The sequence below is a fragment of the Amphiura filiformis genome, chromosome 1, assembly GCF_039555335.1.
Source record: "Amphiura filiformis chromosome 1, Afil_fr2py, whole genome shotgun sequence".
Taxonomy (NCBI): Eukaryota; Metazoa; Echinodermata; class Ophiuroidea; order Amphilepidida; family Amphiuridae; genus Amphiura; species Amphiura filiformis.
Window position 1 is genome coordinate 101,940,223 of NC_092628.1, and position 128,876 is coordinate 102,069,098.

General features: G+C 36.9%; 2 protein-coding genes and 2 long non-coding RNA genes across 5 annotated transcripts; 2 read left to right on the top strand and 2 right to left on the bottom strand.

Annotated features, from left to right (window-relative positions):
• Positions 1-612: 612 nt before the first annotated feature.
• Positions 613-4,209, bottom strand: LOC140160768 (uncharacterized). Its single transcript, XR_011860013.1, has 2 exons — positions 1,583-4,209; positions 613-1,491 (listed from the first exon to the last, which is right to left on the bottom strand). It is a non-coding gene; the product is annotated as an uncharacterized lncRNA (long non-coding RNA).
• Positions 4,210-4,604: 395 nt separating this feature from the next.
• Positions 4,605-60,915, bottom strand: LOC140160774 (programmed cell death 6-interacting protein-like). Of its 2 annotated transcripts, XM_072184075.1 has the most exons (16): positions 60,700-60,915; positions 56,197-56,251; positions 55,714-55,783; positions 53,991-54,118; positions 53,388-53,541; positions 52,776-53,002; positions 50,433-50,655; positions 48,956-49,079; positions 47,522-47,699; positions 46,448-46,669; positions 43,546-43,705; positions 42,543-42,691; positions 41,161-41,295; positions 32,276-32,441; positions 30,312-30,377; positions 4,605-6,649 (listed from the first exon to the last, which is right to left on the bottom strand). In XM_072184075.1, exons 1-16 carry the CDS (start codon positions 60,903-60,905, stop codon positions 6,186-6,188), a joined length of 2,727 nt encoding a protein of 908 aa, XP_072040176.1. In that variant the 5' UTR covers positions 60,906-60,915; the 3' UTR covers positions 4,605-6,185. The 2 variants fall into 2 exon arrangements, with proteins under 2 accessions (XP_072040176.1, XP_072040184.1); XM_072184083.1 differs by lacking the exon at positions 30,312-30,377.
• A 3,373-nt stretch (positions 60,916-64,288) lies between these two features.
• LOC140160806 (uncharacterized) lies at positions 64,289-70,673 on the top strand. Its single transcript, XR_011860020.1, has 3 exons — positions 64,289-64,843; positions 65,827-65,945; positions 69,686-70,673. It is a non-coding gene; the product is annotated as an uncharacterized lncRNA (long non-coding RNA).
• Positions 70,674-74,552: 3,879 nt separating this feature from the next.
• On the top strand, positions 74,553-117,357 carry LOC140161024 (uncharacterized). The gene is made up of 15 exons (XM_072184405.1): positions 74,553-74,706; positions 91,756-92,027; positions 94,477-95,080; positions 99,202-99,400; positions 99,863-100,737; positions 102,209-102,367; positions 102,857-102,973; positions 106,055-106,249; positions 106,891-107,054; positions 107,498-107,580; positions 107,756-107,957; positions 112,018-112,123; positions 112,393-112,507; positions 114,429-114,583; positions 115,550-117,357. The coding sequence occupies exons 1-15, from the start codon at positions 74,674-74,676 to the stop codon at positions 116,378-116,380; spliced, it is 4,110 nt and encodes a 1,369-aa protein (XP_072040506.1). The 5' UTR covers positions 74,553-74,673; the 3' UTR covers positions 116,381-117,357.
• Positions 117,358-128,876: the final 11,519 nt, after the last annotated feature.

A 128,876-nucleotide genomic window follows, 5' to 3' on the forward strand; every position in this document is an offset into this window, starting at 1 on the left:
ATACTAATAAACATTTTACATAAAAACACTATAGAAAAGGATTGATTTATACATAAAGATCACAATTCTGGTCGATTGCAAAATCTAACGATGTCCCAAATAACTCCCAATACTGATACTTTATACATTGGTAATACACCGCATCAACCACCTTCATCCAAGTTTGTTTATTGTAAAAAATTGTAAAATCTACAGAATGGTTGGGTTCTCATCACTGTATTAAAGCTGCATTGCATTAACGCTCTGCAAGCTATCCATAGGCTTCAACATAGAAAGTACCAAGTCTTGAAATATTTTCTCAAAATATCAAGAGCTATCTCAAGAACCACTGAACCAATACTGAGCGTATTTGTACTCATTTTTACATATTTTTCATGGCAACTCCAAATATGGTCATGAAAATTTTTAAAGAAAATTTGAAACTTGTCATCTGCAGTCAACAACCGGTGTGGAGAGTGTTAAATTTCACTTTTACAATAATTCTCTAAGCAATAAGCATACTTTTGGATACAAGTATGTTATAAATAATGTACTATTTGCTTAAGTAGAAAAATAAGTAAGCTACCTTAAGCGCATCCTATTAGTTGAGACAAAAGAAATTAAGAAAACAAATTACCTTTCTTACAATTGGTATTTTCACACCAATCTTTGTGAAGATTTTAATTCAATCTATTTGAGTATGTGTGTGATTGCAAGTTAGCTCTGCACATTATCCACCTTATAAACTTGTGTCATATCCACACATTTACTTGACACAAAACCTTAGCAAATAGTTTACATTTGAATTTATATATATGAAATTGCTTGACATTTGACCCTTATGTCAAGAGATCAAAGATCAAACAGGAAAATTTGACCTTTGATCTTCTTTCTTAGGAAAACCACAATCATATATCCAATGACATGAAATGGTATGAATAAGATCACATGTGACTCAAAAAGCTTTACCTGTAGCAGAACCATGATAGAAAAAAACAGTTTTGTGTCGATATTGATAGCCTGCTATACACTTACAATGTACTTGTAGACAATTTTTCAATTTTCTTGGTATTTTCTCCAGATATGTACAGGATTTACACATGTATGATTTTACAAAGCTAACAGTGGCCCACATATAATATAAAGATGTCAAGCAAAATGAGTTGGACACACGGAATACTAACTTGAATGCAGTAACTTACCATTCTTCAATATCACTGGTTAAGTACAATAATTGAAAGTTTCTTAAAACCTATAACCTATGATATAGACCATTTTGAATATTCATGTGGGTTGATTGGTCTATCACTCCCCCCTTGAATATTCATGAGGGTTGATTGGTCTATCACTCCTACCTTAAATATTCATGAGGGTTGATGATTGGTCTATCACTCCCTCCTTGAATATTCATAAGGGTTTATTGGTCATCACTCCCCTTGAATATTAATGAGGGTTGATTGGTCTATCATTCCATGCTTGAATATTCATGAGGGTTGATTGGTCTATCACTCCCTCCTTGAATATTGATGAGGGCTGATTGGTCATCACTCTCACCTGTAATATTCATGAGGGTTGATTGACCGGTTGATTGGTCTATCACTACCTCCTTGAATACTGATGAGGGTTGATAGGTCTATTAGACCATGTTTGATGATGTCTTTCCTGCATTTAAACCACATAAAATATGATTGTTCTTTGGAAAATATGGGATCACAGATGCAAAGTGAGTGCTGCAATTTAGTCTTCGCACTGCATGGACCAGCAAGGATATGCCTTCATTAATAATTATGCACATCTGCTTGCTATCTGTTTCTTATATCATAAAATTTGGAACCCTACACTGTATCTACATACCGTGCTCTTTAGATCTATATACAATTGTTACATTTCTTTTATTATAACTTAATAATATGTATAATATACATAACAAATATCAAAATGAAAATTATATTCTCTATGTTTTTGCTGACAGCAAAGGATACAGTGGTGGCACCAAAATATTTTTGGGAAGGGGGGGGGGGCTGGGGGTGCAATGACGAAAACTGAATTCCAGCAAGTGAGGACTGAGGGAGGAAACAAAGGCATGGACATTGGTACCTCCACTGAATGGATATGTGATACAAGGAAGCAAGATGAGTTGTTTGTTACTCAAATTGATACATGAAATGTTACATTATTAGCTAATATTGAATTGTTTAGGTTAGCAATATAAAATATTATATCTCATGCACTGGTATCGATTGTCAGCATGTTTATTCTGTACAATGGGCAAGAAACATGTATCTTACTTGACAAATGAGTCATTTTGCTTCATGGCATCACAATGTTGCAATAAATCAGATTTTTCTACTCCCTTACCAAAATTGGAAAACTTATGTCAAGTGTGTACCAAAGCAATGTAACTTGATGCATATAGATTGCATTACCTTGCTTAGAGGTGCACATGAATGCACAACATATCCTACAACCACTGTCCACACCCTCAACCCCCTTCCAAATCTTCTTGGCTAAAGTTGAAATGTGCTATACTCTGATCAGCTCGTACTAGGCGGGACTCATAACATTGTGTACTGATATTGAATAGTGTACTCACAGCAAGTCGCAGCGCCTATGGGAATTGCGTTTTGAGGGACTGACGCACGCTTTTGTTAATTTCGGACTTTATTGACTCGCATATTACGAGCTGATCATATTATAGTAGTCTAAAATTTCAATCTATTCTTTAATAATGCTGAATTGAAACTCAACAGATTTTATTCCAAAAATTAGAATATTCTTAGAATAATGTTCAAAGTGTTGGATACAATATTCAATAACAATTAAATTTTAACAAGCTGCATGTATATAATGTACTAATGAGCACTTGTATGTTTTTGCAGCGGTTAAGAAATCTACTGCAAAAAGCAGAAATTGGGAAAACAATGTTTACTTTGTTACCAATGTCAATACCAGCTCAATTACAATTCTTATTACACAACCGATTGGTTGATGGACAACATTTGAGTAAAACTTGTTAAATAGTGTATAATTTGAAATTGATGAGTTGCAGGCTACTAAATAAAAGTTTGCCTTACTACTTTTTGGTAGAAAAGTAAAAGCTAAAAAAACATTCTTCAACAGCGATACATGGTGAACAAAATAATACAAAACTAGTACAATAAATTTATCTTATTACTTCATTTAATCAAAGTTTTATAATCTCTGTAGTGTAGTGCAATATTCATTGTTTTAATCTTAATTATTATTCATTTAGATACTAGCTATTAATTTCATTGAAGATTGCACTTGAGCCTTTTTAAATATTTGATGACGATAATGAAATGGTCAATACGAAAAATCCAATCTCTCTTGAATATTAATCAAACACAAAACAATTCCTACATGTATACTTTTTGTGATCTTAAAGAGTAATTTGACTGTCCTTTGGGCTTAAAAACCCAGAACTAAAAAATGAACAAGGGCCAATAATCTGCTGTCTTTGTCAAATTTTGTATATTGTTGGGGTATGTTTTCCGAATCCCAGCCGCTCCTACCTAACCAATCCAAAATGTAGAATCCCATGCAGGTTTATTCAACTCTTTGAGTTAGTGAGGTTTAATACACAATTACTGTCAGCTGTAGTATCTTGCTGCATGTGCCATGTATTTCATAACCGGAATGTCAGGAGTAATTAACTCGTCAATACATACAATATGATTACAATTTTAAAGGGACATTAAGAGATTCTGTTGTTGTTTTTGCTTTTGAGATCCGGGTAAATATCTTCTAGAAAGAATGGTGATGTGACTTTGTTTTAAAGTTGAGGAAAGGTTATAAATCCTGATTGGGTTTGTTATTCCATTCAAGATCATAATTGAATATTTTCAGCTTTTACTAACACTTCCTCTTATAGGCCGCATGAAATTAATTTTTTGGTTCTTGTCAGAAAGAATCATTATCATGGATTGACATGGATGGGCGAGTCCCCCCCCCCTTTTTACAAAAATTGGTTAAAAGTGATTCACATTGCTCAAATAACTTTTTTTATCATCATACTGACTAGCTGGAGCTTTAAAATCAAAATTTATACTTACAATTGAAAAAGATAAAAAATATGGACCAACTCTAGAAAACTATGCAGGCGGGGACGAGAACCAAAAAACTGATTTCATATGGCCATATTGAAGTTGAGCCAAGTAATCACATTTGGAGCTCACAGATGATATTCAAAGCCTACATTCCATTTTTATTCAGCAAGCCGGAATCAGATCATTTCCTTTCGAGATGTAGTAAAATGAGATGCCAATCTCACACAATCTCTGAATGACCCTTTGAATTAACATCATAACAATAATTCATAAAACCATTTATACACTGGTTGATAGTATGAATTGACTTTCAAGACTTCTTCAGTTAGCTACACATTTAACATATCCTTTGTAATAGTAGTAGTGGTATAAAAAACAACATGCTGGCAAAATAGTATACATAATTCAGTTGTCCATTAATGTAATGGTTGAAATATAATCATGAGGTAAGGCGACCGAAAACCCCCTGCTGTACTGTATATATAACAGGCAGGTGTTTTTTTTTTTTTTAGCAAATGACTCTAAAAATCACCAATTTGAATAAATTGCTATTTTTTTTGCAATTTTTTCCCTCATGTTGTACTCATTTTTTTGGTCTTAGTTTTGCTAAAGCAGCTGATTTTACATGCATACAACAATATCCATCAAACTCAGTCCATTTTTGGCCAAAAAATGGCTGATTTTACATGCATAGCAAATAATAAAAAATAAAAAAAACCTAAAAAATGGAAAATCTGGGTCGATTGGGTCTGTAGAACAGGATTTTTGGTCGCCTAAAAGATGGCTTGTTAGATTTCACAAGCCAGTATGGAGAGAATGAAATGAAACAATCCATCTTACACAGATTATATTTGTACCATTACAAGTATTTAAGATGGTTGAACATTTAGGTTTATATACCTTATACAAAAAATTCTATAACTTTTCAAGAATTTTTAAATACTCATTTGACAATACAAGTTTTGCCATTACATAATACAATCATATTCCAAATAATTTACCCACAACTAAGTTAGTTGGTGAGTCCAAGAGACAACACACTCACAAATGGCACTAGGAAGCAGGCTCTTTTCCTGCACATGCACAACATACATGTACATACTACGTATAGCTAAGGTGCAAAAGGTTGTAATGCATCGCACGGTTTAAGCGTTTTTGGGATAGTAAATATCAAACGTTGCTGTTGTTGGATGACAGTAAAACTGTTGAATAGTAATAGCTGAGCTGTCTAGAATTTATGAATGGATGGGGGATATAATAGTAGATAGTGACATAAATGGTGGACTATTCCAGTTGAAATCCATACACCCCCATGGAAAAAATGACCTTAATCTCCCACACAGTAGATTTCAAATGGAGTCACCCATTCAAAATTCACACTCCCAGTATGGAAGATTAAGGTCCTATCTTCCATAAGGGGTGTATGGATTTCAACTGGAATAGCCCAATTTGGCACATCACTTACCTGAAGGCAACAAACTCTACTTGATTCTAAGTATTTCTTTTGGTTTATTTACCATTTATATGCCAATGAGTTTGTCAGGTTTTTAAAAGTTTTATATTTCTTTGAAAAGAGGAGCTAAACTTTTTGGTCCAAGGTTTCATTTTGGAAGTTTTAGGATCTTTTTTCAAAATTCACATGTATGAAAAATGAAAATATGGGTTCTATTGATGTTTATCTCCCAACCATGTAGAGAGTAATGGTGGATCAGGGTCTACTGTGGGTTGGGCTTAAGAACTAAAGATACATTGTAGTCTTTGCAAATTGGCCTTTCTTGACAAATTCCTGGTTATGTATCTTGCTACCATGTGATATGGCTTCAAATTTATAAGTGAAATTGCATCTAAAAAAGAAGGAAAAGAGAAGGGAGACCTTTCCTCTTTCCAATCAAATTCATAATCTACATGTGACAAAACAGGGACTGAATAAATACTCCACCTCGATGTGTAATACACCAATAAAATTTCAAAAATTAAGTCTTAATATAAAAAAAACCTTTTTAAGAAATAAGTTTCTTAATCAAAATAAACACTGATCCATAATTTACAAGTTACAGTAGTACATTTTGTATCATTTACAATACAAATTATTTAATTAAAATATTTTTTTTTTTGCATGTCATTTATATCATGTTGAGACTAAGACCTTGGTGGAGGCTGCTGATATGGGTTATATGCAGGCTGTTGTTGTCCATACTGTTGTTGTGGGTAACCTTGTTGAGGAGGATACTGATACTGCTGTTGTGGGTACGGGCCCGGAGGTCCTTGGGCCTGAGGAGGGGGGTTCCCATATGGGTTATATGCTGGCATTGGGGCATACCCACCATATGGAGCATATGACGGCATAGGTTGATATTGTTGTGTAGGGTAACCTCCTGGTGCTTGTCCTCGTGGGGGTGGATTCTGATATGGCATACCTGCATTAGGTGGTGGTGCTTGACCTCCATATGGAGGATAGTATCCTGGTGCTGAGGCAGGGGGCGCTGAACTAGGGGGCGGTGCTGAACCAGGGGGCGGTGCTGAAGAGGCTGGCGGTGCTGAACTGGCAGCGGCACTTGGTTGTTGAGATCTCTGGGGAAGTGTTGGCGGTCTTGCAGGTGGAACTGTATTATAAGAGAGAGAAAAAACAAGATAACATGTGTCAAATTGTGGCAAGATACTAAGTATTATGTTGATCCACCGGTTTACCTAAAATAAACTTAATAAAATAAATCCAAGTAGTGCCAATGTACTATAAGCTAGAATCAAAACAAGATTTAGCAAAACACCCATTCCTGGATCCTTCCAGCTGTGTTTATTTTTGCAAATTTTGTAACCAATATAATGAAGTATACAAGTTGGGGTTTAATAAAAAGGAAAACTCAGATGATCAGGGCTATAAAATCAATCTTAATATCGCTTGACAACACCCAGTTGCTAAGTTAAACAGAAATCCAAAACCTCCCAGTTGTTACCATTGGTATCCTAATAAATCGTATCCTATACCCGCTTCTTATCGCCTCTCACTTGAGGTGAAAATAACCAAAGACAGCTTGCAGGAAGTATTACAAGCCTGCTGAAAATATACAGGGTGTCTCACTCAAAATCACATCCAGATTTTGTTTTATACAAGGTTATTATTATTATTGATTACTAAAATAAATTCAATCCCCATTTTAACCTTGGTGAGGCGGTGACGTCAGTGCACATACCATTGCATGCAGCTTCTAATTGTACACGTTCACTCAAAGCAATGGTGTACACACATGCACGTTTAAAGACGCTGCATCTCAATAAGACGAAAATGGTATAAAAGAAAGATTCATTACTTTGATCCATCAGCGTTTTGTTAATCATCAAAATGAACAGAAAGAAAACAAGCAAACAAACATGTAAACAAACAAGCAAACAAAATTAATCAAAAGTTTCAAATCAGTTATAAAGCGGCTTGCAAGAGACAACCTATGTACACAATGTTTTGAAGCAGTTTGAAGAATAAGTTTGAAAAAGTCTTGAGACGCCTGTGTTGCATTTGTCCTGGGAAGGCAGGCTTTACTGCGCAGCGCTATGTAATAATGTCATAATGGCTTATGGGTTTCAGTAATCTGGTGTTGACAAACTGTCAAATGGTTATCAGGGTTACAACTAGCTAGACAGCTAGTGGCTGGCACAGTTTGTAGCAGAGATTTTTGCATTCGTAAACTTTCACACATCGCTTTTATAGCATTTACTTTTTCAATGTGCTGGTAACATTGCTTTTTCGTATTTATTTTCTGACCAATACCTTTTCCAATTGAGACACTTGTTGAACATTACTGTCTTTATGATTTTTCTAAATTCCCGAAAATTTCAGGTCTGTAAAATGTCCACGATTACCATAGAGGCCGGTCAATTGGTTAATTCCTCTTACCCTGGGGAAGCTTACTCATACTATTTATTTCCATGCTCATATCTGACACATGGTATTTACAACAACATCTCGCTATAACTGAATGACTGCTGTGGTTTAGTGAACCACATGGAGAGTATTACATCAATGACATAATATGCTTCAGAATACGGACTCTTCTCTGCATCTTGCCAGCGTTAGAAATAAGGCCACATAAGGCTTATACATTGCATCTTGTTCCAATGTCCTAATCCAACAAAATACACTTCAGTCTTAAGCCTTCGACTAAGCCTATACACTATGGCTTGTCCTTATTTGCCTGCTTATTTGATAGGAGATGCAATGTGCCATTGTGGCGTATCACATTGCTATAAACCCACTCCTTTTCAGCCTTCCCCCCTCCCGGGCTTCTGCATTACCACCATTTTTTACCGTGCTGCAGGTTGGCTCAATAAATCATAATCCTCTTTTTGTAGGTAGTACTCATGGATTAAAATTAAAAATCATTTTTCCCCTTTTATCTTTTTGGTTCATGTTGGTGGTAGGTAAATGTTTGTGTTGGTAGTAAATGTTCTGCTGGTGCAATTGACAGTAATGTCTACTCCCTAGCTTCTTAGGTCCGATTTCTTGAAGTTTGGCTAGTGGTCAGGCTTCCTTAGCCAGTAGGCTAGTCCTACCAATGTGGATCCATTTTATTGATTTCTTATTCTAGCTGATGTATAGTGTGAAAGTTTAAGCACTGGTGTACAGGACTATGGCTTAGGAAGCCTGAGCCATGCTTCGAGAAACCGGCCTTTACTGGCCTCTTGATTATGTTCCACATGTCGTTGTTTTTTAAATCTCTTGTATGGTTCAGTTCATAGAAATAAAATCTATGTGAATGATGTGATATTAATAGCTCTGTTAATGTTATGTCTCATTTATTGATTGAAATTGAAGTACAGTGCATGGCGGTTAATTTGCTCACATGATCAGCCATATTCTTGGAGAGTTTCATTTCAAGATGAACCGACTCACATGTATGCAGATATCTACCATGTGCAATGAGCAATGAGGTGAAAAAGCAATAATCTTAGCGGTCCAACTCAACAATAAAAACAGCCAAAAATAGACAGGTTCTCTTGAAACTCAGCTTGAAACAGTAGAAGAATACTGTATTTGTTAGAGCAAATACAAAACAATTTATAAAATGCTTCTATTTTGGGATTTTTGTTTGCTTCACTCATTTTTACTTGAAATGGTGTGTGGCTGCAATAAGAGCTAATAACGTAATGAACCTCTGTCAATCAAAAGCACCATTGGTAGAGACAAGAAGCAATATTTGTAGTTGATAGTATCAAAATACATAGGAATGGATATTCTAAAAATGTATGATGAGGAAAAAACATAACTGTCAAAATGAATTTGGTAGATATCTTTTGAGACATCAAAGATTGTTGGGTGGCTGGCCTATGTGAGTCACTTGCCCTTATCAGTTCACATTTAGTACAGCCTGTCCGGATGCAAGGGGGTAATCGGATAAACTGAAGGATGCACGGCCAGGTCTACTCACAAGTGTTATTGGTATTTTTTCATGTACAAGTAAAAGGGTTTTTTGGTGTACATGTTGTTAGTGTGTGGGGGATTGGGTTGTGTGGAGTGGTACACTTGTAAACACACCCCCACACACCCCTACTCTCACTGACAGGAAAGCAAGGACCTCAGTAAGGTCATAACTTTATCCTATCTACCTGAATTGTTGTGGGTCCATGTTTTCCTTTATTTTTTCCTGTGTGTGACCTCATTTGGATAGATAAATACAAATGCACACCCCACATGTACATCCCCCACCTGCCCCTTGCTCTTCAAGTTATATTCGCTCCAGTACAGGCTGAGACAGAGGATGATTTAAGGAAGCCCCATCATGCACTGTAAAAGTGTTATCACTAGAGTTTCAACTGCCACTTTACTTCTCAAATCCCATTGAACTCTGTGCGAGAGATGTTGTTTTGTTTTAGAATTGCCCGTGTGTCATTATTACTTGGTCGATTTCAGATCTAAAGTGATGTATGCATGAAGGATAATTCACACCTTCTGTAGATAACATAAAATGTGAAATCGACCAACCTTTTGAAGGTGTTTTTATTGTAAATATATCTGTCCAAATTCAAATTTAACCATGCACGTGTGTATGCAGTGGGCGGGCAGTGGTGTCATGTTCACTCGCACAGCTGTGCTAACCGCAAGATTTGCTGGGAAGTGCTTAAATCATCCTCTGATGAGGCTGAGCCTACACTCCCAACAATGAATGTTGTTTATAATGCATCATGCTATTTTGAGATCTTTTGAACCAACTGCAAGCACTGCGACTACTATTATGTGTAGGGGGTGTTCAGGAGTGACGGTGTGTGTGTGTTAGTGATTACATACAATCCATGCATGCTGTGAGCAGCCAAAGCAAGCTTATTCCACAGACGCAACATTTTCCAGCAAAAATTACAAAAACAAAACACAACCCAAGAAACTAAATAAGGAATACATTCAGATCTCTAGCAGGCCAAGGATTTCCTGCACAAATCAAGGGGCAGCACAAGAAGGACCTATCTGCAATAGCTCCCAGGTGTCATATTTGTTACATGTGTACAATACAGAATGTAGAAATTGCCAAATGTCCATAAGGTAGCTATTACAGATAGGACCTTCTTTCCCTAACCCTCAAATCTTGATAAAAGGATAAACTTCTGTCAAGTAGGATTTCCAGTTCTTCATAAATTTTCAATTGTTTTACTTATTTTGTAGTTTGGGTTTCCATGCCAAAATTGCTTTGTAATCCCTCGATAGTATAATATCATTCTTAGCTCAAAGTCAAACATTATAATAATCTGAATTAAATTTCAAATTTGCCAATTTCTGTTTTGATCTCCATAACGATAGTGACTTCCTGCTCACAGGATAAATTTTGTACTGATGCAACTGAGATAACATTTAAACTTGAACATCTTGTTCACTTTCATTATATTCTTTGTAATAGTTTGTCTTCTGTTAAGATTAATTGCCAGCCATTGTACTCCAGCATTTTGTATTCTAGCATTTTGTATTCTAGCATTTTGTATCCCAGCATTTTGTTTTCTAGTATTTTGTATTTCCTTCGTTGGTTGACCCAGGAAAGCGATGTTCAGGACACTCATTAAAAGTGAACTAAAGGGCATTTTATTTACTTCCATTACTTGTAAACCCTGTAGCTGTACTCAATGTCTATTAAAGCCTTAATGTACAATCTTTTTTCAGAATTTTCCTTTATTTTTTTCAAAACAGATTTTTTGGCATATTTGTAATACTTACACATGTTCCAACTTAAATCTATGAGTAAACTGTCAAATTCGCCCTATTTGTAGTAAAACGGGATGATTTTCTGTTGGTCCGACATATTATGAGATTATGATAATATGTCGGAACGACTCTCTAAATCATAGTCTCCTCTGAAGCCAGTTTGGTTACGCTCCTCCACATGTGGAGGAGTGTAACCAAACTAACTGGGAGTGGCTGCGTGGGAGACTAACTCTGAGGCTGCATTCGCCATTTAGTGCGAGATATTTCGAGTGATAGAGGTGAAGTTTATGATGTTGTTTCTTTGCAATTTCTCATTGTTTTTCGCGTCCAAATGTATTGGGAACTTTCATAATGATTGCATATTACCATTTTGAAAGGAAAAAACAAAAATCTAAAAATTTAAAAAGATCGTACATTAAGGCTTTAAAGTGTTAATAATAGGGGAAATGACAATGTCTTTTTACAGATTGTGAGAATATTGCCTTTTATTTTGGTCTAATTTAAGGTGGCATATTCATCTCTAAATCTGACATTTCAGGTTGTGAATCATTTGTTGGAAGTAAGCAGTAAATTCTGATTGTACTATCAGTACAAATGTTCATATCCAGGAAGCAAAACATGAAGCAAACATTATCCGACGAGAAATATGGCTATAAATGAAATGCGACATGGGGGATATGATAACACTTTTTTTTCTTCATTGAGGAAGTTTTGTGATGTTTATATGCACTGTATTATTTTAAGTGTACGTGTACGCTTACATGCTAAAAATATGCTCATCATATTTGAGCATATGCTCATCATATTTGACCACACAGTATTATAATCATCAATTGTGCACGCTGTGGTGTAACTAGACTCACTCATGAACCAGGACCACCAAGTCAAGGGGGCACAATTTCAAAATTTTCCTTCTCACCCTTTACTTTACTAGGACAAAATATGCTCAATGCGCACAAAAATGTGGAATTTTAGCGCTGAAATGAGTCAAATTATGCACATTGCAACTTTTGGCCAATTTTGTCCTGGTATTTCGAGCCGGGGAAGGAACTTTCCCCCCTGCCCCCAGGTCAGTTACACTTTTGCTCATGAATGAGGGATCAATAAGGGAAGGGGTCAACTGTATTGTCTGTGAGTGAAATCTTTTTTTGTGGAAAAAAGGTCCACTTCTTGGCAGTTCAGGCAGGCCTAGGTAGCAGGAAGCTAGTATCCTGATTGGGCTCAAGACGCTGCCCCTTACCCCCTCTGGTTATGACAATGTACATGGAACAAATATCATACATATTATAATGTATTTATTGCAAATGAATATGTTTTTAGTTAATAGCAATTTCAATTTCTTGCTTTAAAGCATTTCACAGAATATCTGTGTTCTAAATACGATCAAATGAGATTATTTTTTATTTCCTCGTCACCGTATATTATTATTATCATGCCATCTGCTATTTTGGAATCATTGCTTTTATTGTTTGAACCATTTGGAGGATAATTCATTTAATACAGGCCTGTAGCCAGGATTTTTTGTGGGGAGTGTGATTTTGAAAAAGTGGACTTTTTCCAAGGGAAGGGGGCAATTCTGTGAAAAGTGGGCTTTCTTCCCCAAATTTTGACTTTTTTTGACCAAAAAAGCTTTAAAAATATAATATTTTGGCTCGCTACGCTCGCAAATTCATAAATTTGTGGACTTTTGGCTTGATTTAATATTCCCCAGTTTGTAATCCCAGCAAAAGTGAAAAAAAAGAAGGTATTTTTGAAATGAAAAATCTGGCCAAAATGAGGAAAACAGTTTGATAAAGTTGAAGCCTCATTCAAATACATGCAGCTAAATTTCTCTACATAAGTACAGACATTACAATTTCATGTAAAATGTTTTATATGTCTTTAATACATGGCTTACGGCTTAAACCTGTAGAAGGCTATGTTAGCACATCTATGACACTTACAAATGTGCCAAAATCTTGAATTTTGATGATTTTTACAATCCTCCGGATGAGCAAATCACAGAATGGGTCTTCAACTCTATTTCTTACTTCTAGGTCTGGAATTCTGGATTTTTATTTTATGAAAGGGTAATTTGGTGAAGCATATTACATGTGACTGTGACATGAAAGCAATTATTTCAATATCAAAACACTTTACATAATAAGCTGTGATATAATGAGCAATTCCACTGCTCTGTAGAAATTTACCCTTCATGACTAATTGACAAGCAGGGGTGGGCCCAAGGATGTTTTTTCTTTAAATCTTGAATGGAAAAATTGGCCTTCACCCACCTAAAAAATACTTTTTATACTTGAAACAGTTTAATAATATGAAAAAGCAGTCCCATTGTTGATTTTCTTTCTAATTTGAACCTTCTCGGACATTTTTACCCTGAATAATTGACTTTTGTGTATTTTGTATTTTGAGCATACAGGCAGTCCCCTCATTCCCTTCCTCCTGCTTACAGTTTAATATTAAAAAGTGGTCCTTTTAATCTTCCTCTCTAATTTAGACCTTCTTGGACATTTTTACCCTGAAATGTAAACTTGTCTCAGTTGTGTGTGTGTGTGTTGGGGGGGAATGAGAATGCAGACATCCTCTAACCCCCCCCTCCCCTCAATATAACTACCAACAAAATACAGTCAAATGAAACATCAACTGATTCAATTGTGAAGATATTCATCCAGGTTTAATATTCCAGTTTCATATTCCAATTTAATATCAACTGATTTTCTAAAAAGTTCCCCTCTCAAATTATTCTGTCACTTATTTTCCTATAAATGTACCAAGGTCAAATAGCCCACACAAAATCCAATAAAAATGAGGGAAATAGAATAAATTGTCAATATTTAAATACCAGAAACAGAACCAATTACATCAAGGGCAATGACTACAATGTGTATTATAAATCAATTATATACAATATATTCTGAATGTGTACTATATCCTAATGAAAATGATTGATTCTGAAATTATGTCTGAAATTAATTGGCAACCTCTGCAGATTAAATTCAAACTTCCCTCTCCTCATGGTTAATTTAGAATTGGGTAGTAATAATGAAAGTATGCCGTCCTTCGGAGGGGACGTTAAGCCGGTCCCCTGTACACAGAGCCATTATCTGTCAAATACTTCGCAGTCAATTTCAAAAAGACTAGTGTTTACCCCTGACTGTTCCCAACCCATCCTGGTGTTCAAATAGACCCCAAAGGAGATAAGCTTCAATAGAGGCTTTCTTGGGTTATCCAGGGTTGTCAAAACCCCGAACAAATCAAATAAATAAAATTATATTCATGACAAAAAGCAGAAAAGCATTAACAAACAAACAGATTTAATCAAAAATTGAGCAAACCAGTGACAGGCTAAATTTGAGTATGGTGATTGGAAAATATTCAAATAAACTTTAATTTAAAATAAAATTTAAAAAAAACACTAAAAGAATGTTTTGAAGCAAGTTTTCCAAAATGTTTACCTGTTTTTAAAATGTTTTATAGCATATATACACCATATAAACCAACATTTTCCGTTTGCTGACCTGAGTTTGCTGAGCACTACTTCTTTGCAGCACTCCAAGATGTTCAAAACATCTAATTATCATTTAATTATTTCTGACAAAGCATACACAGAAGTAAGGTTTGATTCTTGGAATTGCCTCATCCCGGTGCCTCAGCGTATGTTACAGTTTTTGATCAGTAAACATAGCATTGAATCCAGGAAACCAAACTGGCTCTTACCATGTATGTATAATTGGTAAATTTGAGGTAATTAGTGTGTGTTATGAGCATTGTCCAGGGAAATATCTGCAAGAATGAGTTCCAAATTGTTCAGGGGGCACACCACTAAATAAATCTCCCATTGATATATACTAGAGTCCGAAGTTTTCCGTTTTACGGAAAACGGAAGAAAATCACGGAATCGGAGGTACAACACGGAAAGTGACATTTTTGTATGATGTGACAAAAATTGTTAAAAAATAAAAGAAATAAATGTTAAAAACAATCATGAGTTGTATGTCAATTTTTATGATAAAAATACTGTTTATAATACTAAAATAAACGTATATTACCAATACATGAACCCCCTATATCTCTCCAAACATCGTAATAGTCGGCCTATTATCGTGAGAATATTCCAATCGGAGCATATTGATCGCGATATTGAACATTTATTGTGATATTAATATCGTTGTTTATACATTTTAAGCGTTATTCAAGGCACGGATTTACAAATTTTACAACACGGATTACAACACGGAAAATGGATTTTAGAAAACGGTAAACTTCGGACTCTAATATATACACATAAAATAAGTTACATTTATCTTTCTGTCACAATATTTGGATTGGATTTTCTTAAGAGTATAATTTATGCAATTTTCAGATTCACTTTTGAGCAACGAGCACATGAACACTGCTACCCTTATCTTCTGCCAGCCTGCTGTGTTTTGGGGGCCCAACTTTTTGACCAGATCAAGATGTACCATTCTGAGGTATTCTGAACATTGATCAATTGCATATCTTGTAATTTAATCAAACAATCATGGTTAATCATCTCGCTCCAATGGTACACCCACTTGTGTGCAGTATGGAACCTGTTTTACAGGAACTATCAGTATCAAGGGTTACACCAAAATGTGAAAGGATTTGGTGTTGTGCTCCCTTGATCTCAATCTACTTCAGTGGTTTTCTCAATTCCCAATTTAATTAGGGCTGATAAAGTATGCATTCTGCTTAACAATTATCCCGGACAATTATATGCCCTGCATGTTGGGTTTTTACAGGGTGTCCCAAAATATCAGGCTGCAACGAATGTAGTGATATTTAATCATTCAGAGTTTATATAATGTGAAAGCCAAATCTTTTATACTTTGTTTGGCTTATAATTGGTGAAAATTATTTGGTTTTTGTTACTCTGTGTGTCACTAAAGTCCCAACTAATGCTTGTGTTAATCATAAGATACCATTACATTTGTCAGGTCAAGCTATTTTGGGACACCCTGTAGTATATACTAGCTCATACTAGGCTCACTATTAAGTATCTTTTCAGTATTATTGATGTAGGCTACAGGCTGTATCATTAATGATTGTTATTCATCAAAACCTATAAATCAAAATCCTATAGTCTAATAAAAAAGTAAGTTCTAAATCTATAATATAAAATCCTACAAAATCCTAACCTTAACCCTAAACCTTGGACTGTGGTCCAAATGGCAAGAGAACAGTGTGCAATGCCTGCTACAGTCTGTCCACTTAGAAGTACAAACCAAATCTGTGGCATCGGGGGTCGATGCTTTGCGTCACACGCGAGCGCGACGCGACGCGAAAAGAGCGTGGTGCACAAATCGCGCAGCACTTGGCACGCCAAAGAAGCATTGCACTGAAATAATTATTCTCATACCTCCAGTTTCCGAGGTCTATTTACTTAGTACTTCTATGTGGACAGACTATACATTGTCTTTTCTTCTTCTGAATCTTACATGGTTGTAAAAAAAAATCTTGTCTACACAAAAATATCTCTTCAGAGCACATCACACTGATCATGCAGCACATCCTGGCAGCACAAAGTTTAATAATAACAAGCAATTAAATATCTTTATTTCCTGGCTTTCAAGGCCTTGTATTTTCTTTAACCATTAATAACCAGCCTCTTCATATCTACCTGTCTGAGCCTCAAGGTCTGTACCGTATCTTAAAGATTTGATTGTCACAGATAATATTGAAACTTAAAGCAATAATATCAGATCAGATTTAATGTTGATAGGAATAGCATGTATGAGCAGATAACTAACTCCAGAGGGCAGTATTCACATGATACAGATGCAGCAGAGTTCTTGATTGAAAAGCAATATTGTAATACTAGGCGGTTACCCGTATTTGGCGGTTCTCGGCTGTCACAATTATACCTGGCTGATGGTGACTGTACCCACCAAGTTTTATGCCCATAGGACAGTTTTTCCTAATTTGACCTCAGATGACCCCTTGTGACCTCGAAATGACCTGCCAAAATTTGGCTCTAAATGTTGACTGAACCCACCATGTTTCATGCCCATACGACAGTTTTTAGTAATTTGACCTTGGATGACCCCAAAATGACCGTCAAAAATTTGACTCTAAAAGTTGACTGTACCCACCAAGTTTCATGCCCATACGACATTTTTTACTATTTTGACCTCAGATGACCCCTGGGTGACCCCAAAATGACTGTCCAAAAATTTGACTCTAAAAGTTGACTGTACCCACCTTCATGCCCATACGACAGTTTTTACTAATTTGACCTCAGATGACCCCTGGATGACCTCGGGTAATCTTGGCCCACTTACCGAAACAAACTTGTTCTGTATAAATAAATAAATAAATTTTGGATTTATAAAGCGCCTTTCTCCAGATCTTAGAGGACTCAAAGCGCTGTAATTTCGCTGCAATGGTGAATCATCACAATCAGATCGCATCAACTAGGTTGCTGCGACGGCAGCGCACACCTATCCGCATTTAGATTGTAACATCCACCAATTATCTGTGCAGCTCCCCAAATTCCATTGGGTGAAGGAAGTTTTGATAACCAAACAACTAATCACCGATTTTTTGCGATACAGGAGGAAACCGGAGATCCCGGAGAAAACCTGCGAGAGCGAGCATGGAATCGGGATAAACCAAGTGCACATGAGTCCTTGGGCGCGCCGGGCTTGAACCCGGGACCTCAGTGGTGCAAAGCGAGGGAACTACCGCTGCGCTAACTCGCCCTCCCATGTATGAGGTCCAGATGCACCCACCCACCAAGTTTGAGGAACGTGCGACCCCTAGTCTCCGAGAAAATAGGCGGAAAACAGTTTTTACTAATTTGACCTCAGATGACCCCTGAGTGACCTTGACCCACTAACCAATACAAACTTGTTCCTTCTTAGGTCAAGATGCACCTACCCACCAAGTTGCATGCCCATATGACAATTTTTACTAATTTGACCCCTAGATGACCTCTGGTGACCTTGACCCACTAACCAATACAAACTTGTTCTGTCCCGGGTCAAGACGCACCCACCTGCCAAGTTTGAGGAATGGGTGCCCCCCAGCCTCTGAGAAAAACAGTTTTTACTAATTTGACCCCTGGATGACCTCGGGTGACCTTGACCCACTAACCAATACAAACTTGTTCTGTAAGGGGTCAAGCTGCACCCACCCACAAAGTTTGAGAAACGTGCGACCCCTAGTCTCCGAGAAAATAGGCGGACAGACAGACAGACAGAGTCACAGACAGAGACAGAGACAGACTACCAGTATTATTATATAGACTAGGCGGTTACCCGTATTTGGCGGTTCTCGGCTGTCGCGATTACCTGGCTGATGGTGACTGTACTCACCAAGTTTTATGCCCATAGGACAGTTTTTACTAATTTGACCTCAGATGACCCCTTGTGACCTCGAAATGACCTTCCAAAATTTGGCTCTAAATGTTGACTGTACCCACCACGTTTCATGCCCATATGACAGTTTTAGTAATTTGACCTTGGATGACCCCAAAATGACCATCCAAAAATTTGACTCTAAAAGTTGACTGTACCCACCAAGTTTCATGCCCATACAACATTTTTACTAATTTGACCTCAGATGACCCCTGGTTGACCCCCGGATGACCCCAAAATGACCGTCAAAATTTGACTCTAAAAGTTGACTGTACCCACCAAGTTTCATGCCCATACGACAGTTTTTACTTGGCCCACTTACCGAAACAAACTTGTTCTGTCTGAGGTCCAGATGCACCCACCCACTAAGTTTAAGGAACGCATACGACCCCTAGTCTCTGAGAAAATAGGCGGAAAACAGTTTTTACTACTTTGACCTCAGATGACCCCTGGGTGACCTTGACCCACTAACCAATACAAACTTGTTCCGTCTTAGGTCTAGATGCACCTACCCACCAAGTTGCATGACCATATGACAGTTTTACTAATTTGACCCCTAGATGACCTCTGGTGACCTTGACCCACTAACCAATACAAACTTGTTCTGTCCTGGGTCAAAGCACGCACCCACCAAATCAAGTTTGAGGAACGTCGACCCCCAGTCTCCGAGAAAAACAGTTTTTACTAATTTGACCCCTGGATGACCTCGGGTGACCTTGACCCACTAACCAATATAAACTCGTTCTTCCTCATACCAAGCTGCACCCACCCACCAAGTTTGAGGAACGTGCGACCCCCGGTCTCCGAGAAAATAGGCGGACAGACACACAGATAGACAGACAGATAGATAGACAGATAGATAGACAGACGATGCGTATTATTATATAGATGTACCAACCCCGGGTACCAACTACCATATTTTTTTGTCAAATTTTGCATCAGATTACACAGCAGCACACTACGCAAAGCACAAATATTTTCCCTGCACAAAATTTCACGATTTGAAACAAACCATATCTTTTGTGGCATGTATTAAATAGCAAAATTGAAATTTTTTCTTAAAGGCCTATATAGGGAAAAAATATCTGGGAAAATGTTACGGAAAAAAAAAATCTGCGAAAATGTTGTGAATCCTTGGCACCCATGAAATTTTTTTAATGCAAACATTTTGTGATTTAGAGTAATCAATTTCATTGATATTTACAATGATAAATCGGAAGTGAGATTCCAATAGGTCTGTGTGAAACCCCAACATCTGTTCACTAAACACAGCCTGCGTACTCACCTATCTGTTCATATCATCCCATCTCACAACTGATAAGCTCAAAATATTCTATTCATAAATTCATTAATATTACACAGCCATAAGCCTCTACACCAAAGTCCAGGAACCTCACATGCTAAGTCCTTATATCACTGACCAGCAAATAGTTTGAATAAATTTCTTTTAAACAAGTTTTGGAAAAAATGGTGATGCCTAAGACCAAGAAAAACGGTAATAACAAGTTTTGTAGTTCTCCTGTACATAGAAGGACACTCACAAAAAGCCAACAGAATCTTCCATTAACACTGAAAATACAGCAATAATATGCTCTGTAGGATGCTTGTTCATCCTAAAGGACAAAAATTGATCTTCATAGCACAACTGATTGCATATATGAAATTCTGTGTACAAACTGTAACCACCCTTATTTAGGTGAAACATGAATTTGAGACTCACCTCAGTAAAATCACATCATTCACTGGAACAATTATGCAAACATCCTTTGTAAGGAATGTGATGCAAATTCAAGACACATAAAAGAATTCATCTAAGAGGTTTTATTTTATCTACCTGACCGTCGTTTTATCTTTTCAGTTTCTGTTTCCGTAACCGTAATAGTTTTTGTAAGTCATTGTTATTCTGAAGTGGTAGTCTCCCAGGTGTGGCCAATCTTTTATTCTAGCCTTTTGTTAGTTACTGAAAATTTGAAGCTCGTGAATTTCAGTTTTCGTTTTGGTAAGTTATATTGATTTTTTACATAAAACCTTGAGATGTGCGGTTGGGTGCCAATCTAGACAAAAGAAAAGTCTAAATTTTACGGTCCTAAATTCGCGGTAAATGGTACGGCTTCAATTGACTTGTGTTTGGTGTATATGCACTTACGCCTAGACGTAAGTGGCTCTTAAAAAAAGTCTTGCATTGAAATATATACTAACCATGTTGCCAAGTTATAAGCAAAAGTCTTTCATATTGGCGATGAAACGAAGCGTCTAAAATCTCCCAATGAGGCGCGTATAAGTGGTGATTTGGTAATCATGTTTTATATTGAAATGCAATACAAAAGAATTTGCATTGGAGCAAAGATAATGTATTCTATTCATGGCAAGCTAATCTGATAATTGGTTGGGCCTGTATGCAAGACTCGGGTTTATTTTAAATGTTTATTTTTGCAGAGCTTATTTTCAGTCATGGATCATACTGATAAATTTCGCGAGGGGGAGGGAGGGAGGGAGGGAGATACTTAAGTTGAGACTGAACAAGCGAGAGTGGGAGGGGGTGAGGAAGAAAGAGAGAAGAGGGAGAGACGGGAAGACTAGAAAGAGAAGAACTCGAGAGGAGAGAGTAGGGTCCGGGGACGGGGAGGGTGGGGAGACTGATCATATGGGGGGGGGGCAGGAGGAAGCAAAATAGGGAGATAGACATTGATACGAGTGAAGGGCGACACTGTGGCCCTGCATAAGTGCTTTGGGGTTCGACAGGCTCATAAGCGGACCTTTTGTGATTTTAGGGCTTATTTGCAACGTTTTTACAGAAAAAAGTGGACTTTGTCATTCGGATTGGCATGCATTTTGTCAAATCAATGTAGATCAATTTACCAAGAGGGCGCTAGGCCATTAAAAACACTGGTGTTAACATATTTTTTCTCTCCGGTTTTATTGACATAAGCAATCACCTCTATTGAAATAAGCTGATTGGTACTTCAGAGTTAACAATGAAATCAGATTACAGTAACTTACTGAATCCCTTGCGTTTTCGTATCTGAACAAAAGACTTACGGAAATTGAAAAGATAAAAAGACCCTGAGTGTCCCTCCCAGAGCCACAGCCTGGATACTCCAGTGACACTCCTAACTTCCTAAGGTACATCACAACACACAAGTGAACATTCTAGCTGTGTAAACAGCCATACATGTGCAATGAGCTATATTTACTTATCTAACTTTCAATAAAAAGTGACGTCACATGCATGTACACACAAATTAATTATACCCTTTTTTTATAAATGTGTCAATGAACTTTGCAAAAGTCTGTTGCATAGGTGGGATATGAAAAAAATATTTGTTCTTGATTAATATAATATACTCCTTGATGCCTACGATCTTCTATACATGGTTTGCATACATGTAGTTTATGTGTCTGAATTGTGTAGCCATATTTTCCATTTTGAGAAATGCAATGACATTTCCATTATAATCAACTGTAATTAGAAATCAAGTTATTCTCTAATTTGAAAAGGTTCACTTTTTTATGGAAGTAAGCTAAAATAATAAAAATATGCCTCAAAATATTAAAATTTTAGAAATATAAGGAGTCCTTTTTGAGTCCCAGAACATAACGGGGTAAAAAGTCCACTATAAACAAGCAAGATGTTTCTTCTGAAAAGAGTCTGGACACCCCCCCCATTCAAAAATATATATGTGACCTGTTTTAACACGAAATGAGCGTTAAGTCATAAGTTCAGGGTTTTAAGATGTTCTGATTGTTGAGTTGCTGTTCTTTGTTTGAAGACACCTGCATTGGCAGTGGTATGTTCTTTGTGAATGACGACAGAATTGATCAGAGTACAGCATATTATGTCCCCATTCACAAAGGACATACCACTGCCAAGAACCAAAGAACATCAACGTAACTGTTGGCACGTTTTGAAACTCCAAACTTGTGACTTAATGCTCCTTTCGTGGGAGCAAGTCACTTATATCATTTCTACAGGTCTGGTTTGCATTAATTCTTAATGTGATTGAATGTTGTACAAGCATGACTAATTGCAAAAGGGATAGCCAGCTTTATATCATATTAGGGTGAAATTAAATTCACATAATGAAAAAAACCCACAGATGTGCTTCTCCACATATGTTACGTCCACGGCCCCAAGGAAGAACAACTTTGTTGATTTGGGCCTCCGTGGTGAAATAAAGCTTCCTATCCTTCCTATCCTATCCTACTGTCTTCAACCCCTTGAGAACCAATGGGATATTTAAGATGAAATCCATACACCCCGGAAGACATGACCTTAATCTCCAACACGGGGGAGTGTGGATTTCAAATGGGGTCACCTGAATAATAAATTTGAAATATACATCCCCTTTGTGGGAGACTAAAAACATGTCTTCCATCTAGGGGGTATATGGATTTGAGGATTTCAACTGGAATAGCAAATAAACTCTGTAATTACACGGTTTCTGCCTGCTTAATTATGCAATATATTTATCTGAGTGACAATCCTCTTCAGCCCAATAACCATTCTTACCAGGTTGCTGATTGGCACAATAGTGTTCTTGTAACCAATCAGCATTTAGTACTCATGGGGTTAAGCCTCTTCAGCCCTACCACCATTCTTACCATGTTGCTGATTGGCTAAATCATAGTGTTCTTGTAACAATTCAGCAGATAGTACTCCCTCATGGGGTTCATCTTTGCAGTGCTTTCACAAATTCAGAAAAAAAAACCCCTTTTAGGACAATGACCTATGACTAACAGCAAGGATTTCCCATACTCTTATTACTTTTCTATGACAGAATGGTATTATGACTGTCTCTTGTATAAAACCCATTTCAAAGATAACCATCAATTAAAAACAAAAAATCTTCAAAATGTTCATGACAGATTTAATCTGAGTTGAGTACATGAAAGCAGGAAACTATTTTAAAGCAAAACTTACACAAAAAAAAGCACTTTCTAACCTGACCTTTGAAGATATGGTGAAATATATGCAGTGATTAAAATGTACTGTCAGATGCTTTTGTTGTCGCTTTGTTTTTGCTTGTTTTGCTGTGTCTTGCTTTTGTATTTTTGATAATTTTTAGTGCACATTTCTTCAACCAAAATGTTTGAAAAGAGTTACATGAGGCCAATAAAAGACCATTTGGTATAAGGTATTAAACATCAGAGGTCAGAAGGCTATGTGTAATTATCAGTTCTCAACAGTTCTTTTAAGCATGGCAAATTCTGATACACTGAAGGTGGAAATTTTCATCTTTGAGCTAGTCTGAATTACAATTTTGTTTGAAATTTCAAATAACTGTTTTGTGTTGTGTATCATTAACCTGAACCCCACAGGGTTGGGAGAGGGGCCTTGTATATTACCCCTATGCTGTTCCAGTGTAGGCACCCAGGGTGTGACAGATAGGCAGTAGGCACCCAGCGTGTGGGGTTAATCAATAAGATGATGAGTTGAGCTGGGTTGTGAGGCTCCGCCACCTTGCCTGGATATGGGGCATTTAAGAGCGTGCTTGTGTGAAAGAAGTTCAGAAAAACTCACAGCCCATACACCACAGCAGCAGCGTCATTTTGACCATGAATATACATCACTGATCACAAAGATACAGGCCAATATAAAAAGTCAGGAAACCTTGTACACCCATTAAATGGTTTTTGTCCAAACTTTGTATGGCGGTCACTTTTTGATCATACATGCAGCTTATTAACAAATATATGAGAACTTAAGCTTAAATGCTACACAAAATATCAACATCATGTACTAAAGGCAAAGTGGAAGCACTATACAACAAAACAGTATGGCTTTTCTTTAAATAGGTTTTCAGGAAGGAGAAAGGCTTCCTACCAGCCACCAAACCCTTAACTATAACTTGTTTCCCACCATATCCACTACTTTACTGGTTTTCCAATACAAAGCTGTGCTAATGTTAGTACAACAAGTTCATAATTTTACGCTTAACTTTATACCATTCAGATTTGCAATACATGTTAATAAGCCCTAGCGCCCTTCTGTTGTACTTACTCTCGTCGTGTTAAAAACTTGTAATTGATAAAAAACAATAACAACAATAAAAGTAATGGAAACAATGCTTAAGTAATTGCTAACCCAGCTTACACTGCTACATTCAAAACTTCAATTCACCAGCTAAGTGGTTACATAACTCCCTGGTAACTGGATCACGCACCTTTTGGAATTGGTAGTACATGCCATAAACTTTGTGTTGCGCTCATTGTGATCGTGGTGAAGAACTCAAAAGCGTGATCCAGTTGACATAATGATAATCGGATTAGCCTTGTTATGCTGCACTGTGAAACCCACCGTAACTACTTTGCCTTATTTTTCAAAGAGTTTCAACCATTTTTACATCACATTTATCATTAAAGAATGGTAAAACTGTTGAAACACTCTGCCATTTGTTAATTATCATTGTTAAAGTCTCCCATTTTTATATGCTTATTAGATGGCTGAATTACCAATGTAAAAAAGAGAAAACTGAAGCATCATAATAACAAAATTGGAAAAAGTCTATTTAGTACACCAATAATTGATGAAAGTAAGTTGTCCATCCAATTCTTGTATTGAGTTTTAAATCGCCGACAAAGTGACATAATAATCGGATTAACTACCATAGCAATAGATGAAAACAATTTTTTAATATATCTCGTTACACTACAAGCAGGTTGCACTCATCACCTGTGTATGTCTGCAATCATAGATTGAATACAATGCCGCTCTTTTGAAAGATATGAAAGATACTAATCTTACAGGTGCAAGTGATCAGCATGATATGGTTCAATGCAGAGGTACCGCGTCAACATACTTGTGAAGTAAAGTGTGCTGAGGCTTGTGGATCAACGTCTAGACGTTGTGCCTGTGCGTAGCGCACTATAAATCACTGCGCTTTAATTTGTGCTGCACGGAATAATCAAAAATTGTTTTTACATATTGCTATGGTAGTTAATCCGATTATTACGTCACTTCGCCAGCAAATAGCATGATAGCATATATGCAAATATCATGATATTAAAATCAATTCAAAATGGCAATGAAGATGAAGATGATACAATTTTGATAATGAAATGCAATGTGTGACTATGATGTCTGTTAAACCAGTAAGCCATCATACTCAAATTATGATAACAATACCTTTTTTATCCTCGGGTTTAGGTTGACTATTTGTAGTTTCCTCTGATGAAACAACATTACAAAACATAGACATAAAAATCACATGTACATAACACATAGACATAAATATCACATGTACATAACACATAGACACTTGACAATATCTGTTGGCCATTTGAAAATGAAATAAGATGCTACCAATTTCAAATAGCAATGAACATGAAGGTGACAACAATAATGTAATGCAACCCCGGGAATACAACTAGCTGTATGTATGATGCTTATTGTTTAATTTGGTGACTTATCAATACCTTTTTTATCCTCAGGTTTAGGTTGTGAGGTTGTAGTCCCAAAAGTTGCACTACCATCAGCAACATTCATATCTACTGTAAATAACAAGCAACAGGGAATATAATATACATTGAAATTGAGGAATCTTGTCAATTTAATTGATACCAAACTTGATATATTTTCCTTCTTTGTTACAAGATCTATACAAGACCGAGTAAATTTGTACCCAAATGCAATATTTCATACTAGAATGACTAGTAAGACAAAATGTGTGTTTTGAGAAAATGCAAATTGGATCTGCAACTTGGCTCTTTAAATTTCTCAACTCCTGAATGTCCAACTTGAAGAGCGTATCAAAGAACATACATCCCAAAGAAAAGGTGCTGCTAAGTCCACTTGCTGTGTACTCGCATTCACTCATACATGTATGATGAGTGTATTTGAAAAGGGATACAGACATGATAGTTGATTAGTGCAGCCTACTTATAGTGGAGGGCAATACATTCAAAAATTGTTTTCATCTATTGCTATGGTAATAAATCCTGCTACATCACTACTTCTACGTCGAACTGATGTTCAAAATGGTAGCGCGACTTTTGGGGCACAGTACTAGTTTCGTGATGAGACAACATTTCAATATACAGACAAAAAATTACATATACATAACACATATGGATACTTGACAATAATTGATGATAAAAATGTGGTTGTAGTCAACTTGTTGTACAGACAAGAAAAACAGAAGACATTGAAGGACTAGAGCCAGCAGACAATCTGCAATAGCTGCTGTATTGTAGATATTTGAAAACTTCTACATTCTATATTGTACACAATCTAAACATATTGCCCTAAACCCTTGACATGGAGAGTAGTGAATGATTTAAATTAGTCACAAGCTAAACTAAGAAATATATATGGTAGACTTCATAAGTAAATGATTCAGCCTCACTCATTCAACCTCTGCATAGTAATAGCAGCTAATCATTAAGGGCTGCTATATACTGCTTTAGAATATATTAAAATTACAAAGGATATGTCCTCTGTTCTAGATGAAGGCTATATGAAACATATTTTACAACATATATAGGCTATTATTTCAGCAGTAATTTCAATGCAGATGATGCAACCTACACATGAGACTTTCTTAGAGCAGGAACTCAACGCTCAACCCAGTCATTTTTTTGAGGCACTACAATTTAGAAGCATGTCTTTTACATTATTTCATATTGGAAAATGGTTATCTTCTTGTTTGGTTCTAGTTTGTCTTCAAATTCTCTAAAACCTTTGGACTATCCTTGGTATTATCTATGTATTTTCTCCTCCATTTTAGCACAATATCTATTTACATGCAGGGTTGTAGCTAGCAGAATTTGCGTGTCGGGCGGCAATTAACAGAATTTTCTTGATTTGGCATGATTTCAACAAAAGTGGACATTTTAATGATAAATTTGGTAAAATACACTTGCTTTTTTCAGTTTGAGTGGTGGGCTCTAGCATCAAAATGAACCTTCAGTGGTGGGCTCCAGAAGTGTGTGGTGGGCTCCACCGCCCACTGCCGCCCACCATAGCTACAACATTGTTTACATGTAATCGTTCCTACTTATTTTGTCAATTATAAAGGTGAATTTGTATTTAGTTACCCTTTTACTGTGCTGTATTGCAGCCACAGATTTTTACCCAAAGAGTACAGACTGAAAATGTTCTGTAAATAGCGCTATAGTGCCATCTTGGTGTGTCATGCATGGAGCTTGAAAGGCAAAATACCTCCGGCATTTATTATTGTCAAAGCACGAAATAGAACGGTAATTTGCATCTTCAAGCTTGAATATTACAAAGGTCTATGTGTGTAGCACTAAGAACATATTGGTACAACACAATAGATGCAGCTGCAAACAAGCAATCAAAGTTTACCAGGCACATTTTACCCTCCATGAGTGACACTCAAATATGGCAGAGTCAGAACTCATTGGTTCTACTCCATCGAGTGCAGCAATGATTAGTATAATATCTGAAATATAAAAATGGTGTTTATCACTAATGCACTTGTGAATTAACCATCGATTTTTAATGTTAATCCATCCAAGTTCATGTCTTAGGGATGAAATCAAAACTCGACCAGCGGTTGACCGGCGGTTCCGTCCGGTTTCTATTGTTCTACAGTACTAGTTTCGTAGTGAGACAACATTTCAATATACAGACAAAAAATTACATATACATAACACATATGGATACTTGACAATAATTGATGATAAAAATGTGGTTGTAGTCAACTTGTTGTACAGACAAGAAAAACAGAAGACATTGAAGGACTAGAGCCAGCAGACAATCTGCAATAGCTGCTGTATTGTAGATATTTGACAATTTCTACATTCTATATTGTACACAATCTAAACATATTGCCCTAAACCCTTGACATGGAGAGTAGTGAATGATTTAAATTAGTCACAAGCTAAACTAAGAAACATATATGGTAGACTTCATCAGTACATGATTCAGCCTCACTAATTCAACCTCTGCATAGTAATAGCATCAGTGTATAGCTAAGCATAAAGGGCTGCTATATACTGCTTTATAGTATATTAAAATTACAAAGGATGTGTCCTCTGTTCTACATGAAGTCTATATGAAACATATTTTGCAACATAGGCTATTATTTCAGCAGTAATTTGAATGCAGATGCTGCGACCTGCACATGAGACTTTCTTAGAGCAGGAACTCAACGCTCAAGCCAGACATTTTTTTGAGGCACTACAATTTAGAAGCATGTCTTTTACATTATTTCATACTGGAAAATGGTTATCTTCTTGTTTGGTTCCAGTTTTTGTTCAAATTCTCTAAACCTTTGGACTATCCTTGGTATTATCAACTTATTTTCTCCTCCATTTTAGCACAATATCTATTTACATGTAGGGTTGTAGCTAGCAGAATTTGTGTGTCGGGCGGCAATGAACAGAATTTTCTTGATTTAGCATGATTTTATCAAAAGTGGACATTTTAATGATAAATTTGGTAAAATACACTTGCTTTTTTCAGTTGGAGTGGTGGGCTCTAGCATCAAAATGAACCTTCAGTGGTGGGCTCTAAAAGTGTGTGGTGGGCTCCACCGCCCACTGCCGACCACCATAGCTACAACATTGTTAACATGTAATCGTTCCTACTTATTTTGTCAATTATAAAGGTAAATTTGTTTTCAACAACTCTTCCTATACCTTTGTACATGAGCCAACCGTTGTTAAACCGTGATGAACCCACACTTTTACTGTAGCGTATACGCGAACGCGAGCGAGACTACGCGTTACGCACGAGCGCGTAAAATTCGTCATGCCTGGAATCTTTGTGCGTATGCCAGCTTACAAGTTGAATTCAGTATTTTTCAGGTAGCGGCTAAACATTCAGTGCCGTTTTATTCTGTAGTTTTATTGCTGATATCAAAAGAGAAATCACTGAAGTGTTTGTAAGGCTGAGTGGCAATGATTAACTGACATTCCTCGTAAAATAATCGTGAATTATACGATATTTAGCTTCTTTTTGTTGTTGAAAGGGATTCAATCATGTTTCACTGTTGTTCATCACCGTTTAACAACGATGCGGCCGCGGCGTCGTCTGCGTGGTTTACTTCGCTCGGGCAGCTAAAGCTGCCCTCGCGAAGTAAACCACGCAGACGACGCGGCCGCATCGTTGTTAAACGGCGATGAACAACGGTGAAACATGATTGAATCCCTAAATTTATATTAGTTACCCTTTTAATGTGTAATACACAGCCACAGATTTTTACCCAAAGAGTACAGACTGAAATTGTTTTGTAAATAGCGCTATAGTGCCATCTTGGTGTGTCATGCATGGAGCTTGAAAGTACCTCCGGCATTTATCATCAAAGCCAGAAATAGAACGATAATTTGCGTCTTCAAGCTTGAATATTACAAAGGTCTGCGCGCATAGCACTATAATCAAATGCAGCAAACCTTTGACGAGCACGACTACCGCGATGTTGCAAATTCGGAGCTCAACAACGCGCATGGCACACAGTTCATTCATAAATTTCCACTCGGCAACAGCAGATTGCCTCAGCAGCCAATCAGAGACAAGTGCGTCCAACACAGTAAATATACGATGTATACTTAAAATACGGCGCTCGTCAAAGGTTTACTGAATTTGATTAAGAACATATTGGTACAACACAATAGTTTACCATGCGCATATTTGCCCTCCATGAGTGACACTCAAATATGGCAGAGTCAGAACTCATTGGTTCTACCTGATCGAGTGCAGCAATGATTAGTATAATATCTGAAATATAAACATGGTGTTTATCATACCTTTCTTGTCTGCAGGTTTAGATTGAGCACTAGGTGGTGCACTCGATGCTGATGCCGTTGCTGCGGCTGAATACATGCAAGGACACAGACAGAGAAGGTTACATACATACAAACATGCAAACTTGGGACAAACTCTTAGGTAAGAAAGGGACATATAAAGATGCAGATACACTAAATACATGTACGCTTAAAAACATATTCACATGTAGTGATCAACAAATGCACACAAACACCCCCACACACACATCAAATTCACACACCTTCACATAGACATCAGGTTCACAATGTCAATACATAAAAGGCCATCCTATCATTGGATTTTCTAATCCTACAGCAAATCCAAACAGTTCTCAGCTTGAGTGAGACAAAAGGGAAATCCATATCTGATTGGCATCATTATTTAATTTCTGTTTTGACACTTTCCTTTAATACGCCCACAGACCCACTGCAGGTGCATACTGGAAGGTACATGGCAATTCAGTGACAGGCATTCACTCAACTGGGCACATCTGAGGAAAAACACCCTCTGAGAAGTTCTGTGTACTTTCCTATAAAAGTACAGCATTTTTTTGTGTGGAAAGTGAATAGGCTAAAATGCTAAATCAAGGCGTCTCCACTTAATTTGTTGGAGGGCCACAAGGGGACAAGCCTATTTCAATCATGCATGCTTGAAAGCCATATACACCCCAGTTTTTATGTTTCCTTTACATTTTAGAGTTGATCAAGGGCCAAATATAAGTGGTTGACAGGCTGGGTTTGGCCCTAGAGAACCGTGATCATTTTGTACAGGGTTCCAAATAAAGTAGGATCTTCGCATTCACTTCTGGCCCATGTAAAATGTCATTCTCTGGACCTTGACACCATAGTCGGCAAAATGGATCTTTCCTCTGGCTCATGTCATCCATGCTTATCAATCATTTCTAATCTTCTCCTTTACTTTCACAAACCTATTTGATCTGAACACTCAACAATTGACAAAGGGCCCTTGGAGATTTTGCTGTATTTCCAGCACTGCTTTTAAATGTTGAAAATTTTTATACTTTACTGACACACATGGATTTGATAAAGCTATGCCCAATATTTAACAAATGAGATTCAGATGTGTAAATTTGTAACACTTTTTTTTACCTGCTATAATAAATATGCATCTCAATTTACAAATTGTGAAATTCTGGTGGAAATTCTATTATTTATCTACTCATGCTGTTTCCTGTCAACTGAGGGTTCAGTTTTAGTATGGAAGTTGGATCATTTGTGATGATTCAAGGAAGTAAACGTTTTACAGAGTATTTTGAAGATACTTAGCTACTAACATACATAACCTCACAATCCTTTGTCACAGATATCTTTCAAAAATCTAATGTCTTAGGGATGAAATCAAAACTCGACCAGCGGTTGTACGGTGGTTTCAAACAGTTTCTATTGTTCTAAACAATGGAAACTGGACAGAACCGGCGGTGGAGTTTTGATTTCATCCCCTATGGTATCTTGGGGAGAAAGTAACACATAATAAGCAGATCTTGGTGGAGACGGGAAGAAAGTTGAAATGCTGCAAAAACAAGACAACACAGAACAAGGCCCCACCGTGACCTTGTAACCTCATTCTATGCAGCAATACTAAACCACACGGTATGCTTTAGTGATACGTATTGATTCATACAAACAATTAAAAAAAACAGCCCTTACAGTAGAGTCAACTCTGACTCCCAAAGGATTCAGAATGAATTTCATGATTATGTACATATTAAACCAATGGTGACATCCAAAATTAGGATATCTTGGCCGTAATCATATTCTTGAACACTAGTTGATCTCAACAAGTTAACAATTGATGCTTGTCATCATCATCATGCCACAACACCTGCATATATATACATCTTGGGAGGAAAAACACCTGCTCTCAAAATATACAGCATACACTGGGATCTCTGGGATTAGTAAACAGTTCTATAACCATGTCTTACCTTGTGTATGATGTGGGGGTGTAGTAGGGGGAGGACCCGATGGTTGGTTGGCGATGCTTTGAGTCAAATCACGCAATAATTCTTCTTTCTCTGTGCGTCGTGCAAAGCATAAATCACTCACTTTACATTGAAACTTGACCAGCAGTTGAGTCAGGTCATTGTAGAACTGTAGATCATGAGATAAAAGAACAGAAATTGGGGAATCTTTTAAATATTTATGATTTCTCACACATAAAATAAAATGGCCAACTGAATAATGATAATAATGAATAATGATATACACTTAATAAAGCACTGGCATTCGTCGAGAGACGCTCATGGCACTTTGCAAAAACAACCAATGTACAATAATACAAACATATTATTAATGCAAAAAACAGTTCATCAGTGTTGTATAGTTCATGATATGCATCAAGTCAATTAAAGACTTGTGTTGATCCGCTTGAATTCATTGGCAGATATCTATATACTCTTAATATGAAATACTTTAGGGAAATATAGCTGGATTCAATTGAAAATAAGACAATAATAAATCACCCATTCATCTTCTGCCAATGTAACAGAAATTACCAGGTATATTTTCATGATGAAAAATAAAGAAGTTGAGAAAAGTAATACAAGAAGAAAGAAAACAAAATTTAAAGTATCATGTTGAGAAAAGTAATACAATCAATTTTGAAAACAATCATTTCCTAGTTTAGAATAGTGTACAGAGCTCTTATTTTCATCCAGCACACAATTACATACAGACAAAATCGAACTAATCTGGACAAGAGAAAATGTTAGTAACAACTTTAGTTTAACATCTATCCAAAACAAATCTCCCTGATTTATTAATACAAATTTGTGAGTCATACTAGGGTATAGGCCTACATCACAAAAACAAGAGTAGAGTAACAATCTCATATTAATGCTCTCTGTGCTAGCCATACACTTCAACATAAAAAGTCCCAAGTTTTGAGATATTTTCTCAAATTATCAAGAGCTATCTCAAGAACCACTGAACCAATGCTAGCCTTGTTTGTACTCATTTTTATGCATTTTGCATGCCAAATCCACAAATGGTCATGAAAATTTAAAAAAATTAAAACTTGTCGTCTGCATTCCACATCCGCATGGTCGATCCATCATGTAAAGTAAAATTACATGAAGGAATAACCAACATTGTATGATATTCTAACCCAACCCTACAACATTATACAAGCAAACCCATTGTCAAAGCATTCAATATTAGTTAACGGAAGTCCATATCAAAGCAAATTGTGACAGAAAAATCACTTGTCAATTTTGTCATGAAATACAAATAAATCAGCCGTCAAACGTCATTCTAATAAATATGACATTTCCTTTTCTAATAACTTTTGTAATTAAAATGAAACAAATATGAGTGAAAGTGTGTAATAACGCTAACATGTAATGTCAGTGCTTGTCAGCACCTGTGTAATAACGACGGTGGAAATTACCTATCTACAATTCATCACATGAGTGCAGCAAAGTTGTATCTACTATGGCTGCTGTATAAAATATTCCTTTTAACAAGTTAATGATGTAAATGAGAAATGACTTACATCATACAAGTTTTTTTTCTGTTACAACTTGCTTTGCAACCAGTAATAAAGATTATATACCTCATATATATACATATTCCTGTCATCTGATTGGTTTTAAGTGGGCACATTGTTTTAACTATGCCCTGTATTTGAGAGAATTTCATCAAAATGAACTATTGACAGGTCATGGAAATGAACTATTGAGATCACCCTGCTGTATTGGCTGTATGTAGGTGACAAGGAAGTAATGGGTGTTCTGCCAATTAGATGACCTGACCACAGCATAAGGCAGCTTTGAACAGATCGGTGTAAGTAGCCTAATAAGCTGACAAATATGCCTCCAGGACACATGTACATTATAAATTGCCATAGACACATGTTATAATGTGAGTAAATTAGTGTCTCCTTGTCACAGGAAGCTGGCCCTACATTTAATAATGAGAAGTGGGTCAACATCTTTAATAGTTATCAGTCTTCATTTTGTATGTTTTAACCCTCACCGTTCCAAGGGAGGCGACAGGTTGCAATTTGCTCTCATAATACACATGGATTAACCATAACAAGCCTGTGTACTACAAAACACTACTAACATCCCACCCAGAACCAACAACGTTTTTGTTCATTTTCTCTCTTTATTTCTCCAAAAAAAAAAAAAAAAAGTTGTTTGTTTGTCCTCCACCGCCCGCTCCTCAGTTTAAGGCCTGACCAATATTTTTTTTCATTTTTTTTTTTTTTTATAATTTTTTTTTTTTTTTCAGATTTGGAGTATCTCTAGACCCAGCTGGAGCTAAATGCTAGGATCGTTCATGGTTGAAGATTAAAAGCCCCAAAAAAAAAAAAAAAAAACCCACCATTTTTTTGTCTTCAGTATATGCAAAGTTATAATTTGTGTTAATGTCAGTCTATTATTATTAATGACTTCAAAATACATTGGGTTTATATCCATTTTGAAATCTTAAAAAGACTATGGCATGAACACAAACTATAACTTTGCATAGCATAATGGTTTTTTTAAAGTTACCATGAGTGATTATAGCTTTTAGCTCTAGCTAGGTCCAAGAATACACCAAATCCAAAAAAAATTAATAAAAAAAAAAAATCCGCCTCGCCCGCACCTCATCTTTCAAAGCTGTGGAGGCCAAACAAACAATTATTTTTTTTGGCCTTATTTCCCTTCTAGTTGCCAAAAAGCTCTTCAGGCATTTGGGTTAAGGGCAAATTTCTCCCAAAACAGGCACAAAAATAGCCCAATGAAATATATGTGTTACTGTTATGGCTTGTTTCAAAATCCATCATCCGGTTAACCGCTGTGCACTGACAGAACCAGCAGTTAAACCATGCTCTGTAGTGTCATACAATCTGCCATGGTGCTGGTGGTTGGGTTTTGAAGCCGACCCTTGCTTAGGTTAATGCATACAAAACTTTTACTTCGGTCAACCCTAACCCCCGGATGAAAAATCAATGCAAAATCTGAGTTTTCAGGCCTCACCCCTAACTGCTTTTGAGGGCAGAGGTGCTTGGAAGAAGAAGATTAAGAGGAAAGATGTTGTGGTAGTTTCTGCACAGTTTTGACCCCTCTGGTTTGGAGTACCCTGAACATGATAGCGTTCCATGAGTGGTGACCTGGCCAGACAAACTTTTTGTGTCTATGTAGTCCGATTCTTCTGCAATCACACACCCCCTTGGTATGCTTGCAGGCTGGCAGGGGCTTTGTGTTGTAGTATAGTTTTGGTGCTGTAGCATTTTGTAGCACTCAGGCAATTAGGGTTAATAAACATCTCTTATTCCTTAATGAGTACATCACTTAATGTTGAAACAAGTGAAACATACACTATTTTGTCATCAAATAATTACATACACACATTGCTATATTAAAATGTATTATTTTCTGCAAGACATTGCCTACAGAGGTTTGCAGAGGAATAAACCCCTCTTGTTGAATAGTGGTACCCATTTACCCTATTCCAGATTATCATCAGTAGGATATTTCCTGGTGACTTGAGTGGTGATCTTTACCTTGTACCCTGATTACTAATAGGAAGTAAGTTTGGGTGGAAGTTTCCTTTACTCTGTGACAAATCACATTGATCTAAGGGAAAAGTGGCTACAAAAAGTGGGATTGATCCCTTTCCTAAGGATTCTATAAATGCTGCAAAAAATGTATTGAACTATTGCAATGCTAAGCACCATTTTACTTTGAAACTAAATGGTGATTTGACTTCATAAGCTGGTTAGTTTCAGGTACTGTCCTCCAGAATCATAGTTTTCTCTTTCTCTTTTTCTCTGCTGTTTTTCTCTCTTTCCTTCCACAAATCACCTTATCTACTTTGTAAAAGTGCTTTATAAAAACATATTACTTATGTTTATGTTTTTAACAGGTTGACTTGTAGTTCCCACCAATCACACTGAATGACAAACTGAGCTGTGATTGTAGAAGAAATCTGTGAACTGGAAGATTAGATTGTTTGTCTTGCAAGAGTCACATTAACACACTTAGGACCATGCAGCCACAGAGCTACTCCAATATTAAGAGGAACATTTTTTAATTTGTGATTTTCACCTTGTCTGGGTTGGTAATAGGAAATAATGACTGTTTGGGTATTTCCATCTACTTTCTCTATAGGAAATTGCCAGAATGCGACTAAAAAAAGACTCAAAGAGTGCTTCAAAATGAGGGCATGTGTAAAAGTCAAGCTACAGCCACTCCAGTATTAGTCAATATCCAATTCAGTTATCTTCACTTTGCATCTTGACTAATAAATGCAAATAGGGGTTATTAGTGCAAGAAAGCCCTGTCTGCAATAGCTGCCCTATGTACATTTGATAATTTCTGCATTCTATATTGTACAAATCTCAAAATATGACACCTGGCAGCTATTGCAGATGAGGGCTTTCTTCCACTAATCCCTCAAAATAAAGGTTGGGTGGGAATTTCCTACCAATCTTACTGAATCACAAATTATTCTGATCTAAGAGAAAAATACTACAAAAAGGTCATGGAATTCCCCCTTGCCAAAAAGGCCACTTCTGAAATAGAAAGCTGCCATGTCCTTCTAATGTTATGTGTGATTCCTTCAAAGTGGGCATCTTCACTTGACAATAACCCTCAAATTTTATCCTAGATACGAGAGTGTATTCATGGAACAGGTACTAAAACCACGAAAAAACTTAATACGCTTTCTTGAGCTTCCCAATGGGATCAATGAGATTTCTTTTTGATGACAATTGCAGCATTAGGCACCTCTAAAAATGACCAGAATAATGAAAAAATGAAATGGATTCTGACTCTGTATGAGTCATTTTCTTCCACAAATCAGGAAATACTGTAATCAAATGTATAGCTTGCTTCTTGTAATGGGCTGTTCCAGTTAAAACCCATACACCCCCTATGGAAGACATGACCTTAATCTGCCAAACAAGGAGTTCAGGTAGCCCAATTTGAAATTCACACTCCCTGTATGGGAGGGCGAGTTAAGCGCAGCGGTAGTTCCTCGCTTTGCACCACTGAGGTCCCGGGTTCAAGCCCGGCGCCGCCCAAGGACTCATGTGCACTTGGTTTATCCCGATTCCATGCTCGCTCTCGCAGGTTTTCTCCGGGATCTCCGGTTTCCTCCTGTATCATAAAAATCGGTGATTAGTTGTTTGGTTATCAAAAAAACTTCCTTCACCCAATGGAATTTGGGGAGCTGCACAGATAATTGGAGGATGTTACAATCTAAATGCGGATAGGTGTGCGCCGTTCGGCAGCAACTGGCCTAGTTGATGCGACCTGATTGTGATGATTCACCATTGCAGCGAAATTACAGCGCTTTGAGTCCTCTAAGATCTGGAGAAAGGCGCTTTATAAATCCAAAATTTATTTATTTATGGGAGATTAAGATCATGTCTTCCATAGGGGGTGTGGATTTCAACAGGAATAGACCAATACATACCACTACTCTAACAAATTCAACAGGAAGTTCAAGGCTACTTGATTGAGTAATGATTCTTAAGTCTGCTGAAATTCACAGACCTGGGACTTTATTAGATTATCTCTCTGACAAGCCATAAATAACAGACTGTAATTAAGGCCCTAGGATTTTCACCCTAAACAAATATAATTCCAAGGGCATGAAAACATTTTGCTCGAACTGTACAAAATCAGTTACTTTCAGCCAAAATATTAGTACTTTGCTGAATGTATTTTGCACATACATGCATGAATGCATACACACAGATATACCCCTTGCACCAACAAACACACCCCTACACAAACTCTATACCTTATGGAAATCACAAACTTTTTTCCTGATGGAGGAAAATTATCTCCATAAGTTCCGCAAATAAGTTCATAATTGTGACAAGTCCAACATAGATGAAACATCTAGACTGTTGGCACCAGAATAAGAGTACACAAAACAAGCCGAAAAGGCTTCAAAGAAAGCCTTCACCCGATCCCAGAGACAAGCCTCCATTACAGGGGAGGATAACAAATCGGCAATAACTGACCATGTTTCTAAGGAAAACCATGCTATCAAATGGGAGAAATCAGAAATCAAAGACAAAGAACAGAACAGAAAGATTTATCAAATAAGCCATCTGGATAAGGAAGGGGGGGGGAATACTCAACAGAGACAAAGGGAACTACTTTCTTCCGCACATATATGACCAAGTCCTAAAACAAACAGTGCCATAAACGTCAGCTCCATCAGGAGGCAGCCTTCCAGTTGCAGGGATTGGTCATTCAAATTGAGAAAGTGCTAAGTGTTAGCACAAAACTGTCATTTTTTGTAACTTTTTATCTCCATAAGGTTGTACCGAATCCATAATTGGCACCACAGGGCATACCCAATGGAAACACACACCTTAAAAACAAAAATCCACAGGGTAGACTCCCTGGAGATGTTTACTTTATTGGTACGATCAATTTGCAATTCTAATGCCCTGTGGTGCATTTTTCCTTATGGAGCATTGTTTTGTATCTCCACAAGGAAGTATATCTCCATAAGGTTGTTATAAAACCCATAATTGGCCCCACAGGGCATTAGCGTAAGACCCCACATATAAGTGTGGTTTTTATTTCATATTACTAATTGAATTGCCTTCTGGGCATTTCCATGCTACTACCTAGTACCTATCCATCTATCAAAACTGTGTCTGTAAAGGAAAGGATAATATCTACGACTGACTGACACAATCTGATCCATGCAGGCAGGCCTAAGTAGGCAATTATGATAATTGAGTTAAACATAACTAACCAAAAAAAATAACCAAACATACCCATACTATAGTTTGTTTGGCTTATAATTACCGATACTTATTTGGTTTTTGTTACTGCATACATCAAAAGTCCCAACTCATGATGTGTCCACTTGTACCAGTCACATATTACACAATGCCCAACAAGCATGCACGCTATTCTATATCAATACACAATGTTATGAGTCCCAATTTTTCCGCCACTTATAAGCCGAACAAACTACGCCACATGCAGCCAATTAAGCGCCTTGGTGCTTAGTAAATCATTTTTAGGGAGCACTTGTTATTTACTGTGTTATGAAATTTGAACTTGATATTTTGGAAGCAGCAGTATGCTGCCAAATAAAGGAATATGTAGAATGAAGTTTCAGTAAATCAAACCTGATGACCAGATTCTTCATCTGTGATTTAATCATGGTAAATTATGAGTTTTGACCCAATTTCATGTCAGAAAAGTAAACTGAAATGGGGCACTTAAACAAATTTAAATAAGAAAGGTTCCCAGGGCACTAATTACGGAAGTAGCGCTGAAACCCTTACACCATCTGAATATTTAAGGTGTGAGTTTCTATAATACCAAATGTGTATTACAGTTTTTTGTATACTTCTGCCTGCATCTCAACTTCACAATTCCTACCTTTGGCCTGATTAGATCAACTCACTTCACATATCACTACACCTCTAGGAAAATACACTTCTACATTAAGTCTGTTTTTAGTTCAATATTTATCATTTCAGTGATATCACTGCTTTACATTGGCACCTAGGGTGTTCAAGTGACCTGCCATTCACTGATAAGAATAAGACCTAATGCACTCTGACCAGGCTATTCCAGTTGAAAGCCATACACCCCCCTATGGAAGACATGATCTTAATCTCCCACACAGGGAGTGTGAATTTCAATTGGGTTTACCTGAATTGGTAACTTCATTTGATATCTACACCCTCTGTATAGGAGATTAAAGCAATGTATTCCATAGGGGTGTATCATAGACTTCAACTAGAATAGCCAATTAGGGAACTAGAACTAAGACCTCTACAATTAGGTGTTTCTGCAAGGAAATGTGTTAATTTACTGGAATTTAATCTATTTTCTATTGATGAGCAAATTTGCTCATTGTTGAATGACTCTTTTTGGAGAATACCTCATGGGCCCTGATTGGTTTTGTAATCGTCTAAGGAACCAATCAAAATAGAGGTTTAGCCATACTGATTATTCATACCACATCTCTGATTGGCTCAATATATAATATAGCCCTCTTTGTAACCAATTAAAATTGTTATTAGAGGCCAATAATGCAGTTGGGAGTATCCATGGAGATAAATATGGGAAAAATATTTCCCACGGAAAGTAGAATCATTTACCTAATTCCAGCACACAAGAACTTACAGTGTTGCAGGAGATTATGAATTCATATTCATTTGAGTGATAAGAAATGTAGATCACTAAAGTTTGTTCGGCTGATATAAGGCAGATATTATTTGGCTTTGGTTACTGTGCGCATCAATAAAGTCCCAACTCACGCTCGCGTAAATTCACATAAGCATGCGCCAGTCACGCATTATGCAACGCACAACTAAGCGTAAGCATTACGCCCAACTGCGTGCATGCCATTCTATATTGATACACTGTGTTTTGAGTCTTATTTTTTCTGCCTTATATAAACCGAACAAACTTTAGGGGAGGACAATTCCAGGTCTAATTTTGATCATTCCAACCACATTTTACATACCAATATGCTACACACACCCTATGGAAGTCATTACCTAATCTTGCTCCAACACAGGTGGTGTAGATTTCAAATGGAGTTACCCATTCAGGTAATCCCATTTGAAAGTCACACTCCCTGTGTGGAAGATTCAGACATCACATCTTAGGGGGTATGGATTTCAACTGGAATTTCTTATGGTCCAGGAGCATGCTTACAGGTCAAAATCTCACATATATGTAAATATTCTCTTACCTTAGTACCCTCTTGTAGGTTAGCTGTTAGCTCCATATAATTATCATAGGCACCAGCAAGATTACGCTGTACATCCTCTCTTTGTTTGGCACTAGGATGGCTAGCTATTACACTGACTTTAATATTCTCTTACCTTTGTACCCTCTTGTAGGTTAGCTGTTAGCTCCATATAATTATCATAGGCACCAGCAAGATTACGCTGTACATCCTCTCTTTGTTGGGCACTAGTGTTGGTTTGTTTAGCTGCACTAAAACGAGTGTTCGCATCCTGAAAAAAGAAAATAATCGTTCAAATATTAAACCCATTACTTTGCTCATTAATCCATACAATTCTACTTTATGTCACATGATCAAGGGAATGAGTTGAATGTCTCTAATATTATTTTTGAGATATTGGCAAAAACTGTGTTCAAATTCTTTTATTTTATATTGTTTTCAGGCATTGCTCATAACTCAGTAACCAGATGTCTGGTTTTGATGGGGTTTACATCAAAATGTAGCATTCAACAATCATGCACCTCCCTGGACCATTTTGTCAAATTTTGCCCCAGCACCCAGAAGGTTATCTTGCTCCTCTTGGCCGCCCCTCCTGAATACAGTCCTGGCTACACTACTGTTACCAACAAGCATCCCTGATTTGGCCTGCTCAGCAAATGAGGTGCAGATATTTCATGACATGATTGAATTAGCCATGCTTCTGCAGCAATAATGATATTGGCAATTTGATTGGCTTATCTTCATTTCGTGGCTGTGTTCTATTACACAATAGAGAACAGTTTGACGGTGCCTGAACTACATGTTTGTTACTCTCAGCACACAACCAGAAGGTGATCCTATCACAATGGCGTAAGACATGGGCACACCGGAATTAGTGCTGTGTTTCGTGACACAGTCATGTGCGACTTACATAAAACCCATTTACCTTTTTTCATTTAAATGGTTGTAAAAAGTGGATGTGAATTACATCCAAACATGATTTTACAATTGCTCTGTTGAAAATTGACAATAAAGATATGTTTATGAGACCCTCCAATGTATATATTGTCTGATGGAACACAGAAGAAAACATTTTTTATGTGGGTCATCAGCTTTGTTTCACTTAATAAAATAGTATCTTCTATTTCCTATCAGGTGATAGATACATGGCTGGGTCTCAAAACAATACAGGGTTCCCGCACCTTGAAGCCTTTAAAATTCAAGGACTTTTCAAGGACTTTCAAAGTCCAAAGGCATGATTTTCAAGGACTTACCACAACACAAAAAGCTGCATATTAACGAAAGTGACAGCTCCTCTCCACACCTAATTTTCAAGGACTTTCAAGGACCTTGTGCAAATTTTTAGGACTTTCTAGGCCTTGAAAAGGTGTTTTCAAATTCAAGGACTTTCAAGGACCGCGGGAGCCCTGACAATACTTTTATTCTTTAAATAAGGGTCCCACCTCCAAATTTATGTAATGCACATGCTATATTGTAAACATAAATGCAAAGAGCAGTAATAAATGATGCAGGTCTTACCTGAACGCTGTTAAGTAAACCCTCCTGTCGGCGTAAACTATCGCCAACCTGATGTATAAGTGGTCCATACATTGCATCTAGATTCTGATTAGAAATGGCTTCTTCATTGATGACACCATCAGCTGCTAAGGCTGACAGAAATTTGGTACCTACAGGCAGATAAGGCAGTGGCATATAAAGGGATATAACAAAATTTTAAATGTTGTGGTTTTGATTAATACTTAATTCCTTCTCTTGCTAAATGTAAATGACATTGCCACCATCAACCATGTACCTAAGATTTAAAATAACTTGCATAAAATAACTTTGTTACAAACCATAATCTTAAACTCAATTCTAGAACCAAGCTCTGGATGAACTGTTACATTTTTGATACCTCCGATTTATGAACTCTTCTTATCTAGTTCCAAAAATATTGTCAACATTCCGTTTCATAAAACCCAAGCCATCATGACCAACACCAATGGACATGCTTGATTCCACTGCATATGCTCAAACCTACCCCATTGCAAGTACTTTGTGTATGAATGGTAGTGTAGAGCATGCTCACTGATTATGCTCAAAACTGCCCACAATACCACTGCACGAACTTTAAGCATGCAAAACAGCATCTATATAGTATGCGCACTGTGTATGCTCAAAACTACCCAAAACATGGCCACTGCAAATGCTTTGTGCATGCAGAATAGCATCAAGTATGCCCACTGGCCTTTCATGACATGGTTTCAGTTCGGGCACAAATCATCTCAGGAAAACAAGTTGGTTCTCAAATTGTGTGTGTTCGCAATCGCCTCAAATTAGTCAACAGCCAAACTGTTGCTTTCTTCAAAATGTTGGTGAGAGCTGTCAGCTAGCATCTTCAGTCACCAGTTCCTTTTATCGCTTAGTTTTTCTTTTGTCTTTTTAATGGTTCCCACAGTGGTCTTGGTCATTAGCGTTTAACATGGCTATTCAGACAAATGCTGTTAATAAATAAACATTACCATAAGAATTTATAACTTACGCATATCACAAGATGTATTCTTGATTTCAGATTCCATGACTTCTCGTTCATTTTTAATAGCTTCTACTTTCTTCATCAAATCTCTTAATTCTTGTACTACTGGAGTTTTAGCCAAAGCTGCACCTGCACTAGATGGTGGTAATGCTGCTGCTAACTGACCCTGCATTAAGACAATTGATAAATGAACATATAAATGATAGAATCTCTAGATGGTTTCTTCATTATGTGTCCCAATTCCTATAGATGAGTTGACATGTGTATTGTGTTTATATTTGGAATAACCTCTGTTGGTATGAGATCAAAACTGAAAGGAAAAAGATCCTATAGCTGACATAGAGGAAGTTTATTCTTTCGTTTCAAATCCAATGATACCAAAATTGTTATCAAACTTGCTTATAGGTGGTTGCAAGCTACATAATATCCCAGAATTAAAACAACAAAGGTTTTGCAAGACTTTATGCTGGGTCTGCCATAGGACTGTGTATTATTTGCCCTGTGTGAAACAACAGAAGGCGCCCTGAATGTAAATATCTGTACATCCATATCAACAGGATGCACAGGTCAGCTGCTACATGTTTCCCTTTTTACATAATAGTTAGGAAAAAATACCCGACTCATCTCAAGTGGAGGTCACTTCAAATCATCCCTAAGTCACATGGTTTAGGAATGTTCTATGTATTCCTAAACTATGTGACTTAGTTATAATATTACTCAGTTTTAACAGTATTGGCACAGGAAGTAAGAACTTGTATGTTCTACTCAAACTTTAGATTATTATTATTACTATTATTTATTCTTTCTTTATTGAGGGTTATACTGCTTCAGTGACAAGCACTGCTTTTCAAGCAGGCCCTCATTGATACATGTTATATAGCAACAAAATATATTACGAAACACAATATTTACAAAGTATCATACAGTATTTACAATGTATTTACAATATATTACAAATAAGTATAATGGTGTCATCAACTACTAGAGAATTATAAATACCATGATTCAAAATACAGAAATACAATAATTATATTTATATACAAAGATCAAGCAAGTAAATGAATAAAATATAGATAAAGACAGGCCTAAATGTCTTTAATTTTTGATTGAAATTGGCCGAAAGTCATATTTTCCATCTGAGCTCTTACTGTCGGTGGCAAAGAATTCCATGCATAGGCTGCCCTGACATGAAAAGTACGTTGACCTGAATTTGATTTAAATTTTGGTACAATCAATGTATTAGAAGTATGATTTCTAGTTATATGATTATGGTTATCATGAACAAAATCAAATTGAGAAGATAAGTATGATGGATATTCATTCTTTAAACATTTGAAAACAGTCATTAATAGAGTATTATGCAATCTTTGATCAAGTTTAACCCACTGCAATGTATTCATTAAATCATTAGTTGGTGTCCTTATATCTGCTGAGAGAATTATTCTAGCTAAATTATTATGAAGTACCTGAAGCCTATTATGGTACTCTACACTAAAATTTATTTTAGATTATTGTTCACCGGTTTGGAATGTTAACAAGAAATGTAATATTGATACACTGGAACAGATACAGCATCGTGCTACTAGATCCATTTTTGGACATCGTAGGGGGATCAATCATAAGAGGATACACTCAGAACTTTAAATCTCGCAACTTTGAAAACTAGAAGGACTTATTTATCTGTTTCTTTTGCTTGTTCTTGCCTAACTTAAACCAATGCCAATCTCTTTCTTTTCTCCAGGTGGTGCATTTAATACTGTACTTGAAACTTTCTTTTAAACAATCAATCACTCCTGAAACTCATGCTTACAAAATTTCTTCTAGTAAAATTCCCAGTTTTATGGTCTGCATTTCCATCAGATATCAGAGACTCCTATTTCACCTGTAGCAAATCTGCTTTTAAATCTTAACTAAAAATCTCACTAAATATGCATCATGATGATTAAATTGTATTGATGCTTTTTTGTATGTTATATGCTTTGTATATGGAGTTCTGCTGAGGTGGGAGCACTGCATCTTGTGGTTAGGTTAAAGTGCTCTTTTGTGCTTTCAGTGCTCCTTGTCAGCTCAGCAGACCTTAGTTTTGTTCCAATTTTGTTGTTGCTTGCCAAATGACTTTTTTTTTACTTAAAGCTTTCCTCCCATGACACAGGTAGGTCCTGGAGATAGCTGCCTAGCCACTATGCTTCGCCACTCAGCTCTGTTGTTTGCCATCCGACCGGCTTCTACTACGGATTGGATTCCCACTGCACTGCAGTTTGCTTTGATGTTGTCCATCCAGCGCATTGGGGGTCTTCCTTTAGGTCGTTTCCCTGGGATCCTTCCTTCCAATACGATTTTTGGGTATCTGGATGGAGGCATTCTTTTCACATGGCCATAGTAGGACAGCTGTTTTGCACGGATCTTGTTCATTACAGTGCACTGGTAATCAAGGGTGTCTCTGATTGAGGTGTTTCTAATCCTGTCTCTTCTAGTAACACCCAGGATTTTTCTGAGACAAGCCATTTCAAATACCAGAAGACGCTGCTCATTTTGATTGTCCAAGCTTCAGAGTCATAGGTTGCTATAGAAAGCACCAGTACTTTGTACAATTCCAATTTTGTTTGGGTTGATATTTCTTTGGATTTCCAGTTGGGGTTGAGTTTTTGCCAAATGAATAAAATAAAAAATAAAATAAATTAAGACATCAGCACATTATACTGGTGATTTGACCATTGAATCATGATGGGTGTGTGACATAAGCAATGGCTATATCACTTATAGTAATAGGGTCTTTCCTCTTGGAAAAAAACCCTATTCTGTGACTTTAGCCCCCAGCCTTGGACCAAGGCTATGACCCTAGTTCATGGTAACATATATGTATATAATGTATAATGTATCTCAATACATTTCTCCCATTTCTACCTACCTCAGGATTTGACAGCAATGCAATATGATCCCTGCTGCTATTGTACTTTTCTCTGACCTTCCCGTCAGCCTCTGTTGCATTGTTAAGGATTGCCCGGTATTTACCCCCTTCTGTACGTAGTGTGCTAGTCAGCTGCTGTGAAGGCAACCTACTCCAGCGCTCCTTGAAACGTTCTCTCATCTCTTGATCTGACTTGGCTTCCTCATCAAGTTGTCGGAATGACTGCAATACATAAATATATCATAAATATATAATCAGCACATTCTAATTAAGCAATCAAGTAAGTTAAATCAGATATGTGCTCAACTCAAGTGCTTTAGTATACATGTGGTAATTAGAGAATAAACAATTGGAATTCGCTGTCGTAGTGCACATTAGTAATTGGTTACTGCTCCAAGCCTGGGCTCATACACCTGTTTCAAATTTTGATATGCCATAGGCTTTGTGGTGTGATCATTTCAATCAGTGGTTCGTAACAAAGAAAGCGTGATCTAGTTGACCTAGCCACGGTCATATTCTTACGCGCACTATGACAGCGAATTTCTCACTATTCTCTATTAAGTCATAGAGGATAGGCAGTTCCAATATTTTGAGTAGTGGATACTGGTGCAGCCGGTTGAACAAAATATTGGACCTGCCAATTTTGGGAGCATGGTGGCTTAGTGGTTAAGTGATCGGACCCGTAATCATAGGGTTGCAGGTTAGAGTCACATTGTTGCCAATGTCTTGAGTTCTTGGGTAAGACACTTGATCCTGTTTGCTTCAATTCACCCAGGTGTAAATGGGTGTAAATGCTGGGAAGGTAAACACATGCATTGTGCAGGAGGTGTGGTGGACCCTCTCAGCAACATTACACACTGAGGAGTTTGGCACAAAGTTACTTCAAAAGAGAGATGGGCACTCCAGCTTATAAACACAGGCCTGAACCTTTACCTATTCTCTATGACACAATATTATGTTTTGATGAATCTGTATGTTATTTTCTAATTTTGATGTTTGATGTCTAATGAATAAAATAAAATAAACAAATAAACACAACTTTGCAACCACAAATATGTTAATATCGTTAGTTACCTCATCCAAGATTTCAGTATTTCTCTGTAGTAACTCAGGTAAATCAGCAAATAATTTATCAATAGCTTGTAGACCGCCTTTAGCTTGGATCTCTCTAGATTTCTCCAACAGTGATGCAGGCACAGCATCTCCTCCAAGATCTTCAATTGATGCTGGTAAGTTGAGAGAGCTCAGCACACTGTCAATAAACACAATATATGGATATGCCATTATCAACATTTTTTCTCATTTTCCTCTATGAAATAATATTAAAAAGTACAAAAAGTTTATCCAGAGGTAACTCACTCTAAATTAAATACACTCTTTGCTAGTCTCTGCTAAAACCAAATCACAATTAAAAGAATGAGCTTAGCAAATTAAGCACTGGGCTATTCCATTTAAAATCCACACCCACTGCAGAAGATTTAAGAACAGTATTCCACACAGGGAATATGATTTTCAAATGGAATTAGCTAGGGTTAATTATTTTGAAACCCATACTCCCCTTGTATATAGCTTTACCTATATACAACTGGAGTGAGTATTGTATTGCCCAATTTCTATTTGAAACCCATATTTCTTTTGTGGAAAATTAAGCTAAATCTTCCACACAGGGGGAGAGGTTTTCAAATGAAATACTCTATTACCAGTAACTGAAAGCCCAGTCAATTCTCACAGTGATCATCAACTTTGAAACCTCTGCTTGCTTTCCATGTCACAAAACTATTTGTGATTGAAAATGGAGTCAGCTACTAAAATTGACCCATCTTATTTTACCAAGCAATATTTCCAATACCACAAATTAACCATCTATCTAACATACTTGAATTCCTCCAAGTTGAATGCCTTTCCTAAATGATTTATCCACAAATGGCATATATTGTGCATTTATTCCTAAAGTAAAGAGACCAGTCACATGTTAAAATGTCGATTAAAGATCATTCGTTTCATTCCTTTACCAAATCTAGCCCCATGGGAATTACTGTCATTGTTTCAGAACTCCTGACTTGTAAATTAATATAATCATTAGAGTAAAACAAAATGCAGCTTTGAATCTCTCAGCAATTTTAAGCTTACTCTCATTCAGCCCTACTGACTATTCTTACCATATCTTTAATTGGTTCAATAAATGATATAGCCCTCTTTGTAGTCACTCAAAATAGCCGATAATTTGGCAGGGAGTGCTCATGGGGCTTGTATTGGGAAAGACAGCTTTATGATTAAACCATTAACCTAGAAACTATATATACTACTTTCTTCTTTGCAAGGTAGTGATGTCAACATGCTGAGGCAGTTGTGCAGCGTGCACATCTATTCAGTATCTTTAAACACGAGTGTGTACATCAGCGCTTTGAGTGAATGATCACGATTTGATGCTGTCTCAAATGAAATGCGCATTTTAATATGCCACTGCCTAGCCAAGACAAAATATACAAAACCCACAGATTAACTTACCTGTTCATAAGCTGAGTGTTTTCTCTTAGTTTGCCTATCTCTCTGCTTACAATCCCTACTTTCCTTGATTCAAATGCCGACATTGAGTTGTGTACAGATAATGGAATAAGTTTCTCGAACATATCTAAAGAGAGATAATAATGCAGAAGATTTAATATTGAGATAAATGCAAATGTCCAATCAAAAACTGAATGGACAATGGATTAATTGAACATTTTAAAAATGAGGTAACAGTGATGTCTACAAACAAAACTTAGCAACTGGTCCATTGATATGGACATTACTTTAATGTAGTGGCCCCTCAGCCACTATTGGGTTTTGCCTAGCTCCGGCCCAATGTTAAAAATAAAATATGCCTGAGGGAACAGCACATGACCACTACAATGTTTGATTAGATTATAATTACTGGCCACTATCTATTTTGAGGTCACTGCATGAACTCTGAGGGGTTTGTTTTGGTCCGAGGTAATTTTCTAAGAGAGCGTGAGCTTCCGAGGCAAAATACCAAGGCCCAACAATTTCAAGCAATGACTGTAAAACAGATGGTGCAAAGTTATTATTGTCATTCATTACCCATATCTTACAAATTTGTTTCATGAAAATAACACAATTTTTTTGTTTGAAAGAATATTGAAAATATATTTTCCGACCACCAATGCACATATATGTGATGCACACGTGAGCATGTTTACTCGCGGTGATTAGGCATGTTTGTTTGGGCATTAAGAAACAATACCAAAATGTGTGTTATTTATGTACGAGATTGCCAAAATGTGTGTTATTTATGTACGAGATTGCCAAAATGTGTGTACGAGATTGCCAAAATGTGTGTTATTTATGTACGAGATTGCCAAAATGTGTGTTATTTATGTACGAGATTGCCAAAATGTGTGTTATTTATGTACGAGATTGGCACTCACTTTGCAGTCAATTGTAAGATATTAAAGACCTAAATTTTGAATCCACATGTCTATAAATAAAAATGGATTACAAATACATTTCCGAAGGTATCAATAGCCTTTATATTATTGCCTATATCTGATATATTGCCAGGCAAAGAACAATGACAACTGCCACCAACTGTTTGGTATGATGTCACATGTCACCTTATCTATGTGGAATGCATGTTATTCATATACCAAGTTGTTTCAGTTGTTCTCTCAGCGTTTTAATCAAGACTCATGATTCATGAGATATAAGGTGGAAGCACCATTTCTGACATAAATTGATCCCAAAATAAGTGAAATAAAAAAAATGGAAAAAAAAATCCAATAATTGGATTTACTTTTTGAACAGAAAGTTTTTAATAGTAAATTTTCCTAAACAACATGGTATCCTGAAAGTTTACAATAAAATAATTGACTGAGGCATATATACAATCTTCACACCAAATGCATACATGTTCATCAGTTTATTCTGAAGTACTTCTAATAATACCATCAACACAGGGCTCACCTGTGTGGACTCACACACGTACCTTGGAATTTAGCATTCATAGGTCTAGGTATCTCTGTTGGTTTTGCCAATGGTGCTGAGCCTATTGCTGACAAACCCTCTGCTTTAGGAACTACATCGTGGTAGATGAAATCATTGTCTTTCTTGGCTGACTCAAGAGCTCGCTGCACTTTGCCTAAGATGTCCTTGAAGTTCATTGTCTGTCCTGCCCTGGTGGTAGCAGCCTTACACAAATCTAATGCATGCTGTAGAGAAAGATACAACAGAGGTGTATTACAGACTCAATGCTCTGCATACTAGCCATAGGCTTCAACATAAAAAGTCAAGGTTTTGAGATATTTTCTCAAAATATCAAGAGCTATCTTAAGAATCAATGAACCAATACTAGACTTCTTTGAAACTTGTCGTCTGCAGTCGACATTTGCATGGTGAGAGTTAAACAGGGTGTAATTATGTCCCATCACATTTTGGACAAAATATACAAATGAGGGCCTTACTATTCAAGATTAGACTTGAACACTTGATTATAAAACTATACAGCACCATCCATCTTCATACTTCCATCCATCCTTTCATTTAGTAAGCAACAGCACAAATAACCTTCCCATGGCTTTAAGTTTATCAAGGATAAACATACATATACTTTGATCAGCTCGTAATCGGCGGGTCTTATAACATCGCGGATTAATATCTATATGTTTTATTTCGAGAATTGTCTTGATACCTCTTGCCAGAAGCATCACAACTATTCAGTCAAGTCCGATCTTTGTCAATTTTCTTTAACAAGCACAATAGAGAGAGACCAGACAGGTCAACTATGGCACTTATAATGTGGGTCTACTTTTCGGCGTAGTGATAAAAAGCTTAACAATTCATACTGCAGTTACTGTCCGTTTTCCTATACAAAATACACAGTGCTCTCACCATTGACGCGCGACCTTTACAAATAGTGTATGTTTAGAAGTATAGGCATTTGCCTAGTTAACATCACTGTGTGAAAAATAACCGGCCAATATTTAAAGTATTCTCCAAACTTCTAGCAAATATATTTCTCTAAGATGACCTAAAATTACAGCTAGGTTAGATGTTCAGAAATAGTCGCACTTTGGTAAAATATGAGTGAGGGCAAGGCATAGCTAGCTCATAGCTAGCCAACTCCCCGTGTTAATTGAATGGAGATTTGACTGAAAATATTGGTAACGGACCGCTCACTTCTGAAGGATGCCACAAAAAAACGGTACAATCTACATTTAAAGTATTCTATGAAATTCTAGAAAATATAGTTTTGTAACATGTCCTAAATTTTTAGCTAATTTAGGTGTTTGGAAGTATTCGCACTTTTGTGTTTTAGAAAGGATATGTAAACGACAGATAACACCAAAAAATATGAAGAAATTATTTCCAAACCGTGTTAAGTCAACAATCATTATGTTGCTCATTTTCAAGAATGCTGGTTAACAAAAAGCAGACCATTGTCTCATTTCGTGAACAAAGGTCCACATACCATTATTACCTTGCATTTCCTTTATAATCGGTTACCCAACTGAAACTATAATACTACCAGCTCATTGCGATACCGCACAGGTAAAACAGACACATGTGCACAACCAGAGAAGATCTGATTTAATCAGGTGAGCTGTTTTCAATGAGTGTTATCTTGGCTTAATAGCTTTTAATGGGGTTTAAGTCCTGCAAAGGTCGAAGTGAATTCTACTGTAGACATGACTGCATCATGTCCCGCCGATTACGAGCTGATCAAACTATACATATATACATAAAGATATTTATAAAGCGCCTTTAAAATTTATCAAAGCGCTGAACAAGGAGAGAAAGGATGGAAAAAAGAAACACAAAAGGAGCAAGAAAGAAGCTAACTGAAAAGTGAAAAGGTGAGTTTTCAGTTTCTTTCTGATAACTGGAATTGATGGAGACGCCCTAATGGCTTTAGGGAGTTTATGCCATTCCCTCGGGCCAGAGACAGAGAAGGTATTTAAACCAGCTGCTCTACATGCCCTAGGCTGACTAAGCAGAATCTTATCGGAAGAAGATCTCAATCCTTCTCTCCCGGGAGCATAGGTTGAAAGAAGCTCACAAAGATAATTAGGGGCACGGCCCTGAGAGCACTTGAAAACATAAAGCAAAAGTTTAAAAAGAATTCAGTCCTGGATTGGAAGCCAATGCAATTGAATGAGAAGGTTGGAGGTACCAGTTGAGCGAGGGACAGAGAATATCAAACGCACAGCACGATTTTGCAGCTTCTGCAGTCTATTTCTTTCACCTTGAGTGATACTATAGAGGATTGCATTGCCATAATCAAGTATGTGAGAACGAACAGCATGGTGACAGGTTACTACATTACACTTACCGCAAGTCTTGCAATCTCTTCACCATAGCTCTTCTTATCCTTACACACCATAGACTGATAGAATTCTGCCAGACATTGCATATAGGCTTGTTTCCCTGCTAGTGTTGGGATCCATTCTTTAGGTATAACCTCTTTCACATGAGGGACCTGACAATGCTTCAAGGCTTCCGCATACAGGTCACATGCTGTGTGCGATAACTTGGCAATCACATTATTCTTCATGTTATCTGTAATAAGGAAAGGCAAGCAGTATTTAAGAGGTAGGTTTGTTTGATTTATTGGAGACATTTTTGTTAATTTTGATTTGTGTGTAAGGGCTGCAGTGTTGTGACCACAAGACACCAAGGTCACAAGTCAAGCTAAGTCTTTAGGTTTACTCAAGTCATCACAACAGTGGAGCCAAGTCATTGAAGAGGGTCATCACCTTATTGATAGAGGGGATGATCCCTCCAAGGGCCTCTTGCTTTGGCTGACTTTTGTCATAAAACTCTCTTAAGCTTGAGCCACAAATGAAATCCCAAAGCTTCCAGACATTCTGGATGCAGACCATTATATCTGGCTGCTCTGTACTATGAACCCCCTCCAATATCCCCTCTACACTAAAATATTTACCTTGTCTAGCTTTCCTCATAAAACTCTCCTGTGCTTGAGCCAACATGATATCACTCAATGCTTCTAGGCAATCTGGATGCAGGTCGTATGTCCTGATGTTCTGTACGATCGATACTATTGTATCCTTCAAGTGATTGAAAATACCTGCAGCTTGCTATAAAGACAAAACACAAATTTTATATGTAGATAAGTGAATGAATGAAATAGTATAGATATCATATTGTAAGCTAATACACCTGGATGTGACGCTTCATTGTGACGCTTGTACTTAAGTGGAGCGGCATGCCTCTGAGCTGCAGCGGCATGACTAATGAAAACCAATGTTGTTGCCCAGCACTACCAAAAATCGTTTGCTGTTCTTATATTTCAAAGCGGCGGCGTTCCCGAGTTGACATGAATTCATCTCCAAGTGATCTGACGCTTTGGGCAAAGCAGTGGAATGATCAATATATCGGCTTGGAACCCGCTGGTCCCCGCTAGCGTTTCTGGTGCAAACTGCGCAGTAGTGCAGCAGAATTGTTGTCACAGCAGCAAAATGGCAGGCTAGTATGAAACCAGCATTACTCCTACTTTTTTTTCATCTGTGCACATACATTAATTTACCTGGAAATGTTTAGCAGCTATTTTGAGGCCATCATCATCTTCAGGGTTCTGTAGGGATCCAATCTGACTATTCATAGCTCCGATATTGAACAGAGTGCATGCTCTCTCAAAGGCAGCAGTTGGCATCGCTGAAAACAAACCATTAACATGACAGTAAGAAAATTGGCATTTTTGTGGCTGAAAAACCCTCAACCACAATATGCATTGAATAAAATTTGAAGACACAGGAAAAAAAATCACTGCTGGTAGAATTTTCATGGGTCAACAAAGTAATTACTTTTTCCGCAATGACAGGTTTTTGCTGGTGAAGATTTTTCACATATCAAATCACATGATTGGGAAGTTACTCCAAAGTAATAAGACTCACTTAACCACAGTATGGATCCTCACGAACATGTCGAGCACATAGCATGAGAATCAAGTGCTAAGAACGAGCAGTGAGACAGCATCTCTGGATAGTATACTCAAGTAGTACTAGACTCACTTAGATTCTTGAAGGTGTGGGATGTAAGTTTATAGCATGAGCTTGAGACTAGCAGCAGTCATCAACTTTTTTGTCAGGCCAGTGAGCTTCTGAGGAAAACCAGTGTGTATACAAGTCAAAGTCCTTGGATGCTCCGATTACACCAGAGAGAGCACACCCACACCCATGTGTGTTATCACTAGACAGCAATTATACACCACTTGTGAGTTTTCACTATCCAACTAGAGACACACATATTGGAGTTTCATTTACCTTACCATGCATGGATCAGTGAAGATTTCACTATCTAAATGCAGACTAAACCTACAACAGCGGTCATAGATACAGCAGCATTTTTTGGCTGATTTTGATCTAGCAACACTGTCCACAAACCATGGATGTCCTGCAGTTACACACAGATTTGGCTACTGTAAAAGTGGAAATTTTTGCATGATTAATTTTTCATGCTTTGCCAATTTTGAACTATTTCCCTTGTTTTTAAATTTGTGATTCTAAGAGTCCTTACATGATCTAAACACAAAAGGAATATATTTGTGTGTTGTTATTTTAACGGTAGCAGCTTGGAACGTGAAAAGCGCAAAAATAAATAGCGAAAATTTCCACTTTTACAATATTCCAGTTGAAATCCATTCCATACACACCATATGGAAAGACGTGACCTTAATCTCCCACATACAGAATGTTTAGATTAAATAAATGAATAAATAAATGTTGTTTGATTTAACGTGCGCTTCAGCTAGGCATGGCCTAATTATCAGCACCCTTCAACAATTATTCCGCTGCCATAAGGATATATCAGAATCATTTCCGCTTCACCAAGTCCGCAACTGATGCGCAGGTACTCTCAGCGACTTAGATTGTGATTACCCCAGCAGCTCCCCATTTTACACCTGGGTGGAGTGAAGCAATTGGGAATTAAGCTATCTTGCTCAAGGACGCAACACACTGGCCGTGGTGGGGCTCGAACCAGCAACCTTCCGATCATGAAGCTTGCGCCCTAACCATTGGGCCACCATGCTTCCCACGGATTTCAAATGGAGTCACTCATTCAGGTAATCCCATTTGAAATTAACACTCCCACTGTGGATGATTAAGGTCATGTCTTCCATAGGGGGTGTATGGATTTCAACTGGAATGGCCCATTTCTCAAGTCTTTGTTTCTACACTATCTGCATTTGATTGAAATCTTTTTAAAAGTATTAAATACTAAATAGAGCCTACATTTGAAGTAAAACTCACTTTGCTTCCTGCCACCAGTGAAAAGTCCTCCTTTGTCAAATGCATCTATCCAAGAGAAATTGACAGATATCTGGAAAAGAACATAATCAAAAGTTTATTTGCATTTGTTTACTTGAAATAGTGAAACTTGCATAACTTGGTAACATGCCAGGAGGATGCCCAGACAGTAAACATGAATGTGCATATTAATGTAATACAGGGTACATCTGAATTTTAAAAGCAATAAGGTTTTAAATGTATAAATAAATATGATCAGGATCAGGAAAGTCTACTGGTAAAAATGCAAAATCAGAACTCTACACAATTTACATGTAGAACACTAAATGTTGGTACATTGTAACGTTATACACATGAGCTCTGAGTTCATTTTACCCTCAAGGGGAGGACTGAGTCTGGGGACAACACAATACTTTTTTCAATTGTTTCAAACTTATGCATGCATCATAAAACTAAAAAATATCAATATCAGTTAGTTTAGTTTACCTGTCCTTCGCAAATAGGAAGTTTGCCATCAATGGCCTCCAGCTGGTCATAGTATCTACAGGTGAAAAGAATACATAGACATTTAAATAGAACAAATAAAAATATTATGTTGGCTGTCAAATGAATTTGATGACTAACCTTTGACATGCAGACAGTGCAAAATCTCTCCTTTAAAAAGAGTCTCAAGTACTATGGTTTAGGGACCTGACACACTGTGCACTCACTGTAGTTTAAGACATAGTTATTGTTAAAAATGTTAATTCTATCATAGATTATCAAAAATTGATAATCTATGATTCTATTACATTCTACTATTAATTGACTACAGAAAGGCAGCTTCAAGACACTACATGTACATACATAAATTTGCAATCTATGGTTGAACTTAAAAGAGTCTAGAGAAATACATGTTCCTAGAAACAAAAGAAGTTCTCTATTTCAGTATGTAAGTTACAAGTTAAGAACACCCACAGTAATTTATGTTGTGCCTCATGCATCTGACCTATCTTGTACACATACACCCACACATTCAATGTGTGGATAGAAACCCACACAAATTGATTCAAGGTGCCTATCATCTTGTGTTTTTGAATGGACACCTGTTCTCTTGGACATATATCTTGCACTGGATGTGAGCCAGTGACCAAAAAATTAATTTATACCAAACATCATCAATAATTATACAATTTTTTGTGAATTGGAAAGTTGCCAAGCATAGCATCATGAACATAGGCCTTTGTTTTATTGCAAAGTTTTGGCCTTTTTTTCCCAGACTAAATAACTTTGCTTGGAAAATGAAAATAATCGGGTGGGTCACTATTAATATTGTCATGTTTTGGCAGTTGAAAAGTCACTGGGTGGGCTCTTACTGCATTTAATAATGGAACAAACATGGTACACAATCCAATTTTCAATTTCAGAAGACCACGAAATGAGATTAGTTTAATTTCTATTAAAAAGCATGTTGTGTGTTAGACTGCGGAACTCAGTCCTCAATGATAGTCAGTCACTTATCTTTTGGTCGTTATATGACTATCATTTGAGGACCGAGTTCTTACCATACATCTTCCGAGGTGCTGTTTCAGACAATAGCTTGGGATTATTAGGGCAGAGGTTATCTTTTGAATTCTTTCATAACCACTGTGCGCATAGTCAAGCCTGTCAAGGACACTCGGCGTGAATTGAAAGACCATGTCACTCACCACAAAAGAATGTCAAAGGTCATAAACACCAATTTGGTGTACTTCCGCGCCTCGGAAAATGATGTTTAAGGTTTAGGACTAGTCGTGCATGGCCATTTGCTGAATAGAACGCAATAAAAGCATGTTAGCCTAATGGTTAGGGCGCGAGCTTCATCATCAAAAGGTTGCGGGTTTGAGCCCCACTATGGCCAGTGTGTTGCATCATTGGGCAAGATAGCTTATTTCCCAATTGCTTCATTCCACCAGTCCACCCAGGTGTAAAATTGGGAGCTCCTGAGGGTAATCACAATCGAAGTCGCTGAGAGTTCCTGCGCATCAGTTGCAGACAGCGGAATACTTGAAGTGTGCTGATAACTAGGTCATGCTTAGATGAAGCGCATGTGAAATCACCGACATTATTTTTTAGTTTATTTTAATGTTAATATTTTATCATTTAGTTACATTTTAGGTATACATGAAGTAAGTTTTTACTTTTTACTTGCAAGCACTGTTATTTTAACAAACAATTTTTGTTTATTAGGCAAGAAAGCCCTATCTGCTCTGCCAAATATGTATATTTTTAGATTGTTAATAGGGTTCAAAACCTCAATTCCGTGACCATTCTTTGGCTAGTAAGGTTTGACGATTGATTTGACTTCTATGGACCTTTTAGAAAAACATTAGCCCCCAGTCCCACAAAAAATCCTGCATTTTTGCTAGACCAGAGCACCTATAATCATGTAAAAAGACACTCATAGCTCGACCAATAAATATGAGCTCAATCGATCCAATTTTATATCAAAGCTGTATATTATAAATGTATGCTCTTTTGACAAGTCCCCCTTTTTAAACATGGGGGAGATGTGGGCTGTGAGCCAATCAGAGGGTAAAACCAGAGATTTTCTAAATATGAGTCAACGCAGTTACAAACAGGTGTGAGTTCTGATTCTGAAACAAAGGTCACAATGTACTTGCTTGAGGAGTCTAGCCACAAATTTGCTCATCAATAGCTTTACATTCGAGGCTAGAGACCATTGCATTAGAAATCTAGTCGGATTCGCTGAAGCATGACACTGTGTAAAGCAATGGAAGTTCAGAAGTAAACATCGCCGAACAAGATGGGCGATTGCATCAAAAATGTTGCTAAAATTGCACTCTGTTCAAAATAGGCAACTTTTACTCATAAGATACAGTTGACTCATCGAAATAACCTTCATCTGAATTTCTGAATAACATCCATTGCAAAAAATGTCAACACCGTCCGACCAAAAAACCATAGCAACATACTTAGCATCGAATGTAACTATCGTGCGCAAATTTGAAACTTGAGTTCTTGAGTAACAAGGTACTACTGGTGATCAATGTGCGAGTGCGACAATGTCTGAGATTGTGCACTGTGTACTTTGCGTTTGCAAAAAAGGCTTAATCAGCAGGAAGGAAGGAAACTGAAAATAAAAAATGTTTATTTCTGAATTTCCATTAGTTTAGTTTAATTTACATTGTTATACATAAGGCCCTTCACAATTGATTCTTAGTTTCCTGTTTCATGCTTGAAAACAAGGGATGAGGCAACTTTTAATTATTAATTATTAATTATCTATTATTTTCTTTATTTTAAAGCAAGTGGTCGCAGCCTACATCAACCCGTTTTGACTAAGAACATGCATTTAATTATTTTACAACTATGTTTGATTTTAAACATAAGTAATGGTACAGTTATGTTTTTTGTTTATCCATCATTAGGCCATGGGAATTAAAGTAGTAGATTTGCGTCCACCGCCCGCATGCTCCAAAACCAACCGCATATTTTTTCATTATTTTCAAAAAATTTCATTATTTACCAGAAACAAGAACAAATGGCTTTCAAACATAAAATCAGCAAGTTTGAAGTTGGTAAAACAGTCGTAAAAAACGTGAAAATGAGTCTGCAATGATGCTGTTCACCCGTGTTGGTTGTTCACCGCGACCGCGAGTCCCGGGCGTGTAGTTCAGTACAACAAGCATGACAGGCCAGGCAACACCGGTAGCTAGCAGCCATCTTGAAGAAAAAAAACCCACATGAATATGCTAATGCCTGACCCCTGTTAAGGTCACAATTTCATTCATAAAAACATGCCTGGTCAATCCCAACCACTCCGAGCTACCGATTAAGACCATGTGAATGTGACGTAATTGGGTTCATGAATATTTAATGAGCAGCGCGATACTGCCTCAAACGGTAAAAAAGATGACGGGGATCACCAAAATTCCGATGCTATGCGCTTTGCATGCTTTGTGGTGCCTGGCGTGCTAACCGGCTCCTTTACTTCTAACTTTGTACAGCGTGAATGGATGTAGTTCGTTTGTGCCTAATAGAATAGAAATAATGAATAATGAAAAAAAGCTGTGTGGGATTTCAAAAAGTTCTGGACGCAAATCTACTATTTGAATTCCCATGGCCTTATAGTTGATATGATCAAAGTCATAAAATATCAAATTCTCTACTTTGGACGCGGGCGGGAAACAGGAAACTAAGAATTAATTGTAAAGGGCCTAATCATGTGATCATGATTGGCAGTAACTACATGATCAATTCATTCTGATCATATAGACATGGCAATGGCATGCCATGATCGCATGATCATCATCATGTAGGTATGCCAGGCAAACCTTAATTAACACATTTGTTAATCAACCAAATTTGCATAGAACACAATACATATTATATTTTACATAAAAATTTAAAAGAACAGCTCTTGTAGATCAAGGAAACCTACATAAATATGTTTTCTATACTTCACTTGACCATATGATTTTTTATGGTGATGAGACAATCGCACATAGAATTTTAGAGGGATTTTGATAGCAGTTCCATTTAAAAAAAGCTGGTATCATAATGAGAATAAGATCTAGAAACACCCCCGAAATGCCATTTTGGGGAATTTTGCCAACAGAATCTTTTTGATGAAAGTCAATCGTTGACAAGATGTAACTTTGCTACGGAAAGTGCTATGACAAAAAGGTTTTCAGTTTTGTCTTTCTTTACTCTTGGGCTTTAATTTGATATATAAAATGATGCAGTTTGATGGCAAATTTGAATTCACCTGGCATGGAATCAATTGGTGATTGCTTGCGATGCAATTTGACATGACTCATGTACCGTACGGCGTACCTGACAGCACTATCCTCATAAAGTCATATCCATCATCGTCAGTTATCAGTTACCTGCTTTGAAGGTAGTTTATCAAGATATTTCGTGAAATTTAATATAAATTAAAAACTATAAATGTATTCATGAAATGTATTGTAATTTAGATTTTTTTTTAATTTTCAGTAAGCTTACCTTGTCAAAGTATCCAAAGAGTTGGCATGTTTGTCCAGTTTTCGGCAAACTGCGCTGGTCCTTAGCTTCGTAAGTTCACCGAGTTGCTGAGCATAATCATCTCTTTCTCCTTCTGAGCTGTATGTATTTTGAATAAAGTTCTTTAAGGGTCGAACAAGGTCTACTTCAGGACTGAATTTTGACGGAACAGAAAGAAACGCAGCCATGTTGATGGGAATTTCTCTGTAAATTTTTAGTGTTGGGCGATGCGAATACGTAACGGAAAATAATGAGTCGCCCTTTTTACACATCAGTTTTCCCGTCAAAATTAATTTGATGGGTCCCATGGGTCGATTATTAACTTGATAACTTCATCACTTCAACCAGGACCGTTGTCTCCAGTGGCGGCGCTATGGGATGGGTGGGAGGGGACACCAAATATTTGTCTTGCCCCCCCCCCCCCAGTTTGCCCCCCATCCCTACTTTTGAGACCAAAAAAAACCCCAAATTTATACATAAATTTCCACTTTTTTGCAGCAATTTTTGATATAAAATTGGATGGTTTGAACCCAATATACAAATTTATTGGTCGAGCTATGAGTTTTAAAACATTGGACGAGGCGAAGTCGAGTCCAATATTTTAAACTCATAGCAAGACCAATAAATTTTGTATTGGGTGAAAAAACCATCCAATTTTATCATTATTATGTTTTCAGAATCTTTTCTTGGTCACAACATGACTTTTGGTAAAAAATGTGATTTTGGGTAAAGAATGTGCTTTTTAAAAATGAGATTTTTGGTCAGAAATGAGATTTGTGGTCAAAATGTGATTTTTGGTCAAAAACACGATTTTTGGTCCAAAATGTTATTTTTGGTCCAAAATATGATTTTTGATCAAAAATGTGATTTTTGGTCAAAAATGTGATTTTGGTCAAAAATGTGATTTTGGTCAAAAATGTGATTTTGGTCAAAAATGTGATTTTGGTCAAAAATGAGCAAGTGAAAAATGAGTTTTGGTCAAAAAATTGTAGAAAACTAAATTTTTTGGGGAAAAAGTGAGCCTATCCAACACAGTCCAAGTTTTGAGTCCAAGTGTTGATTATATTGGACTCTTCAACTCTGTACAAAGTATAGGAAGGAAGTTTCTGAGAACATAATAATGATATAAAATTGGTCGATTTTCCCTCCCCTGAAATTCACTTCCCCATGCCCCCCCAAAAAAATTCCTGCTGCCGCCACTGGTTGTCTCTCGCTAAACACTGCAATTAAAGCCATAATAATCTAATATTTTTGTTAAACATCCCGACCCGGGTTCCGACCTCCCAATATTATTCAGAACAATTATTATAGCAAGTCATAAAATTTAGGTCAAGTCATTTGGCCTATTTTTTAGCTAAAAAATTCGAGCCGTCACTGACTGTACAGATTCAACGGGAATCTATACTGAATTGCTCTAGAAGGCAATTTAATCCTGATCCTTTACGAGTAATATTAAATAGTCACACATTAATATTTGGAAATAAAGGCCAAAATTTAAAGACATTTACAAAAATAATATCCATCTATCCTTTTCTATCAATATTTCATTATTATTAAAATTTCACCCCCCCCCCCCCAAAAAAAAGAGAGCAGGCCTGTAGAAAAAAACCCCACAAACGTGAGTCTTACTACTTTAATCAACATTCTTGGTGTTTTTTTTTTTTTTTTTTTATTTTGGATTTCTTTTTGAAATAAAATTGGAAAGATCTAGGTAAAAAAATGAGAGAGTGTTATTTAACTCCCTCTCCAGATTTATAACAATAAGTAATTTTTTAAATAGGTTGACTGGACAGGTTTAACCTGATATGGCGCTCTCCTGGTACCTGAGGTTTTAGGTGGTACCTGCGGTAAAGTTTAATATACCGCCCGTCCTTATTTTGTTGAACCACTACCGGTACGTACGTACAGTACCAGAAATAACCAATGACGTCATACTGCTCACGAGGGTGTGAGTGTGGTACTGAATGATGATTCTGAATCACGGAACGTGCTGAAAAAGTCATGGAATCAAAAGTGCTCACCCAGTAGCACCTTTCCTTGAGTCGCCCACACCCACTCGGACCCTACCAGAGTTTTGACTTGGTTTGATATTCGAAACACTTTAAAAGAAAAAAAGGCCGAACATCTTAAATTAGGTTCTATAAAGAACCTGCAAAAGTTCAGATTTAATTTTAATAGGGACTCATCGCAAAAAGTTTTAGCCTTTTGGTCTTAAAAATCATTTTCTTGAACTTTTTTTTCTGTTCTCACTAGCTTTTAAGCCTTTTATACTGAGAACCAAGTTAAGGGTTCTTTATTGTAGGTTATTCAAGCTTAACGTTAAAGAAGTTCTTGCCTAAACAACCTTTTTTTTTTGTTTCACTCAAGCCAAAAACGGTTCTTTAAAAAAAAGTTCTTTATTGAACCAGTTACGAAACCCTTTTAATAAAGGGGCCTCAGGTTTCTAGATTAGAAAAAAAATAGCCAAGAAAATGGTTTTGTAGAATCAAAAATGGTTCAAACTGCTTTTCACTTTTCTTAACTTCTTTCATCTTTAAGGTCCTTTATAGAACTGTTTATATAGGTTCTTCGTATAACCTTATGGTGCTATATGTTTCTAAGAGTAGGCCTATATAATCATGATAGCAGTTTTAGTAGCTTTTAGTGGTAGCCAGTGCAGTGTCATTGAAACCGGGATCAAAGCTCAAAAAGCTCAAAGCTTGACTGATGATTTTGCCCTTAGACTGCCCGCCCGAGACAAACAAACAAACAAACAAACAAACAAAGCACGTATGTGCGTACAGTACCAGAATGATAAAAAAAAACCACTTCCCCCGGCCTGGCAAGAAATCTTGATTACCCACGCCAAATTTGTGTTCCCAATATGCAAACTTAAATATGCGTATAGTGTTTTATAAGCCTTTTTAGAACATGCTATTTTTTGAAAAATCTAAAAATGTCAAATCCCAGAAATTAAAATTAATTTTTCCTTTCTTTTCTTCCTTTCTCTAGTCTTCTCGCTTTTCTTCCTCATGATTGAAATTATTTGAAGTTCTCAGTAATTTTCTTGTTTTTTTTTCTTGATCGCGATCTACCTCCTTGCAAAGCTCGCAAGAGGAAGATTCAGGAGGAAACCAGCAAGTACAAAGTACCTGTTAGCCCTTATCACTATAAAATCACCATCATGCATCATTTATATTTTCTAATTTGTTAATAAATCCTAGACAGTAACAAATAACACTATGGATGTCGAAAGATAAAAAAAAAAGTACCTGTTGCCCGTATTGCGTAATACAGAGAGGAACTTTGCTGTGTACAATCAATCATCGATGACCTGACCTTTTGAAGTTTATTTTAGGTAAAAATTATATAAGTAGAAGTTGAATAAGAGAAGTTTAAAACATCAAAGATTTGCACAATTCCCAACTTGGGTGCAATAGATATTAAAATAATAAAACTCAGAAACTGTTATTATTTTCTCTACAAAGTAAAGCGTAGATATTAATATTTTTCTGTTTAGGAAAATTTTAAGACATCGATATAGAAACGCAAAATAGGGTGGTGTTGTTGTTTAGCTCTGCACACACACCACCTCAATGCCTTCGGCAAAATATTTCCCTAAGTTCAGGTGTGCCATTTGCGCATGCGCGAAAGTAGTTTGATTGACAGATTTCACCTCTGACCTCGATCAGCTGTTTTTGCGACAGTCATAACACTGACAGAAGTATCCAGTTGCGAAAATCGAATTATTTGCCTCATTTTAGCGACGTGCTTGGACTAGTTTGCAATAGTAATATTAGTATTCAATTCACTGAATATTTAGAGAAGCAAATGACATGATGGATAAGGACAGTTTAAGGCCACGGACATCGAATATACCACGTTCACGTAGCGTTTTCGTTGTCCCACTGGCCTACTACACGTAGATTGCCTGGCGATCGGAGTGTAATATCGTCAGAGCACCTCGGACTACACGAAAACATGACGAGATTTGTCCCATTCACCACTGCATCACACAGATCTGTTGTTCATGCACTGTCATGACTGTACATTCATGATCATTGCAATACAGTGTATGTCGTGTATGTGTATACCGTTCTCCTGGCTGAGTATGTTGGGTGTGTTGTTTGTACCTCGACTCTGCAAGGTGAGTTTCTTTTTATAACTCATTAATTTTTTAATGCACAAGTAAAACTAAAGCGACACAACATTAATTTTAACTGGCAGTGAGGATTCGCTATAGTATAGACGAATCCAACGAGCCAAGTCATGGTCAGGATTTGGTCGGCCATTAGGCCAAGTAAAATAAAAAACATGTTTCACGTCCGGGTTTTGAAAAAAAAGGAGGAAGAGGGTCTTTTTATTTTCTATTTTTATCACAAAATTGGTGTAAATAGCCATACTTAGAGCTCAGTGTTTTAGCGTATACAATAATGCCTGGAAAAAGGAGGAGAGTTACACCCCCTCAAATGATCACAAAACCTTCCTAACGTGTTTCTTGTATCTTAACAAGGCTATAGAAAGCATCCTAACTTCCTAGACATATATTTTGAAAAGTTATAACCGAAAAAAAAAAAAATAAAAATATATTTGAAGAAACCTCAAAAAAGGAAGCGGGAGGGGACGTGAAACATGTTTATTTTTTTTATTTGGCCTTATTAGGGTCCCTGCATGCACCAAACAGGTGTTGTGAGTGCCCAATTGGGTGGATTAAACCCGCTTAAAATTTGATGTGAGATTCTTTTGTGTTGTAAACTGTCATCATTCTTTTGTCTGCGTGTAACACGGGTGGTAGAATGCAGTTTAAAATATCCTTCAAGGGCGCATCATTTCACATTTTAGGTGAGATAGTTTGGTCCCCGTCGCGGCTATGGCCGCCATTAAGGTGCAGGAATGCGTGAAATTTGATTCGTCTATAGGAAAATATGATTTTGACTTCATCTTCAGTCTCAATCCCAACCCACAGCAAGTGAGCAAACATAACGTCTTGATTTTTGCAGAGTATGTAGGCCTACTATATGTTTACAAAGCAATCGTGTAAAAACAGAATTTTGAAAAATATTCAGGGCTTTCCCTTAGCAAATGTTACAATGGCTTTAATTACAATGTCATACTGTATTGTCTTTCCAGAAACTGGCACACGAAAGGTCCATTCAGCAAGGCATATCTTCCAAAAATCTGAACTATAAACACACGCTGAAGCAAAGCACCTGCAACCGAACAGCACAGCTTTCCTTATTGAGGAGGATGTAAGTAATTTCATTTACAAAGTTGTAGCCAAGGGGTGCAGCACACCACACAAAATGCCAATACCTTTTTTTTTGTCATTATATTTTTTATTGGAAAAAGCAAACATAAGAATAATATAATCACAGAGAATCACAATTACAGCTGCAAATGTGTGTATACATACATGGCATAGTGTACTACATAATGCACAAATAATGAATAATGAGATACAATTAGTATATCATACAGAGTCAACATACATGTACATGTGACATAATGGCAAACCAATATTACAGTGCTGATGCACCTTGTACATCAAATGTCAAAGCACCACTTTTTAAAGTGATTACTTAATTTACCCTTTTTATAAGCAATATCATATTCCATTTTTCTTTTCATCAAAATGAAGTTTTTCAAAGCAGTAAAGTTTGGATTCACTTCCTGAAATCTACATCTGTAAATGTAGTATTTACTGCATAATATTAAAAAGGAAAGTAAATTATCATTGGCAATACCAAACATAAGGTCAAAACTATTAAACTGAATATTCAGGTGAAGTTTGTCATTTAACATGTTAAATAACTCATTCCAGATACATTTAACTTTATCACATTCACAAAAAACATGAACCACAGTTTCGGGAAATTTGTCACAAAAGAAACAAAGAGGAGAATCTTTTCTTCCAATTTTGTGGAGAAAGCTGTTGAAAGCAATTGCCTTATGGAATAGTTTAAAATAAAATGATCTTAATTGAGTCTCAATGGTACATTTGAAATTCGGATATGAATTTCTTCCCACCCTACATTCCCTTATCACAAAAATCTTCAAAGATATCTTCCCAGAATTTTTGAATTCTTTCAGGGGAAGCTTGTTTAACATTATACTGTAGGTGTAGCGAGGGACCCTGGGGACCAGGATAAGATTATTAGAGAAAATGTCGAAAGTGTCAAAATCCTGGTCCTCAAAATCATCCAGCATCCCACAATAATGAACAATGCTATCCATCAACACATTATATTTTCTCCTATCTCTGTAAGAGATATCAAATTCAATTATTAAGTCGTCAAAAGATTTTAAGACTGGTGTGGGAAGATTATCATAAAGAACATCAGATAGAGTACAAATCCCTTTAGTATACCAAGAATCGTAATAAAAATACTGTTTTGATTTGGATCTAATACTTCTATTGAACCAAATACAAGTGCTATTCTGACTCCTCATTTCTCGGATCTCATAACCAAGGTCTTCAGTGGCTTTATCTCTAAAAGAATACCACGATCTTATTGAATCAGCCAGCTGCACATTCTTCAGACGCGAATGAATACTTTCAGGTGCATGAGATTTCCACAGAATTTTAACATCAGAATGAAATTTTTGAAGAAAAGAAATCTCAAGAGATTTCCACATGCACTCATAGTTGTCATCAAGTAAATATTTTACCCAAATCAATTTTTGAGCCTCCATAAAACACTTTACATTAACCATACGTAAACAACCCAAAGAATAATCAAGACATACAAAATCCCTCTTCACTCTCTCATTTCCCCCATTCCAGATGAAATTAAAAAATAATTTATTTAAATTTTTGAAAAAAGTTTCTGGAATTTTTATACAGAGCACAGAAAAAAGATACAACAACTGTGGAAGCAAAAGAGATTTTATGACACAAATTTTACCAATGAGTGACAAACTTCTAGCTTTCCAACAATTTAAGGTTTGTTCAATTTGCTTCAGTTTCACCTTATAATTTAAGTCAAACAACAAACTCAGATTGAGGGAAAAATTAATACCAAGGTAACTGAATTTGTCTTGAACCCAGCAAAGCCCCTTATCTTGAAATGGAAACTCTTGGTTGCCTTTTTTTAGAGCCTATCCAAATTGATTTGGATTTAGACATGTTTACCTTACAACCAGAGCATTTACCAAAAGTGTTGAGGATATCAAACAGACTTTGAAATGATTCCTTTGAACCATCAATGTAACATGTAGTGTCATCAGCAAGCATGGACACTTTCAATTCTTTCCTTTTAACCAAAATACCTTTAATATTGGAATTAATCCTAATTGCACTCCCAAGCGTCTCCATGACACACAGGAAAAGGTATGGGGAGATTGGGCAACCTTGAAATATGCCCCGTTCCATATTGACTGATTTTGTAAGGAAACCGTTGTTAAAAACAAAAGATTTCCTGCCTGAGTAAAAAGTTTTAACCCATTTGATAAAATTTTCGCCAAAATTAAGATGATCCAACACTTTAAAGAGGAACTCATGACTGACCGAATCAAATGCTTTTTGGATATCTAATAAAATAACAGCAGCAGGGATATCATTCGCCTCAGTAAAATCAATTACATCTAAAAGTAGCCTAATGTTATTACCAATGCTTCTGCCTTTTAAAAAGCCAGACTGGTCTGAATGGATCAAATTACCAATACATTTCTTTAAACGGTTAGCCATAGTCTTGGCAATAATTTTGTAATCAGTAGTAAGAAGTGAGATTGGTCTATAATTTTGAATTTCCAATAGATCCTTATCTTTCTTTGGCAATAAAGTGATAATTCCATTTCTTTGGGACAAACTAAGAAGGCCACTTTCAAAAGAAAAATTAAAAGAGTCAAGAAGCATATCACTAATGTCGTTCCAAAAAATGATGTAAAATTCGACGGGTAAGCCATCATACCCTGGAGATTTGTTGTGATTCATAGAAGAAATAGTCTGAAAAAAAATGCCAATACCTTATTCCTATGTGTTCCTATATTTAATTCTCAGGCACGACAGGTATATATGAAATGAAAGTGCCCCTCTGACAAAAAATAAAAGAGAAAATCAGAAGGGCAAAAGAAAAGAAAAGGGACAAGGAACCCTTTTCTACCGAAATTAACCTGATCATGACCGAAAATAGTGTAAAATACTGAAATTTTTTTGCGTACTACGTCCCAATAAAGCCTTTTTAGAAGCTCAAAGACATACAACCTCTCTATGTATAATTGTATGATGCAACTTTTTTTGCAATGCAGTTTTTTTGTGTACCACCTAAGTTTTATTTTGCCCTCCTTACTAAAAAAGATGGCTATGCCCATGAAACTATATTTGCACGACTAGTAGACTTAGTAAATTACAGATTAGTGCTTTAAATCTGTCTCCGCTCTCACAGTTCATAAAAAAATTAAAATTGCAAAATGATTGCAAGTGACTACTTTTGACTTTATGACCTTTGACCTCACACCTATTGAAATAGCATATCATGACTCTGCTACAATAATTTATCATTTTGGAAGGAAAATCTAAAAATTTAAAAAGATAGTACATTAAGGCTTTAGGGGAGTACTACACCCCTGGCCAATTTTGTGCTTATTTTTTGCATTTTTCATAAAAATTATAGCACATTGGTGACAAGTAAGATATGTATAGGGGAAAGGACTCCCAACTACTGTACTGAAAATTCAGCAACTCAAAGCAAGTAGTTATTGATTTTTGATCAAATATTGGTTTTCCCTCATTTTTGACTGTAACTCCACAACTGTTGTCTGTGCTGATATAAAATTTCCAGTGCAGTAGTTGTAGTCCTTGCCCCTATAATATACATATCTTACTTGTCCCCAATGCCCTATAATTGTTGAGAAAAATGCACAAATAGGCACAAAATTGGGCAGGGTGTAGTACCCTATAAGGCACACAAACAGCCTAGATACCATAATCCTGATAATAATGTGTAATAATTAATCATTGGCTCTTATTTTATTTTATTCCAATTTCCAGGTGCAGCAGTACTACTGAGGATACTGGTTTCGTGAAAGACAAAGAGGATGATGGTTTGAAGTCAACAGCTGGCATCTGTTATCTGTCGCATCACTCGCTAGCCGTACTATAGGGCTTTTTAAACACACTATATCCGAGAACTGCTAAAACCCACTAACCGCTCCACCCAAAAGGGGGAATTAGCAGTCTGGGTTTAGCAGTTCTCTGGATATAGCCAGGTTTTACGATATAGCAGGTTTTGGACCACCACAGTCAAAAGGCCGTAGTAGGGCTATCACTCGCATGCATTGAAAACTTTCCCAACATTATGTCAACAATTACATTTTTTGAAGAAAATCTTTTCTGGAGGGTGAACATTTGATGAGAACTTAAATACTTGCATAGTAATTTATGTGGTGCATAAACTAACTAGTAAATGTTTGCTCCAATTATTAAAATAATAAGGACCTCAACAAATGACTTTGACATCATGTGATGTAATCGTAATGCATAGTTCCTTACAGGCTGTAAAAGTTGCATGGAATTATTGGAAATGTTCTAGGCACTTTTCTTTGGTTTGCCTCAAATTCAGCAGTGGGGAAAGGCGTCAATGTCTTTTCATGGCTGCGCCACACGAACCACCCTTTTTTGCTACACAATTAACTATATGCACACGATTCAATACGGCGCCCACTAAAATATGCACCTACGTCTAATCTACGTCACTACTGAACTTGAGGGGAACCAATGTATAGCCAAGGTACCCTAGTCCAAAAATACGGATCGCTAGTCCGAAAAAATAGGAAATGGTTCACAAGTCCAAAAATAAATAAGGTTTACAAGACCTTAGCAATGGAAAATCTGCAGCCATTAGGACTAGCGACCATTTTTTTCTTGGACTAGTGACATTTATGACTAGCGCACCTTAGCATTAGCGGATGCAGGATAGAGTAATTGTAGACCAAATTGTTTAGTAGCTGCTACTGGTTTACCTTCATCCCGTAAATATGATGAGTATCCAGTCCACTAATCAAGGGTTTAGGACCAGAAGGCCTAACTGCAATAGCTGCCCCATAGACATTTTGATAATTTATCTAAAATATGAAACTTGGCAGCTATTGCAGATAATGCCTCGTTAATGTCTGTTATTTATTAAATAAATAAAAGAAGACCCTACATGTAAACCCTTAACATAAAACTAAAATAAAAGAAGGTCCTACATGTAAACCCTTGACTTATAAATGCTTTTAAAGGAGTGTAAGTGTTCATAGTTTATTATTGGCAGACACTGTTTCTTTCATGAAAGCTGTGACTGTGCATCAATGCATTCACACCCAAAGCCTTCAGGAAAGACTAGCCGATGTCAGTCAATGCTACAATGTAGTCTTTTGTGAAGGCACCATATTAACACACAAGCTGGACTCGAATTTCAGTCAGGGCCATTGCCTGCAGTTTTTCAGTTTTGGCCTTTGTGCCCCTGATCTTTGTTAACTTCAAGGTGTTCTTCATTCCTCTTGACAAGTGGTGCCAAATGGCCTTGACAAAGGGTCCCCCCAAATGAAGGTCTGAACAAAAGCCTTCTCAAAAGACTAGTGGCTGCCAATAGACTGTAAATAAATGGTCTTTGTTGCACTCATTATCTCATACTTCATTACTAAATGTATTTTTACACCTATTTCTCTGGTACATGATTATTAGAAAGACAAGAGTTCATGAAATAAACAAAAATGCATGGTGAATATGTAGCTTTGATCATTGTTTTAATTTATTTTGAGATCTGTAAGGAAGTGAAAAAATAAAAGCACTATTTTTTTTCATTAAAAAAGTATGAAGAAGGAAGTCCAACAAACCAAAACAGTTGAACACACCTACTTAATAGATAATAAATGATGGGGATTTTTTTACTACATGTATCCTCTATTGTGTGATGGAAGATATCCAATAAAAAGTCTGCACAAAAAGTAACACAGCTGAAATATGCCTATAAGTTCAGAACTAGTAATCGTTTCCACAATATTTCTATATAGAAAGAAGGATGATTTATTTACGCTCATTTTGATACCACATTTGTGAAATGTCGTTCAATACTGATAACACAGTACATAGTGCTTTTAAAGAAAAACCACAAATTTAAAAGTTGCCATTTTACAGCAATCAATGGTTTCAATCAATGACTTCATATCAATACAAATAACCGCAACTTTCAATTCGGGTATTTTTCTTTAAAAACACTGCTGTGTTGTTATTATTGAACTAGATTGGACTAATGGGGTATCAAAATGCGGCGTTCAAATAAATCATCCTTCTTTCTATGTTGAAATATTGTGAACACAATTATTAGTTCAAAGCGCTACAGGCATGTTTATAACAGCTACGTTACTTTTTGTGCAGTCTTTATTTTATAATACAATTCAGCATATTCCTCTAAGTGATTGTGATCTGGGACAAATCCAAAATTGGATCTAATCTATTAGAAATATTCAATCTAGAATTCAATCTTATTTGATTTTTAATCTAAAAAACATTTGGATGGATTTAAAAAAATCTAATTTGAATACATCTAATTTGATTTTAATCTAAGGGGTTAAAAATCAATCTAAGCAATTTTAATCCCATATATTAAAATTGAATTAGATTGAATTCTAATCTATTGGATTGAATATTTCTAATAGATCTTAATAAATTTTCACACATTCTGTTACACCTAATTTATGAGTCCCGACTTTCAACACAAGTATTGTTCTTCAATTAGTGAGATTGAAGTGCGTTTCTGAATCCGGTCATTATTTCAGTCCTTTTTAATATTTCATTTGTTCCATGACTTCCATCTGCCTCCGCTGCAAAATGTGACATGAAATGGCTCACAGTGGCATTGGTTAATGGTGTCTGGCAGTTGGTTGTTACTTGTACAGTGTAGCTCTGACCTTTTAGTAGGCCTGAAAAAGAAAAAGAGGATTTTAGAAAATTTGTCAGGGTAAAGCTGGGACAGTGGCACAATCCCCGCATGGGGCTGTTACAATGGCTTGGTTTGAAATCCTTGCCCACCCACTTCCCCCAAATGAGCACATGCATCTGTATTCCCCAGCCCCCCCTTGGCGGTGGTGGCAGATTTACCCCAGCTAGCTGTTCCCTTGATTGCAATGAAAGTGTAGTTTTGCCACTGGTGCCCCAATCCCCCTCCACCATCGGGTTGCACACCACAGGGTTCATTTATGTGCCATATTAGGGGCTGTGCAATAATTATCGGGGTAATAAAATGTCCGAACGACCCACCAAAAATAGCTTGCCCCCCTCTCAGCCTGCAAAATAATCGCTTTCCTCCCTCTTTTTGGCCTGCCAAAATCTTTGCCCCAACACATGCCAAATTTTTTGGGATCCCAATTTGCAAACCTTAAAAGGTCTAGATATGTTGCGAGCACAGCGAGCATGAAAAGTTGCATATTTCAGCGTTTCCATACTGTTTTCCTGAGCCTTTTTAGAGCATTTTATTTAAAAGGCACCCCATGAATGTGTGCCAAAATTGCTTCCCCCCCCTCGGATCGCTTGCTTGCCCCCCAATTTTACCCTCCTTCCAGGACTCATAATTATTGCACAGCTGAGCCCTTATAGGTATAAGGGGTTATCATTTTCTTCAGAAGGGGGGTCATGAATATACTGGGGGTCATAGAATTTAAGACCAAAAATAGGGGGTTATAATTTTGTAGCAATCAAAATAGGGGGTTATAGAATTATTAAGGGCTGGCGACTGGTGTAACTTTTCTTACACTTTTTTGAACAAAATGTGCACACAATCTTTATACAATGCAAGATTTTTGCGCTCTCCGTGCGCCTTCTTTACGCTTATGGTCAAAAATTTTAACGCGTTTTCGTGTACTCCGCTCTAAAATTTTGACAGAAGGGGGTCCTAAAATTTTTGACCCACGATAGGGGGTCGTAAAAATACAGCCCGCGATCAGCGATGGAGGGGGGTCATAAAAATTGACTTCAGTCACCGACATATTCATGACCCCCTGCGAAGAAAATTACATCCCCTGAAAGGTGAATTCAGTCAAATTTTGCCATCAAACACTGCATCATTTTATATCAAAATAAACTCCTTGATTATAAAGAAAGCCAAAACTGAAAATCGTTTTGTCATAGCACTTTCCGTAGCAAAATTACATCTTGTCACAGATTGACTTTCATGATATCATCAAAAACATTCAGCCAACATTAGAAGCTTCAATTGGCAAAACAAATCAGGATCTAGGCTCATGATGGAATTTCCGGCTCATGACAGAGCAGCTTTTCTACGGTGGGAACTGCTATCAAAATCCTCTAAAATTCCATGTGCGATTCTCTCATTACAAAAATAAATCATATATTTGGGTCAAGTGAAGTATTGACAACATATTCATATAGGTTTCCTTGACCGATCTTTTCTTTACGAGGAAAATTTACAAAATATTGTTGTATTTTAGCCTAGTCGTAAGAGATTCCCATTGAGTTTACATGTACGAACCTGTTATTCCCACCTAGACCATGCCAAAAACATGCCCACATTTCAACTCGATTATCTACCAAACTGGTCATAGATCTCCAACAATTTTTGATATGACATAAATGAAAGTGTTACTTACCTAATGTATCCATTTTCAGTCGAGATCTATGACTGGAATTCCTGTAATTCGTTGCCAAATATTGGTATTTTCCTCACTTTGCACCACACAAACCAATGGAAAAAGTTACTTCCGGGTTGCCGAGAAGGCAGGGAAAGTAGGCGGGCTTGTGAGAACAACTTCTAGAATCGTTTGAGTCGGGACGGTAGAAACACCGAGTGCATTAAAAGTAACGAACCCAATGTGGTGGTGTGCTCTGCACATTATTGGTGTGAAATGCTTGCATGCTTGCGTCGAAGTTTATTACGGATCTTGGAAGTGATAAAGTAATTAATAGATCATAAAAAGTAAACAGTGTGCTAAGCTTTAACAAGGATTCCCGATGAAGTAAATGAAGAAAGACATTATTGAATGGCTCAGTCGGAGGGGGCAGAGTCCCAGCAGGTGAGTGTCAGCAAACCCGTTTTCACTCTCTCTTTCAATTCCAACGTCATAGTTAAAATTGTACGTTGCAGCATGTTAACTGCATTGAGTGGGAGTGCCTTTCACCAGACTTTCACTTCAATAATGTAGGTAACCTAGGCAAACCTTAGTTAACACATTTACTAGTCAGCGAATTCGCCGAGACCGGGGCCCCAACACAATGCATATTTACATAGAAATTTGAATTTTTTTCGAGAATAGGTGGGTGAAGGAAACCTACATTTATAAATATGTTTTCTATACTTCACTTGACCCAAATATATGATTTTTTATGGTGATAATCAAGTCGCACATGGAATTTTAGAGGATTTTGATAGCAGTTCCATTAAAAAAGCTGCTATCGCCATGAGACTAAGATCTAGAAACACCCCGAAATGCAGTTTTAGGAACTATTTTTTGGGACGCGGAATTGTGCAGTACCGCCTGCGGTACTGCACACTTCGTTACAGTCCCGCATGCTTGAACTGCACATCCCGACCTGCATTCCGCATGCGGAATGCAGGTCGGGATATGCTTGGACTGTAAAATTTTGGTGCATTTCCGCTGGGGTAGGGGCAATCTTTTTGGATCTTTTGCATGGGGAGTGCAATATTTTTGGTGCATTTCCGTTAGGGGAACTGCAACATTTTTGGTGTTTTTCCGCATGGGGATGTGCAATATTTTTGGTGTATTTCCGCCAGGGGATGTGCAATATTTTTGGTGTTTTTCCGCATGGGGGTGTGCAATATTTTGGTGCATTTCCGTTGGGGATGTGCAATATTTTAGTGCATTTCCGTTAGGGGAACTGCAACATTTTTGGTGTTTTTCCGCATGGGGATGTGCAATATTTTTGGTGCATTTCCGCTAGGGGATGTGCAATATTTTTGGTGTTTTTTCCGCGTGGGGAACTGCAATATTTTTGGTGCATTTCCGGCAGGGGATGTGCAATATTTTTGTGTTTTTTCCGCATGGGGATGTGCAATATTTTTGGTGTATTTCGGCGTGGGGAACTGCAATATTTTGGTGCATTTCGCTAGGGATTTGCAATATTTTTGGTGTTTTTCCGCATGGGGATGTGCAATATTTAAATTATATTAAATTACTATCCTCCGTAAATTGATTGATAATCGATCCACTTGAGAAATTCTCTGTTGGAACTTTAATAGAAAGTGGTCACAATGTCAAGTTGAATATATAATAGTCATCATTAAAGAGGCGTGTGAAATTGATTTTAATAAAATTAATTTTATACAATAACTATTAGCTAGGTTTCTATACTATGCCGACCTTTCGGACACGACTTAATATCCAAGACTCTCTTTTAAATACAAAAATGCGACATTAATTACATGCGACGATCATTGATTGTCTAAAACTAATTACTAAAAAAAGTAAAAACACCTAAGAGCCTGACGTATTTTTCACCACGAATGAAGGCCTACTAAATTTTTGTCACACCTATTTTGTTGCATGTCCGCATGCGGAACTGCAAAATATTTGGTGCAGTTCGAATGCGGTATTTTCGCATGCCAGCGGCGGAACTGTCAAATATTTGGTGTAGTTCGCATGCATTTAATGTGAATGTCGCGTGCTTGTAATGTAATATATTTGGTGCAGGTCCGCATGCGGGATGTACGGTACATGTTTTTTCGCATGTCCGCATGATGAGGGAATGCAAGGCGAGATGCACAGTTCGGATCGTGAGGCCTAATAACACAGTATGTTGTACATGTTTTATTTATTGAAATTTTTAAAGAAGAAAGTCTTGTTCCAAATTTCTGCATATAGTTTCATTGTTGTAATTAAAAAATAAAGTCTTCTCCAAAGGTCGGCAGAGTCAGGCCTAAAATGTGTACACAATTTTATATTAAAATCATTTTCACACGCCTCTTATGATGATTAGTGACTATTATAAATCTACTTGATATTGTTCTATTATAAGAACCCAGCGGACATTCCTCAAGTGGATCAATCATCAATTCACACTGATCTCAAACGCTGCATGCGCATCAATAGCAGCGGCAAGATCAGAAAACAACTTTTAATTTTTATCACAGCATGACCAAGTCAGTATTGGGCACACAGGTATGTCCCGGGGGGACACTTCAAAATGAAATGGATATTGGTGTAGGGCTGACACTTTCGCACTAAGGGGCATCCGGTGAGAGCAAAATGTAAAAAAATATGGGGTCATTGGGTGATACGTGAGAGCATGATTTTTGGCATTCGGTGAGAGCAAAATGTAAAAAATATGGGGTCGTTGGGTGAGAACATGACCTTTTTTTTATATGGAATCTTTGGGTGAGAGCCAAAACAGCGCCTTAAAAAGCGCGAAAATCGAATTTCTCGTTCTAAATGCCGGGTCTAAATGGCTTCAAATTTCATTTTTTTTTTTTTCAAAATAAGTAACAAAATCAGTGATAAATGAAAGTTGCTGTTCAAATTGAACTTGTAAGGGTCTTTGGGTGACAGATCAAATGGAAAAATAGGGGTCTTGGGTGACAGAGCATGTGTTCAGTAAAAAAATATGGGGTCTTTGGGTGACAGCGGCTTGAAAAGGGGGGTCTTAAGGAGGCACACAGGATCACTAATTATCCATTATTAGGGGGCAGTCACTATTTACGCCAGAGGGGGATGGAGGATTGAAGGGGGAACACGAAAAAAAATTCTATTGGGTCACTCCATATCAAATCAAGGAGGCCCCACCTGACCCCCCTCAGATTTGCTTTATATTTTAGTCATATGTTGTACCTGTAAAATATTAACAACCTGCAAATTTGAGGTCTGTAGCTCTTACGGATTTTCTGTGGCAGCCATTTAAAGTTGGAGTAGGGGGTCTAAATTTGGACCCAAAAGTTGCCCTTTAAATAAATTTCATCTTTGGGCGTTTGTGCCTTCTTTATAAAAAGAAAGAGAGGTCTGAAACTTTGCATACACACTAACTGCATGCCCAATTTGTCAAAAAATAAAAATTAAAAACATTCTGTAATTGCTTGGCGTTGTGTCACGGGCTCATTAAATATGCAAGAAAAAATGTAATGTTTTGTAAACTGGCAAGTTTAGCCCCCTAAATTCACATTTTTGTCAGATTAATTATTTTTTGTTGTCACTGATACTATATATAGGATAAATACAATGCATACCCAAAAAATTGGGGTCACAACTCATTTACATTTCGAACAGCGCCCTCACGAAGATGGAATTTATTGCACATTCAACATTTTCAGGGGGCCCAAAGTCGATGTGGTCCACCTTCAAAGTTTATAAAACATCACTTTTGTATAACTACAAGTCTTAAATTACAACTTTGCTAAGTCCCAGTAATTGTATAGGTTGACTTCATATAAAATGACAAGCCCAAAGTTAACCATTTTCTTATGATTGCATGTAGTGCAAAAGGGTGCAAATGTGCGAATTCGGAAGGTTGAAAGTCAAATTGACCCCAATATTGAAAATAAAATGGAAATAAAAGTAAATAGGGCCAATAACTACGCAACTAGTCATTTATTTTCAATATTGTGGCCATTTTGACTTTTAAACCTTCAAGCACATTTGCAGTACATGCAATCATAAGAAAGCGGTCAACTTTAGGCTTGTGGTTTTATATGAAGTCAATCTATAAAATTAATGGGATTGAGCAAAGTTGCAATTTAAGACTAGTAGTCATATAAAAGTGATGTTTTATAAATTTTGAAGGTTGACCACATCGACTTTGGGCCCCATGAAAATGTTGAATTTGCAATAAATTTCATCTTCGTGAGGGCGCTGTTCGAAATGTAAATGTGTTGTGACCCCAATTTTTTTGGGTATGCATTGTATTTATCCTATATATAGCATCGGTGACAACAAAAATAATTAATCTGACAAAAATGTGAATTTAGGGGGCTAAACTTGCCAGTTTACAAAACATCTTCGTGAGGGCGCTGCACTCCAACTTTAAATGGCTACCATAGAAAATCTGTATATATTGAAAGCGAAATGGAAATACAAGTAAATAGGGCCAATAACTACTCATCTAATCATTTATTTTTAATATTGTGGCCAATTTGACTTTCAAGCCTTCGAATTCGGCACATTTGCACTACATGCAATCATAAGAAAATGGTCAACTTTGGGCTTGTCATTTTATATGAAGTCAACCTATACAATTACTGGGACTTAGCAAAGTTGTAATTTAAGACTAGTAGTTATATAAAAGTGATGTTTTATAAATTTTGAAGGTGGACCACATCGACTTTGGGCCCCTGAAAATGTTGAATTTGCAATAAATTTCATCTTCGTGAGGCGCTGTTGAAATGTAAATGAGTTGTGACCCCAATTTTTGGGTATGCATTGTATTTATCCTATATATAGCATCGGTGAAAACAAAAATAATTAATCTGACAAAAATGTGAATTTAGGGGGCTAAACTTGCCAGTTTACAAAACATTACATTTTTCTTACATATTTAATGACCCCGTGACACAACGCGCAATTACAGAATTTTTTTATTTTTTATTTTTTTGACAAAATGGGCATGCAGTTAGTGTGTATGCAAAGTTTCAGACCTCTCTTTCTTTTTATAAAGAAGGCACAGACTCCCAAAGATGAAATTTATTTAAGGGGTAACTTTTGGGTCCAAATTTAGACCTCCATACTCCAACTTTAAAGCCTTAATGTACGATCTTTTTAAATTTTTAGATTTTTCTTTTTTTCTTCTAAAATGATAATATGCAATCATTGTGAAAGTTCCCAATACATTTGGATGCGAAAAACATTGGGAATTTGCAAAGAAACAACATCATAAACTTCACCTCTATCACTCGAAACATCTCGCACTATTTAGATTAGGACAGCGAGTGCGGCCTCAGAGTTAGTCTCCTCTGGCGGCCAGTTTGGTTACGCTCCCTCCACATGTGGAGGAGCGTAACTAAGCTAGTTTTGTCTGAGACTACGGTTTGCGATCGTGGCCGGCATAAAGTCATAATCTAAAATTATGACTTTATGTCGGACCAACAGAAAATCGTCCCGTTTTACTACAAATAGGGCCGAATTTGACAGTTTGCTCATAGATTTAAGTTAGAACATGTGTAAGTATTACAAATATGCCAAAAAATCGGTTTTGAAAAAAATAAAGGTAAATTCTGAAAGAAGATCGTACATTATGACTTTAAATGCCTGCCACAGAAAATCCGTAAGAGCTACAGACCTCAAATTTGCAGGTTTTTAATATTTTTACAGGTACAACATATGACTAAAATATAAAGCAAATCTGAGGGGGTCAGGTGGGCGCCTCCTTGATTTGATATGGAGTGACCCTATTATGATTGGGGGGAACATGAATTATATTTATTCCATTTGGGGAACATGAATTTTTCCCCCAGTATATTAAAATATAAAAAACCACTGTAAAACAGGAAAAGCAGAGTGACAGAGCGGTAGTACATGTTGATATTAAAGCATATGTGCATATTCACTACTTTATTTAATCTTTTGACAGCCTTGGTGGCATGACATGTTTTCTTGGATTACATGTAACATAAAATACAATGTACAAACAAGGCTGATTCACTACTGATTTTTACAGTGAAAGTCAAAATTGTTCCCAGGTTCAGTGCAGGCTACAGGGCCTCGTTCTTTTAATGTGTAAAATGTGCAAATACTTGCAATGTACGTGCATATATGTTAGGTGCTACGCAATTATCACCATGGCCCCGCAGCCAGCACTTTCACCACAAGCTTGAAACAAATTTGAAAGTATTTTCATTTTTGCTTTTGCTACAAATACAGATGTTGTTATTACTATTCTACACCTACAAAACAGCACAGTACACTCTTTCAAAACCATTAAAGTACAAAATACAAAATGTATGTGCAAATCTGAAAGCAGACGGAGAAAAAAGTCTTACAGCCTGACTAACCCAGGAAAATATTAATCATATACAAAAGTATCAATGCACTAACCCACAATTCTAAACTGTTTTCTGGAATGAAAAATGTGTATTATTGATATTATCCAAAAGTAAATTGAATTTTTAACCAGTATATGAAGACAAATATAATTATTACTATTCAAATTTTAATCTTGACAAAGGACAGATCCCACTACTTTTCTTGGCTTGTAAATTACTTTTTGCTGGGGCATGGGGTACGTCAAACCTAAATTTTGTGAAAAATACAAAATGCTGTCAAGTTTTACCTTTCAAAGTTATGTACTCAAATCATACATTTTTGGAAAGCTAGGGCAAGAGTGTTAGACTCAATTTCCGTCATCAAATTTCACACAAACCAATTATTTTTCCAATTAGGCCAAATAAAAAAATGTTTGTCTCAAAGCCCCCGCGCTCATTTAGCAAATGGACACGCATTCGATATCCCACAAATCCAAGTTTTTTTTTATTTTCTTAATTTTATTTTACAAACATCCGAAAATACTGAAAATTTACCCAAAGCGTTTTGCCTTTTGACATTAATTGAAAAAACATTTGAAAAAATCTTTAAAAAAAAATATAAAAAATAACAAAACAATAAAGTTTTTGAAAAATAGGTGGGCTTTGAGACAAACAATTAATTTAAGTTGGCCTTAATAGGCCAAAAAGAAGCAAAATTTAAATTGTTTTATCAACAAATCTAAATTTAACATTGTACAAAATGTGGCCGGGGCCATGAAGGTTTATCAATAGAGTAGACTGAAAATACACAGGTCAAAATTGGCCTGCCCTTTTTAATTTCACCAAGTTCTTCTGCTGTAAATAATAGTATTCAGAATTTTCTCTTCAATAAACAGTGTTGGAAATAACCAGTAAAGCGTAGCAACAAGCTGCACCCTGGGTATGTACACAGCCAGAATCTTCAAAATCAACTGGCAACACAGGTATAATGTTAATCACCTTGAGTCCTACTTGTAGCACCCTCGAGTCGCTTGGTGCACATATTAAACCTGTGTTGCCAGTCACAAGAATCTGCCTGTGAATATAGTACTGTGATATTTAATACATGTACAGGCTAGAGTTCTGTGCACCTGTACTATACTTTTACCAGTAACTTAATTTTATTTTTCTGTTTATATTCCATTTGTGATTTTAAAAGGCCAAGAAAAAAAAACATTTCTTGTACAAACTTATTAAAAAACAAGGGGTACAGTATACAGAACTCTTTCCATGATTATGAATACTCATATAGGCCTATTTCATTATTTTAAAAGAGAGACAATAAAAGTACAAAGTAAAAATACATGAAGACCGTAGTATTGTTTTTTTGTTAGGGAGGGGGAACCTGAATTTTTTACCTGATCGATGGGGGAACCTGAATTTTTTCTGAAGCCAACAGGGGGAACATGAAAAAATTTGAGGGAAAAGTTGGAAAATCCTCCATCCCCCCCCCCTGGCGTAAATAGTGACCGCCCCCTTATTCACCTCATAACTCGAAAACTATTTATGTAAAGTATATAAAAGTATACATTGAACGGAAATGAGCTCATCAATCCATTTAAAATGTCAGTTTTGGGTCAAAAGTACAATTTTCGAGAAAATCCCAAAAAACGGCTTTTTTGACCAAAAATTTTTGGTCCGCCATAAAAAAATTATTTGAAAATCAAAAACTGTAAAACATGAATTTTATTTATTTAGACAAATAAATCTAGAAAGTGTTTTTTTATTTTTTCGAAATTTTGTTTAGTTTTTAAAATATATGCAAAAAATCAGTAAAAACGTATGACCCGTGTTCAAATTTTTGAATCATGGGTGATAAAAAAGTTCTAGGCCCTAATTTAAAAAATGAAAAAACACTATCTAGATTTTGGCCATATCTAAGCGTTTGACTTAAAAACTTACCTCAGTGATGCTTCATTTAGCGCTATGGCGGACCAAAAATGGTTAAAAGTGGTCAAAAGTGAACTTCCCGAAAATCGCGATTTAGAAAAATACAGCGGATTTTAGGTCCATTTTTGAAGATTATTCCATAAATATATAATCCGGTGACTTGTGACGTTTGGTCAAGTTAGAAAATGAGAAAGGGCGTCCAACTGCAGCAGATTGGCATTTTTTGGTGATTTAGAATGTAAAATATACAATTTTACTAAATTATCCGTGGACATTCGGCAGATATTTATCCACATGGTGTAATCATTTTATTTACTGCAGTCTTGTTTCCATGGTGCAGCAGATCTTCCGGCAAGGCGGCGGCAGCGGCGGCAGCGTCAGCGTTTGAGGAGCGACAGAAGCGCAGCGGACAGACAGACAGGTTCTGCGAATAAGTTGCACAGTGCATGGTATAGTGTTGCCGCGAACGAAACCATGATTATTTAAGCACAATTTTGTCCTGTTCCGTACAAAAAAAGATCATGCTCTGTATTGGACATCAGAACATTAAAAGTAGCATAGAATAACTGACAAGCAATTATTTTAGCAGATAATCAGGAAGTTTTATGAAATGAAGAATAAATTGAGACATATTATAATTGTGATTTCTGTTTTGTCCTAATTTTCTTAATTTTGCTTTAAAAATGCAATGTTTTTAATTTATCGTTTTTGGTGATTTTCTTTCCTTTTTTTTTTTTGTTTTGTCCTTTTCTGAACCGCAAACATGATGTTGTTACTACTCGTTGCTTTTTTCTTTTTAGTTAGTGCTTGAGAGGCACCACAACGGCCCGTCCGCGCCAATGAGATTTTAACGCCCGTTATAGCTAGGCCTACACCACAGGAATCCCAAGTAAAATTTGAAAAGATTCTGATGTGTCGCATTACTCAATATTCCATTTTTGTTATTGTAATTGTTTGTTGTTATCATATTTTATTTTTAACTTTTTACGGAATATCAAACACGTACAAAGGTCATAGGCCTATTACAGGCCTAAAGCTACAATAAAGTTGTAAAATATTTTGTACCGCATAAAAAGTGAATAAAATACAACAACAAAAATAAAAAAAGTGTGTCTGTTGTTGTTTTCAATCAAATAAACGTAAAAATTGGGGTAAAAGTTGTAATATGTCTTGAATAAACTTCTTGTAAAACGGACAAAAAGTAGGCCAAAATACGGTAGTGATCGCGATTGGCGACTCAGCGCCTCAATCAGCAATCACCTCGCCCATCCAGTTTATCATGTGTGCGTGTCTTTGCTAGCTGTATACGCCGCAGTACGCGTTTCGAGAACGCGATATATTGCGGGAAAACAATGATTTATTTGCTTTTGCATTTTGGCGAATTTTTAATGAAAAAGGGTCTTTAAAATAGCTTTTCTTATGGTTCAAATTTTAAGATTTCTTTAAAATCTATTAATGACAAGATAAAATACGGTTTGAAGATGACATTAGTGATGAAAACTCAATTTTGGCCATGTAACACTTCAGTGATCCTGTGTGCATCCTTAACAGCCCTACATACGCGTCACCTCCAAAGTGGGAGTGCCCCCCGGAGGTCTGTCTGGTCTACCTGGAGAATTTTTAAGATTAAAAAAAAACCTTTTAATTTTTTTGTGTGTGTGCATAAAATGTATACAATATACGAGCGGTCATATTAGTATAATCAAGACAATATGGAGGCACGCGGAATATTTGGTACAATTACGCATTGGTTATACTAGTGAAAATTTATAACTACAAAATATTTGGTGCAGTTCCGCATGCGGTAACAGCCGCTTTTAATATACATTTCATCATGCTAAATACAATTATTAGTTGATTATATAATAGTATATACATTTCATCATGCTAAATTAAATTATTATCCTAAATTGATAATCGATCCACTTGAGAAATTCCCCTTTGGAACTTTAATAGAAAGTGGTCACAACGTCAAGTTGAATATATAATAGTCATCATTAAAGAGGCGTGTGAAATTGATTTTAATAAAAATTAATTTCATACAATAACTATTAGCTAGGTTTCTATACTATGCCGACCTTTCGGACAAGACTTTTCAAAACTCTCTTTTAAATACAAATAATGAAACGGAAAGTAAAAGCGATAGTGGGCCTAGGCCTAATATTGAATTAATATTCATATCTACATGCGAATATGCGGATACATGCGACGATCATTGATTGTCTAAAATTCCATGATCTTGATCCTATTTTTATCGATATACATCGATCACTTATCGGATTAAGTATTGGACACAATAGATGAAGTATTTGATTGACAAGGTTGGGCAGCTTCTAACATGAATAAAATGCACACAATGTCAAGTTTATTACAATGGTCACTAAATAGATTCATCACAATAGCCACTTATCATTAAGCGGCGATGCGATAATATTTTTAATAATTATAATAAAATACTATAGACGTTAAAGTTTATAACACTAATACAGCAAATGAAGCAAAACTCACAATAGGCTAATAGTCAAAGTAAAACGATAGTAATATTAAAGAAATTTATATATGCATGTGATAATATTTTCTACGCCGCAGGGCCTACAATTAAAAAACAAAACAAATAAAACCAAAAACAATTCGAACAAAAACCGTTCATTTACTTCATTATGCGGAACTACACCAAAAATGTTGCAGTACCCCATGCGGAAAGACACCAAAAATATTGCAGTTCCCCATGCGGAAAAAAACCCAAAAATATTGCACATACCCTAACGGAAATGCACCAAAAATATTGCACATCCCCTAACGGAAATGCACCAAAAATATTGCAGTTCCCCATGCGGAAAAAATCCAAAAATATTGCACATAGGCCTACCCTAACGGAAATGCACCAAAAATATTGCACATCCCCATGCGGATAAACACCAAAAATATTGCACATCCCCTAACGGAAATGCACCAAAAATATTGCACATCCCCATGCGGATAAACACCAAAAATATTGCACATCCCCCAAAAATATTGCAGTTCCCCATGCGGGACTGCACATCCCGACCTGCATCACCGCATGCGGTACTGCACAGCCCGAGCTGCGTCACCGCATGCGGGAATGCACGTCGGGATGTGCAGTCCCGCATGCGGAAGTCGTGACGGAAGGTGCAGTTCGCATGCGGGACTGATATGGCGAAGTGTGCAGTACATACGCGGTACTGCACAGATACCAGTCGCTTTCAATACCTGGTTTTAGGGAATTTTGCTAGCTGAATCTTTTTGATGAAAGTCAATCTTTGACAAGATGTAACTTTGCTACGGAAAGTGCTATGAAAAAAAAGGTTTTCAGTTTTGGCTTAGTTTACTCAAGGGCTTTAATTTGATATATAAAACGATGCAATTTGATGTCAAATTTGAATTCACCTAGTATACCTAAATAATGTCATGCCAAATGATGCAATGTTTATTTACTTGTATTTGTTGTAATGCACGAATGCTAGTCCGAATAATTGGTCTCAGATAGATCGACAAAATATTCATTTACTGACATGATGATGATGATCTTGTTCTACTCTCATGACTCTCTAGGACTAGGTCTGAACTGTTTGCATTCAAAATGATCTTGATGGCAAACTGGACAATAGTCTAGAGCACATGGTACCACTTTGACAGAGCTTTTTAATACCCTATTCTTATTGTATGAAATTGAATCACTCCATTGTGGACCATCCTTCATCATGTACGTCTACGTCTACGTGTAGGTATGCCAGGTGAATTTAAATTTGCCATCAAACTGCATCATTTTATATATCAAATTAAAGCCCTTGAATAAAGAAAGCCAAAACTGAAAACCTTTTTGTCATAGCACTTTCCGTGGCAAAGTTACATCTTTTCAAAGATCTACTTTCATCAAAAAGATTCTGCTAGCAAAATTCCCCAAAACAGCATTACGGGGGTGTTTCTAGATCTTAGTCTCATGAAGATAGCAGCTTTTTTTAATGGAACTGCTATCAAAATCCCTCTAAAATTCCATGTGTGAGTGTCTCATCACCATAAAAAATCATATATTTTGGTCAAGTGAAGTATAGAAAACATATTTATGTAGGTTTCCTTGACCGACCTGTTCTTGAAAAAAATTGAAATTTCTATGTAAATATGTATTGTGTTTGGTCCCCGGTCTAGGCGAATTTTGCTGACTAGCAAATGTGTTAACTAAAGTTTGCCTGGCATACCGGTCATGTCCTTCTGATACTTGAGTGTTTAGACACGAACAGTTTTGACAGGTCTTTTGTCTACCTCTCTCAGTCTATGTTTGTAAACACACTTGCCAAGGATAAATATTGTCATCCTTGCTGAATAGGAAAGTAACAGCGTTACTCCCCATTCCAGAAAATACAGCACTATTTTTTTAGGATTAAAAAAATATTATCAAGTTCTGTCAAATAAAACATAGCTCAATCCTAATCATTCATTTGTCCTAACTGGAGATAAAAGAAAAAGTTCACTGTTTCACTAATTTCTTGAAAAAAGAACCAAAATTCAAAAACATGCATTTCCGGCATTTATTCTGACAAACTCTAATCTCTAAGCTCTAATCTTCACTTTTTTGTGTTGCTTTAAATTAAAATGGTTGGTTTAAAGAATGAAACATGTCTTTTCCAAAAATTAGAATGCATTAACTGAAATTAGTCTTAGTAGGCCTACACTTCACTGGTCTTTTAGACTATGCCATAGTCGAATTTTATTAAAAATATGTTATTATTAGTCATGATGAACCCATTTCGTTGAACTCAAAATTATACTGATGTTTATTACAATTAAAGTATTCAATAGTAAAATGGTCATAAAGAGTTAAAAATATCAGATGATTAGTGACAATTAAAGTAATTGAATGCAACATTATCTTGCATAATTATAATGGCTCACTTAAATAGGCCTACTGAACAATTCTGATTTTGGAATCTACCAGTTTATTGATAGCGAACCCCGAAAATTCGACTATGGACTTTGAATTGTAAGCAGAACTTTACCCCCTGGACTTTGCTCTCTAAAAAACACTGTCAAGCATACTTGTTTATCAGTCCATTAACCACAAGTAAGCGCTAGATGTTTGATGAGAGATTAACTTTCGGCGTCAACACAAAAGCGCCGCCAAATACCACAGACACAGTTGTGTGCGGTGTAGTTAATGGTAATGGGCGGGCCCAGAAGATTTAAACCATAGCGAGATATGGGCGACCAATCACAAGGCAGATCCATTTAAAGATGCATTACATCATGGCCAATTTTAGTTAGGCCAGAAATTGGCCTAACTCTCCATAGAGTCCCGTGTTAAAAATCTTAACCGCAAGGCAAAGTCAGTAGTCTACTTGGGAAGCTAACAAAGAGAGGGAGTAGGGTGACTGCAAAGATCAGATGTGAAAATCTATCAATTGTGCACACATTAATTAAATCAAGAGTTTTAAGCTTAAATACAATATCCAGAGTATTCACAATGGGCAAGTGGACTACGGGGTAGTCTACTGGTCTTTGAGCTTGATTGTCACAGCATACAAAAAACACCCTAAAAACTGATGTTTTTGGCCCTTATTTCCAAAAATTGGCTAAATATTAAAATTTGACTTTTATTGCTAATTAGGACTAACTAAAGGATTAAGGATTTTAGCTATGTTTCATTTGGCAAAACAGAATAATATTTTTTTTATTCCAAAAAAATTAGTTCTGTATTTTTCTGGAATAAGGAGTAGTACAGCACTGCATGAATGCCAAAATATGATGCTTGGAATTTCAAGTTACCTTTGATGACCATGCCTGCTGGCTGTTGAATACAGTAGTACTAGCATTGATGCTATAGTTTTCAGCACAGTACTTCAGGGGTCTGCCAATTTGGCGCAGTTTGTGGCGTATGTATTACGTAAGTTAGGTTCTGATTGGCTAATTGAATCACGTCATCATCACATCGGCACCTCATTTGTTGGTCAAGCTGTGTAGCATCGTGTGACCTAGTTCTATTTACGCAATAATCAAACAGAGCAGACAGACACCACTGAAGTAATTTGCTGAATAGTATAGCTAAGGCATGGACATTTTCAATGATTTTGCAGGACATCTATGATCTTGCTAAATTGTCAGGTCTTGACTCAAGACTTAAGCTGAATTTATACTCTGTCGATGAGCGATTGGTATTTGACCAATGAGTTCCTCGCTTCTCCCAACTCAATAAAAAGCGCACTATGGTACCTCATTGGCTAAAAACTAAGTGCTATTGCTCAGCGATATAGTATAAATTCAGCTTTATAATCATGGATCTGGATAAATTATAACCTCATCCTCATGAATATGATGCATGTGATCCAATCATATGTTATTAATTGTAAACACACAAATGCAATGGAGGTCATTAATATGTCCCAATTGACTGCAAAGTGCGTAATTGCTCAAATATTATATTGCGCACAATAACCTGCATTTGTGACTTTGTGTACATTGTTTAAACACGCAAACAAGCATGTGTAATTACTGCGAGTAAGCCCACTTGATTGCGTATTAAATATGTTAAAACAGTGAACTGAAGATACATTTTTCAACAGTATTTTTTTGTTATTTTCATGAAACAAATTTGTAAAATGATGGTAATGAATGACAATAATAACTTTGCACCATCTGCTCTATGGTCATTGGGTGTAGTCATCGGGGGTTGTTTTGGGCCTCTGTATTTTTCCTGCGGAGTAATATTGGTATTCCACAAGGTATAATCTTAGGACCTTTATTATTTATCATTTTTGTAAATTCACTTCCAAACTAAGCTATAATGTATGCAGATGACACAACTTTTATAGTTCTAATGATGTCAATGGCGCAATTCGTCAGTCAGAATTAAATGAAAATTTGTCTATTGTTGCCTCTTGGTTGAATGAAAACAATCTCACTTTGAATATTAAGAAAACAGAACTCATGACAGGCATTTAGCTGTCAGAAAAGTACACTCCATGTAGAGGCCAATGTTTCGATCTCTAGTACGTCTTGGTTGGGAAATGTACATTTGTAGCTCAGTAGCTTGTCTGCCCGCTTTAGACTTGATTTATAGGTTAATGAATGCATATCACTTGTTAATAAATAAATAATAAATAAATAAATTTTGGATTTATAAAGCGCCTTTTTCTAGATCTTAGAGGACTCAAAGCGCTGTAATTTCGCTGCAATGGTGAATCATCACAATCAGATCCCATCAACTAGGCTGCTGCCGAACGGTGCACACCTATCCGCATTTAGATTGTAACATCCACCAATTATCTGTGCAGCTCCCCAAATTCCATTGGAAACCGGAGATCCCGGAGAAAACCTGCGAGGCTGCGAGAGCGAGCATGGAATCGGGATAAACCAAGTGCACATGAGTCCTTGGGCTGCGCCGGGGCTTGAACCCGGGACCTCAGTGGTGCAAGGCGAGGAACTACCGCTCGCCAACTCGCCTCCCTGTTGGTAGACTGGCCCCCAGTCTCGGTTCTGGATAATGTAACAATAAATAATTACATAATGTCCTATGAAAAAAATGCCAAAGTCCTGTAACCCCCCTTATTTTCTTCAGTGCCAAAAACCCATTCCATCTTCATCCACAAATCGACGCCACTGATTACACACACAGTCAACCATGCAGCAATATAGAAATATACTCGTATTATAATTGAACGCGAAAGTCCATTGAGCGCTGATTCCTCGACTGGTCCAATCTGTTAGAGATCTCCCTTCCAAATAATCGTTCAACGAAGCACGGTGATTCTGATGTCAATTACGAAAGCCCTGCCCCAGTTTCAATTCAAATATGGTAGCACAAACCTATGCCGCGGGATGCGACGTAAGATCGGATGGGACACTTGTCAACAACTGAGAGGTATTGAGCTCAACTGGCATGCATCTGATAGACCCATGGTACACGCAATAATAAAAGGCAACCACTCGACTCGGACTTAGGCCTATTGTCCATATTGCGTATATTATCGCGTTCGGTTTGCACATGTTTGCACATTATTTAGCTGGGGAAGACTTCAAATATCCCGTGGTGCCAAGCTGCGTTGATTGGTCGGATACAATATCCTTGTTTTAGTCGCTTACACAAGCGTTAATGTAGTGAAAACATGGGCGTGGTATATAGAAAGATTGCGTGACCCCAAATCTGTAAAAGTGAACTCCCACAAAATGCTGGGAACTGGAAGGCAAATTGCTTACAGACTGGGAGGGTCCATAGTCTGTCCATGTATTGGGTTGATTTTTAATGCTATGTAATCTACATTACCAGTCATTCTCCATGGACCCGAGGGAGGGTCTACCCTGTTGGGAGTGAAATTGTACAAAATAATGCACACATACTGAGATGTTGATGCGTCTAATGCACGAGCCCTGAGGTCCCGGGCTCAAGCCCCGGCGCAGCCCAAGGACTCATGTGCACTTGGTTTATCCCGATTCCATTGCTTTTGTCATTTACCATACCAAAGATGAAAAGTCTTGGGGCAAGTGCAATTTGCTCAATGCATGAATAATCATGTATTTTTTATGTTTTTTAAATGTTTTTCCAGTTTTATATGTTTGCCCTGCATGATCTGACCTGGACTTATTGTATTCCTTTATTTTTTAATGGTTTTACAGGGGTCGATTTAGCCACTGTCCCCAGCCTGTAGTTTTCTCGGCGGGCAAGGAGTTTTAAGTGGGCCAGTTGAGATTTTGGCATACATTGTAATTATGATCATGACATGTTACAATATTAGAAACATAATGAAGTTGATAAATAATATTCTGCTACTTCTTATTTTGTAATTTGTTGAAACATATTCTCCAATTTTTATGATCAAAATTTATCGTATTCGATCATTATTTGTGCTTCAGTGACAATACTGACTTTTGTTTGCATTCTATTTTTAACTTGGAGTGGGATGGTTGTCGCATAATTGAGCAAAAGCAGGACCCTAATAATATATTAGGTGAATAATATCCAAACAGCAGTAAGTACTACGCACACTGTCTCTGCTATATTGCAGTATATTTGGAAAGAAATCCCTGTTTAAGCCAGGCCTAAACTGAACTTGTTAAAACTTAATACGAGCCAAAGACAGATTGATCCGCAAAAAATTGTTGAACAAATCTTGCCCAGTGGATTTGACCTTGGGCTAGCTGGAAACCTTCCCAGCTGCTCCTTATGTCGACCCCTGGGTTTATATATATTTTGATTATAATGTGATGTGATTCTCGATTTTAGGCATCCAAGCTTTCTGCAGAAGTGGAACCATTTATACCTGGGCAGCCACAGCAACCTGGGCATCCGCAGTGGAGCAACAACAAACAACAGCAGCTTTCTAATCATTATCACAACCAACATCATCTACAACATGTGAATAACCATCAGATGTCAGGGGGTTACCCCAAACCCCCACCCACAAGTCAACAAATGGGGGCTCCCCCTGGTGGTGGTCGTCAGCTGACTGAGTTACCACGGTACATGACCAGCTGCTATCCATTCGTCCAAGATAGGTAAATATGAATATGTTAATGTTAATTTTGTTAATGTTAATTTTGTTATTGCTATTTTTGTTGTTGTTGTCGTCGTTGTTGTTATATTCAGAAGCAAAACCTCTTGCTATCACAAGTGTTTGAGCCTGTGTCTTAGAAATGATGGTGATGCAGGTGTCCTATGAGCCAACTGCAATATATTTACAAGATTTCAATAATATTTATATACATAGATAGATTGGGGGGGGGGGTGCTCAAATTACATTTTGACAGAGGTGTGCTGCTGGAACTCGTGAAACCCCTACCATGTTAAGATATTTGTATGCCTCCACTGGAGGTATTATGTTCCCTGGTTGTCTGTCCCTCAATGTGTCTGTCCATCTGTCCGAGGTGGCAAGTGCACAGTGCTCACAATGGAGGCTGACGACAATTGAGCACAAATAACCATGACGTCATTGCCACAGACAATTTTGGCGCGGGAATTTTGAATATCGTATATGTATGTCGAAAGCTGGCTGTTTTTATTCGTTTTTATGGTCAATGTGAGTTTGTTTTAAATAAAACCATGTGATTTGTGCTTGAAAATTGTTAAATTCTTACATATAAGGCATAATGTCGTGATTGCCAGAGTGTTCCTTTAATGGTTCTTTAGGAGAGTAGAGAAGATTTCTCTATTAGCAATAAGTTAACAAGCTAATTAGCAATTAGTGAGGAAAGCCTGTCTCAACAATCGTAAATGAACTATTTGCTTAATTATAAATTGGTTCTTTAGGAAAATAGAGAAGATTTCTGTATTTCTAATGCTTCCTATTTGGGGCTTGGTTGGTGACTTGGGCGAGTCTGTGTGTCTAGTCATACAATGTATAGTCACAGTCAATGTTCTGTCAATTTCCTCCCAAGTTATTGGTGAGGTTCAAATACCACTATGGGTCACAATGGCCTCATCCCAAAGGCATAGTCCAATAACCTCAATTAAACAATCATAGTGCCAAATTTGACCTCAAGTTTCAGAGTAGGAGTTTTTGTACCCAAATTTTCAAAGGTCATTCAATGAATGCGCAAATGTATTGGGGTTAAAGAACTGTGCCTTGATAGATGACCATGTTGTGGATCCTAGTGTACATTGAAACATCTTGTAAGCCAAGTCTCTCTTGGAGGTACCACTTCCTTCCTTTTACTTCATATTGGACAAATGTAACATGCTATACATAGTAAGATTTTTATAAGGCAAAAAAAAAAAAAAAGGTTTGTCTCAAAGCTCACAAGAAATTTAAAAACAAATGCAAAATGCGATTTAAAAAAAAAAATTTTATTCCCGACTTTTTTCATGATGGTATTTTGTGTAAAAAGTCTGATTTTTCGCCGATTTTTTCTGGAAAAAACTAAAAAAATTTTTTTTTGAAATAAAATTTTTTTAGCATTTCTTTTTTGTCAAATCGCATGCGATTTTACAAGCAGCGTGCAAGCTTTGAGACAAACCTTTTATTTTTTTTGGCCTTATGACCCATTTGTTTTTTTCAATCTCATGAGCTGTTGATTGCAGTTGTTATTTATATATTTATTTATTTAACAACATTTTACTCAAGTTAGACTATCTTTTGAATAAAGTGCTCAATCCCAAAAGGGAGAGCGTATAAAAATTCGCTCCTGTTTTGCAGTTGAGCACTTTCTGACTATCTCCGATAGACAGACTGACTCTGAATAGACTTTGGCTGTGTTGGCACCATGGAATGTATATTCTTTCACATTCCCAAGTGATGGTAGTCCACCCAAAGCATTTCATCGTGTCGTCTGACGATTGCCTTTTTAGGCATGAAACTCAGAGTAACGACTACCTATTCTGGAAGGTCTGTTCTTTGAATATTTATTTATTTATTTATTTATTTATTTATTTATTTATTTATTTATTTATTTATTTATTTATTTATTTATTTATTTATTTATTTATTTATTTATTTATTTATTTATTTATTTATTTATTTATTTATTTATTTGGAAAATAGTATTTACTTTTAATTAATTAAGGAAGGAAATGTACTTGTTTATCTACTGCAGAAGGTTGGGTGTTTGTTTGATGCTAAATAGATTGATTATTCAGGCAATTTTGTGAAATTAGGAATGTTATGAAATTAATCTATGAAAGTACATTTTAATGTTCTATGCAAATTAGAAATGTGCAAAGTTTATGTTAAAAGTGAAAACATGGCTGTTGATAGTCTGCACATGTTTATGTCAATTTTGCTATTTAAAAACAGTGCAAGAGGCTGTGAAAATTGTTTATATGATATCAGTGGTGTGCTGAAAAGTTGGGGAGAATTATTTTTGAACAGTCTGGGGACCTGAGAACTGTGGCTGAGACTTTGGAGAGAGTCAAGAATTTAGGAAGTTGAGACCTGTGGCCCCCATTTTAGAAAAGCTGCGGATGCCACTGTTTGATATATAATTCTCCTTTCTCTTTTATATGTTACAGTTCAACAGGTGCTGCACCAAGAGCTCCTGATGCAAGGTGGCCAAGCTACCCCCCACCACAACCACCGTACCATCAGTCTGCCCCTCCCCCACAATATCCCCCTCCCCCATCCCAACATCATGTACCACAAAGTCAACCAACACCTCAAGTAACACAGCACCATGCAATGCCAAATGGCCCGCCAACTCATGATTATTACTCATCTCCCACGTTTCCCCCTCCTGCTATGCCTCCCCAAATACCTCCACATTCCCAACCCCAAACCCAGCATCCTTCTTATTCTCAAACTCCCTATCCACAGTATCCACCACATCCTTATGGATCTGCACAACAAGCTCCAACACAAATGCAGTTACCTCCTCAAAGTGTACCACAAGGATCAGTTCATGGTCCACCAGCTGTACCACAAGGTCCAGTTCATGGTCCACCACCTCAGTTTCAAGTTCCCCCTACTTACCCAGGGTATTATCCCAATTACCCTCCTACGTCAGTGGTTGGAAGTCACTACCAAGGAGGCCAGCCATCATATCAAACACCAACTCAAGGAGGGGGGCAGTACCCTGCCAATAGAAGTTACAATAACTCAAGGCAGAGTAGGGTGATGGTAAGTATTTGTTTTTAAATGTTACCACTTTATTGTTCACAGACATGGTGTAGCATCATAGGGATACAGGAGGAATCTTAAAAATTGAGTCAAAATTGGACAATTCCATAGAAAAAACAACAAACGACCGGTGCCCCCTCAGTCATACCCAGTATCCTTCAATCTTCAAAGGTGAATCCTTTTGCAGCCAGTCAGTTCTGGTGATCCACTGGTTCAGAGGGTACTACTTCAGGTGTAGTTTACTTGAGTACTGTTGCATTGTAATAATTTTGCTGGTAGAGGTTAACTTTCTATGTTTGTTGGAAGAATGATTTGATATCTAGGTAAGACTATAGTCCTGCCAGCAAGACTTCAGTCTTTATCATAAACATAATGACATATACGGACCTGAAGTCTTGCAGCGGTATATAGGGATGCACTGTACGTTTAAGAAATCCAAACTTCAAGCATCAATACCTTGTATTTGTCAGTTTTACCTCAGAGATGCTGTAGACCCTCTCTACACAGTGTAGAAACATCACAAGTAGAATGCTGCTCAATATGATAAATCCAAATCATGAAAATCAAGACATTTTGCAGAGCAATATTTTGACCACTTTTGCACTATAAAGTAAATTACTCCCATGAAGATTGCAGGTTTTGCCAACCCTGGGAATTTTGAACCCACCCAAAAGATGAGATCAATGTTGATCAATTACCTCAACTTTGGGAGTATAGACTAGTACAGTGGGATTAAAATCATCCAAGCATGCCCAAACCCTGGTACAATGGGATTAAAATCGTCAGTGCATGCCCAAACTGTCCTTGAGAGAGTTCCTCAGCTGCATCCTTAGAGCCCAAAAGGAGCCCACATATTGTGATGTTTCTTATTTGTGGAAAAGATAATAATAGAGTGAACTGTAACTCTAGGTACGACAAGTTACAGTTACTGGAACTAGGTAAGACTAGCACAGGTAGGCAAAAAACAAAACAATGTTCGCTTTTCCTTTCCCAACCGACCCTAATCTTGAATTTCTGCTGAGAAAAGTGTTTACTGTACAAAAGAATACCAACCCTATAAATTTTGGAAATTACAGAAAAAGTTGCTTCCTTTACTTTCAGAAACTGTGAACAAACTGAATCCTAAAGTATTATAGCATGCCGCCATAGTTCATCCACGGTCCCGGGAGTGTTGTTCAAAGAAATTGTGGTATAATTGTAACTTTATTATTTTATTTTAAATTATGACATCAACATTAACAGTCTAAAGATTTCAATTAACCCCACAAAATCTGTGAATTTGTTTTTTAGTCCTGTATTTATGATGATCATGTTAATTATTTGGATTTTGTAATCGACAATATTGTTTCGAACTCACTAAAGGGAAATCAGAAATATTGTTAAGTTTAAAACAATTTTGTATCTTTGATTATCACATTTATGTGAATGTAATTGTACTGCATAGTGAAATGGACTTCAAAACAGTACACAGTAGCCCTATCCATACCATGCATAAATTTAAGATTGATTGGGAAGGGGGATGTGAGTCCAACTCACTCAAGCCAATGTTAATAATATGTCAAAACCAGCAGCCAATACCTGTACCCCTTAGATTTGACTTTAGACCTTATTTGTTGAAATTGGTTAAGAATTAAAGAAATGGTGTTCAAAAAATCAAGGAAGGATTACAAATGTTGTATTTTAATGTTCTAATCAATGGAAAGCACTGCAAGAATGCTTTGTGTACAAATCAAAAGGGAATGCAGTGGAGCAAGCTGCAACTTGTGAATTTGCATCTTCCTTAGGATTCTGGATCACATTTTCTTTATTTCTTGACCAAATTCAATGAGTGAGGTTTTAAATCCGAGATAAAAGATGCAGCTATTGGCTGCTAGTTTAATTATGACATTATGTCTTTGTTTAGGACAGGGGTGAAAATAACTGGTACCCCAATTCCTTTGCTGTCTGTATGCAATACATTGTATGTAGACTGCCACCTATTCACTGAAGGCTGTTTAGAGGGAGAACAAAACACTATACTTGTAGAATTTAATTCTTGTTTTATCTATAATGGAAGTGCCTTTCCTCTGTTCTATTTTAGTAACTACAAGGTCCCATTTCACAGCATTTCATACAACTATTTATAACAAAAAGTTGTAAGATTTGTGTGTGGGGGTGTTTGTGTATGTCTAGCTATAATGTAGGTAATGTCTACTCTTTGTGTGAACAAGCTAGGAGAGGCAGTATTCAGGATGGTATGATAATTCACATGTTCCTGTTGCGTTTCACTTGGGAAGTTCATGCTTGCGCCTGGGCCAAGCTTCATAGCATTTATTTATTTGCACTTTAGTTATACAGATACAGGGTAGCTCCTTCAGTAACAAAACACAAGGGGGGGAAGCAGCTGCCTACTTTGCCCCTCCCCCCCCCCTTGGCTATGTCACTGTATATTGATGTGTGGGGTGGGTGTGTGTGTGGGGGGGGGGGTTGTATAAATGTTCTATCTATACCAAACGGACCAATTTGTACGCTAGCATTTGATGTAAAGATGAACATTTATGAGTGAGGCTAAACAGACCTGTGGCTATTTTAAGGGTTGTAAGGATGTATGAATTATGATATAAACTATTGAACCATAAAGCAAATGCAAACCATATTGGATACAAAATACAGAAAATGAAGATTATATTGACACTCAAATTTACCAGTACAACATGAATTTTTAATCAATAAACTTTTTTATTTATAATATAGTTAGATAGAACTTCTTAGGCTTTACTTTAGGAAACAAATCATTTCATGGAAACATTTTTTTTCAATTTGGCCCAAGGAGCGAACCAAATATATCAAGATAAAACAATACATAATTGTATAAAAATTAAATACATTTGTATTAAAACTTAGAATAAAGAAAAAAAACAAAAACAGACCAATAAACTTCAAAAAGAGGAGAAGCACATTGGTTATTATATCCATAAATATTGCAAAATGTGGAATGTGACCTAGTAATGTGTAAAAAAGGAAAAGAAATAGCAATCCTTCTTTTCAGTTGATTGAGTTCTTTCACAGTGAGCCAAAATGTTGGTAGGAAAAGAAAAGGTCAGGTAGGCCTTTTAACTTTTTTGGTGTATGTGTGTAAAAGTGTACACCAGTAAACAAAGACAGAGCCCTAGGTCATGATTAGGGGTCTGATTATATGAGATTTAATCTTTTAAATTTCATAAATGATTCTGAACACTGAATTATTGTGCATGTTCTGATGTAGAAAATAAATTGTTTTGTTAAAGTCACTAGGATCCACAACATGCTCAATATATCATAAGGGTTAAGTTCTTTAACCCCAATACATTTGTACATTCATTGAATGACCTTTGAAAATTTGGGTACAAAAACTCATGCTCTGCAACTTGAGGTCAAATTTTGCCCTATTATTGTTTCATTGAAGTTATTGAACTATGCCATTGGAATGAGGCCACTATGGTTCATAGTGAGTTCAGTTGCCACTTCATAGAAGTTGGTATCTACCTGCTGATTGGTTGCAAGAAGACAATTAATATTTATTAATGTTCAAACCACTACACAGCCAGATGCCAAATTACATTGAACATTAAAAAGAACATTAAAATTGCTCTAGATTTACACCAACAAATTTACCAGAATATGAAGATATTTGAATACAATACATTAAAATAACTGAGAAACAGATTTAAACCTTGCTGTAAAATTGATTGAGCCAATCAATAACATGGTAAGAATGGTCGTAGGACTGAAGAGGGTTAAATTTAAATGTTTAGAAGCTATATTTTTATTGGTCACTCAGATTAATATATTGCATAATTAACCAATCAGAAACACTGTAAGAAAGGTTTTTAGCTGAGAAGATATCTTATCCTTCCCAGAATGCTTTGCAACATCATCAACTCATTACATCAAATGGCACCCATATTTTCTTTGTACAGGTTCAAGTTGAGAAAAGACTGGCTAAACATGGGTGATAGTCAAGAAATAAATTTATTTAAGGGTTATAACCAAAGTCAATTTAGGTGATTATAAGTACAAAACAGCAAAATTATTCTTACGAAAATCTATTATGAAAGTGGAATTTTCTATTAATTTGTTATTATGTTTCTCTCCATTATTAGCATCGAGGTGTAAGTAACATGCCATCAAGAGAACACAGCGGTAACTACAAACATTCAGCAACTCATGGATATGATCAACCTCAGCAACAGCAGCAACAGCAATCACAGCGACAGCAACATCATTCAAGGTCAAGCAGCAGAGAGTCGACTAAGTCAAAAACTAAGACAATTGTGTATGTTGAAATCAGCTGTCAAACAGGTGAGGACATGGTTTATTTGTTTGCTTGACAACCAGAAAAGATATCTTACCCTTCCCAAAATCCTTTGCAACATGACGTATCACTTCATTACCGCAAATGACACTCTTATTATTTTGTATAGGTTCCCTTTGTTTTCGTGTTGAGAATAGATTAGCTAAATGTGGGTCGATAATCGAGAATAAACATATTTTGCAAGATCTGGATGTGCTTTGTTCATTGAGGTACTTTTTGTCACTATTGACCCATGTTGCACTATATAATAGTTTGTATATCTTCCTCGAGTCTTAGCATTTGTAGTGGTATCTTATGCTATAATTTATGCTACAATTATGCATAAGGGATATGGACAAATTTCAATAAATAGGACTACAGGTACCACTACTCAATATTCAATAACAATATTTTGAGAAGGCAATTAAAAAATAAAAATAATTTAAAATGCATTATTTCTCTTTATACAGATTTTCCAGATGATATAGCTAATAAGACTTTAGTAGAAAGACCAAGCACATTAAGAAAACATAAATCTAAACCAAGGAAGAAATCACAAGGAAATCAGACAGGGCAAGAACACTCAACGTCCACCGATTCTGAGGTGGACGCTGGTACAGTGGACAGTGATAGTGGATATTATAGCCCTAAACATGCCAGGACTAATGCCGGGGTCCACACCCATGATGCTGCCACAGGCCCTGTTATGAAAGGACATGCTAGTCCTAGTCATAGTGCAATACCCCCTAGACTTATATCACATCCTCCACCAGTAGCCCCTATGACACCACCGATGTATGGTGGGGTTGGTATGATGCATGGTCAACCACCACCACCGGCTACTAATTATCCTCCACCTCAAGTAGGCATGCCACCACCAATGAGTTACGCTAGGATTCTTAGCCAAGCGCCACCACGGCCGACTCCAGTCATGCATCATCAGCATATGCGTAATGTTGCACCTGTTGAGCAACCTATGGCACCCCCTATGGCTAATAGGAATATGCATGGTACTCCAACACGAATGGGGTCACCCCAATATAGAGGTAGACAAACAAACACTCAGGGAAATGTGGCTAAGAACAACGCTATTGGGCAACAAAATACGGAGAAAGTAGATAGCAAGAAAAAGAAGAAGAAGCAGAAGAAGCAGCGTGGTGGTGGGGATACCAATCAACCTGAAATACCTGTAATGAACCACACAGGACCACCACCTAAGCTGCAGGATACAGCAGAATATCCGGAATTACCTTCTGGTTTTATCCATTCAACAAGAAATTATGAGCCCATGCAACCTGTATCTTATAGTGCAGTGTTGCAACAGAGAGCACCTGCTAGGAGAATGGTAAGCTAACTTGACATTTTTAACGCCATAATGTAGAGTCTGTTTCAATTTATTTTGTTTCATTTTTTTTCAGACCTATTTGTTTGTCATATTTGTAATGTTTACTCAAGTCCCAACAACTTACACTTAATTGGAAACATCCACATTTGTTGTGTTTGCAGGACAACAGAGCAATTTTAAATTAATTTTTAATAAAGACATTATACCCCTCATTCCATAGAGCTTTACAGTACAGTGACCAAGAGAGTAAATGGGATTTCTTTCATTACATCTCATTATTTTGGCTTGCAATTATTCTTGGCAGTTGTTACTAATTTAGGTAAAGTCAGAGTTAAATCATGCATACAGGCTGAAGTGCCCATTGCGTTTGGGCAAGACTACCCTGAATTGGAGCACGGGAGCACGGTGACCGAGCGGAACTGACTCTGACTCATAATCGTAAGGATGCGGGTCCAAGCCCTGGTGACGCCACTGTGTTGTGCCCTTGAGTAAGGCACTTTATCTCATTATCCTCTCCACCCAGGTGTATAAATGGGTACCGGCATTCTTAACAAGGGCGGCGGAACGGGGGGCCAGGGGGCCAGTGGCCCCTCCACTTTTTGACTGGGGGCCCTGGCCCCCACTTTAACCCATAATGTGCTGTGTGTAACATGTCCTGGTGAACATAAAAATCAAATCTCTATTCTAAACCCTTAACATGCTTAAAAAGTGTAAAAATGATGCACGAAATGGCTTCAATTGGACCTTCATTTTGCAAAATTTTCCAACTCCCCTGTATTAGGACACCCAACACTAAAAGCAATAATTTATACAATTATAGTGAAAACTTATTTTCGGATTTTTCAAACAAAAATTGTACACAATGATAGTGCCAGAATGGTCCACCAAATGGCTTCAATTGGGCCTTCAGTTTGCAAAAGTTTTTCACTTCTGAGGGGGCACATCCCCTCAGACACCCCCCTGCGTCGGCATAAGCGACGAGATGAGCCGCTTCAGCGGCCATTATTACATCACCGGACTGGCCCCCACTTTCAAAATCGTTCCGCCGCCCTTGATTCTTAAATGCTGGGAAGGTAACAGACTCGCTGTGGAGCAGATGTAGCGATCGCCCTATAGCAACATTACATGGAGGAGTCGGGCCCAATCACCAATGAAAGGGAGATGGGCACTCCGATCACTGTTTATACAAGATTGTCTCCTTTACCTTTACCTTACCATGAATTAACATGTTGTGAGGGGTTTACCACTCCTCAGTTTACATGTACCTTCCCAGCCCTATGCTGGTACACCTAGATGGAGAGAGAGACAAAAGAGGTTAAGAGCCTTGTCTAAGGGCACAACGTGATAGCACAACCACCGGATTTCGAATCCGCAACCCTCCGAGTGTCATCAATTTTGTAGCATAAAAGTTTCAAAATAATTTCCTATTTAATTGTACATTGTAAAATGTTTTATTTCTTCATTGGTGTAGGTTGTCAGAGATAGTAGCAGTGAAGAAGACCCTCCTGGTGAATTCATTCAACCAGAAGATCTGCTGAATCCTGAAGCAGCAGCACACGGCATCAGAGACGGCAAAAATGCCCGCAAACGACGCAAGAAAGCCATCATGGCTGCACAAGCAGCTGCTAAGGTAGGCAGGAAGTTAAAGAGATGTACAAATAGTGGTATTATCCATACATTGCTGATAATAGCAAATTAGAGGCAGACTATAAGCATATTTATTTCATTTTCACATCAGTGTTTATGCAGAAATATATCTGCCCTTCGACCTTTGAGATCAGCAAAAAATATCCTACCATATTTACTCTATTAAAACACCCCTGGGGCGTTGCTTTTTCTAAAAGGGGGTTGATTAATAGAGGTAATTTTTAGAACTATAATTCCTGTTAATATCATTAGGTCAGCTTAAAACTCATGCTGAAATGATGAACTATGAACTTGGGATCAATGACTAAATTTGGGATGTGAATATCCTAGTCAAACCATAGATACTTGATGTTTGAATTTGCTGGATTATTTTGATATTAAGAGCCAGGGATCAACTTTTTCTTGTATTTTGCAATATGTCATTCACTGGTATCACCATCATTGTTTGCATGTGTTTTACCATCTTAAACAGGAATATTCAGAGATTACAGAGGAGCAGAGACAACTACAAGAGAACTTCAAGAAACCAAACAAGAGAACTAAGATGCCTATTGAGTTTGATCTGGGTGACATGTTAGCAGCATTAGAGGTATGCTATTGAGTTTGATCTGGGTGACATGTTAGCAGCATTAGAGGTATGCTATCTACTTAGCATGTTTAACATTTTATTATTAAGAACGATTTAAGGGTACGTGACCAACAGCCTCATCCCCTGTTCTTCCTCATCAAAACTGAGATTTGTTATCAGAAGAAAGCTCATATTTCTCGCTACCCCAGTAAAATTTAATGCCTGAAATATGTTTCCTTTAGATGGTGTGAACAAAAAAAATAACATGGTAAGAAGTGGTAACCAACACTAGAAATATGTACTATCATATGGGTCATTGCTATACATGTTTCTGCTTCTCATATCGAAACTGTTGAGCAATACAACTCAAAATATCAAAACAGATTGATTGAATGGTAGGCCTCAATGAAAAACAGAATATGAAAAATCTGACCACCTACTTTTTAGCAATCTATAAAAGCCTCCAAACAATAACAACAACAAACTAGAAACCACAGTTGTGTTTGACCAAACACGAATATCTATGCCCGTGGCCCACACTCTCTCTAACACCCCACCAGACCATCAATCTCTTATACTCCACCAGACACTCACTCGCTCTAAAACACCACCAGACGGGCCCTACTCTCTCTAATACCCCACCATGCCTTCACTCTCTCTTATACCCCATCAGACCATGAATCGCTCTAAAACACCACCAGACTGGACCATACTCTCTCTAATACCCCACCAGACCCTCATTCTCTCTTATACTCCACCAGACACTCATTCGCTCTAAAACACCACCAGGCTGGACCTACTCTCTCTAATACCCCACCAAGCCTTCACTCTCTCTTATACCCCACTATACACTCACTCTCTCTAAAACACCACCAGACTGGCCCACACTCTCTCTAATACCCCACCAAGCCTTCACTCTCTCTTATACCCCACTATACACTCACTCTCTCTAAAACACCACCAGACTGGCCCACACTCTCTCTAATACCCCACCAAGCCTTCACTCTCTCTTATACCCCACTATACACTCACTCTCTCTAAAACACCACCAGACTGGCCCACACTCTCTCTAATACCCCACCACACCTTCACTCTCTCTTATACCCCAGCAGACCCCCACTCTCTCTTATACTCCACCAGACACTCACTCGCTCTAAAACTCCACCAGGCTGGCCCCATACTCTCTCTAATACCCCACCAAGCCATCACTCTCTCTTATACTCCATCAGACCCTCATTCTCTCTGAAACACCACCAGACTGGAGAATACTCCTTTAATCCCAAAACATTTTTTTTTTTTCCCTTTAAGCGGTTAAGCTCTTAACCCCATTGTACGTCGTGACGTATATTTGAAGCCTTCATCATTGCAAATACAGGTAGCTACCAAAATTCTATCTATTGCGATACACTGTGTTAACCGGTCGTATTACCTATTTTGCTTTTTAAAGCATATGAACTTTGACCTCTGGGGTTGTGGCTAGCATAGCATACTTCTAGGGTCATAAGCCATCATTGTACCAAGTATGAACCCTGAGGGCGCTATAGTTTTTGAGTTAGAGCTGTTTGAAATTTTACACATATTGCCCCCTGTAGCCCATGACCTTTGACCTTTGGGGTCGGGGTACCCTAGGATGTATCTAGGGGTCATGGGCCATCATTGTACCAAGTATGGGCCCCGAGGCTTCTTTGGTTCTTGAGCTAGAGGAGTGCAAAGAAGTGGTCTTAAGAAGAAGGAGGAGGAGAAGGAGAAGCCGAAGACTAAACACAACAAATACAATATCTATGCCACCGTTCCACGGGCATAGATAACAAACAAATGAATTTGATACAATCAATATCCAAAAATATTTTGTCAGTTATATAATAGAAAAAAATATTATATAGAAGAAATCTATTGCAATGTTTTCATTTTCGTGGTTAACTTCAGAAGAACCTTGTGAAAATATTGTTGACGCAAGGCATTTTAAGAGCTTTAAAAATATCGCTCCTGACATCCCATTGGCCTTAAGTGTTTGTTGATATTGTCCAATTGATTCCTATTAGCTCTATTAGAAAGGGAAATTCCCGCCCACATGGCATTTCCCTATACACATGCCTAAGGATATGAACTAGATTAATCACATGGGAAGTAGATTGGCAAATTGTGGTTTGTGAGTGCTGCCAGAATTCAGTCACTCCTATGTTTCTGAAGCATTGCTTATAAGGTACATGTATAGGGCATTTTTTGAGGACTTATAAGGTGTTAATTAGTGAACTATTGCAGGACATACCTTTGTGTTTGAAGGTGCTTTGTGACTTTGGGATAATCTTTATCTAACGAGAGGATTGAAATGTCAATTAGAATTAAGCCCTTTACAGATACACAAACATACATAATTATGAAAAGTGATATATAAAATATCCCATCATTTCAGGATGGACTAAGAAAGGCAAGTAGCCCAATTAGGTGACTAAATTATGATGTTGGCAACATGTTGGCTAATTTTCAGCTGTAACCTAATCCTTTGCATTAACTTGGATCATATCCAATTTGTAAGAAATGCCAATTAGACTGTTCCTGAACAATATTTGAGATGGTTTCTGTATGTGCTGTTTGATTGGTCCATTGTGGTCCAAAGTTGCGCCATAGAGAGCTGTTTGAAATGGTTTCTGTATGTGCTGTTTGATTGAGCCATTGTGGTCCAAAGTAGCCCCATAGAGAGCTGTTTTCCTGTCCAAATACATACTGTGCTGCAATTTATTTATGAACCATTAGAAATTAATTTATTTGTTTTTGCCGTGTTTTATATTCAAATGTGTACCTGGGCAAAAGCCTAAAAAAGGAATAATTGCAGTGGACTTATAAATTAGAAGTAATAAAATCAAATCAACAATAACTACAAAATAGATTAAAAATAATTAGCAAATGATATAATATTTTCTGATTCTCAACCATCTTGCCATTTCATGCTGTCTATGCTAAGTCTTTATTGCTCTATTTAAAACCACTATACAACTTTAAAATATGTGATGTCCTGGTATTACAGTTGTATCTTATAACTGTTTAAATTTTGTTATCTTGGAATTATAATAAATCCACACCTTTAACCTTATTTCCTTGTAGAAGCAACAGCAGGAGTTGAATGCCAAGCGTCAACCGCAGCCAATGAATTTTGCCAAGATACGACCTCCTCAATTGCCTATGTCTCCATCCAAGATGCTACCATTCCATGCAGCACCTGTACCAGCAGCTACTGTGAAAACCAAGCCTCCAGTCCAATACACACAGCAACAGTTACAAGTAGAAATGCATAATATGGTAAGGCGTATTGAATGGTGGTTCACACCCGGAGGGGGTACTCACATGTAAAGGTGGTATGGGTATGTGTGGCGGTCAAGGGTCCCTTTTTCCGGCTCTCCAGCAGTTCTTTAAGACCCATATTTGGATCATGCTCCAGTTTTTTGAGCCTTACACTCTGACAATAAGTAGCTCTTTAGCTCAAATTTGGAAAATTTTGGAATTTTTTAGTTCCAAAACCTATAATTTGGTCCAATTTTAGTTCATCGTGCCTCTATTTTGCCCAAAATCAGGTCTCAGCACGGAGGCTCCGCGCCGCACATCCCTACCAAAATTTCATCTGAGTGCCCCCCACAGGGTTCATACATGCCTCAAAAGTACTGTATTGCAGTACAAAGTGTATGTTTATTACATACATCACAGAGCTTCTGTATGATATTTGCAATAGACCTTTTTTAGCAGCTGATTGGAAATCTTTGAAAATTAGTTCAGAATGGTGTTACATGCAGTAAACAAAAATACCACAACCAATGACACTGGTGACAGTACATTTGATTATTCACAAGAAATAGACTGGTTGGATATGTTTTGATGGTCCCTGAAAAGCACTACATGGAGTGCCAGTACAGGTTGCATTCATGTCTATTTTCCTTTCATTGTAGGGTCATAATCCATTGGATACGTCAGCTCCAATCAAGAGAGGTAAAGAGAGGGAGGCACCTGCTAAGAAGAAACCCAGTGCTCTCAAACGAGTCATTCTAAAAGAGAGGGAGGAGAAGAAAAGGTTGAGAACACTAGAGGAAAGCTGTCTATCGGACGCAGAAGAGTAAGTTATTCAATCCCGTAGACCATATTATATTATTCAGTGGATCTCCGACTTTGAAGCACACACCATGGTCAATCCACAATAAACCATTGCAACCAGGATTCACTTCATGATAAGCAACTTTCTGTCCAGAGAATAAGCTAACTCATTTCCCTTCATAGCAGAAAAATCTAAGTATTGATCATGTATCACGGCATATACAAGCCCAGGGTCAAGCACTTTTTCCAATTAGATAATATCACCAGCTTGGTTCAAGAAATATATATGCTTGAGGCATTCTTAAAGTGTGGAACCTCTTCTTTCCTCCATGTTAGATCCAAACATAATCTAAACTTATTCTTTTCTGGAATTAGTAACTATATAATAATATTGTATATGTGTTGTTTATCATGGTAGTATTGTTTTTTTTATAGTAATTTATTACATTTGTTATTTGTTAACAGAGATCAAAACCATTCCGATGAAGAAGAGCAAGCATTAGACAATGTTGTTGGAGGTGATCCTGGACTTGGTTTATCACAAGACGGTAAGAGAACACACCATTATATAGGGCATGCATGAAGGAAAGGTTTATTACCAACTAACTGCAGGAGGCCTAATATTTGGAGAAGCAACAGAAATTATAGCTACAGCATTTTGTTACTAAATAGTTGTGTAAGAAACTTATTCTGAAACTTTTTATCATTTTATGTCTTCCATAGCTGCAAGTGACCGTGGAAGCATCTCAGCGTTTACAACATCCCAGAGTGACCTTTCACCTCTCAGTCAGATGTCACCAATGAGTATGAGTCCTCTGTCACCAGGGTCACCACTTAGTTCTGGTCTTTCTAGTCCAGCTACTGGTATGAGGACTAACTCACCTGCACAAATCACACCGAAAATACACAGCAGGAGATTTAGAGAGTGAGTATAAAGATCTATTTCTGTAAAATAACCCTAAGTTAAAATAAATAAATTATTCATATTTTTGGCCCTGCAACAACAAGTGTTGTGTGGGGCTTATAGATTATATATTATGTTATGGTGTAGACGGCTGGTTGGTTGGTTGGTTATCTGTCCGGCTAGGCTGAGCTGGCAGAAGCAAAATCATGCAGCCCGCATGCAATGAATGATTAATTTCAAATGTAGGATGCTGATAGAGTATGATGACCTTATGTGCTGTATAGTTTTGTGTGAAGTTATTTTGATATTTAGAATATTAGTGAGCTTATTTGCATATTTTGCCTTACATTACATTAATCCACTCTGCAGCCTACATGCAATAACTAACTAACTTCTTACTTGGTAGGATGATAGACTATGATCAACTCTTGTGCTGTATGGTCAAATTATTTGTATGTTTATGAATATTAATGAGTTTATTTGCATATTCTTTGTATTTACAAACCTTTGTTGTGGAGCACCTTAATTTCAAACTGCGTAATTTTAGTTTAAATTTGATATATTTGAATGATAATCTTAAAGGGACCATTGAAAGAAAAACATATTTGGTATCAAATAAAGCTAATAACATATAGAATCCATTTCTAAAATGATAAACGCAATTTTCCTTTCTTTTACCCCCCAAATCAGCAAATAAAGATAAAGCGCCCAATGTCACGTCGTTCCGCCCAATTCATATGTGCAGAGACACGTGGCAACCCCTGTGACGTCAAAGTGGTTATCCTTTCCGCTGCATGGCAACACTGCATAGTCCAGACTTGGTCCTAAACCAACGCATGAACGTGTTTACAGCAATGAACTTTTATGTGCCTTTTAGGCCTAACAAGTATATTAAAAAGGATATTATAATATAAATTACAAAGCTACAATTACTTTGATAGGCCTATATATAAATTCTAGCTAGGCCTACAAAATTGGCCAACAACGGGGAAACATAAGTAAGTTAGGCCTAGGCCTTCATATTGACAAAGTCAAAGCTGTCAGTGCTAGCTGCTCGGCGTTTGCAAGATATTAAGAGAGTATCATTTGTTTTGACTGAGACATTCTGATATAGCAACTCTTTACTTATATTTCCTCTGAAATATCTGGTGAGGATAGGAAAGAGAAGGCAATGATGTTTCGGGTTTTTTTCTTTAGGCCTAATTAGCCTACCTCCCGGGCGTCTTGGCCTAGGTTAGGCCGTATAAAATTAATATTTTGGTTCTCGTCCAGAGGATTTTCATGAATTGATGAGGGAGGGAGGTGTTTTTTTTCAGTGTAAAATCAGCATTGTCTGCAGTTTTCGGTCTTTTCCAACAGTGCTCGAGAAGCGATGTCGCACTTTTTTTTTTTTTCAAATGTGCGAAAACCCCCTAGAGTAGGCCCTACCACAAAAGGACTTGGAAGTGGTCCTTGTTCTCTAATAAACTTATTTATAGGCCTATGTATGAAAAATTCATAAATCATTCCAAAGTCTAAAATAATTGAAAAATCTAAAAGTGTGTTGCTTGTTTCTAAACGGTCGCTCCGTGTGGAGACACACTTATGGGACCAGGTTCAAAACAAAAGTCAGGCTCGGGAAGCTTGGGAGAGCGAGTTGGGCGCAGTTGTTTCCTCGCCTTGCACCACTACTGAGGTCCCGGTTCAACTTCAAGCCCGGTAGCTTGCCCAAAGACTCATGTGAACTTGGTTTATCTCGATCCCGCAGGTTTTCTTCGGGATCTCCAGTTTCCTCCTGCGTCTCAAAAATGGGTGATAAGTTGTTTGGTTATCAAAAACTTCTTTCACCCAATGAAATTTGAGGAGCTGAAAAGATAATTGGTGGATGTTACAATCCAAGTGCGGCTAGATTTGCGACAGGTTCGGCAGCATCCAGCCTAGATGATGCGATCTGATTGTGATAAGTACCATGGCAGCGAAATTACAGCGCTTTGAACCCTCCGAGATCTGGGAAAAGGCGTTATTATATAAAAGCCGAAATTTATTTATATTTATTTTTAAAAGCCTATGAAAAATGAGAAACAAATTTGAAGATAAAGAACCACGAGAGGAACATATAAAGGCCACTCCAAACAATCATATGAACAATATTTACTGTCAGCCTTTATGCTTATAGGCCTAATCCAATCTCAACTCCCACTGATACTTGAAAGTGCAAAGTGTCCGAGCGTTTTATCAAAGGTAGGCCTACAGTTACAAAGCTTATGTTGATTGGGTAAATCTTGTAAAATACAGCGCGCCTGGCTGGATATTTCGTTTTTAGAAATGCCTGACATCAATTTCGCATAGCCTAGGCCTACCCCGGACCTAACCATCCATGGATTAAAATGAGTGTAGGCCTATAATATTTCCCATTTGATGTTTGTAGCATATAGGCTTTTTGAAGGCCTATGTATGTTTATAGGAGCTCCTCGTAATTTATTTCAAGAACAGCTTGCATGTCATGTTCTTCTGAACCAACTTCTTCATCTGCCGTTCAGCTACTGCCCCAGTGCCAACGGCTCAAATAATATTGGCAAGTCTCCGTATAACACATGGTAGGCCTATAGGGGAATAAATTTGCAAAATAAAAGGGCTTAGGCCTACTTTGCATTGTTTGGGGTATGAAAATAAGCACTTTTGAAAGTTAACTTATGGAAGAAAAAGCTCTTTTATACCAATTGTCAGGTTTTGGAAAAAATAATCATTTCTTGAATATTTTTTAAGGTAGGTCCTACGGAAAAAATACATAGGCCTATAATACATGGTAATAATAATACCCATGGGTGGTGCTCGCGCCAGCACATCATCTGCAATTTATGTGTTGCGACAAATCTTGGCGATATTCCCCTCAACATCGTCACTATATCATAGGCCTATAGGCATAGGCCTACTCATAATTAGTTTTATGGTTTTATATATGCCATGTAGGGTCTACATAAAGTCATCGGAATCATGGTCATGTTGACCGGGGGTTGAATTTATGAATAAGTAAAATAGGAAGCTGCATATGCTTGATGATGATAAAAAAACACCAATTGATCATCCTCGCCCGCTTCCTTTAGCATGGCATTGCAATTGAGGGAGTCTGAAATGTTTAATGCTTATTTTCTTTATTATTAGGGAAAACTTCAAAAGTTAATAATATTGTCAATAGTTTAGATTTGCTTCTGTCCAATAAGCATTTCAATTTAGAGGCTTTGTTTTAATCATCCTCTCAGAGAACCATCAAATAACAAGAGCCTCATCCTATCATCCTCCTCTACAAATTACACAACTAGTAATAATGTCCGGGAATAATACATAGGCTTAAATGATCCATTTGCATTGTAAAAAATAACTAATAAATTAAATAAAAAGGCCCTCCACTTCCTCTTTTTGATAACACATGGACAATCAAATGGAATTTTGTTTTTACTTGACCTTTAAATAAATATAAGTGGTTGTATTACCATGATTATTGCATCTGATATTTAGATCGCGATCGCTGTTGTCAAATTATCCCGGCAAAATGTCAACGCAACACAAAAGCGCGTAACCACAATGACGTCATCAGGAAAGCGCCCAATTTTCTACTTTTGATAAATGACGCCGCGATGTAGCGTCGGAAGGGGTAAATCGAGTACGTTGTTTTCATTGTAATTTTATTTCTAAAATAGGTAGTTCTTCAATTGTTTTAGATATTGATTCTATATTTTATGGGCTTTATTTTGATACCAAATCATATTTTCTTTCAATGGTTCCTTTAAGCATTTCTTGTGACTGTGGTCCCTACCACATTCCAGTAACCAAAGAAATGGGGTGTAGTTAAATGAAATTGCATAGTATCATCTCTATTTTATTTCACCAACAAATAGACATTATGGAAGCCATGACCTTAATCTCCTACACAGGAAGTGTGAATTTCAAATTGGGTTACCTGAATTGGTGACTCCATTTGAAGTCTTTACCCCCTGTGTTGGGGATTAAGATCATGTCTTCCATAGGGGGTGTATGGATTTCAACTGTAATAGCTCCATCTAGTACTGGTAAATAATGCTACTTTTGTTATCATTGTTTGTAGGTACTGTAATCAAGTATTAGACAAGGACATCGATGCGTGTTGTACCACATTGCTGCAAGCATTAGTTCGATTCCAAGATAGACAATATCACAAAGATCCAAACAAAGTAAGTCACTCGCATTAATTTGTAATCATTGATTTGCTCTTTGCAAAGCTGCCCTGTCATCTGGTCACATGCCCAAACCAATTTAGCTGCCTGTGTTTCACTATGGTTATCAGATGATCATGTTCTTCTATATAGCTTAGCATCAGTTCTCTTATGTGCTTTTTTGAAGTGTGAGAAGTGTATTCTCCAAGTAGTATGCATTTGTATTTTGTAACTACTGCAGAATTAGTTTTTGATGGCATTTATGTGTTTGATATTTTTTCAATTAGGCTAAAGCCAAGCGAAGAATCGTAATGGGACTACGAGAAGTCACTAAACATCTGAAATTGAAGAAAATCAAGTGTATCATTGTGTCACCAAACCTAGAAAGAATACAGGCTAAAGGTAAATATACAACAATTAATGTTTATTTAAGTTCATCTCAGTTATTATTAGTGGGAATAGGTGTTTAAGAAGACTTATTTGGGCAATGTTGCCAAAATTGAGATATGAAATCATTTACCATTTTTATATGGTTAATCTCTCAATATCCAGTGTTTTTGAACAGAACTTGGCTTTGAATAGAACTTGGTCACATTTTGATGACATTTGCATCAAATTATATCTGAAAGTTCTTTATGATGAGGCCGTGTGTTTTGAACTCGCCACCCTTAGCGTTACATCACAAATATTATGAATTTTGACACCAATCAAGTTTCGATTAGAATATCTCCACAACTCTCAACCCTAAACTAGCAAAAGTATACATTTTTGGAAAGCTGAAGGCAAAAGCAATTTAAATATACACATTTCAACTCATTGTACAGGGTGACCTTGAAGTTATACAGGGTGGAATAAAAAAATTCCAAATAAAAAAAGGGTCACATAATGCATTGCTTATTACTAACTTGCAGTTATAGACTGAAAGTAAACAACATTGATTTGGTTAGAGGTTAGGGGGAGCCTACTGACTTTGGAAGAAAAAAAGTCACAGCTGTTTAGTAATCTTGGAATACAGGGTGTCCCAAAATATGTTCAATTTTTTTTACAATTCAACATATTTTGAACTGAAGCATTTTACCTCTAACCCATACAGAAAAAGTAAGTCCGATATTCAGATTCCTCATCAAATTTCCTCCCAGAAAATGTATATTTTGACTATGATAGGGTAAGTAATTAAAAATTTACAGCAACTTTTAGATTTTGAAGACATCCGCATCACTTATACAGTATTTAATATGAAAACGGGTAGTTTTGTATGTAAAAGGTTGTATTTTATAGACTAAACCAATCATAAAGTGTTCAAAATGATTAAAAACAATTAGCAGAATTAATAATCTTTCAAAAGAGCTCTTAACCATGCCTGTAGCCCATATGGATGCAAAGATATGATCAGTTGATTCAACGCGCACACACAAAATCTTTATTTCCCATAGACTTTGCACATACTGCCACCGCCTCAACCGCCACCGCCTCAACAACCACCTCGGCCATTCTGAACTCAAACAACTGTACCTCCACTATCTTAGCTGATAAACAATTCTCCTTTGGAGGTCTGTTAGGGCACTCATTTAGCTATAAAATGACACCAAACACACTACAATACCTTTTGTTTAAGCAGAGATATAACCATTGGCACGAGTCTCGATTTGGAAAAGCGTAACAAAACCACCATTTTTGGGTGGCGAGTTCAAAACGCGTGGCCATGATGCAAAAATGTGTACACCCATATCAAAAGGATGCACTTGTCGGCTGCTACATGTGCCTCATTTCACATAATAGCTTGGAATAAATACCAGACTCATTTCAAGTGGAGGTCACTTCAAATCATCCCCGAGTCACATGGTTTAGGAATACAGAGAACATTCCTTAACCATGTCACTTGGTGATTATTTGAAGTGACCTCCACTTGAATTGAGTCTGTTCTGTATTCCTAGCAATTATGTGAAATGAGACACATGTAGCATCCGACAAGTGCATCATTTTGATATGGATGTACACAAATCTTAAAATAAATTTTTCACTATAAATGATAACAATACTAATAATTCAAGAGAAGAACAAGCATGGACAGGATGAGGTAATGATTTGATATTTTGTTGGTCACATTATTGAATTGTGTGTGCCCTAGTCCTGCAGAACATGTGCACATGTTCATAAAAACACCGATGTGAGTCAATGCACATCAGAGGACATACATACAGCAGGGGTAGTCAATTTATACCATCTATTACAAGGGGCATACCATAAATGATGAGAAATATTTTATTTTCTTGATCATTTTACATTTCCTGTTAACCTATCAATGTTTTCTTGTTTGTATCAGGTGGTCTAGATGAAGCTTTAAACACAATCATGTCGTTATCCCATGAGCAGGACGTGCCCGTCATCTTTGCGTTGGGACGTAAAGCTCTAGGCAGAGCCGTCAATAAGCTGGTACCTGTCAGTGTTGTTGGAGTATTTAACTATGATGGTGCTGAGGTAAGAACAATGAATGCTCTGCATGCTAGCCAAAGGATTCAACATAAAGGTTTTGAGATATTTCCTCAGAAGTTCAAGAGTTATCTTAAGAACCACTGAACCAATACTAGGATTGTTTATACATATCCCTGTGTCTTAAGTGAGCCCACAGTGATTGTCTTATAGGGTATTTGGCCATAGGCCTTATTTTGTGCACACAGCAAGTCCATGCGTTTCTTATGACTCAGACTGTGACACATGAGCAGAATATAGCAGTCACCACAGCCTCAGGATGCATGCATGGATGAATGAATTGTATTATTGAGGGCTTTTCATAAATGATTACAGATAGTGTTGTTGGCATATTTACTTGTGATAGTGCCAAGATTAAAAGATGGAAAAAACAAATAGGAAATAACACAAAAACCTTCACGTACTTATCATATATATATAAACTGAATGCAAACTCTGTACATTGGTAAGGGAACAAACCAAAAGTTAGATGACATCCTATAAACGACAGTGTTTTCAAGTTATGAGACTGACCCCCCTCCTCCCGCCCTCCCTCCCTCTAATATTTGTTTGAAATGCTGAAAATAAAAAAGGTAAAGGAGATGTTCCTGTATAAACAGTGATCGGAGTGCCCATCTCTCTTTCATTGACGATTGGGCCAGACTCCTCCATGTAATGTTGCTATAGAGGGATCGCTACACCTCCTCTACAGCGAGTCTGTTACCTTCCCAGCATTTAAGAATGCTGAAAATTCCAACCCATAAGATCAACTTTGATTGATGTTTTAAGTAGCTCTTTACAAATGGACTTTTTGACTTCCTCCTCCTAACAAAAGAACCTTTGTTTATAGAGCATCATCAAACTTTTGGTTTGTTCCCTAAGCAGTAACCTCTGAAATCCCAAAGCAATACAATACTCTATATATCCTTAAATGCCTTATTACTTTATACTCTTTTATTTCATTCTTATTTATAGGACATGTACAAGAACTTACTTGACCTGTCACAGAAAGCAAGAGATGACTACAGAGACATGGTGTTAAAATTCCAACAGGAGATAGAAGCAGCTGCAGTCCCTCGCATCCCAAAACAACACCGCCACCACCTAGGTCATTATCGCAATTTGTCTGGTTGCAGTGCAATATCATTTAAAAGCGTCATATCAGAGCCGATATCAGAGGATTTCCCTGATCCTGAGCCTCCAGTGGATAGCCGAGGTAATGAGATTGTAAGACCAGATGATGGTGAGAGAAATCCATATAACACAAATATCTATGACTCGTTGGAAAAACAAGTTGGGTATAAAGATGTTATCGATAAAGGAGGATCAGAAGCAGCACAGACGGAAGAGAGCGGAACTATTGAGAATTGTGCCTCCAAAGCTTCATCTGAGACTATTGAGGCTAAAGAGATTACAGAAGTAAACAATGATGAGGACGGGGAGGATGAATTTGAAGATTTGGATGAGAATGGAGCTGAATTAGATGCAATTGAGGCAGCTTTAGGTGATGAAGAGGGAGAAGAAGATATCAATGATATTGGTATCTTGAAAGATGCTGTAGATGACCAGCGTGTTGCACACTGGGTGGCAGAAACGCAGAACTGCCTGGACAACTTAACTCTTAATGATGAGGCAAAGGATACAGAAGATAATGCAGATGTTGATAATAGTGGGGATGATGCTAGTTTCAAAACCGCAAAGTCGGCAGAAATATCTGTGAAGGACGAAACTGTTGATCAAAATGAAAATAATGGTGCTGGAGAGGAAGTCAAGAAAAGTGAAGCAGAAGTGAAAGAAAGCATTTAATGGTAAAAAGTATTGCAAGTTGTGTATTAAAAGAGAGTAATCAAGAACAATATAGGGCTGATAAATGAATAGTTGCCTTGCAGTATTTTGTGTTCAGAAATGTAATCATGCAATTTGAAATAATAATTGTAAATATTATTGAATAATCTTTATCATATTTTGGTGAATTATGTTATCTACTTTTTGTTGTTTTATTTAATTATTACCATGATGTATTTTAACCGTATTTACTTTTCAATATTAATATGTTTTATATCCATGATGGTATAAGAATATCTTGCAGCGCTTGGATTTAGATTGCTGATGAGTATGATATACCTAAACAAGAATTGTCTTTAAAAAGGAATGTCACTCACAGATATGACAGGTGTGTCGCATATTATGATGTTCTTTGCTGTGTCATGGTAAAATTTATGTAATGTACATATGATGCCAATCTAGGCTGTATTATAAACATATGTATGAAATTTTCATATGTTACTTTTAAAATTATATCTACATATTGTTGTAACCTGTGAAGTAAAAAAATAATCAATTCACAGATTTGAAATTATGAGGTAGTTTCCTGCAAAAAGTTATTCATACATATTCATAAAGTAAGAAATGATATTTCATAATTAATATCATGTTATTCTCAATGGTTTTATCAGAATATGTTGTGCAGGGGTCTGTTAGCATTAAGTTTCTTTTCAAATGGGTATTCAGAAATATATTGACATATAAATGGGCATTGATATCCCCCTATAGAAGACATGACCTTAATCTTCCACACAGGGAGTGTGAATTTCAAATTTGGTTAATGAATGGTCAGTTGCATTTGAAATCTACACGCCCATGTGAAAGATTAATGTCATGTCTTCTACAGGGGGTACATGAACTTCAAGTCGAATAACCCAAGTAGGGCAAATCATGTAAGCTGCCCCCTTCCCCCTGTATTTGAATAGAGAAATAGTTACATGAACCTTGCATTGCTGTAATATAGGCTCTGAAATGAGCTGTTATATATAAATCTATTTCAGACTATTTGGTCTTAATAATCAGAGAGGTAGACTTATCTGTTTACTTATGAACTGTTAGTAAAAATGTTACATGTATGTTGAACCCTTTAAACATTGAAAATGTTATACTTGGTAACAACATACCTAAATTATTTACTTTTGTTTTACTTATTCAATTGTGACTCATTTATTTTATGATAACTTTATGACCGATATTTTGTCTTGAAAGTTGTACACATTGAGAAGCGCCATGCCCAAGGTGGTATGATAAGCTTATGGATTGGAGTGTAACTACAATATGATGTACATCTTTGATGTAGGAATTTGTAATATAGCTTGTACCAATAAGAAACAAGTTGCATGACTACCACGGCATGTTTAAATATTATTAAGATGTTAAGATTTCAACAAAAATGTCGCATTGCTATGTATTTGTGCTTGTAAATATATAATGCGTAAATTTGAATATGTTTTCTTTGGGGAAATATGTGATATTGTAATGCAACTCCATTAAAGGAGTTTTTGTTGAACTTTATTATATGAATTTTAAAATATTAAAATTTGATCAAATCAAATTTATTCAATTTCAAAATAGATGTTGTTAATGATAGCTGTGTAGCTTGGGCGGTGTTAAACTGTTAATATTTGTAATTTGCAAATAAGTAGTATGAAACCAGAAATAAACATGGTAGAAACTTTGAAGATTTGTTTAAATATCAAAGGGACATCCAGGGATAGTCTGCACAAATATATGGCCTGTCTGCTTAAAACTTGGTCAATAAGATAAGCACAAAAGGTTCATTTGATCTTAATAACTCTTTAATTTTGATGTAGCAGCTCAAGTAATCTTTCAATAGTCCATATACCTTCCCCAAGTCAGTAATTTAGATATTATTTTTATTGTATCTCTAAACATAATAATGATAAGTATATAAAAGTATACATTTTCAGAAAGGAAATGACACAAGGAATCCAACTAGCATAATAGATTCCTGTAAAAATGAGCAGTTTTGAGAAAATCACAAAATTTGATTTTACTTGACTGACTTGAGGAAGGCATATGGACCATGTAAGTGTGCCATGACATACCATTACCTGTCTGATAGTGGCATGTTAAAACATGGTTCTTGAATTCAGCTGACATGCACTGATGCACATGCAGATTCTTATCTATGTGAGTTATAAAATCTGTTATTTCACAGTTTCAGACCCTCTCATTGTGCCAAACTATGTGGATTTATATTATAAAGACACAAAGAATTGAAATTATTGGAATCAGAAGAGTGTTGAAATAGCATGGTGATGTAGCTACCAATCTCTGTGTGTCCCTTAAGTTATCATATTACAACAAATAAGTGGTGCAAGCGTTTGCACCCAGTCTTGTGAGTGAGTCTGTCTTCACTTTTTGGAGCATATTTCTGGGCGCACACCACCAAATCACTCTGCGTGCGATTTAATGTGGATGAGCTTGGGTAAAAACAAAATCTTTTTGAGGTATTTTGGACCTTTCTGTGGACGTGGACTTGTAAAGAGAAGCATGTTCAAACTTTAAAAAAATTTGAGACCTACATTTTTTTGTATACATGAACTTGAATTTTTGAAAAGAGGAGGTGCTTGGATTGAAAAATGGCCAGAAACAGGTTTTCAGGGTAGAGAATGGGTTGAAAATGCTGATGGCGCTGTTTATACGCCCATATCTCAAAATTTAATTGGAAGACTACCTGTGCATTGAAATATGTATTAAATATTCAAATTGTTGCTGAAAAGGTCTAAAATTGTGTAAAGAAATAACATGTTTTTACATGTGTTTCAATGGAAAGATTTATTGGTGGTGTGCGCCTTTTTTGTTAGGCTCTATTTCTGTGCAGCTGTTGGTATGTTAGTGGTTTGTGCTGGGTTAACATTAATGGCAGAATTGGATGCTTTTAAATTCAACTGTTAGGTAAAGGGAGAGTAATAGTGTATTAATGTTGCGGCGGTAATTATAAATTACTACGGGTGTAATGTGTATGATTTGGACTTAACGTGTCCAACAATGTTGACTATTTTTTGAAATATTTTTGTTGAAGATATATTTTAGTAATCTCATTCTATATATAATATGATTAGTAGCCTATTTTAGCATTTTAGTGAAACTTAATTCATGGATATTACCAGCATGGATAATCCATCTTCTGTTGTTATGTCTGTCTGTTTGTCTGTCTGTCTATCAGCCAGTCAGTCTTTCTGTCTGCTCTTGCGATCTATTTGCTTCCATGTATATTTTCTAAATACTGTGCTGGAACCATGCACAATACATATGATGTATTTCTATTTACAATGTATTTGATTCATATTTATGATTATTATTAAGTGACTTAGAGTGCTTAAAGAATAAGCCTCCCTTCAATTTCAAAACTTTTTGTTAACCATTTATTTAAGTATGAACATGTAGACTAGACTGTAGACGTAATAGTTTAATACTGAAAATAAATTCAGTCAAATATTTAATACAATATCAAGACACTATATGTGTCTTTTTTTCAGACGGTGAGTTTGCAATCAGTAACAGAATTACAGATTTGCATTCATGAAGTTTGTTTTGTACCTAGAGCAGAGCAGTACCATTGCATTTATTACAAAACTCAAAGTGATTTGTTTGGTATGTTAAATTTTCATGCAACCTTTTCAAACATTTTTTTGTTTTTTCAGTTTGTTAAGATTTCAGAATTTTCTACATAGAAAATATGTACCGGAGTACTCTTAATACAAGCTTCTGCACCTTTCAATTTCGTTTGTGCTTTATAAGAGGGCAAAATGATTAATGTAGACCTAAAATGTTGACTTATGCAGCAGTTGGTCAGTTCAATTGTAAAGGTGGTAGGTGGTATCCTCATTGTACACAAGCTGAAAAAATGTCATTAAATATGTAGATTTTGCACTGTGCAGTAATCTTTAGTTTAAGAAATTTTAATGTGAGTAGCAGCATGTAATGATGTCATTTTCAGCAATGGTTACTCTAGAACTTGCAGTTTTGTATGAAATGACAGAAAAGGAATTGGTTGACAGGTATTGGAGTTATCTTATTTGCAGCATTGTATGAAGGGCTAATCCATTTAAAGTCCATTCTCCCCCTGCAGAAGATTTTGGAAATGTCATCACAGGGTGATTCCTTCAGTATGAATTTCAAATGGAATTAGCACATTAACCAAATCTATTTGCAACTCGCACACCCTGTGTTGACAAATTAGGTTGAATCTTTATCTGAGGGTGTATGGAATTCAAATGAAGCTGATTAATGATTTCATTCCATTTGAAATTGTTGCTCCCTCTGAGGAATATATTTCCAAAATCTTCCGCAGCGGTTGTGTGGATTTTAAATAGAATAAGTCATGGAGCTTTAAAAAGTATGGTTCAACTATATTTAGTTAAAAGAAAGAACCTTGGTCAAAATTGTTTGTGAATATAGTGAATCATTGGAGTTGACACATGACAACCAGTGGGCACTAGCTATGGGAATCACACACCCACCATATGTGTGCATCATGAGAGTTGACACATGACAACCAGTGGGCTCTAGCTATGGGAATCACACACCCATCATATGTGTGCATCATGAGTTGACACATGACAACCAGTGGGCACTAGCTATGGGAATCACACACCCATCATATGTGTGCATCATGAGTTGACACATGACAACCAGTGGGCTCTAGCTATGGGAATCACACACCCATCATATGTGTGCATCATGAGTTGACACATGACAACCAGTGGGCTCTAGCTATGGGAATCACACACCCATCATATGTGTGCATCATGAGTTGACACATGACAACCAGTGGGCTCTAGCTATGGGAATCACACACCCATCATATGTGTGCATCATGAGTTGACACATGACAACCAGTGGGCTCTAGCTATGGGAATCACACACCCATCATATGTGTGCATCATGAGTTGACACATGACAACCAGTGGGCACTAGCTATGGGAATCACACACCCATCATATGTGTGCATCATGAGTTGACACATGACAACCAGTGGGCTCTAGCTATGGGAATCACACACCCATCATATGTGTGCATCATGAGTTGACACATGACAACCAGTGGGCTCTAGCTATGGGAATCACACACCCATCATATGTGTGCATCATGAGTTGACACATGACAACCAGTGGGCTCTAGCTATGGGAATCACACACCCATCATATGTGTGCATCATGAGTTGACACATGACAACCAGTGGGCTCTAGCTATGGGAATCACACACCCATCATATGTGTGCATCATGAGTTGACACATGACAACCAGTGGGCTCTAGCTATGGGAATCACACACAAGGCTTATATTAACCAGGCACCCAGGCTTTTTTTACCCCATGGTTGCCCAGTTTTGGCTCCTGGTGTATCCAATATTTTACACACAAACTATAGGACCAGGAGCCATCTTTGGGACCAGGAGCTCATTTTAGCTCCTGGTCCAGGAATACTTAATATAAGGCCTGATCACACACCCATCATATGTGTGCATCATGAGTTGACACATGACAACCAGTGGGCTCTAGCTATGGGAATCACACACCCATCATATGTGTGCATCATGAGTTGACACATGACAACCAGTGGGCTCTAGCTATGGGAATCACACACCCATCATATGTGTGCATCATGAGTTGACACATGACAACCAGTGGGCACTAGCTATGGGAATCACACACCCATCATATGTGTGCATCATGAGTTGACACATGACAACCAGTGGGCTCTAGCTATGGGAATCACACACACACCATATGTGTGCATCATGAGAGAAACTGGTTTTGTAATTATGGTGACGTAAGATAGTTTAGACTATATGATCAATTTAAACATACACTGGCTTTGAGAAAGGGTTGTATGACAACCAAGCCAGCTCAAATTAAAGGCTGCAAATAAGAAATGCCAAAACCATTCCATTCTGATCTACAAAGATGACAGAGTCTACCATCCATTGTCATGCTGAATTGCTTGAACATGTAAGAACAGGGTTGCCAAAAGATTTCAGCCCAAATCGCGGGTCAAAAAATCGAAAAGTCGCCCAATTTTTCTCTTAACCATTGGTTTCTATGGGGCAGGAAACTAGCGGAAGTCATGAGGAGCCAATGTTGAAAAGTCGCCCAATTTTTTCTTAACCATTGGTTTCTATGGGACCGAAAATTGTCAAAAGTCGCGGGAAAAATCTTCAAAAGTCGCCCAATTGGGCTACCAAATCGCGGGTTTGGCAACCCTGTGTAATAATTCCTGCACAATTTATTAATAGATACAGGGTCAATTTAAACAATATGCAAAGGGTGAGCATCCTGCAACTTGTGACAAACTATTACTCAAGTAATGTAATGAATCATATCTAAAGGGTACAAAATCTGCTGCTGGCGATGGACCATACAATGGTCTTAAACAGCCACTTTTTCTTTTTTGAGTTGATCACAACCAGGTAGGTAGTGCTTTACAACAAAACAAATTCATGATACTGTTATTTTTATCTTATCTTGGGGATATTTTGTCTAAATGTACAGAAATTGTCAAGAAAATGGCCTACTGATTTAGTTTCAAACAACAAACAAGTAAGTTCAACCATGACATGAGTTACTGACTTCAAGATATGGGGATAGAATTGAAGGAGAATGTCTTAATAAAATAAGGTGCGGAGCTGTGGAAGCTCATTTGGTGTTCTCATAATGACACCATGAAGAATTGGCATAGAGACCCAAGACAATTAGGAAGAGAAATTGAATGATATTGGTGACCTGTGTAATGCCCTGCACGCAGCATATGGCTTTATGCATCACACTTTGTAGAAAGAAATTGAAGTGAGCAATCACTCCTATTCTCTCATGAAGACAAGTGTACCAGGTTATCCATTTATCCACTCACCTGTGGAAGATTTTGGAAATAACTTCTACATCTTCCACAGAGGGAGTATAAATTTCAAATGGAAGTAGTACATAACCAACTCTATTTGAAACTTACTCTCCATCTGTAGAAGATTTAAATTTAATCATTCTCAGAGGGTGTATTAAATTCATGGAACTGCCTAATGTGTTTATTTCATTTGAAATTTATACACCCGCTGTAGGAGATATTTTTAACTTCTTCCATTAGGACTTGAAGTGGATGAGCATGTCATCTAGATCTAGAAACTAGATGGTGCACAACCTGACCTGCTTGTTAGTCTACAAATAAGTGTCTAGTCATTTGTAGTCAAGCATGTGGGTCCAGTGGCGTAGCATGGGTCATAGCGTGGGTCACCCCCGTGCCCCTATGATGCTACGCCACCATGTGGGTCCACCTATGGGGTTTGCAGGGGGTCATTTACACAAGATATTTGAATGTTTTTCATGGTGCTGGGCCAATTTAATAGTTTCTTCTGTGAAATAGGTATTGTAACTTTTTATGACCCAGCTCATATTGCTTCTAGGTCAACAAGTGAGGAAGGGGAATGACCCCAGGGGCGGAAGACCCCAATTTGCATATTTTAAGTTAATTTGCATATATACACATAATTATGCATATTTCAAGTATAGTAACATATAGCTTCAGTAGTGTATCAATAGTCAATGTGTGCTCTTATATATCCCAGCACTTGTGTAACCATATTTGCCTATTTGTAAATAGATATTTAATCCTATAATTAATGCATGTCATACTATATTATAATTAGGTTATATAATCATGTCAGATTTGAAAGCATGTTATTTTGTATACTACTATTATTATCAATCAGCTGAATTATTTCAAATGTAAAAGCAATGCAATCAAGCAAAATTATTATTTTTTGTCCAACAAAATCAATTGTAACTGAACACAACGCTATCTTGAACTACAGAATTACACGTAGATTTTGCTATTTGATTTAATATTTTGTTTGTCCCTGAAGATTTTAGGCTCTCCAATTTGACCCACTCCTGTGGTTTCATTAGTTGTTTGTTGTCCTCCTGTGCATATCATCTGTGTTTTACTTGTTTCTCCACATCAAGTTGGTATACCTCCTTCAATCTCTTTTGCATCTCCATTTCATGCCAAGTCAACAGGCTGTAATATCAAGTTCCTCCAAAAATTTGACTTGACAGTTCCATAAATTGAACATTTTAAATTATTTGTTACAGAATACAAGATTAAATCAAATTAACAATTGAACAAAAAAATGCAAACTTCTGTGGACATATTGCCAATGTTAACATCAAAATATTCATTTTCCTTGATTGCATTACAACTTTATGGCATTATTATTTAAAACATTGTGTTATTACAAAATATATTATTATTTTAAAAGGGACATTATAGTAAACTGCAGGCTCCTACTGTCCCTGGATTACATGTACTAGTACATAGTAAAGTGACTACATTGGAATATTAATGTATTGTAGGGTGAATACTATCAGTGAAGCGGATGTGTGGTAATTATTGTGTGCGAAGTGTCATACTGGGTAAAGCCGATGGCTGAACCCAGTATGATACTGAGCATACGATAATTTCCCATATTGTACCAACGCTGAACCTGATAACAAATTTATCATACCACTATCATTCTAAATATTTAAATAATTACTATTTTATACATTTTAATTGTTGCAAAATAGGAAAAACATGACAAAAATTAAATGACTGGTCCATATGTTACTTATCACATGCATTTTACACGCCCGGTTTATGCGAATTGCCTGTATCTCGCCATATACGCATATCGTGCTTGCGCATTAAGCTCTCACTGATATGATATAAAGCATAAATACGCACTCACTGACTAGATACGAAAATATATCTGGTTGGTGGTGTTCTTTGATGTTAGTGGTATGATAAATTGGAAAACAATGAATGTATAATCTTTTCCAAGGTTCCTTTGACAGCTTAACCATCGCGTATACGTGCGCGACGTCAAGCGTGTGCATCATGACCTTGTGCAAAATAATACGCGCTGGACGGCTAGCAGTACGCTTAATTTGTAAAAGGAAATCTGAATAATTCTTTAAAGCTATTACATGTATATGGCATGATGACTTTTTGCTGCGTGTTGTTAATTTGAGAGGGGAGGGGCATGAGCCTTTTTTTCCATTGGGAATTCTAAATAGTGAGAAACCTCTTCCAGGGTCATACTAAGCATTTAATGTTGAATTATGTACTATGCATCTTGCCACATTATTTCTATACTAAAAAGTATCTTAAAAGAGCAACTGGTAAAAAAAGATAATTAAGACACTGATTTGTACATGTTTCAGGTGGTATTTGTATGGCAATTGAAATATGCTTTGGGGGAAAGGGTAAAGATGTTCAATATTTAATTTAATTTTCAAATAATGAAACTGCACTTTGTTACAATCAAACAATGGGTACATTGTTGCTTTCAGTTCCTACTGATTTGACACTGAAATAATTCATGAAATAATGTTCTTTGATGATGTTGGCATTTCTAGAGTCTATCATTATATAGGTAAACATGTAGGCTCATTTCGCAACTTGCAAGACAAGCTACGCACCATGTTGTAACTGTGCTGGGGTTCATACCAGGGTTTATTGATCAACATATTACGAGTGCTTGCCAACTGAGGATAATTTGTAAACTAGCAACTCGCATGGTACAATGAGTGGAAGCACTTTCCAGTGAGTCCCTTTATACATGGTCCCCGGTTAAATATAAGATGGTTCCGTTCTTTGGGTTATGATATACCGTAAAACCTCGTCTGCAAGCATATATATGTTTTTGATGAAAGCTAAGTTCATACGAAACTAGCGTAAATATGCCAATATAAAAGATTGGTCTTTTAATAATACTTGTTCGTATATGCTTGGATCTGTCATGTATTTGCTCAAATTCCTTAATGGCACCTGGATTAATTTAATTTTCATCAGAAGCACTCTATATGCTTGTAGACGAGGTTTTACAGTAGTTGTGACCGCTTGTTACCGAACAGTAATAAAACGTTTGTGTGCGCATCCCTTTCTATTATTGGGTTATTCCAGTTAATACACCCCCTATGAAAGACATATAACTTCATATCCCACACAGGGGGTGTAGTTTTCAAATGGAGTCACCTACTTGGGTGACCCCATTTGAAATTCACACGCTGTGTGGAAGATTAAGGTAATGTCTTCAATAGGGGGTGTATGGATTTCAACTGGAATAGACCAATGGACGGTTTATAGTAATCAATCTGTTATTTGGCAATGTATAAAATCATGAAGATATTGCATGAGTGCCGAATATTGATCGTTATGTCTTTATGTTAAATTCATGTCACGCATGGGCTCCTTGAATTAGTGAGCAGGATCAGATCTAGATATATGCCTAGATATAGAGACAGGGTAGCATATGATTTTGTTAATGGTGATTCAGTGTGGTGAGTAAAAGAGGGTCGCATTCAGGGTTAGCTAACAGAGCAGTGTCGCGCAGCGGATCCCCTGTTCTAGAATGAAAGAGAGTTCATGTATTTACATACCCCTGCCAACTGTCCCTATTTTTACGGAAACAAAAAGCATAAAAGAGAGCGATTTTACCACGTATCCCTATTTTTGCAAAAATATGACTATAGTAATGTATAGGAAATTCAGGAATGTCCCTATTTTCAGATTTTTCTCCCATTTGTCCCTATTTTTGAGGTTTTAGTGTTGGCAGGTATGTATTTATAAGAGACACATCAGTATTTGACACTCTTATCAAACTGATAACGATCGATATGAACTATCATTTTATAGCATCAACATTGACAAATCTGCCTAATACATGTATAAAAGAACCATGTAGCCTCACTGGAAATTTTGTTTAGATCATTTATGGATTGAAATAAAAGTTACCCAATTAAAATATCAAGGTTGTGTTTGTGTCATTCTTTATGTTGGTATTTTGTGTTGTACAAAGAAAGTGCAATGATTCAAAGAAGTCGTACAGCTCAACTGATCATACTTTTCCTACATTCGACCTTGCATGATTTTTGAGTTGACACAGTCATGAAAATAACTATAGATACTTGACAAGACCAGTTCTGAACCTTTTCATTGATCATTCATAACAATAGGTATCTGATGGATCAGTGAAGATAAGAAGGATTATAATATATCCGTAACCTTGATATTATAGTACATCTCGAGGAAAAAGTGCAATGGACATGTTTTCATTTTATGTTTCAAATATCCCACGCATGAAAATTGAGTATTTAACCCAAAAATGAAAATGGAACAATTTATTGGAAATCTGTTTTAACAGATTTTTTTGACATCTTTTTCTGCACTGTATTATACCTAAATTAAGAAATTTGATAAATATTCAAAGAAAATATAGGTCATCCAAAAAATTGTGATTTTTACACATTTTGGGGCAAAAAAGGAAAAATAAGCAAAAATATCAAAATCTGTCTAACAGTTTCATTCATCAAGTTATAACAAACGGCCTACATGCTTAATTTCTAATAAAATATTGAAATTGTGAAAAATATAGGTATTTATCGATTTTCATGTTTTTTCTTGCAAATATGCTAATAATATGCAAATTATGAAATTGCAAAATAAAGTTTCTACATAGCATACATCTTTCAAGTATGATGTTCAAAATGACAGACATCAAAAAGAGATTCGATGAAATGTAAAGGTGTAGTAACAATTTTGGCATGGACTGTCTGGTTAGGCAAAGTACGGTAAGTTGAGCTGTATTTATTTCAAAACCATGTTGGTTGTTTTACTTTTTGATTTTTTTTTACGAATACCACACTCAATAGCAGAGATGTCCCTCAGTTTCACTCAAAAAACCTGAAACTGGTGAGAAAAACTTGACAAACTATGTGAATGCAGACCAAAAGGCCCTAAAACAGGCTGAAAATAAATAAACTTGGGAATGTGAATTTGGACTCACAAAAAACCTGAATTCAGGCTAAAACCTGAATCTCTGTATAGGAACCTTGTATGAACAAATGGAAGTAAATCTTACTCCTTATCTTTGAGGCTTTTTACTCTACGAGAGCACACAATGCTCAATGAAGACTACATTATACATGTATCTGAAACCAACAGCTGTTGGGAGCTTTGTTTCTGACATTCTTTTAATCCTTCATTAAAAACCCTTCATTCATTAAAAACAAGGTTTTTTTTATGCCATAGCTAATTTACTGAATATTTCATAATGAACACCCAATCTGAAAATTGTGCCAACCTATCAGTTTTCTTCATTCTGAAATGCCAGCTTTCCTAAACAAACATAACATTATTTGAAGCAAAGGAAAGTGTGAAAAAAGCAAGAAATAATGTTCCGTTCACCTAAACAAGACCAGGGGTAGGTGGTTCTCGGTCCAATGTCCCCACTGAATTATGCAACCAGCAAAGAAAGACCATTGTAAAATGACCCCTGAATGACCATAAGCCCTTACATTTGTGGACATCACCTGTACCCAGTAATAACTGTGTCCCAAGTCCCATTAAAATCCATCAGCGCATGTGGGAGAAATGACCAAATGGTCAACATTTCAGAGTCCCCGATCGGACTCCAGTCG

Coding starts and splice junctions, on each gene's coding strand:
- LOC140160774 (XM_072184075.1), bottom strand. CDS start 60,905: ATGGCTGCGTTTCTTTCTGTTCCGTCAAAATTCAGTCCTGAAGTAGAC. Junction 50,656..52,775: donor AAGAGATTGCAAGACTTGCG/GTAAGTGTAATG, acceptor CTTTCTCTACAG/CATGCATTAGATTTGTGTAA. Junction 30,378..32,275: donor ACCCCCACATCATACACAAG/GTAAGACATGGT, acceptor GCATGTATTCAG/CCGCAGCAACGGCATCAGCA.
- LOC140161024 (XM_072184405.1), top strand. CDS start 74,674: ATGGCTCAGTCGGAGGGGGCAGAGTCCCAGCAG. Junction 102,368..102,856: donor CTGCACAAGCAGCTGCTAAG/GTAGGCAGGAAG, acceptor CATCTTAAACAG/GAATATTCAGAGATTACAGA. Junction 102,974..106,054: donor ACATGTTAGCAGCATTAGAG/GTATGCTATTGA, acceptor ATTTCCTTGTAG/AAGCAACAGCAGGAGTTGAA.